The sequence below is a fragment of the Ostrea edulis genome, chromosome 2 (assembly GCF_947568905.1).
Source record: "Ostrea edulis chromosome 2, xbOstEdul1.1, whole genome shotgun sequence".
NCBI classification, from domain to species: Eukaryota; Metazoa; Mollusca; class Bivalvia; order Ostreida; family Ostreidae; genus Ostrea; species Ostrea edulis.
This window is the reverse complement of record NC_079165.1, coordinates 68,052,273-68,193,267: the sequence shown is the minus strand read 5'-3', so window position 1 is coordinate 68,193,267 and position 140,995 is coordinate 68,052,273. Positions and strand designations below refer to the sequence as shown.

The 140,995-nt window shown below is 34.9% G+C and overlaps 7 protein-coding genes across 17 annotated transcripts; 4 read left to right on the top strand and 3 right to left on the bottom strand.

Annotated features, from left to right (window-relative positions):
- The first annotated feature begins 12,502 nt into the window (after nucleotides 1-12,502).
- LOC125682595 (uncharacterized) lies at nucleotides 12,503-32,810 on the top strand. The gene is made up of 11 exons (XM_048923261.2): nucleotides 12,503-12,933; nucleotides 17,991-18,148; nucleotides 19,741-19,935; nucleotides 20,395-20,589; nucleotides 23,112-23,234; nucleotides 24,127-24,193; nucleotides 24,491-24,666; nucleotides 25,131-25,249; nucleotides 25,441-27,150; nucleotides 27,423-27,554; nucleotides 27,784-32,810. The coding sequence occupies exons 1-11, from the start codon at nucleotides 12,606-12,608 to the stop codon at nucleotides 27,998-28,000; spliced, it is 3,420 nt and encodes a 1,139-aa protein (XP_048779218.2). The 5' UTR covers nucleotides 12,503-12,605; the 3' UTR covers nucleotides 28,001-32,810.
- A 6,980-nt stretch (nucleotides 32,811-39,790) lies between these two features.
- LOC125682598 (mediator of RNA polymerase II transcription subunit 7-like) lies at nucleotides 39,791-48,230 on the bottom strand. Of its 3 annotated transcripts, none has more exons than XM_048923265.2 (3): nucleotides 48,056-48,230; nucleotides 41,053-41,180; nucleotides 39,791-40,375 (listed from the first exon to the last, which is right to left on the bottom strand). In XM_048923265.2, the coding sequence occupies exons 2-3, from the start codon at nucleotides 41,167-41,169 to the stop codon at nucleotides 39,833-39,835; spliced, it is 660 nt and encodes a 219-aa protein (XP_048779222.1). In that variant the 5' UTR covers nucleotides 41,170-41,180; nucleotides 48,056-48,230; the 3' UTR covers nucleotides 39,791-39,832. The 3 variants fall into 3 exon arrangements, with proteins under 3 accessions (XP_048779222.1, XP_056013012.1, XP_048779221.1); XM_056157037.1 differs by lacking the exon at nucleotides 48,056-48,230 and adding an exon at nucleotides 47,060-47,122; XM_048923264.2 differs by lacking the exon at nucleotides 48,056-48,230 and adding an exon at nucleotides 42,830-42,863.
- A 42-nt stretch (nucleotides 48,231-48,272) lies between these two features.
- LOC125682596 (tyrosine-protein kinase Tec-like) lies at nucleotides 48,273-80,209 on the top strand. The gene is made up of 18 exons (XM_048923262.2): nucleotides 48,273-48,413; nucleotides 48,787-49,014; nucleotides 52,520-52,618; nucleotides 53,171-53,270; nucleotides 53,987-54,115; nucleotides 55,192-55,328; nucleotides 57,807-57,871; nucleotides 58,589-58,648; nucleotides 58,747-58,878; nucleotides 62,294-62,415; nucleotides 63,320-63,394; nucleotides 63,519-63,583; nucleotides 65,950-66,053; nucleotides 67,673-67,761; nucleotides 68,325-68,523; nucleotides 71,736-71,854; nucleotides 73,039-73,199; nucleotides 74,292-80,209. The coding sequence occupies exons 2-18, from the start codon at nucleotides 48,880-48,882 to the stop codon at nucleotides 74,379-74,381; spliced, it is 1,881 nt and encodes a 626-aa protein (XP_048779219.2). The 5' UTR covers nucleotides 48,273-48,413; nucleotides 48,787-48,879; the 3' UTR covers nucleotides 74,382-80,209.
- Nucleotides 80,210-87,801: 7,592 nt separating this feature from the next.
- Nucleotides 87,802-102,667, top strand: LOC125681053 (ufm1-specific protease 2-like). 2 transcript variants are annotated; one of them, XM_056157035.1, is made up of 15 exons: nucleotides 87,817-87,874; nucleotides 89,506-89,654; nucleotides 89,990-90,153; nucleotides 90,798-90,889; nucleotides 91,106-91,292; nucleotides 91,677-91,900; nucleotides 92,309-92,402; nucleotides 93,803-93,954; nucleotides 94,204-94,306; nucleotides 94,905-95,051; nucleotides 96,356-96,534; nucleotides 99,562-99,660; nucleotides 99,782-99,884; nucleotides 100,153-100,277; nucleotides 102,135-102,667. In XM_056157035.1, exons 3-15 carry the CDS (start codon nucleotides 90,003-90,005, stop codon nucleotides 102,219-102,221), a joined length of 1,743 nt encoding a protein of 580 aa, XP_056013010.1. In that variant the 5' UTR covers nucleotides 87,817-87,874; nucleotides 89,506-89,654; nucleotides 89,990-90,002; the 3' UTR covers nucleotides 102,222-102,667. The 2 variants fall into 2 exon arrangements, with proteins under 2 accessions (XP_056013009.1, XP_056013010.1); XM_056157034.1 differs by lacking the exon at nucleotides 89,506-89,654 and having other exon boundaries at nucleotides 87,802-87,874.
- A 5,778-nt stretch (nucleotides 102,668-108,445) lies between these two features.
- LOC125680647 (arylsulfatase B-like) lies at nucleotides 108,446-119,164 on the top strand. Its single transcript, XM_048920337.2, has 14 exons — nucleotides 108,446-108,773; nucleotides 109,562-109,673; nucleotides 110,722-110,773; nucleotides 111,019-111,125; nucleotides 111,249-111,355; nucleotides 111,615-111,703; nucleotides 112,359-112,460; nucleotides 114,441-114,534; nucleotides 115,053-115,150; nucleotides 115,346-115,485; nucleotides 115,613-115,671; nucleotides 115,805-115,946; nucleotides 117,837-118,024; nucleotides 118,856-119,164. The coding sequence occupies exons 1-14, from the start codon at nucleotides 108,662-108,664 to the stop codon at nucleotides 119,059-119,061; spliced, it is 1,608 nt and encodes a 535-aa protein (XP_048776294.2). The 5' UTR covers nucleotides 108,446-108,661; the 3' UTR covers nucleotides 119,062-119,164.
- Nucleotides 119,165-122,276: 3,112 nt separating this feature from the next.
- On the bottom strand, nucleotides 122,277-129,788 carry LOC125680443 (ubiquitin-conjugating enzyme E2-17 kDa). Of its 2 annotated transcripts, none has more exons than XM_048920041.2 (5): nucleotides 129,594-129,788; nucleotides 129,401-129,481; nucleotides 125,233-125,348; nucleotides 124,243-124,331; nucleotides 122,277-123,705 (listed from the first exon to the last, which is right to left on the bottom strand). In XM_048920041.2, exons 1-5 carry the CDS (start codon nucleotides 129,635-129,637, stop codon nucleotides 123,514-123,516), a joined length of 522 nt encoding a protein of 173 aa, XP_048775998.1. In that variant the 5' UTR covers nucleotides 129,638-129,788; the 3' UTR covers nucleotides 122,277-123,513. The 2 variants fall into 2 exon arrangements, with proteins under 2 accessions (XP_048775998.1, XP_048776000.1); XM_048920043.2 differs by having other exon boundaries at nucleotides 122,277-123,047; nucleotides 129,594-129,774.
- A 4,672-nt stretch (nucleotides 129,789-134,460) lies between these two features.
- LOC125682002 (uncharacterized) lies at nucleotides 134,461-138,062 on the bottom strand. 7 transcript variants are annotated; one of them, XM_048922371.2, is made up of 4 exons: nucleotides 138,036-138,062; nucleotides 134,997-135,300; nucleotides 134,759-134,907; nucleotides 134,461-134,656 (listed from the first exon to the last, which is right to left on the bottom strand). In XM_048922371.2, exons 1-3 carry the CDS (start codon nucleotides 138,045-138,047, stop codon nucleotides 134,762-134,764), a joined length of 462 nt encoding a protein of 153 aa, XP_048778328.2. In that variant the 5' UTR covers nucleotides 138,048-138,062; the 3' UTR covers nucleotides 134,461-134,656; nucleotides 134,759-134,761. The 7 variants fall into 7 exon arrangements, with proteins under 7 accessions (XP_048778328.2, XP_048778326.2, XP_056013005.1 ...); XM_048922369.2 differs by lacking the exon at nucleotides 138,036-138,062 and adding an exon at nucleotides 137,385-137,552; XM_056157030.1 differs by lacking the exon at nucleotides 138,036-138,062 and adding an exon at nucleotides 135,996-136,099.
- Nucleotides 138,063-140,995: the final 2,933 nt, after the last annotated feature.

Here is a 140,995-nt window from a genome sequence, read left to right as displayed (position 1 = left end):
ATATAGTAATCGATTGTTGATATTGATAATCTGTTAAATTTGTTATAACAGAGTAATAATTTATTAAAACAAATTATTAATTTGTTAAAACAAATTAGTAATTTGTTATAACAGATTAATAATCTGTTATAACAAATTACTAATTTGTTATAACAGATTATTAATTTGTTATAACAGATTACTAATTTGTTATAACAAATTAGTAATCTGTTATAACAAATTACTAATTTGTTATAACAAACTAGAAAAAAGATACTGCTGCGGCCCTGATATGCTTCCGTAGAATTCACACTAAAACAATATGTCCCCTTTCTGGGAAGGGGGGGGGGGTATATTTATTCATAAATATTCTTAAAGAAAAAATGTGAAATATCACCGGTACAAAAACTTTTCAATCAAGAACATGCATACATACATTTTCAAAATGGGTTGTTATAACAGATTAGTAATTTGTTATAACAGATTGATAATTTGTTATAACAAATTAGTAATTTGTTATAACAAATTACTAATCTGTTATAACAAACTACTAATCTGTTATTATTATAACAAATTACTAATCTGTTATAACAAATTATTAATTTGTTATAACAAACTAAAAAAAGATACTGTTGCAGCCCTAATATGCTTCCGTAGGTTACCAATAAAGCATGTGGGCCTCTTGTTAAATTAATGATTTTAAATAGCAATTTAGTAACTTGAAATAACAAATTGATAATCTGTTATAACAAATTAGCAATTTGAAATAACAAATTAATAATTTGTTATAACAAACTAAAAAAAAGATACTGCTGCGGCCCTAATATGCTTCCGTAGTTTATAGTACGTCGTGCTTAGAGGGAATTCCACTTCAACCTGTCCAGCATTGCTGTTACACTTCGCGGATAACGGCTTCTGTAATCGCTATAGACGAATATGGCAGCTCTCCGTTGTACTGCCTCTAGGTCCTTAATATAGGTAGCATGGTAAGGATCCTACACCGCAGATGCATATTCTAGTCCTGGTCTTACCAAAGTGCAGTAGTGGCTTCCTGTCTGCATCTGTTGAGGACCAGGCTTAGGAAACCGAGGGTTCAGCTGTTTGCCTTACTGACAGTATTGTTGATATGCCTCAATCAGTGCAAGTCCTCACTAATCGTCGCCCCCATATATTTTCCATATAGTACTATTACTATATTATGTCCATGGAGCTTGTAATTGGTTTGCAATGGATTATGCAATTGTTGGTTATTTCAATAACCGCAAATTTCTTTCTGTTCTGCGTGGTCCTCTCGGAGTGCAGTACTTAGCATCCTTGTGGTTCTGAATCTTGCAGTGGACTAGGCAGTCATCAGCAAACAGTCTTGCATCCGAATTGGTGGCTTGTAGGAGATACTAGTAATTGTTAATATATGCTACGAGGGCGAGTCAATAAGTAACCAGCCTATCCCACTTCAGATTGACCGAGACGGTCACAATTCTCAAGCCTTGTTTCAGTACATGTTTTATACCTGGGTACAAAATTGCACGCGTATCGAGTCACTCTTTAGTAAGATATTGAATGTCAAACATGGCTGGTGATGCAAAGGCATGTTTTTCATCTGAAGTTGAGTACCGTGTTATAATTCGGTACTTGTACCTAAAAGGTAAAACAGGCAAGGAAATATACACAGCGAGTGAGCCGATGTTTGTGGGTCTTCTGCACCATCTTATGCTCAGGTTAAATTCTGGGTAGGGGAACTTAAAAGCGGTATCTTTAGAAGATGAAGCCAGGTCTGGATGCCACCGACGAAGAAATGTGCAAGAAAGTTCGGGATCTGGTATACTCTGATAGGCGAATTCAGATGGAAGAAATAGAACAGGCATTATGCATTTCACATGGTAGCATTTCAACAATCTTACATGATTGTTTAGGTATGCGCAAGCGAACAGCCCGTTGGGTCCCATATCCCTTTGCGATGAGTAAATGGCAACCAGAGCATCAGTATGCAGCGCCTTGTTGAAGCGTTTTAAGGTGGGTCCTTAGTCCTGGATTTTTGGGGTTTAGGTAGCATTTTTTTGTTTGGAATCAATAAATTAACATTCAGAGTAATGAGAAAAGGCAAAATAGTTAAGAATTTCCATATTAATTTTCATTACAGACACTACTGAAGTAATGTACCCCTATGTAGATTTTAATGAAATTCATTGGAAACAGTTATCTGTTGTTATTTTAAAATTAAAAAAAAAAATAAAATAATTTAAATTGCATTTATTTATCAGGAAACATGTCAATAACTAAAACACATGTCATTTTCAATCTGTTCATCAAGTTTTAGTACAATAAGTACAAAATTATTGAATTAGCCTTATTCTCCAAAATGTTAAAAAACAAACAAATATGGACACAATTTCCTTATAGCATGGTTTACATATCATTTTTTCTGTTTATATTAGTAGATGTACATATGTTATATTTATTTATGGGAAAAAATCCATATCTTTCCTTAATAATTTCAAATCTGTAGCTACCAGAGTATGTATACCCCCATAAAAAACCTAAGTCTGGCACCATACAACTGAGCTATTCAAAACCACTCATGGATTAAAATTGTATGTAATTTCATGAAAAGACACAAATAATAATTCCTTGTCACCTTGGTAAAATGTTTGTGAAAAATATAGGAAATCTATTGCATAATGGACTTGATAAATAATTTAATGAAAACAGAGTTATTGTCCTTGGATTCAACATTTTGAAACACATCATTGACTATTCAAATATAACTAAGACGTTTGAAGTATTTTATGGCTAACAATATTTTTTACAATAACTATTGAAAAAGACTCCAACAAAATTTATGTTCCAGTCATTAAATTATTGACTTTGCAAAATCTTATGACGTCACAGGAGTGTGGAACTACGTTAAGTCAAATGATGATTTTTAGCCGAGTTGCAACGAAGTTGAACTCGGCTATTGGTTTGGTGATGCGGGCGGGCGGGCGGTTGGGCGACAACAATTGGTTTCCGGATGATAACTCGAAAACTTTACAATCTAATCAAATGAAACTTTGATATATTGTTGGGTACCAGGTAAGGAAGAACTCTATTGATTTTGGAGAAAAAATGTCAAAGGTCAAGGTCACAGTGACCGAAAATAGAATGAAAATTTCAGAAATATTTGGTTTCCGGATGATAACTCAGAAAGTTTAAATCCGAATCAAATGATACTTACAAATATTGTTACGTACCAGGTAAGGAAGACCCCTATTGATTTTGGAAAAAATAGGTCAAAGGTCAAGGTCACAGTGACCGAAAATAGATTTAAAATTCCCAAAAAAAATGGTTTTCGGAGGAAACTCGATTTTTTTTTTAATTTGAATCAAATGAAACTTGGATATATTGTTGGATACTAGCAAATCAAGGCCCCTATTGATTTTGGAGAACAAAGGTCAAAGTCACAGTGACCGAATATAGATTGAAAACTTCAGACAAATATGGTTTCTGGACAGTAACTCGAAAATTTCAAAACTGAAATTAGTTCTTCACAATTATAAATATGCCACATCATTCCTGGCTTTACAATGTATCCCATGCAACTCGGCTCATGCACCCCTGGGTGCATATACTGATTTTCTTTTGCGTCTAGTGACTGCATGTAGACGAGACTTGGGTTCATTATTATGAGCCAGGGATTAAAACTCAGAGTCGTCAGTGGGTAGGGCCTGGGTCCCCACGGCCAAAGAAGTTCAAGACGCAACTATCTGCTGGCAAAGTAATGGCCACAGTATTTTGTGACGCAAAAGGCGTTGATATGTTATGTTAAACTTTTTACCCAAGAGAAGTACAGTAACTGGAGTGTACTATACAAGCTTGCTAGACCAGCTGAGAACCGCCATCCGTGCAAAAACGCCGAGGTAAACTCTCTAAAGGTGTTTTGCTGCAACAGGACAACGCGAGAGTTCACACTTGCAAAGTTGCAATGGATGCTGTGGAGCGAAACGGGTATGAATTAATACCACATTCTGCCTATTCGCCTGACATATCTCCTAGCGACTTGAAAAAATTATAACCGTGGACGTTATTTCCGGTCTGACGAAGATTTTGTCACGGCAGTTGAAGAGTGGGTCAATAGAAAGGACCCTGACTTTTTCAGTTCTGGACTGATGGCACTTGAACACCGTTGGTCTAAGTGCATCACACTAGTGGGCAATTACATAAACAAGAGGCCCATGGGCCACATCGCCCACCTGAGTCACCTTGGCCCATATCTGAAGATTTTCCATATATATTTGCATGTAAAACCTTAGTCCCTATTATGGCCCAAACTACCCTTTGCAAACTTGAATCTACACTATGTCAGAAAGCTTTCATGTAAATGTCAACTTCTTTGGCCCAATGGTTCTTGAATGGAAGATTTTTAAAGCTTTTTCCTATATTTGTATGTAAAACTTTGACACCCCCCCCCCCACTTGTGGCCCCATCCTACCCCCGGGGGCCATGATTTGAACAAACTTGAATCTGCACTATGTCAGAAAGTTTTCTTGTAAATATCAGCTTTTCTGACTCAGTGGTTATTGAGAAAAAGATTTTAACTATATATTTGTATGTAAAACTTTGATCCCCCTTGTGGCCCCATCCTACCCCCGGGGGCCATGATTTGAACAAACTTGAATCTGCACTATGTCAGAAAGTTTTCATGTAAAAATCAGCTTTTCTGGTTCAGTGGTTCTTGAGAAGAAGATTTTTCCTATATATTTGTATGTAAAACTTTGATCCCCTATTGTGGCCCCATCCTACCCCCGGGGCCCATGGTTTGGACAAACTTGAATCTGCATTATGTCAGGAAGCTTTCATGTAAATCTCAGCTTTTCTGGCTTAGTGTTTCTGGAGAAGAAGGTTTTTAAAGTTTTTCCCTATATATGTGTGCAAAACTTTGATCCCCCCTTGGGGCCCCATCATATCCCCGGGGGCCATGGTTTGAACAAACTTGAATCTGCACTATGTCAGAAAGTTTTCATGTAAAAATCAGCTTTTCTGACTCAGTGGTTCTTGAGAAGAAGATTTTTAAAGTTTTTCCCTATATATTTGTATATAAAACTTTGATCCCCCCTTGTGGCCCCATCCTACCACCGGGGGCCATGATTTGAACTAACTTGAATCTGTAATATGTCAGAAAGCTTTCAGGTAAATTTCAGCTCTTCTGGCCCAGTGGTTCTTGAGAAGAAGATTTTTAAATGACCCCACCCTATTTTTGCATTTTTGTGATTATCTCCCCTTTGAAAAGAACATGGCCCTTCATTTGAACAAACTTGAAAGCCCTTCACCCAAGGATGCTTTTGGCCATGTTTGGTTGAAATTGGCCCAGTGGTTCTGGAGAAGAAGTCGAAAATGTGAAAAGTTTAACAGACAGACAGACAGACGACGGATAAAAAGCGATCAGAAAAGCTCACTTGAGCTTTCAGCTCAGGTGAGCTAAAAAAAAAAAAAAAAAAAAAAAAGAGGTGGATCTCAACCGGAAATAAGTTAGGCTGTTTACTTATTGACTCGCCTTCGTACATTGTAGAAATAGCAACGGGCCCAGGATCATTCCCTGGGGCATTCCTAACGGAACATCCAAAGGTTGGAATTTGTGATCCTCAAATAAAACTGATTGGGTTCTGTCATGAAGGAAGTCCTCTATTCACTTTAATGTTATTTCTCTAACTCCATAGTGGCTCGTCTTCAGGAGATGGCGGTGGTGTGGGACTTTGTCGAATGCCATCAAGAAATGCAGCAGTATAGACCTGTTTGGGCCCCTTCTTCCAGATTCTGTGCCAGGTGATGAATTGTCAGGATGGACTATATGTCTCTGTGGGTCTTTGAACTGTCGATAATATGTTCAAGTGTCTTACAAGAAGCAACTGGTGATAGTGGCACAGGTCTGCAATTGGAGGCTAGATGGTTTTCTCCCTTTTTGAATATAGGCACAATGTTTGCTGTATGCCAGTCATTTGCTATCCTCCCCGCTGTCTATTGACATCTGATATAGTCAAGTGAACTAGAGAGAGAGAGAGTTCCTGTTGCATCTTTAAGAATGAAGGCAGGCTTATAGTCTGGTTCTGCAGCTTTGTGGGGTTATGGGGACCAATGTCTTGTAGATTGGACAGGTCCTCTCTAGTCTACACCGATTGAAACTGGTTATTCAAAATTGAGGCTTTGGTTTCTCTGTCACTGTGAAGTAGACCGTCCTTTGATTTCAGGGAGATTCTGAGCGGGCTTGATTTGTCTACACCGATCACAAAGTGTATACCTTTCCGCAATCGAGTGCAAAACTGTACACGTTTTGGTGTACACCACCACAGGCACTCGACGTTTTAAATATCTATAATAAAAAAAAATATCTTCCTGAATACATAATATTCATGTTTACAGGAAGACAGTTTTTTTAATTATAAATATTTAAAACGTCGAGTGCTGTGTACGCCACCTACACCCTGAATGGGGCATGTATTGCTACATGCACAAAAAAAATTAAATGTGGCTGAATATTGAGGAGATGGAAAACTTGCAGATATCTCTCTCCGTATTTTGTTAGCTGTAAAGTACATGTATATAAGATGATTTCAGTGTACTGTGTGTAGTCATGTACTTCAAGATGAAAATGACTGATTTCTCGTACAATCATCAAAAACACGCTCGATGCTAAAAAAAAAAATCGACAACTATTTTTCAGATATATGCAGGCATTTATAAATGCACATCAAAAACATTTTTGTTAAAAAACATTTTTTGAATAATCTCGTAATTATTCATTTTGTACTTGCATTAAAATCATTAACTCTCCAATGAGGACCTCCTCAGCTGCTGAATGTCCATATTAAATATACTACACTACACCTATTTGCACTTGATTATAAGGTGTAAACTGACTACAGCGGGTGTACAACGGTGTAGACAAATCAAGCGTCCCATCTGTCCCGACTCCCGTTTTCGGCTTTGTATGTAGGACCAAAACTGCCTAGGGGTTTCCTTGAGGTAAATGCTCACTGTCTGTTCCATGTAGGATGTAATGAACAATCCTCAACTCTCTCTGAAGCTGGGATTTGAGGCGATTGAAGGGAGTCTGCCTTCCTCCTTTGCGTGATTTAGTGTGGGCCTTCTGTTTCCTTTAATGCGGTAGGCCGGGGTTTGAATCCTGGCCGCGACAGACCCAAGTCGTTAAAACGGGTAGTGACAGTTCCATCGTCAAACGCTCGGCATCAGGTGTGAATATCACGGGTCCTCGGAGATGACCTTAAAAACGGATGTCCCGTGTCACAGTAGGTGTGGCACGCTAAAGAACCCTCACTGCTCAATGGCCGTAAGCGCCGAGCATAGGCCTAAATTTGAAGCCCTTTACCAGTCTTGGTGACGTCTCCATATGAGTGAAAAATTCTCGAGCGAGACGTTAAGCAAGATACAATCAATCAATCAATCAATCTTAGATGGGTGTTCATCCATTGATGGGTGTGTGTGGCGAGTGTTTGTCTGGGCATCGTCTGGGAAAGGTGTTTCCTGAAATGTCAGCAGACTTTCTGAGAAATGTGCGTTAATTCATCCATGTTTTCTTTATTCCACAAGTAGTCCCACGCTCGGGTTGATCACCCCGAGTAGCCGTCTTGCTCAACACAGTGTCATGGTCACCGTTACCAACGGATGGTAAGGTCTTGCACCCATTAAATTGGTTGGGGTTGTGACATGAACATAAGGTTTAGGACGTTGTCTCCTCTAGTAGACTGATGTTATCCAGTCAATATCAGGTGAATTGAAGTCACCACCATGGAGGAATACGCTATTCTTGTGTGATGTACGCAAGGAATGCATTCCGTGTATGGTGGACTTCAAGTAATTTGGTTCCTGCTTGTTTGGAAGACGATAAAATCCAGTGATTTACTTTCCATAGTTATAGTGCATTCATCAGGTCATGTTCTTCTCCAGAAGATAAATTATTGCATCATCGACCTGTAAGTTTACTCTATATAAGAAAACAAAATCATTAATATCACTAACATTTTACACTAATATACATGCACGTCTTTTGCCACATCCAGCTAGTAAAAATAGTGATTAAAAAGAAAGTACAGACCAGAGCACTACAATGTTTTAAACTTGGATGAACCACCAAATTAGACCCGTAGTGCCTTTTTGCTTAGCAAAACCACCCAACCAGCCCTTTTTGCCTAGCAAAAGCACCCATCTAGAATTGGAGTGTCTTGCTGAAACACCCATCTGACAAATGAATGAGCTATTTTTATCAGGGGAATTTCTAGAAAAAAAAACTCATGTTACAGACTTACAGTCTAGTGTAATGACCTTGGAAAAATCCATGTCACAGTCATGATATAGTGCATGCTACTTAATGCTCAACAGGTCATGTAAAGTACATAATTATCACAGAGTGCTCACAAAATGACTATACTCTATAGTAGGCTTAGCTTGTTAAATATTAAATAGCAATTTTGTTCAAATGATAATGAATTTGTATGTCTACAATTTTCTTACAGTTTTAATAAAATAGAATTCCGTTTATAAAAATAACAGAGAAATACAGTTTGCCAACAGTTTATAATACAGATTGTCCATTAGTTTTTCTAACACAATATAGTTCACAAAGTTTTCTTTTAACATATGATCGTGTGGGGACCTGGGATAGAATAGGCCCTCAGTATCCCCTTGCTTGTCGTACGAGGCGACTAAATGGGGCGGTCCTTCGGACGAGACCGTAAAAACCGAGGCTCTGTGACACAGCAGGTGTGGCACGATAAAGACCCCCCCCCCCCCCTGCTCAAAGGCTGTAAGCGCCGAGCATACATGTAGGTATAAATGTTGCACCCCTTCACCGGCAATGGTGGCATCTCCATATGAATGAACAATCCTATTAAAGCGGGACATTAAGCAATATACAATTAATCAATCTTTTAGCGTGTTAAGAGGCTCTGGTCCTTTTCTTCTGTGGGGGATGTTTTCTTTGTTCTGAATGTTTATATATGGAGCTGTTAATTGTAATCCAGATGATGTTCGTGGTCCATTCATTCTTTAAAATTGTTAATTCTAGTCCCAGGCTCTTATATATTTTTCGAGGTTTGATTCTCCTTACCAGCCCAGTACTGGGGGATTTTCCATTCAATCATTTCTCCGATTTCTTGTTCAAATTTTTCCCGTGTCGGCAATCTGGTCCAATGCCCCAGCTGACCGCACTTGGGAGAGGATTCCTTTCAGGTTTCGTTCTTCTCTTGGGGTTTTGACACCCTTTAAAGTTTCTTTGGGCATTCTGGAGCAGAGTGAACCAATTCCCCACACATACGGCTAGCAAGGATAGATATTTTGAGTGGGTTTCGATGCTCCTTGCTGCCAAATGATCATGGATGTGATGGTCCAAATTTCTCTAGCTTTATTCAGGACGATGCCAGTATGATTTCCGATTTCTCCTCAGTACTTTGACTCTGTCAACAATACTGTTAAAGAGTAAAGTATATGTTTCTGCTGAAGATTGAACCCGAAACCTGTGGCACAACAATCTAATCGAAATTTTAAAGGGTTAACCTGCTAGCCAGGCCTGATATGAAGACCATGTATCTAACACCACCACAATACTATCCAATGTTGTGGTAATAACTTAACATTGGTGAAGTCTTTTGAAGGTGACCAGCAACAAGCAGCCCGATTATGTTTACCTGCTACACCGACAACTCACTTAGATGTGTAACCAACCTGTTGGACCAGCTCGGATGGGAATCATCGTAAACTTGATGCAGTTTAATCGGTACTGCAAAGTGACCAACCATCTGATAGACACCAATCCAGAGAACCACTGCACATCTGGGGACAACCAGACTAGAAGACACGGGAATCTGAGACAAGTCAGGGCCGAGAAGGAAGTATACCATCATTCCTTCCTTCTTCCCAAGATCCATCAGGGATTGGAACAGGCTCCCAGAAGAGGCGAAAACAGCCACGTCCCTTAAGGCTTCAAGGAAAGGTTCAATACCACCCCCACTTCTCTCTCTCACCACCCATAAACAAGCCCAGCAGACTGTAAATGGTCTTCATTGACACTGATTCCGAAATCTTCTTTGATAAGAGGTGTTGCAAATAGTATTCTCCTGTTTCTGACATAGTTGCGTCCTGATATTCCAAGAATACCCCAATCCAGTAATGATCGAGTACTTATAGAATCCGTGAGGTTTTGGCTTGGTAAGAAATCTGGTTCCCAGTCCATCAAACGTAGACGAGATCACTTAAATAGATCTCAGTCTCACTTTTTCGCTGTACATATGTATTCTATAAAAGCGACACCGAGATCAAAAGTGAGCTTGTCTAAGTTTTATAGCCCCAGAGTATCTTCACGAGTGCGAAACCTTTCAGTCCCAAAGACATTTTGCCCTTGGACGGTTTGCCCCTGGACTTTGCATCATTGTATTACATGTACGAGTATTCATTGATATTTCATAAACTGACTGTTGTGCAAAGATTACTTTCTTCATTTTGTAGATTAATCAATGTCCATCAACATTCATACTGATTAATTTACAACTGGATCAATTGATTGATTGTATCTTGTTTAACGTATCACTCAAGAATTTTTCACTCATATGGAAACATCACCAAGACCGGTGAAGGGCTTCAAATTTAGGCTTTGTTCGGCGCTTACGGCCATTGAGCAGTGAGGGTTCTTTAAATAGCGTGCCACACCAATCTAATTAAAATAAGATGTTGGATCCGCTCGCATACTCGCTTTGTGTAGCGAGTATGCAAGCGGATCTAACATCTAATTTCAATTAGATTGGTGCCACACCTACTGTGACACGGTACATCTGTTTTTAAGGCCTAGCCATCTCCAAGGACCCGTGACATCCACACCTGATGCCGAGCGTTTGGTGATGGAACTGTCACTACCTGTTTAAAATTTAACGATTTAGGTTTGTCGCGACCGGGATTCGAACCCCGGCCTTCCGCATGCAGGGCGAACGCATTATCTAAGGAACCGCTGCGGTGGTCTAGAGCTAGGTTAGAGCGTTTGCCAGTCTGATTAAAATCAGACCCCATACTCATTATCATATCGTTACGATATGATAATGAGTATGGGGTCTGATTTTAATCAGACTGGAGCGTTTGCCGGAAGGCCGGGGTATATTGATATAAAATATGATAAACAGATTAACACTTTTTAACAAATTATTGCCGTTTTACACTTTTAAAAATGATATAATTTAAAATTAAATAGTTGCATCCATAATTTACAATTCATTTTAATTTGGAGACGCCCATAATATTACGTGTATGTCAACCTAGCGGAGAAATAATGAGGAGATTCCGTTTACTTACGAGATGCGGGTTGTTGTGTTTTTTTGTTTTTGGGGTTTTTTTTTTGCATTTAAAAATAATTCCATCAATCCATTCATAGCAAAGATATCAATAATGACAGGAAAGTGAACATTTGAATTAAAGGATTATCTATACCCAGAAATAAATAAACTCCAAATGTAGTACTTAGTATGATAAAAATATTACAACGCGGATTAAATATACAATGTACTCAACTACGACAACTAGTTTCATTCTTCATCAGGAGTAGTGTACACATGTACATGTATTTCAAAATATGCATGCAATATCTTAAATCTTTTGGAGGGTCAATTACGTGCATTGAGAATCCTCGATGTATATGTATAAATATACAAGCAAACGAATAATTTTTTTTTTTGATGGTACGTACATACATATTTTATTCAGTGGCAGATCTAGAGGGGGTATGGCGAGTTACACCCCCTCCCCTTTGATTGAATATTTTTAACATTTGAAATGGTCATCCTTTCTCATTTTGGGGTCTTCAGTCACGTACCCCTTTTTGGACGGAAACATACAGACTCGAGTCGCAATCTCCCTTTGAAACTTTTCTAGATTCGTCACTGTTGGGGATAAATTATTATCTATACATGTGATTTATCATAAAAAGGGAAATCCAAGTCCTCTAGTTCAGCAATCTAATTTAAACTAGAGGTTAGATCCGCTCACGTACTCGTATACATAACGCATGTAATTATACGCGCATGTATGCGAGTACGCGAGCAGATCTAACATCTAATTTTAGCCAAGGTATATGTATGCTATAAAAACTGTATTCCAAGACAATGTAATTATTCATGAAGCAATTAGGACTTTAATTAACATCAAAATTAAACATGAAAATGAAGGGGGAAAGGGGGGGGGGGGGGTGAAATCATATGAAACACCGCATTATACCTGGGACGTTTCGCACCGCAACTGGGACGAACCGTCTTAGGGCAAAACGTCCCATTACCATCTTCACTTGCTCACGATGACTAGTGACAGGAAACCAGCGCAATATTATCTCAAGCCAGGGTCCGGAGTCTGCATAGACATGATAGAGAGTATCAAACATTTTGCAGTTGAATTATTTCGACGATGCCATGCATTTTTGACTGTTTTTCTTACTTGGGGAACCGTTCAGTTGTGTTTGTTTTACATTGATTTTGATTGGCGGAATAATTAATCGCTGATCCAATCAAAACACGTGTAAGAGATGAATTTGAGAGTAAATTGGAAGTTTCGGAGTGATGAGTTTGGAAGAAGGATGATGATGGAATTATTACAAATTACATAAGATGGAACAGATTTTAGAAGGTGTTAAACAGCTGAGTGTAAATGAACTGAAGCACCAATTATCAGAGTTAGGTGTAAATGTTGGTCCAATTTTACCAACCACAAAATTGTTGTTTCAAAAGAAGCTGGCAACCAAGCTCTATGAAAAGCAACACCCAGTGTCTGATGTAGTAGATGAAACCGATAATCACGAGCCACAAACTCTTGTTGATACTCAGTTATGCGAGAAGAGCGCTAATATTGGCCACAGAGAGGAAGTACCTGTTGCAGAGGTGTCGGTGTATTATGGAGTGTGTCCCCCTCTTGGAGCCTCATTTGAGGATACAGAAGGTGACCATTTATTGTAGTACATAAGCAAATATACAAAATGTTCAGTTGTTCAAACTGTTGTAACTCAATCCGAGCTTCTGACCACAGGAACAGGTAATTTTGTTTGTAATAATAAAAATAGCAGGGGTCTATAGACTATATACCATGCCTTCAAATAAAAACAGGGTGGTATAGTATAGATCCCTAAGTACTGTTATCATTACAGATTAAAATAACCTGTTCCTACATTCTGAATGCTTCAGTTAAATGCAATGTTTCAGGTATATTATAGCAGACAGTATAGAGGGAAGTTGACTTATACTGCCTCACTAGTGAGCTAGCTTTTTTAGCGGTGCGGTAGAGTCTCTCTCTTGATCACGCAAGTTAAGCTTCAGGGAGCGTGATCAGCCTTTGGATGGGTGATCGCTACACGTTATTAAATGGTGTTTGGTGGGAAGTGTGCTTCAGGTTGTCATCCCAGGGATATCGGTTGTCTGGAATGGCAGATTCTGTTGATGAAGAGGCTCCGAACATTCAGGGAGAACTCAAGCTAAGCTTTGGGATGAAGCTTCCCTGAGCAGGGGGAAGTGTAGCGGACAGTATAGAGGGAACTTATACTGCCTCGCTAGTGAGCTAGCTTTTCTCGTGATGTGGTAGACTCTCTCTCTCTCTTGATAACGCAAGTTAAGCGACGAGCATGAACAGCCCTTAGATGGGTGATCACTTTACATTACCATATTCTGAATCACTTCACTTCCAAGATTACCTGGACAATCCAACATATTTAGAATTTAGATTCATCTATCCCACAACAGTGATGACAGTCATCAACATTAATATATGCCTCAACCATGTACAGAAATTAGGCTTGTATATTGAAATTAAAATAATACAATACAACAGTCAATACGATCTTATGAAAGAATTATATTAATTTCCAAATTAGGGCCTCATGGGACATGACATATAACAAGTATATCTTCAAAAAATATTTTGTTGACAGATATACCCTAAAATGAACAGTTAAAATCAAATAAATTAAACATGTCATTGACTAGAACTGTGTTAATCTTCATGAGTTAAATTAATAATTCATGAGTGACATTTTTCACCAAATCTCTTAAAAGTTTTTATCGGTGTAGAAACGGTGATCAAACTATTCATTTTGTTACTGTTAGAAAATAAACTTTTGATAACCTAATGAAATATCTTTCCAGATATTCGAGAGAAAAAAATTGTTGTTTCATTTGAGCTAAAACAATAGTATCACAGAAAAGACGTTTTGTTGTATTTTGTCCACTTTTGAAATTTATATCTCAATATATCACCGATGCACCAATTTTGAATAGCTGTAAAAATGTATGTGTGTATATATATATAAAAACCCACAACCCACAAAGCGGATAAAAACAAATAAGATCGATTAAACCAAAAGAGTTTTCAAACACATCATATAGGATGATTAAACCCGTGTTAAAATGTATGGATATGTTGATGTGGCAGATCAATACATATTGAAAAGACTGGCCATTATATGGGTATTATCAATATATTAGTATCAGTAGTATAGCACTAGCAGATATACATGTCCGATATTGACCTTTTATAAAAATTCATTATTTCATGATCTACTAGGTTTGGTATGATGCATTTGGAAAAAGTCTTGCAAGACTTTCTCTATATCATTTATATGAAATACATATTAAGTAAATGCAAACGAATTATTTTAAGATAAGATTTTTAGAATACATCACTGTCTTTCAACTGGAACAACTTTTTAATTATATATGTGAAATAAGCTTGAAACATGTAGAATTTCTTGAAAAGTCTGGTGGACTAATGAAAATTAGAGCCAGATAGGGGAAAGTGTTGATATTTTGAATGAATGTGATATTTCTGACAGTCAATAAAAAGCATATATGGCCTATAACTGTTAAATTGTTCTAGAAATTTACAAAATGGAAAACACCTATCAAATTATTCTGTGTGCATGTCTAAGCTCTGATTTATTGTCTTAGATAAATTACTTATACTAGCATTGTTGTTAATTAAAATCCATCTACTTTTTGTTTGATCAGAAATCAAGTTGCAATGTGGTAAATCGTTTTATGCCAAAATTTAAATTAAAATAAGACCATGTCATTTATGGCACTTAGAAATTATTTTGTAAAAATAAACACAGGAAGTCAAGCATGGGATCTACACCAAAATCATTAGAAGGGGAAGATTTTCATGTGGCAGGTGTTTGGTTTTTTTTTAGCTCAAGTGAGCTTTTCTGATTGCCTGTTGTCTGTCGTCTGTCCATCTGTAAACTTTTAAAATTTTCGACTTTTTCTCCAGAACCAATGGGCCAATTTTAACCAAACTTTGCCAAAAGCATCCATGGGTAAAGGGCTTTCAAGTTTATTCAAATGAAGGGCCATGCCCCCTTCAAAGGAGACATAATCACAAATATGCAAAAATAGGGTGGGGTCATTTAAAAATCTTCTCCTCAAGAACCATTAAGCCAGAAGAGCTGAAATTTACATGAAAGCTTCCTGACTTAGTGCAGGTTCAAGTTTGTTCAAATCATGACCCCTGAGGGTAGGATGGGGCCACTATAGGCAGTGATTTTTCTACATGTTTTACAAGGGTCCTGCGGCTTTCGAATTGGGAAAAATTGACGACATTTCAGTCAAATTGGGAAAAATCTATTCTATCGTAAATAAGTTTTAAAATCATATCAAACATTATATTATCTTTATTTTACACATCTACTTTTCTTTAACCTTCTAAAATTTTCAACTATTCTATCCAAATCATCATTCCCATAACTGATATGTTAGGCCCGCAGTTGTAAAGTTTCTTGCCAGCGTGTCTCGCCATCTCTGCCGTTGTTGTCCTTGTTTTCGTCTGCCTCTGACCGATGTAGGGTCCCATTCGTACATTCGCTTAGGGAATCTTTCGTCTCCCATCCTCGACATGTGACCAAACCATCTCAGCCGATTCCTCATGAGTAGTGTTAAGTCCTGTGTATATAATTTGCATCAAATGTTTATTTTTTTCAAATATGTTTTTCTTTCATAATTTTATTATTGGGGAAAATGCAAGCTGAATTGGGGGAAAATTGACAATTTTTAGGAGGGGATAGGGCCGAAATTCGGGTCCAAAATGGGCCTTAAAAAATCACTGATAGGGGATCAAAGTTTTACATACAAATATACATGTATAGGAAAAATCTTTCAAAATCTTCTTTTCAAGAACTACTGGGCTAGGAAAGCACAAATTTACACGAAAGCTTCCTGACATAGTGTAGATTCAAGTTTGTCAAAATCATGGTCCCCAGGTGTAGGATGGGGCCATAATAGGGGATCAAAGTTTTACATATAGGGAAAAATCTTTTAAAGGGACTGGTTCACGATTTTTGAAAAAATATTTTTCATTTTTTGATGTTGAGCATTAAATATATATCTGATTTAATGTTGACAGCCAAAATTTTGACCTGAACGCGAAAATAAAAGCAATATTTTAGCCTTAAATCTGTGATATGTAAATAAAGACTCAAGTCTTTTCATGTCAACAAACAAACCAGTGAAATGTTAATTTTGTAATATAAAACATCTTAAATTTGCATACTTGCAAAGTTTAACTTTCAGATGGCACATTTTACCCAAAGAATGCTTGAAATATGAAAGTTATAATATTCTTAGATCGATATCCATTTCTTTTGAAACTTTCGTAAACAATAACACACCGCAATCTTTGTTTACAAAACAAATGATAAACTCTCTAAAATGAGCTTCTGTGATAATGTATAAGCTTAATTTTTATGTGAAATCTTTTAAACACATCAGACAATAGATTTTGATCACTAAAAGTGAAATACAAAATTTTATGGAAAATCGTGAATCAGTCCCTTTAAAGTCTTCTCAAGAACCACTAGGCCAGGAAAGTTCACTTTTACATGATTAGCTTTTTGACATAGTGCGGATTCAAGCTTGTTAAAATCATGGCCCAAGAGAGTAGAATGGGGCCACAATATGGGATCAAAGTTTTACATGGGAATATACATGTATAGGGAAAATCTTTTTGAAATCTTCTCCTCAAGAATCACTGGGCCTGAAAAGTTCAAGTTTAGTTTCTAAATGGGCCACAATATGGGGTCAATATTTTTCATGGGAGTAAAGATTGATAAAAAAAAGTCACAACACCTGAACAATGGTAGGGCCAAGGTGACTCAGGTGAATGATGTAGCCCATGGACCTCTTGTTGAAACTACATTAGGGCATGTACAGCAAAGCCTCTCACTGGCATACTTTTCATGTAGTGTGTATAATGTATTTTCAAAAATAAAATTTATTTTTGTTTTTGAACCTCAGGTTTCAATTGTGCCAATATTCAAATAAGGCTGATGATTTCAGGAGTTAGTATAATTTTATCATATACAATAATTATCTATTTCATGAATCATGATTGTGGGTACAACCAGGGGCGGATCCAGGAATTGCGGTTATGGGGGGGGGGGCGCCACTTTATGAGGCAGTAGGTCTGGGGGCTGCCATGAGGCCCCCAGTGGGTCCAGGGCAAAGCCCTGGTGGGGGTGCAGGGACGAAGCCCCCGGAAGCTCCTGTATTTTACAGATTTTATAGGGCTTGAAATATGTCTCCTATTTAGTCATTTGTACTATTTTCTATCATTTTTTTGTAAGGTGTCATTTTGACACGAATTCTAAGGGTTTTTGAAAAAAATTAAGTAATTCAAGAAATCAAAAGATTTTGTCATTTACTTCTCCGGGAGTGGAAGAAATTATTGCTTCTTTTATCGTTTAGTATATTTTTCTAAACAAGATACCACGATTTACCTTAAATTTGAAAATTACGCCTCCCCCCTTAAATCTGCCATCGATATCAAGATTTTTTCAGGTCCCCAAAACCCCGTTACAACCAAAGTCCTTTGTTTGTAGTCCAGATGTGTGTATATTGACTGTAATATCACTACTAGAAGATACTGCTTGTTTCGGGTCAGGGCCTTAAAGTAAATTTTGGAAATCTTGAATCCTTTAGAATTGTTCATGACTATTTCTGTTGTGTATTTTTCAGATCAAAATTTTGTGTTTACTGACAAAAAGTTGGCTCTACAAGCTGCCAAAAAGTTTTCAGGAGCCAGGTTCAAATGCTTTAAAACAAAAGAGGATGCAGAAAAGTTTTCCAAGTTGTCCCCAGACGACATTGCATCACCATGGAAACACACAACAAAGGTAATTCAGTTAAGGTCAAAAAAAAAAAATGTGTCGGCATTGGGTTTACAAAAAAATCAAATACATGTAATAAAGTATTAGAGGTGAAACGATACAGTACCTTTTCGATTCGATTTTCGATACTTTAGTCTTGATTCGATGATTTTCGATTCGATACAATAGCATGTACCAAATTCTTTATAATGCTAAGATTTTTTTATGTTTCGTTGTATTTATTGCTCTCTTCAAATAAATTCTACATAATGTAAAAACGTTTAACATAAGGCAACACTCTTATCACTTGTCCTAAAGCAGAAATGTTGCCATACCCAGGATTTATACATTGGGGGTGCATTTTTCAATTCGACTGCGTCCATTTTGATACAGCAAAGCTTACTCGTATGTTGATTGAGCAATTTTCAATTCCATTGGCTAATCAGAAACTGTGTTATCAAGAGCAATGTGTGCTATGATTTTAGAACCGTATATATCGAACCGAAACAGACCCTGAATAAATCGAACATCGAATCGAGACCACTACATCGCGATGCATCGTTTCACCCCTATAAAGTATGTGTTCGTCTCATGATATCACTAAATTGAGCATATAAACAGTATATTTAGATATGACTTACCTAAGTTATTTTTTTTTAATCCAGTTAAATTTCTAGAAAACAAGAAATAGCCAGTGTTATATCTTATCTTTTGTATATTTCATCCTTTTTTGCATTTTCTTTGCTTTGGAAATGAATTTATAATTTTAGTTGTAATTTTATTGGTCAAGGTCGTGTATTGTTTGACATATCACACTATTGAGTTGATCATATACTTTTAAAATAACTAGATTTAGGAAAATATGTCACTTGAAAAATCGTCTGTATTTAAAAACAAAGTGTTTAGTGAGAACCCTCACTGATATACATGTATAAGACTCATTATTTGTTTTACTAACACGTAAAGCAAATAATCAGTCATATATATATATATGGTCCTAACTTGACATTTTTAGAGGACAAAATCTAATGACCAGTAGAGATTTGATGATAAATTATTTTTGGTTACAGCTATGAAGCTAGGTTGATCAGGATGAGATCTAAATCAAAATTTGTTCCTCTTTTTAATTGTTGGTGAAGAAATTACCTCAACTCAAAACATTTTCATTGATTTTGTTGACTTTTCTCTCAAGAAAACATATTTCGGATTCTTTTACTTCTGCTACTTGACTGAAATAGTAGAGTATACCCTATCTATAACTTGCAAAAGTGACTATTTTACATTTTTACTCCCAAAATAAAAAAAAAAAGATTTCAACCAACTTCCCCTTCCCCTAACCAACCCATAGGTTTAGATTTAGTGCAGAGGGGAAACAAACAATATTTTAATCTAAACCTAGAAAAACATTTTTATTTACTCTGGCCAGTGTTTTAAAACTGTAGCTTTTAATTGAATTTTCAAGACTATTCTACTATTATACAACAGTTTAACTTTTTGTACAACATGGCATATGTAGACGTGTTTGAGAACGTTAGACTTTGAATTGTTTTAAACATGTTGTCTGAATTATTTGACATTAGATATTAGCTGTATTGTGATAAAACAATGAATTGTTACAGAATGGAAATGGGGCAATCGCAACTTTAGGTACTGGAGTTTCAGTGGAAAGCAGTCCTTTTAAAGGTCCAAAGCCCCAGGAGCTAAGCCATCTAAGAAAATCTATTGAAGAAGGCAACGTTGCGTCTGTAGAATCGCTGGTGTGGGAAAACCCCAGGTTTCTGATAAGCAGTGGAGATACACCTGTCATACTTCAGGTGATTATACATAATAATGCACATTGCTTCCACAACTCTGGTAGTGGTACAGTGAAATGAAGGAGTGTAATTTAACAAGTTATTTTATCCGATGACTGTTGAATTTGTAGAATTACACACTAGCCTACATTTTATATTGAGTAATCAAAAGAGTTAAGAATAGTGGAATACATGTACATACTTAAAACCATGAAATGGCAGAAAACTTAATATAGAATTAGTATGAGTAGATATATTGGAAAGGCCACGATGAAACAGTTATATGTGAAATTAATTTTGTATACAGTAAAATTTGCTGATGAGAAATTCCTTGGGATTTAATTAATAGTGAGAATGAGGTTCCTTATGAGTTATGATATCAATATCAGGGATAAGTTGCATTTTCTTATCACAGACCATTCTTTATAACAGAGTTTTAATTAAGCAAGTTTTACTGTATATAGTAAAATCTTCTTTCAGGAAGGGCCTCGTTATAATTCTTTACATGTGGCCGTGCGTAGCAATCAAGCAGGAATCTGTCAGCTTCTGTTGGATACGTTAGAGGACCCCAGCTTCATTGACAAGTTGTATGGCCATACTAATGAGACAGAGAGCACAAGGACGAATAGAATTAACTTCATTGTAGACCTATATCTCAACACACCAGATAAAGGGGTAAAAGATTGATTGATTGATTGATGTTTTCCGCCACACTCAACAATTTTTCAGTTATATGGTGGCACCCAGTTTTTATTGGTGGAAGAGAGAACCCAGATACAATGTACCTGGGAAGAGACCACCAACCTTCCGAAAGTAAACTGGGAATCTTTCTCACTTATCGGCGCGAGCAGGATTCGAACCCGCGCCGACAGAGGTGAGAGGCCGTGTGATTTTGAGCGTGATGCTCTAATCACTCGGCCACGGAGGCCCCCTGAGGGGTAAACGAAAGTAATCCTTTGACATTAGTGTACTTTGGTCAATATTCATAGTTTAAGAAATTTTTTGTTTATCGAGGAAATACAAATTATTATGGATGGTGAATGTGATTCTGCAAAATTGAATTAAAGCTGTATACTATTATTCAGGTATGTTTTATGACTACATGAATGTAAACTTAGTTTGGTATTGTAGGAAATATACGGGCTGAAATGATCCCCCACCCCCTTACACTCCGATACTTATCATGTTCAGTACATTGATGGTGATATATTTTGTATAAAACTACATCTGTAGAAAATTTAATCCATAATTCATTTCTGGTTCAAATTTCATGGAAATTGTACCATTGAATTGATAATTGAATTAGTTTTAAACAGTTGTTATTTAATAACTCATATTTAATTAAAGTGTTAGTAAAAATTAGGAAATGGTGAATCAGAAAAGTGAAATTTCCCTTCACCACTCTACTGTGTGATTGTAGTGTCAAAATTCAAGCTCACATTTTAAATCGTGAATATTCTTTAACTTCAACTTCTAAAGTTAGATAAATCTGTTGTAATAGTGAATCTTTCATAAAAAGCCTCCTTTGCTTGACAGATTTGAAGTGTATCAAATGATAAATGCAGAAATTGGAGAGATTTTTCAAAATGTGATTTTATATCGTTTGTTTGTATGTAAAGAGAAAAAAAGAAATTGTTTATAATATTTTATTTACATTTGCAATGTTTTTGCCTTTGATATCTTTACAAATTGTAATGATAGCCATTTCCTCGTAAATTTGTGCACTGCCGTTGTTAACAATTGACATACAAATCTTGATAAATATTGTATGTCTATTTCAATGACTGGGAATTCTGACAAAAATGAAAGTAAAATTTAATTATGAAAAATTCCATTATTTCTTAAATGATTCTTTGCTGTATATACATATCCTGGTTGATATCACAAAGCATTTTAGGTACATGTGCAATATTTCTTAAGGAATTTTTGCATTTTCTTTTCTTTTCTTTTTTTTCCTTCATTTTATTGCTACTGACCAACCATGATTTAGCAAAATAAAAACTGGTCTTAAGGTTTATTATAAGCAAAGCATTGATAAAAAATGTGACTGAAAATTTATGTGTAAAGATGCAATATGTATGGCATCAAATGATAACAATTTTTAACACTTGTAATTTGAACATTAGGCCATATTTAAAAGAATGTTTGTTTCCCCTCCACCTGGGTCTGATTTTTGAAACAGACCAGGCAGGCAGGCAGGTGTGCTTTTATTTATTTTATTTTTTTTTGAAAATTTTCATTGGAAACACCTATGAAAAAGCAGCTCAGAGCACCGATAGTCATTTTCAATACTGTACATCAGAAGAAGAGTATGCCATGTACTGGTCAAACTTGTTTTTATGTTGGTCACTGGATTGACATGTCTGCTGGCATTTATAATTCATATTCTTGGAAATGTTAGTGTGAATGCACTCGGTGGACGCAATATTTTGGTTTACTTTATGAATATCTACATAGAAACATTACATCTTTTGAAAGAAAACATTGAATACATAAACATTTATTCTTGACTTAGTAGACACAGATGTACTTAATAACATATCAGAAATGTACTTATTAAAAAATAACTTATTTGTTCATGAAAACCTGGCTCGAAAGTCACACCGTTTGTTAGCTTGTCTGACACAGTGACAGAGACCTCGTCCAACTTATCTATGTTGTGATCATTATCTGCGGTTAAATCATTCAGCATGTCGTTCCAGGTACAACTTTTAGAGTAACTGTAAAGTCAATTTACCACAATCAGAACCATTTTTGATGTTTGTTTGTATTTTATTCTTACAGTAGACGACAAAGCGATCTTCGTGTCGCCCATCTTTGAAATCTTCCGACAACATTGAAACTTCGAGAGATAAATCCCGGCGACTTAAAAAAATAGCAAAAGTAAAATTTGGAACAGACACGATTTTTGTTCCAGAAATAAAGAAAATATACAACGCTTGATTTTTTGGTAAAAAAAAAATTTGACCCAGGCCCTTTTTTTTGACCTGGCCGGGGCAGGGGAAACAAACATATTTTTATTTTTAGCCTTATACAGTATTTTTTTTTTTTTACTCACAACTATGTGATAAACAGCTAGATCACTATGTAAATTCCTTGAATTGGAATTTGATTTATCCAATTTTTACCTGGTTTTTAATATGATTGCTTAATGTATCACATGACAAATTGATTAACAGATGCATGCATCATTTCAGGGTTGTGAGGTCCCATTACACTTTGCCTGTAAACATGGTTTTGCTGAAGTGGTGGCTGTTCTGATATCTCACCCTAAAACGGACAAATCTGTGAGAAATAAATTCAATGAGACTCCGAAAGAGGTAAATATACTAGTGAACTGAATGTTATCAGTGGAGTTTTAAAGTAATTTTTGTGATTTATATGCATTCGATCATATATGAGTATTGTATATCTTTATAAGATTTTCAGGAATGCATATACAGTCTACTTGAGATATTGAAATTCGGGGGACTGACCTGAATTGTTCATCATATTTAAAGTTCAATATAACTAGTGTTGAGCTATATAAATATTGTTTAATGTAACTGGAGATTTATTTTAACTTCAGTATAACAGATAGTTCAATATAAGCAACTTCAATATAAGTGGAGTAGACTGTACATAAGAATTTAGTGGTGTCCAAGGATTATTTTCTTCCCTTCTACACATAAAAATGGCACACAGTGTCATGTTGGAAATCATTTTGTTGCATTTCTCAGTCGGACACCTGAGTAAGGTGACCTATTGCAATATATTTATTTTCCATTGTTGTGGGTTGTTGGTGAACAATTGAACATTTCCAACTTATCCACAGTAACGGGGTCAAATTTGGTACAAGTACATGCATGTTTCATTTATCATGTAATGGGAACAAAATTCATGGTTTTCCCTGCTCCATTCTTGATCTTGGCCCACTGTCAAACTTCAGACATTTACATAGGTAATGACTGTTCTTTAAGACTTTTGTGAAGTACACAGTTTTAGGAGTGAAAGTTATGGGTCTTTCAGATATGACTATGAAAACAGAAGTTCCATGTAAGGGTAAGCATTGGCGCTATAAAATTTTTTACTGCTACGGTCTTCAGTATCATGCACAGGTCAAAATTCATAGTGCTTCACCTACAGCTGGTGATGTCTCTTTATGAGCGAAAAAAACAAAAAGCGCTCAGCCTCTGTATATTGCACTGTGTTTGAATCTTTCTATATTTTCAGATTATCTGCTGTAGAGTAAATAATGCAACTGCTGCACAGAAAGCTGAAATAAAGGAACTAATGGAAGGTAATGTGTCATCTATGTTTTAAGGAACTTGAGAAATGAATGCAAAAACATTTAAGTATTAATATGAAGTTTAATGACATACCATTGGTAAATTCCTTCAAAGAAGGACCTTGGTTGATATTCTTATTGCTCCTTATATCAGAAGCATCTGGTGTAAAACCTCAAACAAGGTGGGGTCAAATTTGGCTTAGCTCTTTAACATAATAAATGGTGCTTTTGGAAATTTTTGAAAAACGAGAGTATACCTGTGAATTTTGTTGCTTTGTATTTGTGTCATCAACAGACCTACTTTTTCAGGTCAATACTTTGTCCCATTATTACGATCAGAAGATAACTCCTCTCAGCCATTCATTGGAACTCCTTGGTCTCCAGAGAGCTCCCGAAGTGGAGTCAACTTGCCACCTCTGTCTTGGAGCCCCAAGGATCCTCTAATGGCTGTCAAAGCTTGTGCTGGACCCATGACCCCTTCCAAGGTACATATGCATGACTGTTAATCTCATGATTCCTCAAATAATAATATGTACATGATACTTATTTTGTACTATATCAAATAAGATTGGGCCAATTGTGCATTATAAACCACAAAGTGGTTGAGAAAGATCACAAACTACCACCACTTACTCTATATCATATAGATTGAGTTGATACTATATTTTTATAATGCAAAGCAAAATTGCCATAGCAACAAATTGAAAATAGAGGAACCGAATAAATTGTGACATAATTTCTAGGACATCATATGGCACAACTTAATTGTAACTGAATTATATAATATAAAGAATGTTGATAACATTAGTCAAATGAGGCAATCAAATTGAATGTGATATAGTGTTTCACAATTTTATATCATAATTAATATATTTTACAGTATACTATTTCTAAAAGGTTTGAAAAGGTCTGACCGATGAAATGTTGTAAATGTAAATAATTTTTGCAGGCAGATTTGTTTCACAAGAGGTGGAACACCCCACCGTCCAAAAGTTCAGATTATGATAAACGCAAGTTTTACTCCACTAAAAGGGAAGACAGTGAGAAGGGGCTGGAGAGAATTGGCAGGTTAGAAATTAATAAACACAATCAGAATAAAGGTTCTTAAAAGTATGTTTATATACACTGTAAGGTAGATGTTTCAGATTGAGGTTTGATGGCAAGTGGAAGTCTCATTTCTTTTTTATCAAATGTAAAGAAATGGGCTGTAAATGTACCTGCTACGTGCATGTAAGCTTGAATTTTATTTATTTTTATAGAGCACTTGCTCATGACTTGGGTATCCCTTGGGTAGAATACTGGGATTTTCTACAGACATACTCGGACATGACAAGTGATGATGGACTTGATCTTTTGGAGGAATACCTACAGAAGCAGAGTTTGGCACTTTGTATTGAAGAAGCCCTAGGAAAGCTAGATCTTCTCTCTAACAGCTTCCACTCCTTTAAGTATAACCAGATGGACATGTCAGTCAACCAGAGTAAAGACGGAGTAGGGAGCATGAATGTTTCCTGGTTAATGTCCCCTCTAGCTGACATTGAGGAATCTGTCCACGAGCAGGATCTGGTGGACATTGATAAATATCTCCATGGCAACATCATGGATCAAGTTAAAACCTTGAATTCTAGTGGATCAGATGCCATGAAGAGATCAGTAAGGATGGATGATTCTATCACAATGCCTAAGAAGAATATTTATGAATATGGTAGAATGAATCGATCAATGGAATGGTCCATGGATAGCAGTGACTGGTCACAGGAGAGCTTTACTGGTATCCTGACCCCCATGTCCTGTTTGTCTGCTCTCTTCTCTAAACTGTCACTGTTGGACAGGTCACGCAGGCAGAGAAGGCTCTCTGGGTCACCTGGATGTTTGGGCGTCTCCTGCATGGGGGGTGGCTATCAGGGACTAGTTAAATCGACTTTGAATGAGCGTAAGAAAATGGATACACCAAATTTTCAGAGCAATGGAAATGTGGTGCATGATAAAGAAAATGAAATTGAAAGCAATGAGTGTGCTTACATTAGAGAAGCCAGACTAAGACTGGACAATAATAATCGGGATGATTTAAAGAATAGCAACACCGAGGGATGCAAGGACAATGTAGATGGATATCAGTCCACAGAATTATTTGTTGTGGACAATAACCAGAATAACGTGGATGATGTGGTTGATGAGCAGGCTGAAACATCTTCAGAAGTGATGCAAAATGTAGAAAGTGATGTAAAGAACATAAGGGATGTAAATTGGAGGGAAAAATCGCAGAGCTCCAGCATTTCTTCGTACACGGAGGATCCTCAAGCAGTGAAGGAGCTTTCCCAAATGGATAATGAAGGAACAGAATCCCAGAGACAGTCAAATGATCAGATTAATGACCTTGTAAATCAATTTAGTGAAAAAGTTAACCTTGATACTTCTGTAGACCGGGATAGTGGGACAGTGAGTGATGTATCTATTAGGGAACCGTTAATTCTCAGGAAGAGATTGACTTTCTCAGATGATATTTCTGAGGACATAATGGAGAGCTCTACAGAGGAGACGTCCGAGTCGTGTCACATAGACATCACCCTGGAGTTAGACAAAGACAGGGTTCCTAGTTTTGAATTCCAGTCTATGTTTGAACTGCTTAATGAGAGAAAAACTTTGACAAATCAAAAGGAAGGACCAAAGAGGCGTGTGATTTATAGTCGAGACATTGTTTTAGATCTTGCTGGGAAGAACCTGGAGGATGTTTCCAGTGTGATGCTCAATGTTGCTATTGTTCCACCCAATTCAACAGTTGCAGAAATGACAATATTTTCTAACATTCCCTTTTTTGTGATTCGTGGAAGCCAGTACAAACCAGGGGATTCTTTTCCCAGTAAATTACCAACAATGGTGGATGTCATCCTCAATTTTGTAAAGGACTCTGTGACATCAGCATTGGCCGTGAACAACAAGTCAAGAGGGAAAATTTATTTCATCAGTGGGCAAGTCTAATTACCTCATAGTGTACTGCATAAAGCATGTTTAAGTCAATACATATAGAAATGATATGTTCAAGGTGAAATTATTTGGAAGGTAAATCTCTTTGTTGCATGATATGCAGTGAGAGTAAATTTCTTATATTTTTTTTTTAAAGGAATGTCTTGAGGACCCTGTATTCTGAACTCATACATGTTCCTTAAAAAGTTCTTAATTTTTTGAGATAAGATAGGTATAAATGTCTTTTAAAAACTAATTGACAGGTTAAAAATTGTAGGTACCAGCCATGTAAGACAGACTTAGATGTGTACAGGGCTATACAGGGCCGAGATGTGAACAAGGAGAACTACCCACTCATCCACAGGTGGAGAGCTCTAGTGTCCTCCAGGATGGCAAATCCCAACTGCTGGTCAGAGCACAGAGATATTTTAATTAAAATTTACCTTGATACAATCTATTACATTTGAATAGCTTAGCATGCGAATTAGAATTTAGTATTCCAAAATCCAAGTATTCCAAAATCCAAATGAATGTTGTCAATATGAAGTCTGATCACAACCATAATTTGTATGAAAAAAGTTTTATTTGATTTTACCTTTACATGATTTGCACCTGCATGTATTTTCAATATTTTGTAGTTGGCCAAGTCCTGCAAGATCCCGGTTCCAAGGCAATCTATCTGCCAGTTTTCCTCAGGTGTCCACCCCACACAAGACCCCTGAAAGCCCAGTTGTTTTCTACAGGAGTCCCATTCCCCGAGGCACTCCAACTCGGCAAAAAATGTCTGCTACCTGGTCAATGCCCAACATCAAGGCTCAGCTGTTCCCGAGGTCCCCAATATCAGAGCGAAGATGAAGGCTTGATGAAATAGATTGGATGAATGTTTAAAACATATAAAGTACATGATGGAATAGTTTGAATACATGTGCAAGTACATGTACACAAAATATTCTACAAGATGACTAAGTATAAGTAGACATTTGTAGACTAGTAGCTTAATAATGTGTGATTCAGTTGCCTGCTGTGATAAAGTGCTAAATGTATATACAGTGTACATGTATTGTACTAAAGTAAGTAGAAAAAGTACATGTAGGTAGAATAGATTTTTCAATAGACATTCCTTGGCCTTATCAAACTACACACCTTTCATCATTAATGTTGTGAAATTATGTGCACACTACTACAAAATTAGTATCTAGTGGCTTATGTATTACATTATTTTGAACTGTTGAGTCACTGCAGTTGAAATTGTGAGATCGTGTAAATAACACTGTTTAGCTTGTGGTCTTTTAGCTGCTGCTCATAGCGAGACTTGTAGATTTTATTTGTTGATCGCATACATGTTTTATTGCCAGTATATTTTAGTTGCTGAATCTTTTACTGTCTGAACTGCACAAACTTCACTGCACAGGATGAGATGCTCCTGGTCTGTTTAAACTGATGTGTAAGAAGATTTTATCTACTCATTAAGTCAGGTTTAAGTATGTTTAAGCCATGAAAAATAAGTATCAGTGTTTTGTAAATGGCAAATGATTTAGCAAATGCATCTATTGAAATTGTCTAAACTTGTGATTAAGGAGGAATAACATGCCAGAGAAAATGGAGGATATGTACAATGAGGGGTAGGGTGGGGCCTCAAGAGGTGAACAGTGTTATATTAGAATATATTTTAAAGGAAAAAAACTTTAAAAATCTTTTAAACATGAACAGCAAAACCATGATTACACATTAGCTCAAATGAGCTATAACCTCATGTGAGCCTTTATGAACACCACATGTCCAGTATTTGTCCATCTGTCTCTAATTTTTACCCATTATTTACTTCTTCTCCAGAACCATAGGGCCAATTTCAATCAAACTTCCCTTAAAGCATACATGGTTAAAGGGGATTTCAAATTGTTGTAAGAAAGGGTCACACCCATTTCACAAGAGGAGATATTCAAGAAATAGTGAATTTACAGTGGCTTCTTTTAAAAACCTTTTTCACTGGAATCACTGGGCCAGAGAATACAAAACCTATGTGAAAGCTTCCTTAAAGTATATAGATTCAAAATTATCCAAGCCATGCCACCACCACCCCCCCCCCCCCCCCCCCCTTTCCACAAGGGTGTGGGGTTGGGTCTCAATAGTGGATCAGTTTTACATAGGGATATACATGTATGGGGAAAATCATTAAAAAAGAAGAACAGGGCCTTTTCATATGGAAGCATCCTCAGGTTGTGCAAATTCAAGTTCGTTCAAATCTTGACCATGGTGGGGCCACACTATGAGATCAAAGTTTTATAATTGAATAGGTGGGGTAAAGCTTTAAAAATATTTTTCTTAAGAGCAACAGTGTCCTGAATAGTCCCATCCTCAGGTAGTGCTGAGTTGAGTTCGGTTTGTGGCTCCCAAAGGTTGGATGAGGCCACAAAAGAGGATGAAAGTGTTTCATGTGCATTTATAATAAAAAGTCTTTAAAATTGTTTTCTTATGAACAGTTAACTGATGAGTCATGTTAATAGGCAAGCATCCTCACGTAGTGCAGATTCAAATTGTTGAAATCAATGCCCCTAAGGGTCGGACCACAAATAGGAGTTACATTGGAACTTTCCAACACATTTGAATATATAGGAAATAAACTTTTAAAATTTCCTCCTGAAAAGTAGCTGGGCCATGATTAGTGATATTAGTATATAAGTATCCTCAGGTAGTTTAAATTCAAGGTTATTCAAATCCTGACCTGGGGGTTGGATTGGGCCTCAATAGGAAATAAAAGTTTTACATAAGGAATGGAATCTTATTCTCAAGAGCAGCCGGGCTGAGATTAATTGTATCGATATGCAAGCATCCCTTGGTTGTGTAGATTCCAGTTTCTTCAAATCAATGCCCGAGAGTAGGTTTTTAATCACAATACGGATTCAAAGTTTTGAAAATTTTATATATGGATCATGGGGCTAGAATTGGGGATAAAATTTTGCTTGATATATGAATATAGGGCATCCCTATATTGTGTAGATTCAAGTTGAGTGAAGTCATGACCCAGTTAGGCTTTGGTTGGGTTATAATATGGGTTCAAAAATTTGGATGAGAATAGAGGGTAAAAAAAAAAACAGAACCGCAGGACCAGGTTGACTCAATGTTTGCATTTTTTCCTATCTTAAATAATTGGGTAAATTGAACTTGACCAGATTCTATTCTTTGGTATGTACATTTTGTAGACCTGATTTTAAACCTATGAGCAACACCAGTGGTGAAGTTCTTAAACAATGATGTCATCAATCCAGTCATTTTAATATTTTTACAAGTTTGCAAGCCTTGAATACATTTATACTGATAAACTGATATACACAAAGTTATTACAGTGTATGAGGACTTTGGGTAGAGTGCAATATTTTTTATGAAATAGTTTCAAAAGAAATCATTAACATTAAAAATCCTTGAATCATGGTTGTGAAGTCTACTATAAGAAGATGGGCTTCTTTGTGAAAGAAATTGTACATACAGACACATGAACAAAAAGTACCCGGTAATTGTACACAAGTTTACTTGTCAAAGAAATTCTGTTCTTAAAGGGACATGGACACGATTGAGCTGAAAATTTTATTTTTCCATATTTATTGTTTAAAATGTTTAACTAAGTTATTTCTAATGGTCAATAATTTCTCTGAAATGTGTGAATTCCCAGTCTATCTCATCCCTCTTTCGATTTTAATATGTAATTGTTTCACACTTTTTGTAAGCTTTAAAGATTGGCCTTCTACCGGTATAATAAAATTTTATTATACTGGTAGAAGGCCAATCTCTAAAGTTTACAAAAAGCGTGAAATGATTACATAAATCGAAAGAGGAATGAGATAGACAGGGAATTTACACATTTTAGAGAAATTGCCACCAAAAAAAAATATCAGAAAGGAGGGGGTAGTAATATCCATACTCTAGTTTAGGTGCCTGTGCAGAAAATAGCATGTCTAAAGCAAAATGAGATGTGATAAACACTAGAAACTATTTAATTATGTTCAGAATTGACTTGTAAATTGAAAAATCTGCTTTAAAGGAACTTTTACTAGTATACTTGGCCTAAATTTAAACAAAAACATGACACGAGCCTTGTTTACATAACAAAGAATTGTGAGCTCTCTATCTCCCATGTACCTCGTCAACTGACATTCAAATTTTGCTGACGATTAGAAATTTTCAGCTCAAATCGTGTCCATGCCCCTTTAAGATAAACCAAGAAGAAAGCAATTAACATTTATTTCATGTGCTGGTAATTTAAGATTCAATATATTTTGATTATTGGATATTCTTGCATCATGAATGCACTTTTTAGCTCACTGGAGCTGATCGCCTGTCGTCTGTCCGTCTGTAAACTTTTCACATTTTCGACTTCTTCAGAACCACTGGACCAATTTCAACCAAACTTGGCCAAAAGCATCCTTGGGTGAAGGACTTTCAAGTTTGTTGAAATGAAGGGCCGTGCTCCCTTCAAAGCGGAGATAATGGCAAAAATAGGGTGGGATCATTTAAAATCCTCTTGAGAACCACTGAGCCAGAAGAGCTGAAATATATATGAAAGCTTCCTGACATAGTGCAGATTCAAGTTTGTTAAAATCATGGCCCCCGGGAGTAGGATGGGGCCACAATAGGGGATCAAAGTTATACATGCAAATATACTGGGAATTATCTTTAAAAAATCTTGCATGCAAATATATAGGTAAAATCTTCTTCTCAAGAACCACTGGGCTAGGAAAGTAGGAATTTTCATGAAAGCTTCCTGACATAGTGCAGATTCAAGTTTGTTAAAAATCATGATCCCCGGGGTAGGATAAGGCCACAATAGAGGATCAAAGTTTTACATAGAAATATGTAGGGAAAATCTTTAAAAATCTCAAGAACCACTGGGCTAGGAAAGTACAAATTTACATGAAAGCTTCCTGACATAGTACAGATTCAAGTTTGTTAAAATCATGGCCCCTGGGGATAGAAAGGGGCCACTATAGGGGATCAAAGTTTTACATGCAAATATATAGGTAAAATCTTTGAAAATCATCTTCTCAAGAACCACTGGGCTAGGAAAGTAGGAATTTTCATGAAAGCTTCCTGACATAGTGCAGATTCAAGTTTGTTAAAATCATGACCCCTGGGTGTTGGGTGGGGCAACAATTGGGGATCAAAATTTTACATTACAAATATATTGGGAATTATCTTTAAAAAATCTTCTACTCACGAACCACTGGGCCAGAAAAGTTTACATTTACATGGAAGCTTCCTGACATAGTGCAGATTCAAGTTTGTTAAAATCATGGCCCCCGGGGGTAGGATGGGGCCCTCAAATCTTCTTCTCAAGAACCATTTAGCAAAAGAAGTTTACATGAAAGCTTTCTGACATAGTGCAGATTCAAGTTTGTCAAAATCATAGCCCCTTGCGGTAGGTTGGGGCCACAATGGGGATCAAAATTTTACATGTGAATATATAGGGAAAATCTTTAAATATGGGCAAAGGTGACTCAGGTGAGCGATGTGGTCCATGGGCCTATTGTTGCTTTCACCATAATTTTTATATTTGCTTCTATTCCAAATTTGTTTGTAAGGCAGCCAAAGTTGTGTTCATTTTGTGCAGTTTTATTTTAATTTATATTTTTTGTTGACATTCAAGCAAATGTTTCAATAAATGTTAAGAGAACATTGTTTATGTTGATTGAGTAGCCTTTTGAAGGTGATATTAATTTTGTCTCAGTTCATCAAAGGCCATGATGGCTATTATTGAGTAACAGGAGGGGAGAAAATGCAACAGTCCTGACTGGGGGCATACTATAAAACCTGGCCTGGCCCCATTGGCCTGGCCCCAATTTTGGCCTCTAATTATGCTCCATCCCAAATTTTGGCCTGGCCTCAAAAGTTGGCCTGGCCTCAAATTTGGCCTCTAAAAATTTTGTTGGCCTCAACCAAAAAATTTTTTTTTAATTCAAATTTTAATTGATTTCATTGATTTATTATTGGTTTTAGTTTTTCAAAGTCCTAGCAGATAGGTGATATGTTTCTGTTGTTTTGTAAATGTGCACTTTAAAATAATCATGAACTACCACTAATCTGATTGATTTTATTAAAAATCTATTGATCAGTTATCAATCATTTTCTTTTCCCTTAATTTATATCTGTACGTACTAGTACACACTAAAACAGATTGTACAACTAATGAAACAATTGGCATATTGATTTTTTTTTCTTCAGAATTATGATTGATTTATTATTGGTTTAAGGTTTTCAAAGTTGTAGAAATTAAATTATTATGTACATTAGAATAAACATGACCAATCTGATTGATTTTATTGATTATCCATTGATTAGTTTATTGACAAAATTATTTGCTTTTCCCTTCTTAACTTATGTACTAGTACACCAAAAAGTATACTGATGAAATGATTGATTTAATGATATTTTTTGTATTCAATAGAATTCAATTTGATATCAATTTACAAATTTATAAAAGTATTACAATTGTGTTGTCATTATGATGAATTCGATTTTAAGTTCAGTGCACATTCAGAACAGAGCATGTGGTCTTAATGTTTTCAGTGTGCAGATACCACACAATTAGTGTTACTTGTTTAATTTCCAAAGCATGATAAATGACATTTTCAAAAAATCAAAATAAACACAGTGAAATGTTTGCTAGCATAATGATAATAGCCAAAGAACTAAAGATTTTAGATTTGTATTTTAGTGTTCATTTATCTATACTTTACCCTGAATGAACAATGTAGATTAAAACGGATATGATGTATTATAAATATTTCTTTATTTATTTCATAATTAATTTTCAATACTCATTGTAAAAGTGACAAGTTCCCATGCTATGAAGACCTGCTCTGTCAGGATAAAGGGAATATCTATCACCATATTAAAAGATGGTGATGAAAACTTTTGCTGAAGTTGGAAATTCCATTATACAGAAACAATGAAGCAGTCCAACATTTGCAAATAGGGTGTGTTTGATACAACAGAAAATTCTAATAAGTAACCCATTTTATGATTGTGCCTAAAGGTATACAAAACTGTCTGTCTGAATTTTCAAAATTGTGATTTTTTTTCTGGTTTTGTGATAAAGCAACAGTAAAACAGAACTAATTACAATTATTACATTGAATCTGTCCACCTTCTTGTTATCTTATATCAAAACCTGCATTAATTAGTTAACGAAAAAAATAATTGTACCTTTATCTAACCACTGCAGCAGTATATCTAAGCAAATATCAGATACATGTAATACTCATACTATTGTCTTTTAATGGAGAAAAAAGATTTATGCATCTACAAATTCACAAAGTGCAGCTTTAATTTTGTGCTTTACTTCTTAACGTTTTTAGACTATCGTCAAAATCATCTTTCATTCTGATAATTATTGAAAATAAACATTCTGTGCAGAGCTGTGTGACATTTCAAACTGTATATCATAGATTAACATCAACCTTGACTCCCTGTCAAGAACCGTGCTGTAGAATAATATGTTGTAAATAATCTGATATCCCATTACAGTACCAGTGTTACACGTTTATTATACCCCCCGCAACAAGGGGGGGGGGGGGGGGTTATACTGGAATCGGGTTGTCCGTCCGTCTGTAGACGCAATGGTTTCCGGGCTCTAAAGCATTATCCTTTCCACCTACCGTCACCATATCATATATATGGACTACCCATGGGATGAAGATGTTCCCTATCGATTTTGGGGTCAAAGGCCAAGCGCACTGGACATCAAAGTAGCAATATGGTTTCCGGGCTCTAAAGCGTTATCCTTTCCACCTACAGTCACCATATCATACATATGGACTACCCATGGGATGAAGATGTTCCCTATCGATTTTGGGGTCAAAAGGTCAAAGGTCACGCGTACTGGACATCGAAGTAGCAATATGGTTTCCATTTAAATTCTTTAACGGCTTTTTTCGTCGCATGGAGATGCTGTGTTCCTAGATAATCCATTTCTCCCTACAAACGAGAATACCCAAGGTTTGTCATGCCATTTGTTTTTTACACTCAGAAAAGAGGTAGTTTATACCTATTACCAACACCCTTTGGGAGATTGGGGGGGGGGGGGGGGGGGGGGGGGGGTGTTCTTATCAATGAGAGTAAAGGCAGTACGCTACATTGCACTGTGTGAAGTGTGATGATTCATCATTAAACTAGTGTGAATTTGTTTTTTAAATTCATTATCAATAAGTGAAGTGGATAATTAGCAAGATGAGAGTTTTCTATGTGCATATTTTCAAAACAACACAAAGATATCAATTTTGAAAATTCAAAACCAATAATAAGACAATGAAATCAATCATAATTCAGAAAAAATCAATAACCCAATAATTTCATTAGTTCGGTATACTTTTTTTTGCTGTGTAATAGTGCATAAGTTAGGAAGGGGAAAATTGTTTAATCAATAAATTGATCAACATATATTCAATAAAATCAATCAGATTGGTGGTAGTTCATGATTATTTTAATGTGCACATTCACAAAACAACAGAAACATATCATTCATGTTCAACAATTTTGAAAATACAAAACCAATAATAAATCAATCATTATTCTGAAGAAACAAATCAATACGCCAATCGTTTCATAGTTGTGTATATGTTTTTTGAGTGTACTAGTACATACAGATATGAAGGGAAAAGAAAATGATTTGATCAATAAACTGATCAATAGATATTCAATAAAATCAATCAGATTGGTGATAGTTCATGATTATTTTAAAGTGCACATTTACAAAACAACAGAAACATCATTTATCTGCTATATGACTGAAAAACTTAAACCAATAATAAATCAATGAATTCGATCAAAAATTTTGACTTAAAAAAGATTTTTCTTTGGGGCCAAATTTGAGGCAAGGCCAACTTTTGAGGCCAGGCCAAAATTTGGAATGGAGCATACTTAGAGGCCAAAATTGGGGCCAGGCCAGACCAATGGGACCAGGCCAGGTTTTATAGTATGCCCTGACCGGGATACAAACCTGAGCCCCCTGAATCTTTACTCGGGTATCCTACCAACTAAGCTGCTGTATCTGGCTACCAGTGATTGAATCTAACCACCAATTTCCTCCCTCAAATGTCTTCACATCTAAAAGATGTCAACCCAGGATCCTTATCCCGTGGCAGGAATTTTCACCTGTCAATTCCAGGGGCTGGTCTGCAGTAACAATTATAACTAGGGGAGAAAATGCTATGGACCAGACCTGGATTGCAAACCCGGGCCCCTGAAACTCTACTCAGGTGCTTTATCAACTCGGGTACCTGTATCTGGCCAATGGCAATCGAACCCTTCTGACTGCCACATTCCTCCCTACTTAAATGTCTTCACACCTTAAAGATTTCAACCAAGGATCTTTATCCCCTGGCAGACATTTTTACCTATCAGTTCCAGGAGGAACTGGTCTATGACACCAGATGTAACAGGAAGGGAGAAAATGCAATGGACCAGACCGAGATTGGAACCTAGGCTCCCTGAATCTCTGGTCAGGTGCTCTATGAGCTATTCGGCTACAGGTGAATGAACCCATCTGACTGCCACAATTGGAATTTGGATCATTTTAATAAGTAACAACACTGCTGGAGGATCACTATAGCATGTAGCTGTTCTGGAGAAGTCAATTTCATCTCGGCTATTTGCTCTGGAATGGAATAGCACTTCAGCAGGACCATTAAAAGAACATCTAAGAGTAGATGAGAAGTTGATTTTGTGTCAACCAATTAAAAACCATATACATGTACATTTTGTACATGTAACTAGAAATCTAATAACTTCAGAAAGTAACATTTTCTTTGGACCACTGGAGCAAAATTGTACCAGATGTGATTGGGGATGCAGCCACTCTGGAGAAAATAATTATGCAGTTGTTTACGGGTGACACTGCCATCAACAAAATTGGATACCATAATACTGTTATTGAAAGGCCAACTTATTATTACACTATCAAAACTTCAGAGCAGTTTAATAGTCAGGAATTTGTGTGAATTACCCAGCCATAACATATGTGCACTTCTCTGAAAACAATAAAGCATTCTACCTATTAAAATTGGCATTAGTTTGTCAGAGGTTGATAAGAAGTACATATATATCAGTTCATACCATGTATAAAAAGCATGTCTCTGAATTGTCAGCAGGATTTTGTTCCAACATAAAGAAGTAGCTTTGGGCATCACCAGATCTTGGGTCTGCATCATCTTCTACCTGTTTTAAAATACCTCTGTGGCAAATGTAGACTAAGGATCAAATGTTCAAAACAAGTCAATCATGCATGCACAGTATATGACATTTGAGATTGTGAGTTCAATTCCATTTGTGCCATGGTCGCATTAAACCCCAAGACATGAATAGGTATTGATTGCTCCTTTGCCAAATGCTTGGCATTCAGAAGTGGGAATTGCAGGTCATTTGGATATGACTTAAAATGGGAGTATCCAAGAATTTTCTGAGCCATGAAAGCATGTCTTATAAATACAGGGGGTTACTTTAACTCCATTGTGGCATCACATCAGACAGGGATTTCTCCACACACAAAAAATATCAAAACTTAAGTTTCCTGTTATTTGAGCAGTAAAATCTCAGATTTGACAAATATTTTTTGTTGTTGCTGCTTACACATGTATAACTCAATGACTATATATGACTACATATCTACAAACACATTGTTTGCTTCTAAATCAGGTCACCAAATGCTTCAACTTTGACCCAAATAAATATATACTCAAAGGTATAAAAGTTATTGTAAAATGATTGAACTTATCTACTGTGAATTTGTTGTCCCTTCTATATTTTATAGTTCAAGAAGGCTGCATGGAATATCCCTCAAAATAAAAGTGGAGACGGGGTCATCTCCTAAGTAGTCCTTGGAGATTAACAAGTATGACAATTCAAGATGGGCACATTTCCTGGCTCTGGAACCCTAAAAACTTACGAAAGCTCACTTTTGATTTTGGTCTCACTTTTATAAAAGGAAAATTCATTGTACAGCGAAAAAGTGAGATTTAGATCAAAACACATACACCCATGCAATGCTCATTTTGTAAACAAGAGCTTTGAATAATAGAAGTCCAATGTTTAAAAGCCTATTATGTTTAAAAAAGTAAAATTCATTGACATCTCACATTCAGGGAAGATAATTAAGAAAATGTCGTTCAGTAATTGAAAGTATTGTATATGAGGTGATATACCTTGAGCCTCTTCACATATTGAATTATAGAGTGCAGTGTGCCCCATGATATGTACTATGCCGGTGTGAAGAGGTCCAAGGTATATATCCCATATACTATACTACTTACAAAAATTTACAATCATATTTGTTACATACAATGTAATGTCATTATATTGACTGCATGTTTTGTTACTCAGCATATGAAAAACAACAAGCATTGCTGTGATGTCACAATCAATGAAGTTGAAAATACCAATCTGATTAAAATCAGATCCTCGATCCGCTCCTCTTTCTTCATCTTGTCGCTACTCGTGTAGCAACAAGATGAAGAAAGAGGAGCAGATCGAGGATCTGATTTTAATCAGATTGTTGAAAATACCATATTTTGATGACAATGTCCCAGGTGCTTGTATAATTTAAATCCCTGCACAAAAATGAAAATATATAAGAAAATAGCCTTTTTTTTCAATTGCTAACAATATAAAGAAAATATAAATGTTGAAAAATGTCCATGGTACTACATTGAAACAATACTTCCAATGTAATATATCAAGTGCCCAAATAGAGAATTTTGATGTCATACTTTAGAAAATTAGCTTTAAGATCAGTAATATCAACTTTCAAGATGATCAATCAATATCTTAAAATTACCTTCAATATCACATTTTTCTTCACAGATTTATTCTATTAGATGAAATGTATATTGAATGTGTAGAAAAGGGCCTATGATTCTGTTATCCAGATAAAACCACGAAGCTAACTGTTGCATGTATAATAGATGAAAATTACCTGTCAGTATGAAACGGGTGAAATAATGCATGATATGTCATACAGCCTCATAACTACATACGTGCAATGATTTAATAGCGTTTTTACGAGATGGAAAAAAATATTGTAATTCGGACCATACAGCTTTAAGAAATGATAAGAGGATGATAAGATCTACAAATTGGTATCAAGGTCACATGGCTCCAGTGACCTTGACCATAAATCTGGTATAACTTTAGAACTGGGACTGATAAAGACATGTAATCTTCAGAAATGATAAAAGGATGTAGTGACCTACAAACTAGTATCTCCAGTGACTTTGACCTTGATTATAAAAACTTGTATAACTTTAGAACTGGGACTGATAGAGACATGGGATCATTAGAAATGATGAGAGTATGTTGGGACTTACAAACTAGGATCAAGGTTAAGTGACACCAGTTTTCCGAAGAAAAAAAGGGGATTTTTTTTTTAAATTTCAAACTCAGTCTTCATGATCTAGATTTTTTAAATGAAGTTAAAATTTACATGGATTTTTTTAAGGGAGAAAAATAATATTACTCAGAAAACACCACTTTTATACAGCCAGTACTTCTTTTGGGAGGCTTTATAATCAGTAGATTATAATCATATCGTTAGAATACTGAACTATAAATTTATATTTTAATTCATTTTATGATTTTCATCAATCTGCATAAAACTTTGACTTGAAAAGTTCAATTTTATTCCAGAATCAAAGCTACATAGCATTATCCCATTCCATCTACAATGTCACACATCATTCTGTCCAGCTGATCACATGATTCTGTCTCCATGTCATAGCCATTGTGATGCTGTGATGCTTGCAAAAGTTCCGTTTTGACCAAACTTTTAGAGTCGAAGCTGAAATCCTCAGGCAAATTTTGCAAACTGGTCTGAATCAGTTCTTTCACTTTGTTTAAATGAGTCTCAAAGTTCTTCGATATTTGTGCTCGTTCTTTTTTCTGTCTCTCCATCATGACACGAAGGGTCTCTCGTGCCTGGTGAGGCCTGAACTCGTTAATTAAGTGATGCATGTGAATGAACAATAGATTCAGGTCTTCCAGTTTTTCTGTTCGCTTTGTGGAGTCTGGAGCTTTAATAAGAATGTCTATCAAGTCCAAGAAGTTAACCAGAATGGAATGATTCAGCTTCTTCAGCTCTCTTTTGTGATCATAATTCTGAGGATGAAGGCGCCGAAACCCCTGAGATTCCAGGGGTCTAATTATGGCATCATCTGCATTGAACTGTGCACCAAACATTGTGTATGTATCCTGAAACATTGTAATTCTTTTGTTGTGAATGTAATCCAGAATGCTGGAATCATTTATAATTTTACATAGCTGATACTTACATGAATACATTATAATATCATACGTCTAGACAAACTTGGATGAAATTCATTCGTGACAATAATAAGTAATCATGGTGTATACCAAACTCATCCTATTTTTTTCTTTGTTAATGAAATCCAAATCATCATTGATATCATACACTACAGAGTGAATATTATGGGTACTACTAAATGAAGAACTATATTTAAAAGTACTATAGAGTTATTTTGTAAAATATTGTGTTTATATCATATGACTTGTTTTATCATATTCATCATCCTGGTAATATTGGAACCAGAATTTTATAGGTTTTATGGGATTTAGTTGCAAAAAGGTGCCACATGAATTTGACTTTAATATTGATATTATATCGCTCAATGTAATTATGATAACATTAAAATCTAACTTAAATTCCTGTACTAAATTTATTTCCTATGTTCATCTTGTACCAGCACCTTATTTTTCACCAAAATATGATTAAAACCTATATAAATGTTGTTTAGATGATGAATAGGATATTATAATTATTCATATGAACTTCATTATACAAAATAAACCAATAGTTCTTTTATTTAGTAATAGCTAGTTTAGTTGAATAGGCATTTCTATATTCTAACCTGAATTGGAGGAGGTGGAAGTGGAGCCCGGCCTCTCTTAACATTATCATCTGTGTACATGTTAACATACTTGCTGGGAGGTAAAGGGAAGGGACTCACACCTTGGTTCTCTGCCATGATGTTGAAGGCTGGAAAACATAATCACGTAAAATACCATTTGACATAAAAAGCATCATTTGTCATTTCACAAATTATTAAAACAATTCGTGCACATGATGAAAGCATTTTGATGATGGTATAGTAGGCCTATTCTCTTTAGAGAAGTGGAGACATAGCCTACATCTAGTTTATGATCTACATGGACAGGTACAGTCCAAAGACTATTTCTACCTATGTAGCTACTTGAAGCTACCTACATGTAGGTATTTAAACTTAATCCAGGTAGCTATTTTTACCTAATTTTTCCTTTACTTGCATTTTGTGGCCAAATGCAGGAAACATGCACTTTTACATTAATGGTTTTTGGGGAGATTTTTCATGCATTTCCTCTACATTCTCCACCCTCATAAAGTATTCAAATTTACACTCCGAATTTTGCTGTGCACATGCACAACATAATACATAAAACGACTGACCTGTTTAAAAGATGAGCCTTAATACTATAATAAGAAATCTGCAGATATCTAGTTCACTTTCATTCTTAACTCAATAGTAGCTAATTTATTTTTTCCATTTCATTTTTATTTCATTTCATTTTTTTTTTTTGGATAAAGTTCTTCTTTCTCTTAGTTGTTTTTTTTTCCAATAGTAGCTTTTTTTTTTTTCATTGATAATATTAGTTAGTACATTAGTTAGAATACATATTTTCTTTTCTTTTTTATTTTCATTTTTCTGCAGATAACTAGTTTATTCTTAACTCAATAGTAGCTAATTCATTTTTTCCTTGTATATATATATTTATTTATATATTGTAAAGTTCATCTGTCTTCTTTTTCTTAGCTGTTTTTTTTTTTAAATTTGTGATTCATTTTTGTTCTGTAGTTCTTCATAATTAGTAGTAGCTTAATCCAATAGTAGCTAGTTCTTTTTTTCATTGATAATATTAGTTAGTATATTAGTTAGAACACTTCTATTTTATTTTATTTTCATTTTTCTTTATTTCTATAATCTTAATTTTTTTGTTATTGTTTTAATTTTGTATGTAGCATATAGTCTTCTTAATAGTAGCTAAAACTATATAGCTGATTGTTCATTTTTTGCTTTTTGCATTGATCTGTGCATTCGTTGATGTTTCATTATTTTTGAATATGTCTGAGGTAGAGTTTCCTTGTGGTGGCTGTCACTAAAACTGCGATGGGGACAAAAATAAGCTTGTGATGTGTGTGATAAATGGTATCACCAAAGTTGTGAAGGACTGAGTAGGGCAGACTTTAAGTATCTACAAAAGTGTCCCTTGTCATATATATGTGCAGAGTGTTGCAAAAGTGCAGATGGTGTGTTTGATTTTGATAAATCACTAGAAAGATTAGGCAAAGCATGCAAGTCTGGCAACATAGAAAATGGAATAAAGTTAGAAACCATTTTCATGCGCTCCCTTCCCAAACGACTGAAAACGGGGAAACCTCAAAACTTTAAGGGTGCAATGGTAAGGGATAATGTAGCCACACAGTTATTGGGAAGTTCTGACTACATTCCGGTAGTTGTTCGTGGGAATGGGAATTGTCTTTTCAATTCCCTTTCAGTCGCCATTCAGGGGAATGAAGCGTTAGCATCAGAAATTAGGGTCAGAACGTGCATTGAAATGTTTTATAACAAGGACTTCTACATCAATAATCACAAGGGTGATAGGCTATCATGTGTCTGTTTTCCTTATGAGGAAGCTGTTCGAGACTGCTGTCTCAATTTTCACTTTTCTTGTGGCTAGACAATGCATGCTGCAGCGTCTGTAACCTCACGTTCAATCAAATCTTTTTACCCCTCTGCAAATGGACTTATGGATCCTTCAGTAGCCATATTAAACTGTGAATTTCAACCACGTGCTCTGAAAAGCAAACACACTTTGCTTATATTATGGTCTAGCATGACACTTAGCAAAAGGTATTTTGAGGCAAATCATTTTGTTCCTTTGTTACTTTCAGCTGATGAAGTTCCAGTTATTGACTTGTCTTCAGACTCTGACTTTCCACCACTTCAAACAAATCTCTCAAGAAGTCATGATTTGTCATCTACAAAGCTTGACCACACCTACTCCTCTTCAGACATTGTGCCTGGGTTATCTGACTCACTTCCCTCTCTCAAAAGTAGTGTTTGTTCTGAAAGCCCTTTAAACAAAAACTCTACTCCAGAAACATTTGGCACCGACATTGAGACTGAACCACCACATTCTTCTGATACCACCATCAGCTCTGATACAAAACCTTTGTCTCAGCTTGACCACTCCTACTCCTGTTCGGACATTGTCCCTGGTTTATCTGACTCACTTCCCTCTCTCGATAGTAGTGTTTGTTCTGAGAAAGTTTTGAACAGAAATTCTTCTCCTGAGACAGAACCACCACATTCTTCTGATACCACCATCAGCTATGATACATCTTGTTTTCAAACTTCAGATGTCCACCCTCATGATCAGTCTGAGGATTCTCCTCCTGACGATTCTCCCCCTGACCAGTCTGTTATTTCATCTGAAATTGATCAGAATGACAGTGACATGCTTTTAGATGCCCCTTATAGTAATCCTGATCAGAATTTCTTGCAAGGGAGATTCCTGTCCAATGAAAGGCTTTTGGAATTGGTTTGTGAGGATAATTCAGAGTTCTTGGTAAACATTCCTGAGGGGTTGAAGGAAAATGTTTTCTTTGTTTGTGGGTCTTGGACAGGAAATTCACTGGAAACTGTAGAGTATATTATGAAAGGCAATTTTTTGGAAAAATTATACAAAAGCAAAGGGGTTTACTGCAAAAGTGAAAGAAGACGACAGGTCCCTCTAGACCCCCAACCTGACCCTTCAGAAATTTATGTCATGAAAAGGTATTATTCAAAATCTGCCAAATCACAAGACTACCAAAGGCGTATTACATGGTTTACAAACATTCCTGGGGACAATCAAAATTTTAAAAAATTATCAATTGTAGAATACCTGGGGGAATGGAAAGGGTGTCTGCCTCATGGAAATTCCAAAAATACAGAGCAACCCTACAAACGAACAACTGTTCAACAGAAGAAAATTAACAGGGAGGGGGTGAAACATGGCAAGCTTCCAATTCAAATTCTTTAACATGTCAATTCCAATGATCCTGAAAATCCAGTTGATTTAAAGGTCATTCAGAATGAAAAATACAGGTATGAAAGAAGTCAAAAACCAAAATTCGCTCATAAAAAAAACAGTGCAGATGATTTTCAAGTACTTATAAATCAATTACAGTCAGAGAAATTTATAAAATCAATTATTGCCAACAATGATCAGAAACCACCAAATATTATTTGCTTTTCGGATGAGCAATTGCTGGAGATGAAGGAATGTGCCTCAAATGGCTCTGTTATTGGAATTGATAGGACTTTCAATTTAGGAGCTTGCTATGTCACAACAATGGTATACACCAATCCAAATTTGGTAAAGAAAGGGAAGAACACCTCTCCTGTTATGTTAGGGCCTGTATTTTTACACTGGGATGGGGCATTCACAACGTACTGTGATTTTCTATCAAAAATTCGATCTGCTTTGGGTTTCGATCTGCAAGTTGAAAACTTAACTTTTGGCACTGATGAGGAACTGGCATTGATAAATGCCATAAAAACATTTCCAGGGTCAAACCACATACTTTGTTCCAGACACTTGCACGAAAATGCTTTGAGAAACCTCACAAAATTCAATGTTCCTGAATCCCAAAAAAAAATGCAATTGTAAATTCCATTTTCTCAAGTTCTGGTTTACTATGTGCAAACTCAAAAATCATGTATTTGGAAAAACAGCAAGAAATTCTTGAAAAATATCACGACATTTTGGCTTTTCATTACTTGTCAGAAAAATTACTTCCGACCTTGTTTGAGAAAGTGTTTCAGCCAAGACTCAGAAATTCCAAAATTCCTCATCTTTGGAAAAATAATTTCTGCGAGGCAATGAATAATAAAATAAAGCTTATTGGGGGACTGGCGAGTTTCAAAATTGCCTCAGTTAATTGAACGGTTAAAGGAGATTCAGGAGTGTCAATTGATGGATGTCAGAGGGGCACTCCATGGCAGGGGTAATTTTGAACTGGCCAAACATCTTTTTGTACCCCATGAGGCTTGGATTGGAATGAGTGAAGAGCAGAGGAAAAAATGGATGAATAAATTTTTTAAATTCCATCCACCATCAACCACCCAGTCATCAACAGATGGGTCACTTACCATTCCATCCACTGCCCGCATTGCAAAAAAACCGGGACAAGTAAAAAGAGTCAGAAATGCAAAAACCACCTCCATTCCGAACAAAAAACTTAAAATTCCTGTAGCCTCATCCCAGTAATAAATTGGAAGAAAAGGTTAATTATCAGGCGTATTCCTCCCCCGCTTGACGGGTGTGTGCAGGAATATTGCTTGGTTAGGCAGGGTGTAATTTGTCATGTTTTGTCTAGAAAAATTTATGTTCCTTTAATGATAATATGCTCAAATATTTTTATGCAGTTGTGTAAAAATATTTCCTAGAAAAACATACATATGAAAAAAAAAAATAAAATAAAAAGGGGCCTTATGTAGAACCACGTCCATGTCATGGGTCCTGGAAACACAGGGCCGTAACTGCCGATGAGGCAGACGAGGCAACTGCCTCGTCTGATTTTTTGGCAAAAAAGAAAATAAAATTATATAAATGTTATATTATAGGATATATGTTTAAAATGAAGACAAGCACCTTTGTCTTTGACACCATATTACGATTCTTTACATAGTACAAATGAAACACAAACATGATAAATTGGGATTTAAAAAGTGTCATTTTCAGTCGTAAAGTCAATCGGCGGCCCCCAATCCCCTGCCTCCCCTGATTTAGAACCCTACTTACGGCCCTGAAACACATTTATGTGGCTAAGAGTTCTACTCATTTAATGTAGTGTATCAGAATTTTGTATATATAACTTTAAAAATATGTTTTTATTTTAGATATACAATATATTATACATGTGAATGAGAGTAAAAAAAAACAACACCAGGATATGTTTACAAAACAGTCGCATCCTAGAGTAGAAATTAAAGAATAAGTAAAAGCTAAGAAAATGCATTCATATTGTGAAAAAAATTTGAGCATTCTGTATAAAACAACATGATATAGATATTTCAAAGAATAACAGAATGAAATAAATAAAATAAATTAACACAGAAACTTTATAGTTTTGTAATTTAATATGTTTATAAAACTTTTATTTACCAACCTAGATTTCATAATTATAAATGCATAAAAATAAAAACATAATTTTAAAGTTATATACAAAATTCTGATATACTTCATACATATATATAAATTCTTATTCAGTTTTTGTACTTAATTAGTTATTGAAGCACTATGTACAGAAATATGTACAGATGTTTCGTTGTTTATATCTATAATCAATCGTGGTGAACTTCTACGTGAACTTCTACAAAGACATTCACATTCAAAGAATTTTTTTCCATACATTATATATCCAAAATATGTGTTCTTAAACAAAACTAGATTAGAATGTCAAAAATATTCGTGGGCCTTAGACCTTGTACATAGGTGATACGCTGTTAGTAAGAGTTATCGTTCTTTGATTTTGTAAACGATCAAAATAACCTCTAAAATCATTATTTCTCTTTTTTCCCCTACAAATTATGTTTAAACAGTGATAATCTATACATATATGTTTTAAAACACATTCAAAATATCGTATTTAATGGTGGGACTTGTTTTCCTCCGTGGGACTCATGTGGGACTTGTTTTCCTCCGTGGGACTTGTTTTAGTATGACCCATTTATATTTTTATAAACAGGTAAAAGTAGGTAGAAGTAGCTACTTTGAATAGGTTTAAATACCTAGGTAGCTATTAATAGCTACGTAAGTACTTAGTAGAAATACTTCAAATAGTCTTTGGATTGGACCTGATGCTATGGTATGGCTATGTCTGTCCACTTCTCTAAAGAAAATATATTGCATGATATAGTTCATACACAAGGCAAGTCTAACAAGAAAAGTATCCGGTATTTGGAAATGCTAGCTGCAGATCTGTAGCTCTCTGGGAAAATATTAGGTATATCCCCAATATTTTCACAGAGTTAGTACACAGGGGCTCGTCACGAATATAGAATAGACGATGTCAAATTTTATTAAGACAAAAATTTCGTGACGAGCCCCTGTGGTTAGAACTTAGATAATAGATATAAATATAGTTAGAATAATCTAACTGTGTCTCGGGACAGGCCCTCACCACAGTTAGAATACCTCCCATATACCCGTAATGTAGCAGAAAATTGCGGAATCGCTCCAAAACGATTTTAAACTTATCAAAGAATAAACGCGTACATTTAAAGTTAAATTTATATACAACTAACCTCATTGGTAATTTGTAAGTCCTTAACACTGTAAAAAATCGTATAATAATATTGTAAACTCAACACTTTGAAATGTCACTTTTCTCGATTCGAACTGACTGCCATTTTTATTTCCAAAAACGAACGCTTACCTAATTTGCAAATAAGAACGGCCCAAGTGGGTCGTTAAGATAACTTTCCAAATGCATATGAGTGATGTGTTACATAATTTTACCGAAACATGCACTGTGTGCAATTTTCATTTTGCTACATTGCAGGTATATAGGACGCATTCTATCGTTAAATCGGGTCCGTAGGACATTATCATTTTAGCGATAGAACATTCTATCTAATATAAATACATCACTGACTAATACATGTACATTAGATCAGCAGCGAAGAAAATGCATAAATGACCAGTTTTCTCTAGAATAATCAAATATAAAGGAGGGTAACCCGCAAAGCGATAAAATAATCGCGAATAATTACATCATATGGATTAATAGCAGGTTAAAAGCATTAATTTAAGTAACCATTCTCTCACCTAAAATCTTTCTTAAAATAAAGGTAAGGCCGATCCCGACTATAAAAACTGTTACTGATTTATATGCTAATATGTTGGTCCATCACAGAATAATAGAATGATGATAATAAAACCAAACACTGCCTCATGAGATCACTTTCTTAATTTTGTTTTTTCAAATCACAGTCATCTTTTTTTTCTTTTTCGTTTTCTCTAAATTTCAAGGAATCTTCCTAAGGGAGATTACTCTCATTTCTTTTACACGATTGACTGCTCACTGTCTGATAACAGAAAATGCATCCGTGAGAAAATGGCCTCATCCGTCAGTTTCCGTTTACTTTATTTGGTGGGATGAACATAAAACACGCTAAACCGAACAGTAAGTACCTTAATTTTATTGTTTAATTTTCTTGTGGGATAACAACTTAGATCCGCTAGTAAGACGCACAAAATATTCACTTCCTGGACTGATAAGTTCAAAGTTGCCAAAGTTTATTGAGACGTTCTGATTAACTGTTTCGGAAAAAGGGAAGTGCTAATGAATATATTGGAGGAAACAAAGAGACAGTTTTATTTGTGACCTTTTCTGTATTCTGTCTCTGATGTATTATGTACAGACCTGATGAGTAGCAAAACCATCTTTTCTGATTAATGATAAGGTACACATGAATATGACACATACTTCAAGATCTTATACTGATAAAGTTATAAAGTCAGAATACACATGCATTATTTTGGTGGGTTTTTTTCAGTATCAGAAAATAGGAATGTATAGAAACTCACAAATGGTGATCATGAAGGAAATCTAAGCTGTATTTTTACATCAACAAATTCTTAAACGCAAAATGGGAGAGCAAAAGAAAGATTATATGATGAAAAGGGCTATGAACAAAAGCACCTTCATCAGTGCCTCCAACTACAAGAATCGCTGGTTTGTCTTAGATGACAGGGATCTCAAATACTTTGAAGGCACCCTTGATGTGAGTACATTATAATTAGTTCTATTGTAAATCATGTACATAACATAATGGCGCAATAAAAAATTTGTACATTTTCTGACATGTTTAAGCATAATTATTTAATTTTATAGCACACAATTTAGAATTTGACATACGTCCATGTAGTGGATTGATTGTATATAGTTTAACGTCCATCTCAAGAATTTTTCACCCATATGGAGACGTCACCATTGCCGGTGAAGGGCTACAAAACTTAGGCCTATGCTCGGTGCTTACGGCTTTTGAGTAGGGAGGGATCTTTAATGTGCCACACCTGTGACATGGGTCCTTGGTTTTTGCAGTCTCGTCCAAAGGACCTTCCCATTTAGTCGCCTCTTACAACAAGCAAGGGATACTGGGGACTTATTCTAACTCAGGTCCCCATGAGACTACATGTAGTGGAATACATGATGAATGGCTGTCTAGCATATAGCAAAGTATATACAGGTCACTCTTGATGGCTTGAACTTTGATCTCTCAAAGTGAAATCACGGTCCCAATTTTTTTCTCAATACAACTAAGCAAATTTAATTACTCTCAATCTCTCAAAGTTCTTGATCTCTCAAAGTGAAATTTAATTGGGTCCCATAAAACATATTTGATTATTTTTTACTCTCAATCTCTTGAAGTGGTGGAGTATACACCATATCAATCAAGTGTGTAATTATTTCCACTTTGACCTTACCTGGATATTGATGGATGCCTGGGGCTAGCTTGGCCTTGTTAATTAGGTGTCTACATAGGTGGCATGTCAGGAATGCTTCATGGGATGGATAGTTAAAATTGTTTAATTGGTCAGTTTTATCCCTACATCCATGCTTTGTTTTTGTTAATATTCACAAAGAGACAGTAATTTTGAGAAAATAACTTGAAACTTTGTTTTTTATTTTTTTTTAAAAAAATGATGCTTTGTGTAAAGCAACTGGAAATTGTTATGATGTACCCCTTGTAGTTAGTGAGTGTGAAACTTTATTATTTATGAAAAATTTGTCTTGAATGTAAAGATGTACGTGTACATCTATTTTAGCATGAAAAAAAAATTTGGACAAATAGATACATAAACTTTAAGCTATCTTTTTATTTATAAATGTAAGATAAGTTCTATATTGTTGAAATCAAATCATTTGGCAATGCTAAAAATTATGAAGGAAAAAGTGTCAAAACAATCCCAGGATGTTGTAAATTAATATGCGATCCAGTTACTATAAAATTTTAACCACAGTGGTCGGACCTCAAATTTCCAGATTTGACCCGACCTTCTTCGATCTCTTGAACTCTTAATCTTTCGAAGTTTTATTATGTTCCCTTGAACTTTGAATTATTGAATTGCACATGCACACACCCCTCTCATACTCACCCACACATGAACAGTCCTTTTACTATATCCCCTCTCACAATGAATTGGGAGGGGATAATAAATAGACAAGACTAACACAAAATGTTCTAAAATGTTATCATACTGCTAAAGATCCCATAGAGTGATCAAGTAGGAGAAATAAAGGGTGACATTTGGTTTAATCTTTGCAAGCCAATGGCTTGAGGGCATATCTATAAAAAAAAATATGCATGCATAGTTTAGTAATATGGAACAGTAAAAAGATAACAATAGTGGAAGTGTGCATAAGACAAAGTTTTAATTACTACTTCTTAGTTCCCTGTCAGTAAAGCTAGATGTAGATTTCCTGTCTATCAACTGGTCAGTCTGTCTATTTTATAAATATTTTCTTCATGCTTTACAAAATTGATGGAGAACTTGGTACTACAGTGAAAACTGTCAAATCTGACAACTATGCAATCTGTTTCACTGGGCATTCTGAAACTTGTTTTCATTCTCAATTTTATATTGTATTTTACACTGTTTATTCTAACACACTATGTATTCTGACAAAATTGTTGTCCCCCAATGCATATTGTATTAGACAGGTTTCACTGTATATAATAGGTAACTATAGTAAATGTGATAGACATGATCACTTAACACAGTAGTATTTTATAATAGGGACCTACATGTGATAGAATATTGTATTACTATGAAATTGGTACTATAATAGGGACATGTACCTTTTTAATTTCTTACTAAAGCCTTTGACCAGGACTGTTTATAATGATAAATTAGAATATGAATAATTTTAGAATAATCATTAATGATACTCTTGGTATTTCCAACAGGTTTTAAATAATACGTGATGAATAATCTAGGTTGATGGTTTTAAACCAGGAAGCAAGAAGTCCAGGAAGCTTGTATACCATGTATCATAATTTGACAGCTTAATATATCTATAGAGCCTATAGACTTTTTCAATAGACTTTTAAAAAATGTATGAGTGCAGATAATATTTGTACATAGCAATTTCAATTTCAAAATGTCTATTCCCCCCCCCCCCCCCCTTCCCCTCCTTCAAACCCTCAGCATCACAAAAGAGGAATTAAGGCTCTCTATGATTCGTCATTTGTATTTTACTATGTAATTATATTCATTAACTGGTAAGCTAGGTTAAGATACTTGTTGAACTCTGTGCGAGCAAGGGAAATATTGGATCGAGCTACCTTATATACTTATTTATTAGATACAGAGTTGAGATTTAATGTTGATGACCAGATTTTCACAGTGCATAAATACACATAGTGTTCATTTTATATTTGGCATGGGCCCCAGGGTTTCTACTTTAAAGTGTGAATACTTGAAAGAAAATGTACAGGTGATTAGAATGATAAATGCAATTCTGTTGAAAATCTGTATACATGTATGCATAGTTTGTTAGTACGACTTTTGACTGCAATTCAATATTGTTGACAAATATGAACAATTGTTCATCAGAATGGTATTGTGCTCAGTATATGATGATTGAAATATTTTTTTGTTGACAAAAAAATGAAGAGTTGTCTTCTTGTTATTCACAAAACTATTAGATAGGCAATATTTGTTATAATTTTACTTTCTTTTCCTGTTATATGCATCTTTGGAAATTTAGACTCCATGTCACATATAGTTCACTCCACAATTTGATGGGTCAGCTGATGCTGTATGCAGCTTTGATTTATGACTCCATGTCACATATAGCTCACTCCACAATTTGACAGGTCAACTGATGCTGTATGCAGCTTTATGACTGGGTTATCACTGCTGCAATGCAGTTTTAATTTTGTGGTTTTTTTTACTTTAAGTGAAAATAGCAAAAATAAAATTGCAGCCAAATAAAGTTGTATACTGTAATACATACTTAAAGAAATGTAAGTCTTTCTTTTAATGGTTTAGTTTAAGGAGAGGGTGTTTGAATTATTTTTAAGTTTTAAGAACTTGTGTCCAATCCTCTTTGCAATATTATTTTAACAACAAAATATGTTAAATCAGATCAGTAGTTTAAATCTGTAAATAAGGTTCTCTAGCAGAAGTATACATCTATATTCATTATAATTTTAGTAAGGCTGCTTTTTAGGAAAGTGGGTCATGAAGATAAAAATGTAGTTGTTTGAATATCATTTGCAGAAACAAGGCAAACAAAAGGGTGGTGTGGAATTGCGAAAAATAAAAGCAGTGGAGACTGTTGAAGACAACGTGCTGGACAATAAAATTAACGTATTTCAGGTAAGGAGTGTGTACTGTGAACCAATTTTGGTCTGTGTACAATATGCTCTCCCAAATCAATAGTAGATACCCTTTTTAAGATTATATTTTCAAAATCTGTTCGTCTTTCATTAAAGTGAATTTTGTCTGGTTCATGATGAGGTTTTGTCAATTCATGAAAAAGTAGAAAGAGAAGTTTTCTTATACTTTGTAATTTAGTTCATCTTTCTTCTATCTATTGGCCTTTTTTTAAAAGTTTATTATAAAAGTTGCATTTCCACCTTGAAAAGCATTTTAGGTGATACATACTTTAAAAATGTTGGAATACAATCAAAATAAGATTGATATACATGTACATGTATGTGAATCTCAATAGGTGTCAATATGGGAGTCACTGCTAAAAGGTGCAATGTAATTATAGACCATATTCTGTCACCTTCAGCAGTTATAAATATTCCTGATTGATGTTAGCAATTGTTATAAACTTCATTAGGAGGAAGTTTATATGCTGCATAAAAAAGTAATATATATTCATGGAAATGAAAAAGAGTTTATTTGAGTCCTTGTTTTCAGGTTGTACATGCTTCCCAGAAAAATAATGAAATTTTGACATTGTACATTGTGGCACAAGACGATATTCAAAGACAAGACTGGGTCACAAAGCTCAGGAAAGGTCGGTATATATTTAGTATGGTCAACTGCAATTATTCTGTAACGGGCTTTATGACTGTTTTGTGCCATGAAAGCTGGATATAAACACTAGCTTTATTCACCTTCATGACCGAGAGGGAATTTGAATTCAATACGTTTGATGTATGTACAATTGGAGTTTAACCTTGCTAATAACTTCTGAACAGTAAGTGATAGAGCTTTGATATTTCACATGAGTATTCCTTGTGACAAGACCTTCTGTGGGTACCAACATTTTTGACCCTGTGACCTTGACCTTGGCATTTGACCTACTTTTTGAAAATTTTAACCTTGCTAATACCTTTTGAACAGTAAGTGATAGAGCAGCTGATATTTCACACGAGTATTCCTTGTGACAAGACCTTTCCATTGGTACTAAACCTTTTGACTTTGACATTAAAAAAATTGACATTGGTCATAACTTCTAAATGGTAAATATTGGAGCTTTCATTTTGCACAAGAGTATTTTTTGTGACAAGATCTTTCTACTGGTACCACGATATTTGTCCTTGTGGCCTTAGCCATCTTCGGAATTGGCCATTATCGGGGGCATTTGTGTTTCACAAACACATCTTGTTTCTATAGTGAATATATAACAACATGTTTTATATTTTTATCCCAGATATTAGTAATTTAAGTCACTGCATACATGTATGACCCAGTATATTGTAATACTTGTTAATTTTACATGTGACTTAGCTGCCGAGAATGCTGATGCAACATTTATACCAAAGTATCACAAAGGGGTTTGGATCAGTGGAAATTACACATGCTGTAACCAGATTTCAAAGAATGCCATTGGCTGTGAAGTCACTTCCACAGAAAGAGGTATTGTATGTGTATGGTTAAGTCCACTGAACATAGAGTATCACCAAGGTATATTGCTACCCCCTCATACCGCCATCTATATGTGTAGAATGGATTTTCATACACATTAAAAAAACTGATATAATGCCAAACTCGCCTATCGCCATCCACCACCTGTTTTCAGATACAAAATGTCATTACCTTTATATACCTCATAACAATACCTACAAAAAGGGACCAGAAGCCATAATTATACATAATTGTGTGTCTGGTGAATCATACTGAATCTAAATTTAGCACAGGTAATTCTGATAATAGATTGAATATAATCCTTTAAAAATTGTCCAGTAAAATTGTCCACATGTAAACAACAGAGAAATGAAACTACTTTCAGCTGCTGTAAATTTTGTGTACCATGTGATCAATACTGTATGTGTAATGTATATTGATGTGTGTATTGTCATATTTCTGCGTTCCTGTAAAAAATTGCAGTCATTACGAGTGTTGTTAACCGTTCAACATATTCAGTCATTGTAGAACCTACCATGACACCAAACGGTTGTACATATACTTAAGTATTGTACAAATGCAGAAGAACAGAACATCCTGCTATTTAATGAAATTGTAAGAATTAAAGCAAAAGAATTTCATGCATTTACATATCTTGTCATATGTGGATGACAATGAAATGACAATAAATCATTGATTGATCAACCACCTTTTTTCAAATTGATGAACTAGAATGCTTGACCTCTTCATAATGCCACCCTCGATATAATGCCAAAATAGGCTGAGACAAAGGCTAGCGATATACCAAGGTGACACTATGTACCAAAAAAATCTAATAATATATCATAGGACATGTGCATATAGTACTCAACAGATTGCAAAAAGATTTTCTCATATCCATAATATCAACAATGTCAAGCACATGAAACTAGAAGTTTATCAAAAACTTATCTACAGTAAAGATTAAAAAACATACATGATGTATTCTTGATTCTGAACATATTTATAGGGTATCATTTCCTTGTTTGCCTTTTTAGGGATTGATATTAGTTAATGTTGTATAGCTTTTGCTTTTGATTTTTGTTCAGAGTTTGGAGGAACCCCCTCAGGCCTCCCACCTCCCCCTTCAATCCCTGCCCCCTCCCCAGAGCCCACACCAAAGAAAATATTTGTAGCAGTGTACAATTTTACACCAACAGAAGAGGAGGATCTAGAACTTTTACAGGTGTGTTTTTACTTTTAAGATTTGAAATAAAAAAAAAAAAAAGAATGACCAATCTTTGAAAAGGACAAATTGTCAATATCATATTGTTACATTAATGTATTTGAGGATAATATAAATACATTTTGAAGTACAGTCATACTTGATTTTAAGGAATACTTATGAACACCTATGATAAGGAGCGTTTTTTAATATTTAAAAGAAAGTTCTTAATATTTAAAGATAAATCAGCACAAACATGACCTTTTTTATATCAATTCATATAGCAGCCAGATGTCACTTTAAAGTGACTGAGAGCTGATGTAGGATGAAACATTTAAAAAATATCAACTCTATATCATGTGCTTATGTGACAAAGATGCTCCACAGAATTGGAGGTTATGACATTGTGATGTACATGAGTAAAGGATTATGTTGCAATGTCTATGACATCAGAAACTGCTGGCGACTTACAGAGAGGGATGTATTACATGTATAAGTCTTTATGGTATAGATGCATCATGGATCATGGGAACTGCCAATCAATGGTGGTACCCAACAGTCCTCTTCCTTCCACTCCACTGCTAGAATTCTGCTCACCAGTCCTGACAAAGCTGACAAACTTCAGGCCATTTTTGTCCTTGGTTTCTTCCTTTTCCTTTCCAACGCATAGCAGATAGAACCTTGCTATGCCTCTATGTGTATCATCATTATCTCAAAGCTAATGAACATGAGGACAGAATGTGTTCTAAGTTTGCTGGTCTACCACAAAGTGTACAGTCTGGATCATCCATCTGACATGCCCCATGTTGCAAGATTGGTTGGAGTTGGCAACATATCATAAACAACCTCTAGTTGGAATTGTAATCTTAAAGGCTCTGTGGTTCTGATATAATTCCTTGATCATTTCTTATTTGAGCTTCTTCCCAATTAAGTCAACTTCCCTGCTTCTTCAACCAAATGTGTTCACCATTATGCTCCTCCAGTGCACAGACCTCCTACTGTATCAAATACAAACTTTAAACCTATTAAAGAAAGAAAGTGATATTTATTTCTTTTATCATTTTCATACATAAACTTAAGGTGTAAAAGCAAAGTCAAAACACAAGTCAAAATGGTATTAAATGTAATATGTAGTATAACAAACTACAGAAATTTCAACAGATTATTGTCTAAATCCATTTGCATCCAGTTTAGGCTTCTTGTTTTTGATATCCTCTTATCTAACTTGAGGACAATAGTATTTTTAGTTAAATGTGACATTTTTAAGACATACTGACAGATTTATAGAATACAGGTCCTGAGCTTAAATGCAGTAAAGCTACAAGAATAGGTAAATACCCAATACCTGAAGTATCCCAAGTAATGAGTTTGTGTTTTGACTTTGCTTTTACACCCAAAGTTTATGTATGAAAATGATAAAAGGAACAAATATCACTTTCTTACAACCAATAATTTTTTATAACCATATTTTTAAACAAAGATTTAAAAAGAAAATGACAGGGCTTTTCGATCCTTATAACCAAAATCTGTTTACAACTGAGTTCCCTATAAACAAGTTTTACTGATGAGTGCTGTGTTATTCATGACATTTTTGCATGGATTTGTCTACATACATGACGTATTGCATGGCAGATGTTCATTTTGCATGCCATATACATTAACTGATCTCACTTGTTTTATAATTTTTAAAATGATATTTTATGAATAACTTTTTGACCATTGCATTTCTACCATCTTTTACTGGAAATATTTTGAACAGTTGTTGTACAATTTCTGAAATAGGTTTAAAGTTTATATTTTAAAATTAATTAATATCGGATCTTCTATACATTGGTTGTTAGTATATCGGCCTGGTTAGTTCAATCACCTAACTAATAACACAAAGGTCCCGAGTTTGATCTCAGATTGATCAGAAGATTTGTCTCCTTTTCTTTGCTACTAAATAATGTCCACAGAGTTGACTTTACATTCTTTTAATTGCCACAACCAGGAACTGTTAGAATATGCTAAACTTTAAAAGAGACCTTGTAATATACCTCATGTTCAGCTGTTGTAGGAACAAGATAGGATAAAACTTTTAAAAGTGAATATACTGTACCTGAAGTAATGTGGAATGCCATGAAAAATATATATTATTGAGAAACGTTGCATATTACCCTAAGCTTGTGTAGCTGACATACAGTAAACATGAGGAATGTTTACAGTGAGAGGGTGATATTCAATGTAGCTGACATACAGTAAACATGAGGAAGGTTTACAGTGAGAGGGTGATATTCAATGTAGCTGACATACAGTAAACATGAGGAAGGTTTACAGTGAGAGGGTGATATTCAATGTAGCTGACATACAGTAAACATGAGGAAGGTTTACAGTGAGAGGGTGATATTCAATGTAGCTGACATACAGTAAACATGAGGAAGGTTTACAGTGAGAGGGTGATATTTAATGCTATAATTGACCATTGATTTGATTTTAATTCACAAAATGTTGTTCACACAGGGAGAAGAGTATGAAATTTTAGATGACTCGAGAGAACATTGGTGGCGAGCAAAAAATAAAAATGGGTAAGATCAGATACATTGAAACAGTGTAAAAAAAAAAATTGGTTGGTTTTGACATCATGATCGAGGTCTGCAGTCAGCCTTTTTAATTAAGAACCAGGGTTTCTGCAATTTTTTTTTTTTACATCACATGACATCATATTACAGATATCTAGCCATTTGCATAAGATGAATTTCATTTCCTTACTGATTGTCCATTCTATGTTGAAGAGAGAAATATGTTTTTTAATGGTATATACAAGCTCAACAAAAATTTTATCTATCTAACAAATAAGGACAAATTTACTTGGTTGATGATTAATGAAGACAAACCAGTAATTGTCAAATTGAGTGAATATTTAGTGCAAACTTTCAGAAAAAGAAGTGATGCTTTAAAACTGCAAGAATCATTATAGTTTATTATTCATATGTTGGTATAATACTGATACTGTCCATTTACTTGTGGATACACATGATTAGCAATTCATATATGTATGTACTTGTTTCCCCAACATGCTGCATCCACATGCAGTTTGCAGTCTATGTAACCTGTAGTTAATGTTGTAAACTTTCTTTCTTTTTTGAATTTCCTTCTTTATAAACTGTCTTACTGTTATGCCCTCTGGGCCCAAAATTGGAATAAACTTATCTTATCTTATCTTATCTATATTCTTTGCTTAATGAAGAGGCCATTAATTGAAATCTGCTTCTGTGTTCTATTCTTCGTTGCTTTTTTTTCAGGAGGACTGGCTATATACCATCAAATTATGTCAAAAAGAAATTTGATTTAGAAATGTTTGAGTAAGTATTGACGTATAAGTTGTTCTTCCAGAAAATTCCTTTCTTGATTATGATGAAACCTGTGCTGTCTTAATGAAGAATATATCTTCCCTTTTTAGTTGGTATTATAAAAATTCTACACGAGAAAGAAGTGAAGCTATTCTCAAAGAGGAACAAAGAGAAGGTTGTTTTTTGGTGCGAGAATCAAGTGCACCGGGCATGTTCACTATGTCCCTTTATACCCAAGAAAAGTGAGTACCATTATACATGTACTATGTCATTAGGGAAATTGATGTTGGATTCGATATCATCATACTGCTGGTATGCATGGAGATATACTACCATTACCAAATCAAATTGTTTCCCAAAATTTATGAATGCTGTAGATTCCTTATTGTATAAGTCAGGGATGTAACAATACTTGATAATCAGAGTACAGGTATTTACTTGTCCAGCGATATCCAATACAATGGGAATCCAACACAAAGTTGGGTTTGATTAGAAGCAATTAAGCCGAGATTAATGTACATGTAATTGTCTATCTACATGTACTCGGGTTACACTTCAGTATCAAATTCTTCTGTATACTCTTACTTGCACAAACTTAAGTACACAATATTCTTTTGAAACAAACTTCTGGACAAATTTCTCTTCACAATTTGTAAAACAATTCTTCTTCAACAATTATCTAACAAAAGTCATAGCCACCCAACAAGACATGCTTGATTTGATTATGTTAGCTCCTCAGCACAACTACACTGTGTAGATATTGGTTCAATACTGCTTTCATTGTTCCATACATATTATACATATATTCCTTAACCCTATCCAGTTGAAAAATTCTGTGTCAATTCCAATTTTGAAAGGGTTTGGCAGGGATTACATTTTGTGGTGGAAGGATTGTTAAATCAAAAAGTTCTAAATCTGCATGATATTACAGTTTCTGTTTTATCCAATATATTATCAATATTTATACCCCTATGCTTGTATTTCAATTTTGTAATTTATGATACAAGTTATTAGAGACAATGGAACTAAATAAACTGTTGTAATTCATTAATTTGATTGACATTTTTTCCGAAACTGAACACCAATTCTTAAAAATATCTAAATTAATTTACCTGAAATTTTGTATCAAAATTCAGTATTTTGGCCTTTAATTCAAAAATTTAATATATAAACCCACTTTATATTTTAAGGCAAGACTGTAATTCATTTTCAATTTAAAAAATCGACAAAACTCCTAATATGTTCTTTTAAACTCAAAAATTCCGTATCATGAATTTTTCATATATCAAGTGCAAGAAGGTCATTATTTCCAGTCTACTAGTATTAAAAACTTTTTTTTTTATATCTGTATTGTTAAAAGACATGATTATGTATCTATTTTATGTAATGATTGATTTGTGTTGCTTATGTGGAGTTGACACCAACAAACAAATCAAGTTTAAGGTAAGGTTTGCAACAACAGGGAGATACATGTAACTCTTGATATACCTCAGTGCACTTCACGCTTTATGACGTCACAATGAAAAATTGTGTCGCGACATAGTTGTATCGTGGGAAAATTTCATAATATTTACTTGTTATTTACTAGTTCATCTACCACTGTCAAGTGTCAACCGGCGTATGTGTAAATCTCTATGATAAAATAATAATAATTTTCTCAAATTATCATTTATAAATTATTTTCTTTGATATTGTAAAAGTCTACAACTTTTTATGTATAGTATGCGCTACGGTTAATTGCCATTTTATGTTGTGACCTTGAAATCGCCCCTAATGGGCATCATCATTTGGAATACATCAAGAAAATCAGTTGTTTGTAAACAACGGCATGGCTCTGATAAAAGATGATGATCGGTACCGGTTGCTGATACCATGTGAAACCATGAGATGATCACATGTAATCTCTGTGAATCTTGCTAGGGAAAGTAGGATTTATTTTGATGCTGTTATAATTGATCATTGTGATTGAATAGTATCCTCAAATTTGACAAGGTTCGATATTAATGAAGCTAGAAATTTTTATGACATTAAAAGCATTTTTTTAAAAATAAACCTGACCATGCTTTACCTCTCTAATTACATGCACTATATATTTCAATGCTATGATATCTACTTGCGCTGATCGAAGGATTTATCGCATAAACTTTGAAATGTAGAAAATGCGACTGATATGATCACGTAAGGATAAAAGAGGGGTCTTCTCTAGTATATCTTAAAATAGTCTTAATTTTGTTTGAGGAACATTTGCATAACGGCATGTATCTTGTCGACATAAAACAGATTTGCTAAGTATCATTTTTATTAACTTTACATTAATCCCCCCCCCCCCCCTCTAGATCTGCCACTGATCGAGCTTTATATTGTCGCGAAGGTTACAGTTGTATGTTCAACTATGTAAACAAACATCAAGCAATGGAACAAGAAGAGGGAATTTATTTCAAAGATGTAGTATATAAGACAGGTTCGGCCTAATGAAACACGGAAATTATGACAAAGCGGGACCGCAGAAAACCTGCTGGGAAATTGAAGATATTGTATTGAAGTTAGAAAAAACAAACAAACAAAAAACCAAACCTCTTAATTTCTAATTAATGTGATACTACAATACTTTACAAATAAATATAAATATCATTTATCAGTTTTGGGCTGGAATTGTATTTTGTTCATGAAAATGCTCAATGCACTCTTCAAAAGTTGTACAATTATAAACTAAAGTGACAAATCGCATAAATGAAATAATTCTTTTTAATCTGTTACCATGGAAACAAAGCCCGGTGGGTAATTTTATATGCTTTCTTAAATGTTTATGGTTTAAATATTATGTTTAAAGTGAAATTTTTCTGACGTAGACCTTGTAAAGCTGCTCTATATGCATTTTTTGTTGCCATGGCAACCAATTTAAATTTTATTCAAGGTATAAAAAGTGCTATTTTTTGTGTTTTAAAATAAAAAATTTCTACCAATTAGTATAATCTTATAGATAATACTCTTTTAAAAAATTCTACCAGCTTTTTACCCGATAAGTTTGCCTCTTGTAGTTTTTATACCACTAGTATTCCCTTTTGTACAAAGATCCCAAAACTGTAAAACATCACAAAATTAAGCCCATCTGGTAAAAAAAATGACAAGGGCAATTTATTTTTAAAAAGTCAATTTTTAAAAGATAAATTCCTACTGAACATACTGATATGCAACATGACTTTGTTCACTACATGTCGAAATGTCGCAAACCTTACCTTAAGTGATAAATTTGAAGTACAAAAAGGTCAAGTTTAACATGCTCCAGTTCAATGACAAGCACTATGACCCCCCTTTTTCTTTTTGATTTCCTAATTCCCCTTCAATGTAGAATTCCAAAATATACTTCCCCAAAAATTGACAATACAATTGTACTACAGAATTCAGATACAAACCTCATGTGAATGAAAGAGGTAATAACATTGTGTCATTACATCTTATAATTCTGTGTTATTTCCTTGTTTTCATGATATTACACTTTAATTCCTGTTATTATGCCATTCTTTTGTGTCATAATGCCTAAAAGTTCTATTCTTTTTGCATCTTATTTTACTGTAAGTAAGACCTAGAAAATAATGAATACACATTATGCTGTAATTAAAAGTTTACACTTAGCTTACTATTGACCTGTAATTTCAGTGATGGGCAAGTTCGACATTATCATATAAAGAAGAATGACAAAGGCTACTATTATATAGCAGAGAAATATGCATTTCCTTCAATATCTGAACTAGTGCACTATCATAAACACAATTCTGCAGGTAAGTTTCAACTCTTTGTCAGTCTATCGGTTAGCATGAATATGTAAAGTAGATCAAAAGAATTTCTGAACACGCTGTTGCTAAAAGCTCTGTGAGGTTATGTATAGCCCATTTGAATAGTGTGTGGTATGTAATGTGTGTTATGAGAAAATATTTTGAAAATCCTTCGCCTAAGTTTTATTAACTTTGTCCAAAGTGTTCTTCAGCAAACGACTTTAATATATACTCAAACTAGGGGATAGTCCTTGGTAAAGGCTTACAAATCATCATAAAACCATTGGTCTATACCAAACTTCCATATGCACATGAGCAACACAACATGATTTAGATATGTTTAAGACATCTGGTAAAGGATGTGGCCTGAGGTCACATTAAAATTGAATGAAGTTGACAGAATTTTCAAAAGCATTATCATTTGCCTTATTGTGTGAAAAATAAAAGCTTTGGTTTTTCATATGTGTGTTCCTTATGGCAAGACCTTTCTTTGCATAATACAATAAAATATGTTCAAATCAAATAACCTTAATAATGAACTTTGATCTCTTTATGAAAAACATAATCATAGGCCATACGTAGCTTTTGAAATACAGGTGATAGTTTATATTATTTGAAATATCAAAAAATTGAATAAATAGTATAAATATTTATTTATATTAAATCTAAATAAAAATTTAATTTATAGATTTCTTGTGGACAACTCTTTCCATTAGAACCAAAAAGTTTTACTTTAAACTTGATATTGACAATTGACTTATTATTTTCAATGATCTTGATTATTTCATATGAACCCACATATCAATTGAGAAAATTTCGTTAAGTTGAGAATTTCTAGACTGATGGGTCTTTCATTTAATTTTGGGACGTACACAACATGGTGTTTAACTCGTACATTTTTGATTTTCAGGACTTGCTACCCGTTTAAAGTGTCCGCCTACTAGAAGTGGAACATCAGCCCCAGCTACAGCAGGCTTTAGCTCCAGTAGGTTTCTGCACACTGTAAAATGGTCAAGAACTCGGTGTAGTTGTGAAATGATTTTCATCTGAAATACTGTAAATTCTTCAAGAATGGTGTATTTACCTCATTGTGTCTTATCACTTTACAGGTAAATTTGAGATTGACCCATCAGAGATTTCTATTGGAGAGCAGCTTGGTGCAGGTTGTTTTGGGGTGAGTTAAACACTGAAATACATTATAAAAATAATACATGTTTTGTAGGGTGACATGTGGAATTGTGACCCCACGAAAAACCATTGTTGAGCAGAAAACAATATGACATGTATATCATTTCTTCACTGCACCCTTATAAAAGTAAGGGCAAGCACCTCTCCTCCTGCCCTAATACCTTTGTTCAATGTCCTATTTCAGCAATGGAAAGCACTTAAAACATGTCCAAGACAAGGTTGGATGACTGACAAAATAAGTGGCCCTCCCCACACACATACATGCTAGTTCCCCATGTAGTTCCCTATTCTGTGAGGATTTGTGAAGATGTGAAATCACCATCCAACCTATCAGTATTTACTTGTATATTGTTGCTTTGATAAGTAAAGCATGGTTATAGAGAACATCTAGGGGTGTCATCTTTTGGAAATAATAGGCATAATTCATTGTTATACCCGGACTTTCTAAAGAAAGTTCAGGTATATATTTGTTTCCCTGGTTCCTATGTCCATCTGTCACACTTTCTTCTTCCTCAAACTCCTCTTTTATATTTAGCAGTAACCAACTCATCATTTGGAATATGAAAGATGGTGTCCTGTAGATGTGTAATAAGGTTTCAGAACTTTCAATTTTACCTTGGGGGCGAAATGGGGGTAAAAAAAAACAATGTCTTTTTTAAAAAAAACCTGGTTTCCAGAACACCTCATACATTTTATGCAATAGCCAAATCATTTCTGGAAGATGATTGGTGTTGTACTATAGATGTGCAATAATGTTTTGGAATTTTCATTTTCACCCTGGGGGCCAAAAGGGAATCAAAAATGTTTTTCTACAAAAACCTTGTTCCCAGAACTCCTCTAACAATTTACACAGTAGCCAAATCATCTTTTGGAAGATGATTGGTGGTGTCCTGTAAATGTGCAATAATTTTTTTCAACAAAAAACCCTTACTTCGTAGCCGTATACTCTGCGTAAGAAAATCTGACATAACCGGACTAGGGGGTCATGTTCATGTGAACTTTATGTCAGCCAATCAGTGTGTCGCCTATGAAGTTGTCGGTGTTCACATTTCAAGGAAAATGGCTGCGATTGTTTGGTTTGAAAAAAAAACACATCAGAGCAAGAGGTGATGTCACAATGCACCGTTTATGTTGACTAGCGTTAATTTCCTGGCATTGATTAAGTAAACCAACTTGAAAACTATTCAAATCATACCCATCCCTATTCGTACATAAATTGCAATTCACAATTAATTTAATTTGGGTGTATTTTGTATCGTACGTTTTGTTATTTGTATGAACGGAATAGACTAGGCATTATTGCAAAAGTTTAAAATTCCTTATGTCAGAATATACAATTTTATAGTGTGCAATAAACTTCGTGGGAAAGAGATTACTGCAACTTGTTTACGAATTGCTGGGAACCGCCTAAATAGCCATCATTGTCTGTATGGCGCAATCTGACTGGCTGATAGTTCTCATGAATATTCCAAGCAAAAGGTCATGTGGACGTGACCCCCTATGGGGTTATGTCAGATCCTATTGGAGTGATTGTGAGTGTATCTTAGGATCTGATTTTAATTAGATTGGGGGCAAATGGAGAGGGAAAATGATGAACAAAAACTTGGTGGTCAGTGCATTGTGTCATGTCTCGATGTGCAACAAGAATATCTTTATGATGGTAGTAGGGACTTTCTTAAAAACAAATATCTTCCTTCCACAACTCCTTTTCAACCATAATTTATTATATATTAAGTTAAGAATTTATTCTTTATTGAGCTATGAATTAATTATATGAAATACTAACATACGAGGCTAGGTCGCATTAAATTACCACTATATTTTCAAAATTACCACTATATTTTCAAAATTACCGCCATATACTCATTACCATATCTAAATAGTATACATAATCACTACCAGCCAGTGCCTTAAGCATGTACATGTTTAAAGTACAACATCTGAAATCGGGATGAATACTGTAATTTCTGGCAATGCAGTGCTAATGTATTCCTCCCAGAGGCACAGAGGTCGTATTCTTGCCTAAGCATTTTATGCTAAATTTGATCATGTATATTCAAGTAAATTATAAAATAGTTATTGTGGCTTCTTTGCTAGTTACACAAGTACGACAGAGAGTTATATTTTAAAGGGCATACACTTGTCTGTGGGTATTACTGTCTTATGATAGCCTCTAGTTTTTATCTTTGTTAGGATGATAATGACTTCACTTCAAGTGTAATTTCATCCTGAGCATGTTCACTGTGTTGTAAATGGCATTGTGACAGACTTTTGCATGAATGTTTTAGTATCCAATTTATTAATTGGGTTTTTTTAATCATAAAATTTAGGGAATTTGTATTGCCTTTACAGACTGTTCATGAGGGCAAGTGGCGTGGTAAACGCGTTGCTGTGAAGATGATGAAAGAATCTACCATGTCTGACGATGGTTTCATTGAGGAAGCTAAAACCATGACGTTAGTAAATCTTTTACTGTACATGTAGTCAATCTTTTACTGTACATGTAGTCAATCTTTTACTGTACATGTAGTCAATCTTCGCAAGCCAAGTATCCGATTCGCTTACTCTCATCTCCCGAAGATGCATGCACTAGTTCTTTTTTCATAATTGTTAAATAGAGATTTAGTGCAACCAGCAATTCATCCATTACGTCACTGCCAAAATCACTACAACATGAATCCCCCTGACCTAAGTCTACATACAATATTATATGTTATCTGAATATGTCTTTTGTAAATACTGAAGTTTAACAACCTACATGGATCACATTTTCAACAGTTTGTCTGTCTGTCCGTCTGTAAAAATGATTTTATTCAAAGCACTCATGGTTTTTTGGAACAGTTTGGTTATGTGGCTGCTATGAATGAGAAATAATCCAGTGATGTAACAGTTGCATTTAAACATGTTAAAAACTTCTTTAAGTACTGGTATAAATGAAGATAAGTGGTATATGTTTTATCATGCCTCAGACAAAATTGTTGAAATCTAATTGGTCAGATCTTGTTCGTGTAATGCAGTGAAAAAAAACATATCATGCGAGAAAAATCCGTATTGAGCGAGAAATTTATTGTCGGGTTCGACTTGCAGCTGTGACAAAATGGTGAAGCGATTTGGACAGACTATTAAGTTGTATGATATAGAAGCCCACATATACAGTTAGAGGTCTTCGACATGATAAATTTGTTACACAATGAGTTAGTGACCTGATAGGGAAAAATACATGGTATGAAAAGAAAACCTGTATATGGTTTTCTTTTCACACCATGTATTTAATATTATCATTATTACTACAGTAACTTAATCCAAAGAATCGAATCACATTGAGTTGACAGGTGTGGATCATCAGATCACATGAGACGTGAAGTTACTGCAGTTATGACAAATTTATCATACACCTCCTTATGCATTTTGAAATCCACATTTATAACATAATAAATGTAATCCAAATTATCAAAAACAGACATACAGTGAAATTATATTTTGTGTATGCATTTTTGTTTGTGATGCGAATGATATTTTCCACAAAACACATTGCGTTGATTCATTGTGACACCATCAGTTTCAGAGGATACTGATACGGAATCAGAAAACCAGTGTGGTGATCTGGAAAATCGGATCACTCTCTATGAAATCAACAGTATCAAAAACGAAACATAGATGGGTTTATAATAAAGATCAATGTCTTAAGGATTGGGATTAGAAGATTATGATATGAGCAATCATTTTTCAAATGCAAAATGCTAGGCTGGATCAGAGGTTATTTAGAAGGGATGTTGTGTACAGTTAGGCTATACCCTGTAGACTAGGGAGTATTAGTCCTAGGAAAGTTGTATCTGCAATTTGTTTTTCATTTGACCTTCAATGCAAGACCGTAAGTCCCTAAAACAACTGATTTTAATGATGCTATTACGTACTTCATGGATCCTTGTTTACAATATTTTAGTAAATGGCACTGGTGTGCCTGTACATTTGTTCTGCCTATAAATTAGAATTAATGTACTTAGTACACTGTAACAGTATGCAGTATTATTAATGTAAATTGAAGTATTTATAAATGTTTTATTTTTAATTTCAGACAATTAAACCACAACAATTTAGTGCAGCTTTATGGCATTGTAACCAAGAAACGGCCATTAATTATTGTCACGGAACTTATGCAGTATGGTAAGGTTACTGTGATATCTGCGTAATATTGTTTACTGTTTATGGTTATAGTGTTATTAAAAGTGTTTACTTTATACTTCTATAATATTGGTAATTCTGCATTTGCATTTTATTTGCATAGCTTGTAGTAATATGGTATTGATAATTAAGTGTTCGGGTATAATTGGTTTATACATGTGTGTTCATGATAAATCGTTGTACATGTAATTATGTTGTTGAAAATGAAATCAGAATAATCAAATAATGTTTTCAGTATATGATTTAATTTGAAATTAAATTTGTAAATGTTTTGAGTACACATACATGTATATAGACCTGAGGGTTTTTTTAGCTTGCCTGCACTTTTGTGCAGAAGAGCAATGCTAATACCCCAGGCATAGACATTAAAATCCACTTCCAGGCTGAATGATAACAGATATTGACATTAAAATCCACTTTCAGGCTGAATGATAACAGATATTGACATTAAAATCCACTTACAAGCTGAATGATAAAGTACAGTTACAAATGTTCGTATTAGGAATCTGTTTTGTGCTTTGATGATATGAATTGTGCATTTGAAGGGTCATTGCTGTCCTACCTTAGACGACACAAAGCACGCCTGTTAAGCAAGACCGCAACATTACTAGACATGTGTTCACAAGTTTGCAATGGAATGACATATCTGGAAAAGAGGAGGTTCATTCACAGAGATCTGGCTGCCAGAAATTGCCTGGTGGGACAGAGTACAGTAGTCAAAGTGGCTGATTTTGGTCTAGCAAGGTATTTTTATAAACAGTAAACAGTTACTGACTGGACCTAATGGCAACAGCCGCTTTGTTTGACCTGTGAACTAATCTGTTGCCCTAAGCTGTAGGTTTTAGGCAGCAGAACCATTCGAGGGTCAAACAAAATGGTTGTTGTCTGTGGAGCCCGTCTATAACTGTTTTGTTTATACAACTTCATGTTGTAATGTAAGTAGTTATATATATATATATATATACATAGAATAAGGATATTGTTTTACCGCCATATCACACTTTTCCTTGCTTAATAAAACAATTACCTCTGCTCAAATATTTTACAAAAGTGTAAGGATTTTGTGACATGATACTCTTTGTTAGATGCGATGTTGCTCTATAAATATGAACTTCACGGTAAATACATGACGTTACAAGCATGGATCAATGATCATGTGACTGCATAGCCAGTGAAAATAGGGCAAGCAGTCAACAGCTTGATAGTGGTCAACAGTTTATAGACTCTTGTTTGGGGGCCAGTCAACAGATCAAGAATGAAAGAAAATCATGATTTTTTTAAAGTTAACAGTCAAAATGTTAATTTTAATTGCTATAATTTTATATAGGAGGGAAATGAAGATGTATAACTATGAGCATGGTTGAATCACTTTTTTCTTTCTAAGTCTTGTAATTTACATATATCTAAATTGTTCGTTTTTCTGATATAATGATACAGGTGAAAATTCATTTATATACATGTATATATATTTTTGTTTATTTTTCCCCAGTGATATCGTGTGTATATTTTGTGTATTTGTACCATAGTTTGGCATGCTTTCTTTTGTTAAAAGTGTGGGTTATCTGTACATAACACACACTTTTCTTCAAACCCCGCCCACATTCTCGAAAAAAACAACAACAACATCACTGTCCACTGTATGAAGTTCCTTCAGATCAAAATTGCACATATCAAACACGGATAACTGACTCAGACTAAGTTCTCCAAATACATTATAGATATTTGCACTGAATCTCACTTAAACCTTGATACAAGATAATATCGTCAATGGTCTCGTCCCAAAGACTTTCTCTTTCCATATTCTCCTCAAGTCGAGAAACACGTGTACGTAGAAATACGGGTATCATTTATAAATAGTTTTATAAAAGACCCAGTCATGTGATAAGAACGTGTTTGAGAGATAAACTTGTTTAGCGGACAGAGTGAATCAGACTTTTGTTTCTTTTATGGTTTCGCGTCTTACAATTCTTTTTTTTTTTCTCTCTCTTATGTTTCACCATTTTTTTTAATCTATTGTATATACATGTAAATGTTTTTCCAGCCAATTTAGTCAAAATATGTATTAGAATAGGATTTTCAAAAGAGTAACCACCATCATCAGTTGAATATATTTCTAAATTTTTAAACAGAAAAATGCACGAATATGGGTTCTTAGAATTTTATTTGAATTTTTAAATTTCAATTCTTTAAAGCCAATACCGGTACTAAAAGTTGGAGAATGCGTAAATGTTAAATAAAAATATCAAAACCAACAGTCCAAACATTTATATGCATTTTAAAAACGGTTTTTTAAAAACAATTAATGAACATACATTTTTCGGTGATAGAAAGTCATTATGATAGAAATATATGATGTACAAAGTGTAATGTAAAGACATAACAATTGGCATCATATTGTAAACAGGCGACCACGCTTCTGAAAGCTATAATAAGATATAATGAATAATAGTAAACTATGGTACAAGTCACTTACCCCATATAATATTGTTGATTATGTTCAGATTCCCGATGGGCATGGTCATAATGACACTCGGGAGCTATGCTCCCTCGTGTCATTATGACCATACCCATCGGGTATCTGCATATAACTAACAATATCATATGGGGTAACTACTACATATTTTACATTAATATGTTATCTATTTTTCTATTCTCTCATTTATCTGTCTGTGATTTTGTTTTATACAGGACCACAATGTAAACTAGTCATTTGTACGAATTGTGCTATCCTGTCTAAGTAAAGAATTTATTATTATTATTTCAAAAAACAATTTCTTTTTCAGCTTTTCATCTCTGCAAGTAATACACATAAAATAAAGATTTCAAACAATGAAATGCATTAAAATATAAATGAGAAAATAAAAGGGAACTAGTATTATTGTCTTTCTAACCCAAATATTCTTAAATTGGCAAATAGTTTAAATTTAGAGCACTAAGCCTAGCTGCAGTGCTGTTTTTTGGTGGTTTTTTTTTTTAGGGGGGGGGGGGGGGTCACTAGTTGGATTTCTACTTTCAATTTGTTTTAAACTAGTATCCATTTCTTATTCTTATCAAGTTTGTAATGTATTGCACATATATTCAAAATTGCTAGTGAAAAATAATTCTTTATTACACCATGTTAATATGACCACAGTAAAACCATGTTTTATGTAAATGCCAGAATTCACATGCTTAGCACTAATGAGTATTTTTGATGACCGGTTTACAGTGTAGGAATATTTTGATGACTGGTTTACAGTGTAGGAATATTTTTGATGACCGGTTTACAGTGTAGGAATATTTTGATGACTGGTTTACAGTGTAGGAATATTTTGATGACTGGTTTACAGTGTAGGAATATTTTGATGACCGGTTTACAGTGTAGGAATATTTTTGATGACTGGTTTACAGTGTAGGAATATTTTGATGACTGGTTTACAATTTAGGAATATTTTTGATGACTGGTTCACAGTGTAGGAATATTTTGATGACCGGTTTACAGTGTAGGAATATTTTTGATGACTGGTTTACAGTGTAGGAATATTTTGATGACTGGTTTACAACTTAGGAATATTTTTGATGACCGGTTTACAGTGTAGGAATATTTTGATGACTGGTTTACAGTGTAGGAATATTTTGATGACCGGTTTACAGTGTAGGAATATTTTTGATGACTGGTTTACAGTGTAGGAATATTTTGATGACTGGTTTACAATGTAGGAATATTTTTGATGACTGGTTTATAGTGTAGGAATATTTTGATGACTGGTTTACAATGTAGGAATATTTTTGATGACTGGTTTACAGTGTAGGAATATTTTGATGACTGGTTCACAGTGTAGGAATATTTTGATGACTGGTTTACAGTGTAGGAATATTTTGATGACTGGTTCACAGTGTAGGAATATTTTGATGACTGGTTTACCGTGTAGGAGTATTTTTGATGACTGGTTTACAATGTAGGAATATTTATTTAGGTATGTGATAGATGATGAGTACACCAGTTCAACAGGAACTAAATTCCCAGTCAAGTGGGCACCACCAGAGGTACTAAGTTATACCCGTTTCAGCAGCAAATCTGATGTCTGGGCATATGGTAGGCGCACTTAAACTCCTAATTGCATGACAAGCATATATCAGCATTTGAGTCTCCATTTCATTTCATTTATTCACTCCAACCATTCACAATGGTACATGAGGTACATAAGTATGATTTTGTAATTATATAAAACAATATTTCCAAGGGTACAAATATATAAATAATACATGCATATATATGTAAGACTCTAAAGTCTGATGGTCGCTCCAAAGTGCGATGGTCACGCCAAAGTGCGATGGTATGCGCCAAAGTGCGATGGTTTGTTGACGTTACGGACAACAAAGTGCGATGGTCACGCCAAAGTCCGATGGTGCAGAGTTCAGTAACGTTTGTGACATCATTCTCAACGTCTTTCAAAATAAAACCGAAGAAATGCAACATGGACAACAGCAACGGCAAGGTATACAAGGTTGAGGATAGTGAGAACGACAAAGTACATTTGTTGTCGAACTATCTACTTCGCCTGAACATTCTTTAATTCATGATCTTTTATTACTTTAACGTTCACGCATTGAAGATTCCTGGGGGTATGCTATGATACAAAACATTCTATAAGATTTCGCATTGGAAAATTTTAATAACACGACAACGAGATGGTAATGAAATAAGTTCTTATTCTTATTTTTTGTACATGGATTTTGCACTGATATTTTGGTGAAACAACACATGGTTAGTTCAGTCTGTACCAAAACACTGTGTCGTTTACAAACCAATGGATTTCGGCGTGTCACACCATCGCACTTTGGCGTGTCAGACCATCGCACTTTGGTGCATGAGTGTGGACCATCGCAATTTGGCGTGTCACACCATCGTGGTTTGGCACAGACCATCGCACTTTGGCGTGACCATCGCACTATGGAGTCACATCGCACTTTGGAGTCCTACATATATATATAATATATATATAGAGAGAGAAAGAGCACAAAATAGAGGTGGGGACATAATGCATACAAAGAGATTCCGACATTTAATAAATTATATATGTTAGGGAGGACAGCAGACTAACTCCTGGATTTTAGAAATAAATATACATGATAGTTTTTTTAATGTTTTAAAGCCTGATGTTGTCATTAATTCTCTGAATTTCAGTGTACTTGGTACATGACATCACTCATAGCATTTTTCAGAATTCTTATAAAATACAAATGATGAGAACAAAGTGGTAATGTTTAAATTTTCAGGTATTCTGATGTGGGAGATCTTTACTGGTGGAGTTATGCCATATGACAAAATGAAGAATGTGGAAGTTGTAGACTATGTGTGTCATTCAAGACAGCGTCTTGAAAAGCCAAGTGCTTGTCCAGAGAAGATTTATAAAGTGATGCTTCAATGTTGGCAACATGTATGTACATGATTATCAGAAGAATGTATACAGCCATTAGTTTTACATAACTTTAGTTTTGATTTTGAATGCCTTGAACATAACTTGGCCATACAATTTGTATAGAATGGATGATATAGATATAACAGTTGATTTAAAACTACATAAAAGCAGATAAGAAAAGAAAGCGTGAAAATGACCTGGAGCAAATGTAAAGCTGCGGTATGTTTTTAGCTCATCTGAGCTGAAAGCTCTCGTGAGCTTTTCTGATCGCCTGTTGTCCGTTGTCTGTCCGTCTGTAAACTTTTTTACATTTTCGACTTCTTCGCCAGAACCACTGGGCCAATTTCAACCAAACTTGGCCATAAGCATATTTAGGTGATGGGTTTTCAAATTTGATCAAATGAAGGGCCATGCCTCTTCAAATGGGGAGATAATCACAAAAATAGGGTGGGGTCATTTAAAAATCTTCTCAAGAACCACTGGGCCAGAAGAGCTGAAATTTACATGAAAGCTTCCTGATATAGTGCAGATTCAAGTTTGTTAAAATCATGGCCCCCGGGGGGGTTGGATGGGTCCACAAGGAGGGATCAAAGTTTTGCATACAAATATATAGGGAAAATCTTTAAAAATCTTATTCTCAAAAACTACTGGACCAAGAAAGTGGAAATTTACATGAAAGCTTCCTAACATAGTGCAGATTGAAGGTTGTTAAAATCATGGCCCCTGAGGATAGGGTGGAGCCACAATAGGGGATCAAAGTTTTACATACAAATATATAGGGAAAATCATTAAAAATCTTCTTCTGAAAAGTCAATGGGCCAGAAAAGTTTACATTTACATGAAAGCTTCCTGACATTGTCCAGATTCAATTTGGAAAAAATCATGGCCCCCGGGAGTAGGTTGACCCCACAATAGGGATCAAAGTTTTACATGGGAATATATGATATAAATCTTTAAATATAAGCCAAGGTGACTCAGGTGAGCAAAGTGGCCCATGGGCCTCTTGTTGCTAGCTCCAATTATTCCTCCTCTTCTTTCTCTGGTATTATTGAAATAAGATTACGGTGGTTCTGTTATTAAATGATTTCTTTGCTATATTTTTTTTATTAGGAATCAGATAAAAGACCATCATTTGTTGACTTGCTGCAACTACTGGGAGGACTGCTGGAACAGGGAAATTATCCGTTTATTAGTACATGATTGTTTGGTGATCTTGAACAGTTATGGCATTGTTAGCATTGCAAAATTGAATTTGTAAACAAATGAGAGTGTCACGGGATTAGAAAACCCTCATTTGCAGACTCTTTCACCAAGTTAGGGCCTTAAATCTTTTGTACAAATTTGACCAATGGTAACAACTGAGAATTTAAGACAAAGCCTTTGAAAAAATGAGGAAAGGTGGACAGATATGTTGAAATTTGTGCACTGTGATGCTATGCACAGTATGATATTTAATTTACTCACTTTACTTTTCTTTAGCCAGAAAATGGTACCATTATCACAAATTATATTCCTTATAAGGGATTTCTGTCAAAAAATTATTTTTCATTGAATAGAAGTTTTCCCTCCTATAATCTCCACCCCTGTATTAAAGTTTATACTTGTACGTGAATTATTTTGATTGGATTGTTTATAACATTTGACAGAGACTATATGGGTATAAGTCTTACTTTTAAATTCTATACGAGCTAAACTGCATTTAACTTACACAAACACATTGCACACATGTTATATTGTTATCAGATAACAATGATAATTTGTATAGTAATAATGAGCCATTCATAAACTATAAGTGCTTCCAAATTCATTAACTGGCTTGAGTTTTTACAATATACACATATATACATCGTACATATAGTTTTGATATGTATACATTTCATGATTTCTTGCTCTTAGTTGTTCTGAAATACTTTTGGACCTCATTATTTTTTTAATTATCAATCATCCATCTTTCATGAGAGGATAGAAATGTTGTTACTAGACTCGCTTTATACTTCATTTCGATAGCATTATTTTTATTTTTTTCATCATTTGTGGGTATATATTCTTTGCCCTCAATATTGAAAATTTTTTTTTATCAAATAGGGCTCTACATTTATTAACATGTACAAAAGGTTAGAATCAAGTATATGGGGTTAATATTTTGAGAATTAACCATTAAAGAGCATTTGTATTTTTACTAAGGCCACAGTTTTTTTAATTTATTGGTTTACGGATTTTTGTTTTGAAAATTGGGGTTGGTCGGGAGAAAAAAAATAAAAATAAAATAAACATTTTTGATATCTATCGTTTTATTTTCAATAAATCATTAACATCATTTCGTGAGTACAAATAAACAAACCACGTATTAAATCACTGCTAAATATTAGGTTAAAAAATCTTCAGAGTGACTAGTATGCTATGAATTTTGAAAAAAAAAATGCAATTTCAAATTCAGTGTATAATTATTATCTATGTTACACTTTGGTAAAGCATAAGCTGAGAAAATGTGTAAGGTCATATCTCTTTGATGTTGTAAAGTATCCAGTATTTATATTACGTTGTTCAGTAATTATGCTGTATATGCTCAACAAAGATTTTACATTTACAAGTTGTAAATATAATGAAAAAAATTTAATATAGAAGCATTATTACAATTTTATGTACTAATTCCATTTTTAATCTTGGAATGCTTATACCCCATGAAATAATTTTAACCCAATTTTTCCTACTTAGATATGCCCTTAGAATATTCTCTACCACCGTTTTTTTGAAAAAAGTGTTTTCAGTTTTTAAGTTTTATTTGGTATTCAAATTCTTTCCACCACTACACAAGGTATACTAATTTTCGAGACATATGCATACCTTGCCGAGTTTCATCTGGGAATTGGTCATATTTTTTACGGGCGTTCATTATAGTATCAAAAGCGTCTAACAATTTCTCACACTGTTCTATTCCCTGTTCGGGTTTTTGACGGCAGAGATACACGTAGATGTATTCAAATACGTTTATTATGGCATGTACTGCTGTGGTATAAAGTCTCTAGTTAAAATAATCTAACAGTGTTTCGGGACAGGCTCTCACCACACAGGCCCTCACCACACTCAAACCGGGTCCGTAGGACATTATCACTTTAAATAATGATAGAACATCCTATCTAGTAAAGTCGCTAACAATTGTACCTTTCCCCTCATCTTTAAACACCCAAATAACACTTCAAAAATGTATGAGAAATATTTATTTCTATCAATTCCCTTTTTTTTGGGGTGAAGAAATGCCATCTGGCATATATTTTGTCAACAAGAACGATATACAGGTATCGTTACTGTCATCGTGGCCGTATCTGTTTACATGGTTTTTAAAAATACGGAATAGAGATATTTGGCAAAATGAAGAGGGATTACCAAATACAAATCAATAGGTTTGCGTTTCACGATTTTCTATTCGTAAAATTTAAAATGCATTTTATTTTTATTTTTGGTTTGACACGTCGGGTAGAATCGGTGGAATTAAAAAAAAGTAGAAATTTGCATTTTATTTTTTTTCGATTTCCCAGAAATTAGGGTCGGGCGAATCTGTAAACCAAGAAATAAAAAAACTGTGACCTAAGGAATATTGAATGGTGTTTGTATTTCTGGATTCTAGAATAAGGTGTTTTGATACATTTGTATTTTATTAGAACTACCAGTCAATTATTATTCTTTGACTTTGGATTTCTACACAAATGTACATGATATTGCATCTCTTGCACCATTATATGATTCAATACAAAATTGGTGCATTGTATTGAAAATGTTTTGTAGAGTCAACATTATCTGTGATGTTCTTTGAAAATATTATGTCAACAATCTTCAGTTGTCTCAATACACACTTCATTTAAATTCTAGTTTTTACCATATGCAGTCAAAAAAAATAAAAATAGATACAATATGGCTCATATGTTGTACCTCCATGACAGTGTAGCCTTGATCCAGCATGTTTGATGATTATAAGTACAGATGTCATCTGAGAATGTTATCATAGGTGTATGTATAAGTGCTGGAAATGATTGATGTGTGTATATATAACAGTTTTATTTAACAATAGTACAAGCAATATATACTGGTAGTATCAGGATACGAACAACATTTTTTTATGTGTATTTATATTTTGAATGTGTAGTATTTCTTGACACAAGATGCTTTATGCTGTCCACTACATGTAAACTGCAAGTGAAAATTTTTAATTGGTAAGTTATACACTAGTCTCTGCATAGTAGTGACCATTATACATGTGCATTTTTGTCCATTTTTTTTTTTACTGAAATGTTAAACTCAGTTTTTGTAATAATGCTTATTGATTACATACATGGTTAAAGCAAACCTCCAGGGTCAGCAAAATACAGTTCATTATAACCAAACTTCATTTTATCCAATACAATTCTCATTATTTTCTTCTCACACAGGAATAAATATCACTTCGCCATACTTGTGAATTTGTTATAAGCGTGTTCGTTATAAGCAGGTTTTACTGTATATGCACATGTATGTCAAGGTTAGCTTTATGACTGATTACACTGTTTCTGCATAAGTGTAATTAAATTTTTGAAGATAAATCTTTTACAAGTCAGTGTTTGAGAGCAGAGAACACTTAACAGGTGCTATTTGATACCAATTCAACGAAAACACAAAGTGGATTTATCAGTTGATGTCCAAAAAAACCAATATGAATTTTCCAATCTGTTGATGGGCTTTTGAAAGTCAATGTTTGTTTTGCATAGCACAATTCAAGCTAATAATCTTCGGGTTTTTTTCGTCTCTTTTGCACTAAAAATGGGGGTGTAAAGAGCCAAGACATTAAAGTACTACAGTCCTCAGGTTTTCTGATTGAAGACAGAAAGTTAACATTTTATGTTGTATAACAATGTATTTAATGTTTTCCACCGATATGAATCTTCAGATACCCTAACTATTTTTAAAATTACAAATCTTTACAGTTAGGAATTTTTAAAAATGATGTTCTAGATTATCTCAAAAGTGTTGCTATTGTCCGAATTTCTTTCCTCTGTCACATGTTGGACATGCATCTCTCAATTTCTTAAATGGCAAAAACTTGGTATGAGTGATTTGTCAGAGGAGTTCGTTATCAAGATAAACAAGGTTTCTAACATGATGTCAAAATCTTTTTGCTCACTTTAATTTAGGACAATGGGAGCGTGTTTTGTTTCAAAACTCTCATATTTTTGTATGTTGTAACCAACACTTTATACTATGAAATTCAAGCCACCCCATCCAAAAAACTGCATAGAAATGTTCACAAAAAGAAAATTTGTAAGAATATTTTTTAAAAATATATATGTGATGGAAAAATCACTACAAATAATAGCTGCAATTCAAATCATTATTGAGCAATTTTCTGTAAAAACATAACTTCTCTGACTCATAGGTAAATGAAAGAAATATACCATCTTTTCTAACAGATGTTCTAATTCCCCAATTTGAGAGCAAAAGATCCTTTACTCTTGATTTGGGGTATTATAACAGATGTATTTTAAAAGTAAATGGTATGTTAAGTAAATGGTTTATTATTTTCCTTTGCTTTGACTTGGATTTCTGCATTTGATTTGTCTAGGCAATGTTTTCAATTCATATTCAAGTATAGATAAACAAAATTTGTTTCGAGCATCTTTTGACTTGAGGGTATTTTTTTCATCAAAAGTGCTTTTTTATTGAATTTTCACCGTTTGTTTCCGATCTAGATTCAAAGCCTTGCTACTTGTATACATACTAATACACACTCTTCCAGGATCTATGCGAGCCCCTAAATAAACACTCACATTGTCTTTGTGATTTTTTTAAATGACACTTTATTATTTTTTTTTTCTTTTTAGTTTTAGGTTTGTGGTTTTTGTTTGTTTGTTTTTTGGTAAGTATTAAAGAGCATTGTTTATTGGATGATCAAGGCAACTGTAATAATTAAATTGATTGTAATAAACTCGTAATTCATAGTAAACACTGGTTTTTCTGTAGCCATCCCCATTCCTTTTCCCTATTTGTATAGAACCTACATTCTATAGAACTTTAAACAGCCTTTATTCATCCCCATAGTTACAGGAATGAGATACACATAGACATCTTGTTTAATATTAATTGTTCTGAAAGGCTATAGTTTTGATTTTATTTAATGGATAATATCATTGATGTTTTGAGTAAAATAATTGATGACTATTAATATTAAATCATGTATCAGCATAAAGTTTGTAAAGTTTACAAATAACTCATTTTATTGTTAATATTCATTTTGTTGTTAAAATACATTCTATTTGATGAAATTAAAGCTGCATGTAATCTTTTATGGTGTATTGGATTCTCTACACATATGATGCACTAGTATAAAATACAAGAGACCCCCCCCCCCCCCCCCCCCCCCCCCCCCACACACACACACACACACATGTACAATTATACCTTTGTTGTTGCTAAACCTCTCTGTTATTAATGAAATACAAAACAAAACTAAAACATTGCTTTAATACAGATGCACCAATAAAATCCTTAATTTGCCAAATTTTCTTGATGAATTCATTTAATTATGTGGAAGAAAAGCATTAAGATGACCAATACGCATGTTGTCTCGTCCAATGAAATTTTGTACAAATTATGTGTATTTTAGTACGAGTATTTATTAAATTTGACTTGATGTTGGACATTATGTATATAAATGTGAATATTTACACTTGACGTTGAATGTGATGGTGAATACAACAGTAACACTATATGAGGATGATTTTTTTTTTACTAGTACTGTGTGAAAGTCTCTTTGTGTTCTTGTTAAAGAGCATCAGCAGTTTATTGGTTTATTAACTGTGATTCCGTTAAGGGGGTTAATTCTCATGTTCATAACCTGTCGAGTACAGCATACATGTATTAAACATGAATTGTGTTTATCTTTATAGTACTACCATTAAACATGAATTGTGTTTATCTTTATAGTACTACCAAGTTCTTCCTGTAACTGATAACGCTGTTTAATTTTATACAGTAATTTTTAATACAATTATGAAAATGCTTTTTATAGTTATATTCTTTTTCTCATTCATTATGCATTTCAATACAAGACAGAGCAGAACAATGTCTTTAATGTATTTATCATCTGATACAGAGGCAGAAGGTTTTAGATTACACATGGATAATCAAAAAAGAAGAAAAAAACAGAACAAGAATGCATTTTGTTCTGGCCTTCAATCCATCAAATTTTTAAGTAAAGACTTGTGAATGATGCAAAAATAAATGTTGTTTCATGAAAAATTTTGTGTTAACTTAGATATAGGTTTTTTTAGCAATATAAAAACATTTACAGAGGTTTTACAAAATTCTATTACAATTTTATTGGGGGAGGGGTTTATAGATGAATAAGATTTGGATTCTCCATGTAAACATTCAGATGGATTTTGGTGTTCAGTTAAAGCTACTTTACTATAAAAACTGCATACTTTTTCTTTGAATATTTAATTGTATGCTGGTTATTTGCACTATTTCGAATTAAATTGCTTTTACAGTCAATGTATCTAATAAATACAATTCAAATTATTACTCATTATAAAAAAATTTAAGTACAGAATATTTATACAAATGTCCCCCCTCCTCCCATACCACTCCACCCCCCAACACACATACATTCAAAATGGCTGTTCCACTAATTTAGAATGAAAGATTGACAGATGTGAATGTTTTTCTCTAAGTGATAAAGACTAACATTTTCATATGTAACATGTTGCTGGGTTGTTTTTTTTTAAATTCTAAATGGGAGACCATTAGCATATGTTTTGTATAAATATTCTGTAATTCAGTTTTTTGATCATGAGTAATATAATTTGAATAACATGTACATGTATTAGTATTTTGATGCTGTAAAAGCAATTCTATTCAGACTCAATACCCAGTGGCAGATTTAAGAGAGTGAAACCGGCGCTGCTACCCGACCACCCCCCTCCCTTTTCTTCGTTAAAATATTCTTAAAGTCACTAGTTGATAATAATGCGTACTTCATTGGGAGTGTCTGGACGATACAACGATCTAAATATAACAAGTATATTCGAATGAGGACAAAAAGGTCACGGACAAAATGACCACGGACAAAAATTCACAAAAAGAAATTTTATGAAAGTAGAACACAATGTCAGAGGACAAAAAAATCACAGTTTTATAAGAGAAAAGGTCACAATTAATTTTTTATTTTTTTTATGAAAGTACAACAAAATGTCACAAGACAAAAAGGTCAGTTTATAGAACACAATGTCAGAGGACAAAAAAATCAGTTTTATAAGAGAAAAAGTCACAATTTTTTTTTTTTTATGAAAGTAGAACAAAATGTCACAAGACAAAAAGGTCAGTTTATAAGAAAATTTTTAAAAAATATTGATCTTGATATATATTTGAAAACATATCTGTTCTTTTTGTAAAGTTTAAGAAAATATATTTGCAAAATCTATATTTTCTATGAGAATATATTAATTTTAGACTTTAGATTGTGATAATTATAAAATTGTTATTCCTTTTATCATATTTATTGTAAAATAGTATTTTGATTTTTAAAAAGAGAGATTTTTTATTGAGATAAAATAAGAATAAGCTTTGTGATCATTTGGTTTATTTAGTATACTACATATTAATGATTGTCAAAACAAAATCTGATGGCAGAATTGGTGTCTTCCCACTTAGCTAAAATTCTGAAATCTGTACGGGTGACTGGTTTTAGCTAGACGGGTAAGGGTGTCAAAGAACAAAGGAAAATAATTATAGGTAATCTATAGTCTGTTTTGTAACACATCACTGGTAATTTGGTTTAGTATTAAAATTGGGCAGTAAAATTTCATTTAAAAACAAAAAAAAAATTGAGATTAATTCTTTATTTTTATATATGAAACACATTTAGAAAAGGACAAGGGACATTATTGGCCAAAATTGGTCGCGCTTCAAAAGCCGATCATATTTTGCAGGTAGAAAGGTGATAATTTTCTAGTTTCATTCATATATAACATGTACTATTTATTTGTTGCTGATATTGAGAAAATAACGTTACAACATTGCATTGTTTACTCTGACGCTGTCTTCTGACGGTCACTTTTTCGGAACAACGTCATCGACCTTACAGGATTTACAGTCCCCCGATTCGTCTAGAATATTTTTCTAAAAGTTATAATTCCAACTTTTTATATAAAAATACTAATTGAGATCAAAGAGTATTAAAAACTGGCATCCTATGGAAAATACATTATGCATTTACATGTAACTTTATCGTGTTCATAGACATTTTGCGGCAGACTCTTGTGTTAATTAGAGTGAGGAAAATAATGCATGTATTTGCCAAAAATTGATGAGTAGAACGCAATCATATTTTCGAAGGCGCTGTCCGATGTCTTCCTATTCAAATGAATTATGGAAAATAAAATGGCTCTTGAATTTTTTTATTTTTTTTTCTTTCTTTCATTTTTTTTTTCTTTCTTTCTTTTTTTTTTTTTTTTTTTTTTGGTGATAAATATAAACACTTCGATTGAAAACGTCGATTGAGTCAGATAAAATTACTTGTTATGGCATGTACACCAAGGACTATGTAACAGGTCTGCTTACATGTGTATGTAATATACATGTACATGTTACAGTACATACGAATATAATATGTCTGCCTGCTGTGGGTATTTACAAAATACATTGAATAGAGGTACTAAACGATACAAATTTATGTTGCACGAATGGGATATAATTTCCTTGGGTACAGCAAAATACGTCAAGTAATATTTCTGTAACTTCAGATGGTATATTTTATATAGCAAATACATGTATATTTAAAAACCTCACAAAAATGCGTCCGTGTTTATATCTTTACATTCCCCTAAATCGTCAAGAAAGAGTAGTTCTAAAACTCTCTCTCTCTCTCTCTCTCTCTCTCTCTCTCGTGTTCATCTTTGATAAATGAAAATTACATCAGTCGGTGAACATGCCATTGTATACACCAACATTCAATCTAAATCTAGCATTGCATAGTTTTACTGATGTAAACACATCAAATGTGTATGTATATATCCGGAACAGGTATCAATTATTCTTCAAATGGACTCTGAGAAGTTGTTTCAGTACGTTTATAGACAAAGTGGTATATTTAACATAGTCCTTGAAACATAGGACATCCTGGCCATCATCTTCCAGCGCCTGAAAGCACACATCCTCCACTTGGTGTTCAGGAATCAGAGGGAGAGCAGCTGCTCTTCTAACGAAGCGATCTCATAAACTAAGAGAGAGAGAAATCAATATATTTCACACTTTTCGCAAAAAGTCAAACAATTCTCTTAATTTCAAATACCCGGATTAGCTGACCCCCAATTATTCTATTGAGGTGAAAACCCCTTCGAATTTGCAAGAAATATACAAGTTATACACAGGTCATTGTTATAGATCATAGTCCCGCTAACCCCGACAAACATTTTTTTCTTTGAAAAAAAAAAAAGGCTATTGAATGAAGAAACATGGATTGAACTTTACAGAGCCCCGCGTGCTAATTAACATCACTTATATTTTTCAATGTATCAGAAGGGGCATGCCGCCGGTTAATTTGTTTGAAATTCTTGACAAGCAATAAGAAAACAATAGCGACAAAAAATGGGTACTGACTGAAACCCGGTCTTCGGTCCCCGTCCCGGTCCCAGATACTTTTATTCAATAAAAACAGAATATATCAGGATATTTGAGTCCCATTTCTCAATAACTTAGGTATGACATCTCATGCCTGCATTCTGATAGTAAATTGATCATATTATTTTCTTCTTTTGTAAAATAATATGTGAAAACTCCGGGACCGGTGGGACCGAGAAATAAAAACAATGCTAAAAGCCGGTCCCGGTCTCGACATTTTTCCTCAATAACCGCTTTAATCTACCTTTTCATAAAAAATATAAGGACGTGATACTCAATGGCATCCCTTTGTATACATATATTTATTGTGTGTATAGGTTTTTTATTCCAATATTGTTTATACATGTATTTATGTCAGAATCGAACTCAACTACATGTACATGTACGTGACATTTTGTCCCAAATGATCGCGTTACATTACCTTTTCATAAGAAGATAAGGATGCAGAAGGAAAATAATATATATGTACTTATCCTGGTGTATTTGTTTGTAATTTACAGTTAGTTTATTTGTTCATTTATTTTATTTCTTCTATTCCTGTCAAAATCAGTTTTCAAAGATTCATGTTTGGTATTCCGAACCCGATCTCTTTATATGGGTATAGTTGTATATAACCAATAAATAATAACTATAAAATATTTTTTCCTTTCTTATTTCATACTTAGTTTTCTTTCTTTTTTTCAGTTGTGGTTCTTTTAGATACAATGCTTTTAAAAAGGTCCACCTAATATATTTATAGTATCTATAAAAGTGTGTCATACATAGAGCACATGCTCACCAAAAATTCTCAGATTCTGTATACTTATACAGAAGATACCCTCTGACTTTAGATGATCTTCAAATACTCTATGGTATGTTTTACTGTAATATTATGTGGTAACTATATTTATTGTGAATAGTTATATACGTATATGTGCAAACATATATGTATTAATTATGCTGCACAAAAATTGTTGGTTTCCTATTTTCAAAATATCTTATATTTCAAAGTGCATAAATTTGACATAAACTGATAAATTTACAAACAATGAAATCTACATTTATAAATATGCAAGACATACATGTAAATTTATTTAAGAAATAAATTTCAGTTTTGAAAATACAAATAGGCCTACTGTTAGCGCTTCATGAAAAGTATGCCTGCGTGAAGCATTTTATACCCTCGTGTATTTTACTAACCATTCAAGAGTTATGGCTAAAGCTAAAAATTTCAAAAGTAGGTCAAATTTGAAAAGTGAAGAATTGCATGTAAAGAAAGGTCTTGTCACAAGGAGTACACATGTGAAATATGAAAACCCTATCAACATGCATTCAAAAGTTATGCCGAAGGTTCAAGTTTTTGCTGACAAACAGACGGATGGACCAAAAACTATATAAATGCGCCCCGAATATCCGATTACGGGGGTATAACATTTGCTTTTCAAAAGCATCATTCTTGTATTCAGAATCTTTCTGGAAAGGGGCGGGGGAGGGGTTGTTGACTAGAGTGCACATTAATTTTGTTTCGCTATCAACAACAATTATTCATCATGTTTCAATAATCATAATAATATTTAAGAACAATATTTGTTGTTGTTTTTTTTCCATTTCACTAATGAACATAATTTTTTAAAGTACTTCATACATCGTACATTCTGGACTCATATCTTGCACGTATTATTCTAATAGAGGCTTTTCTTCCCTGATTAAAACAACTAATATAACATCATAATTTAACAAATTAATGCGATTCTCACGATACACTCGTAAATGAGAGAGAGAGAGAGAGAGAGAGAGAGAGAGAGAGAGAATACATGTACATATACAGAGACCCGGTTCGGAATACACCAACATTGAATTTGAAAATTTTATCAATCGTGTGGTCAGGTGTTTGACCTAAATGAAATATAAAAAAGACTTTGTAAATACTACATCCAACAGTAAATTACAAACAAATACACTAGGATAAGTACATATATATCATTTCTCTTCCACACCCTTATCTTTTTATGAAACTGTATTGTAACGCGTTCATTTGGGAGAGAAAAATCACGTAGTTGAGTTCGATTTTGACATTAAAGGGAAATTGGAATAAAACACAAACATACAATAAATCAGAAACATACATGTGCATACAAAGGAATGTCATTGAATATAACACTCTTATCTTTTTCTCATAAAAAAAGTAGATTAAAGCGGCTATTTAGAAAAATAAAAACCATCGAGACCGGGACCGGCTTTTAGCACTGTTTTTACTTCTAGGTCCCAACGGTCCCGGAGTTTTCACATATTATTTTACGAAAGACGACAATAATATTATCAATCAACTATCAGGATGCAGGCATGATATGTCATATCTAAATTAACGAGAAATTGGGGCTAAACTATTCTGATGTATTCTGTTTTTATCGAATAAAAAAAATCTGGGACCGGGACCGAAGACCGGGTTTTAGTCTCGGGACCGAGACCGGGTTTTAGTCAGTACCCAAAAAATGACCGCTTAAATTGTCCGATTATCAGCGGGGGGTGGTGGTGGTGTTGGGGGGGGGGGGGTAGTCTTCACCCGCTCAAACTGTCTCAATTTCCCCTCCCGACTTCAATTTCTTAAATCGTGCAGTGGGTAGGTTGCTACATGGATGAATTCTTATAGCTTTCAAGCTTATTTAAATACACCCCTCCGATTCTACGTTCCTACACAATCAATATGCAAGGATTTAAAACCATGGTGTCAAATGCAACTAGTTCATGAAAGAAAAAAATCATCGACAAAAATAATTTAACGATTCGAAATTTAGTTGCTTCTATTCATATACGCTATCGATTATCAAAATTTTTGATTTTTATATACATGTCCGACAAGACCCAGAATAGGGTGAATGAATGAAAATATTAGATTGTTTCACTGGAGATAACCATCAAATCACAAAGCAAGCTAAAGTTTTTTATGCCATAGATTTGAAGTAAACTGTTCATTCATTATACTCCCCGCAACAAGTTGTGGGGGGGGGGGGGGGGGGGGGGGGGGGGATATACTGGAATCGGGTTGTCCGTCTGTCTGTCCGTCCGTCTGTAGACGTAATGGTTTCTGGGCTCTAAAGCATTATCCTTTCCACCTACCAAACCATATCATATATATGGACTACCCATGGGATGAAGATGTTCCCTATCGATTTTGGGGTCAAAGGTCAAGCGCACTGGACATCGAAGTAGCAATATGGTTTCCGGGCTCTAAAGCGTTATCCTTTCCACCTACAGTCACCATATCATACATATGGACTACCCATGGGATGAAGATGTTCCCTATCGATTTGGGGGTCAAAAGGTCAAAGGTCACACGCACTGGACATCGCAGTAGAAATATGGTTCGGTTTGTCATGCCATTTGTTTTTTACACTCAGAAAAGAGGTAGTTTATACCTATTACCAACACCCTTTGGGAGATTGGAGTAAGCGGGGAGTATTCTTAGTGAGCATTACTCACAGTACCTCTTGTTTAACCTCATTTTACGACGATAGAAAGATGCTTAAATTTTCTCCCTTCGTGTTACATTTTTAAAAAATCTATAAATGGTACAGGGAATTTAAAAGATTGATGCAATGGACATAGAATCCCCAATTTTTCAGGAAATATTTTTCTATGCCCTGCACAAAAAGGGGGAGGTGTTGGACCAGTGAGTGCGAGTCCAAACCTCGAGTGCATGCACAGGGTTTTGGCACAATCTGAGCAAACTTATGTATATAGTATAATAGTACTCCTATTGATAATAGTACATGTATTAATTATATATACATACACAAGTTTGCTCAGATTGTGTCAAATTAAAATCCTGTGGGTGCAAATGACAGACACGACGACGGACTTTGGCTCCTTTGAGGTGAAAACAACATTGCCTATGTTTCACATGTAAATATGCTTAAAAATGAAAATGAACGAGACTCTCATGCAAGTCATTGTGAAAAGCAGAAATATTTATCAAGGCGAATTTTTAACGTACAAGTTAATTGTCACTAATTAAAAGTGAAAGTAGAAATATGAGGTCTGTACACATCGACAAGTCTGTGTTAACGGTAAGATTTTTAATGTTTGGTTACAATTTATCACAAAGTATAGATTTTGTATAATCATTTGAGGAAACTGTATGGATTTTAAGAATAAGAGGTTGACATTTTGTATACTACAAGTAGTACAATCCTATTTTCTGACATAACGTGGACAAGTATCGCCATATGGATATAACGTTTGGCTAATGAAGAGTCGATATGACTGTGGAAAGAAAATTCCAGATTTAATCAAATGAAGAAGATAAAAGTGTTTAGAGTTTTTGGGGTATTGAATAATTCATATAACGTCTTATACAGTTATGTAGTTCATTCACTCGAGGAGCATACTTGCGGGGTTCCTTTCAACTTCCTGTTCAGCTGACACTATTAGAAATCTAAATATTCTTAACATATATTAAATTTGGTTCGCACCTATTCCTTAAAAATCCAGTCACTAATCAGCCCAGAAAAATAAAACTGTCCAGGGAAAATAAATATATGTGTAACTTACACCTTGTTTATGGTCATAAATAATTTTCTCTCTCTCTAAAATATCAAGGAAAAATTACAATGTAGCCTTTTGGTCCACAAGCATATAGGATCAGTGACTTAATTAGTAATCCAATTGATGAATCATTATACTGGCAAGAGATGAATCATTATACTGGCAAGAGATGAATCATTATACTGGCAAGAGATGAATCAAGTATACTGACTAGAGGTAAGGGAAAAGACTACATACACTTGTAGTGCTGGATAGTGGTGTCAGGTTGATCCGTCCCACGGTCGGTCCGTCCCTAGTCGATCCGTCCCCTGGTCGATTTGGCCCATTTCGCTTAGTCGATTCGGCCCCTCCAATTTTTTTTTTATTAAAGATATAATAAATGATTAATTATACTTAAGAAAAAAGGGAAGATTTTGCATATATATTGCAGTTAGTTATCAAAATTAAATAACTGTCGGAGTTAGGTATGTAAATAAAATTGTTTAAAATACAACCCTTTGGCTAGTGTGATAATCAGTATAATTGGTTATGAAAAAGTGTGCTCATTAATTATTGTAAAAACATCGTTATTCAAGAATGTACAGCAATCAATGTAAAAGTGTGTCCATTAATCATTGTGAAAACACTTTAGTGAAAACACTTTTAGAGTTTTTATAACTGCATTGTTGTGCAATCTTTGATCATTAATTGCAAGCTTACAGTAACCTAACTATATTAAAAGTTTTAAAAAAAAACTCCAGAAGTTCAAAGAATTGCTCAGAGCTTAGGAATATTTTTTGATCTACAAAGGATATTTAAACCAATCTTAAAAATGGCCTGTTATTCTGACAATGGAGTTTCCATGCCAGTACTGTCACCGGGAGGTCCGACCCCGTCAGAACATTAGAGTGAGAAAGGTGCAAAAAATGGCAGCATCGGATATGCAACAAATGTTTACCATTTTATTCATAGTTCATGGCTTAATGGCTGTTTCGCCACAAAGTATGTGATGTTAGTCTGCAATCAAGTCATAAATACCCGAGAACATTTTTAAGCCGAATTTAAGGATTACTACCTGATGTCAGAGGCACACACCTTGAAGAGGAAATACGCAGATGAATTAAACCAATTCACTTGGAAAAATAGTTTAAACGTGGTAATTATTTTTTTCTAGGCCGGATCGACTAGGGGACGTATTAACTAAGGGGCGGATAGTCTAGGGACGAATCGGTAATGGGACGAATCGACTAAGGGACAGATTGATAATGGGACGGAACATGTAGAAATCCTGGATAGTCAGTGTCAGTGCTGGTAGATTCTAGAGTAAGTCAAGGCTTGCTTCTCAGACTGAGTCTCTTCCTATGTTATATCACATGATCTTCGAGAGAAGAATTTTGGCTCAGCCACATCAACACTTCAAGCAAGATTCACCACTAATGATACCCTAGTATAACTCATTGTAATACTTGCGTATAGTTAGAAAGTACTACAAGAAGACCTAGATAAGCTGCTGGGAGAATCAGGAATATGGAAGTTTCTGATGTACACAGGCCATGAAGACATTCTCTGTCAATATAGAGTTGTTGATATTGTCCTGTTAGTCTATAAGAAAATTACTCTGCTTGCTTATTATGAATTGAAAACAATAATGATTTCAGACTTTGACAGCCAATGGCAAAAGAGATTTGTCCATTCTTTGGTGTTTTGCTAGGCCAGGAAACTAAGGCAGGATGGCACATAACGGGATGCTGTCACTTCATTGACCCCAGTCCAGAAAAATTCACAGCCCAAAAAGAATCGGTTTCACAATATCTCTCTGGTGGTATGTCCATTGTGACAAGTAGTTTTCCAGAAATATATTTATCATTTATATATATATATTCATTCATATATATTTATTTACAAAGAAATTTGTATTCAGTGAAAGATGAAATATTTTGAAAGGAAAGAGATGATTTTTTCTCAGTAAATTATATAGATGAATACCATGGATATGTTCAAGTGAGTTGGAAGTCCCAACTACATTTTCTTTATGTTTTTCAACTTCAACATCTCGAACCTTCGGATATGTCTGAGTTTTTTCTCGGCCCCATTGGGTTCAAGATAATGAGGTTTGACTGTATTACATTATTTACTCCAAGCTCACTATGCTTGCATTCTGGAAGATCAATTACTCTTTTCTAAATGCAGGCTCTGTTCAACTTCCTTTCAATGTTAGCATATCTTTGACTCACTGCTCATAATTGGTTAGCATTGACTCCTTTTCCCTATTACTGATTGTAGGTATTCACTATTCAGTAATTGTATATTGTACTCCCAAGAGATTTAGGGATCATATGTCATGGCTAGCAATCTAGGAATCTTGAATTATATCATGGCTAGCAATCAAATAAATCTTGTCTAACAAAATTTTATTGGAGAAAAAAAAATTATTTCATTATCCTGATTATTAGTGATTTTTTCAAGGATTACAGATATCTGGAATATTTTTGGAAACTCATTCTTTGCTGGAGAAAGACATTGCCAATACAGTCAGCAAATATTCTAACAGACACCAGGTAAATTTCTTCCATACTAAATTTCACAAACTTCACCTTATTTTGCTGAGGCTTCCATTGAATTTCAATATATCTCGCTATCAATTGCTGCCTGATCCAGAACAGAGATGAGATGTTAGACTGTGATTTTGTAGAAAATCGATCCTTCTTTAATAAAATTTCTGATGTTACTGTGTAATTTTCATTTTCAATCTTGGTTTTGTTCTATTTTGGTAGAATGGTTTAGTGATATGTGTTAGACAAAACAAAGACAACAAATTCTCCGAGGACAATATATTTTTGTCCACCGACCTGAACCATGTACAGAAACCAACAGTCAGTATAACAGAAGATGGCCCTCCCCTCATTACAGTCAGGTTGAGGCACTCAGTTACACTTTCAGTAAGGGTGGATGGAAAAAAAGGTTTGTATAGTTATTGATATTTTTATGAATATGCCAATACGTGAAAATTCTACCATTTATGTCACTTTTCTTATCCTCGAGTTTAGGATTCAGGAACACATATTTATGCCTACCTATTAATGATTAGCGTGGTTATGGATACACTCCAGGCAGTTTTAGACCTGTGTTAATCACTGTAATCTGTGGGGCAAGAGTATGGTGTATTGTTCAAGAAGTAATGCACTATAATAATCTAATGAGACCTAAATTCCTGAAACTAGTAAATTATTTACATGGAGACAGTAATATTGATGATGTGCTTAGTAACTAAGTTATTCTAAAAGCATTTGAATAGGTTCAGATGCTCATGTTGATGCAAAATACATGTACTTGTCTTTATCATAGGTTCGCTGAAAAATGGATTGTCCTCTGTGATAGAAAATTTGTGCAATACCTTATCAGCGGCATCTACTGTATATAGGCTGCAGGACACACCAGTGGTGTTCAGCCGTACAAGCTTAGTCGGGGTTACATCTGAGGATGTTTGCTCCAGTTTACTTGACCTCTCCAATGCAGACCAAGATGAATTTGTCCGTGGAAAGCAGAAACAGTCAAAATCGAAGATAGAGGTTAGGATTTCTCGCTGATTATTTGTAGAATTCAACATGATTCAAAACATAGAATTAAAATTCACTCATATTGAGATGTCACCAGCTGTAGGTAAATTACCACAGATTTAGACGTATGCTTAGCACTCAGGGCCGTAGCAGTGAGGGTTCTTTAGCGTGTTAACGCCTGTCGCGACATGGAACCTTCGTTTTTGAGGTCCTATCTGTTCTTTTTAACACATCATTCACAGGAGCTCTGACTGTTGTTCATGACTTTCTAAGTGTATGCTGTAAGGTGTTTCATCACCAAGTGATTTTCTTGACACTTTAAATAAAGACATTTACTATGCTATTGTTTAGAACCATAACAAAATATGTGTATAATAAGAGAAATTATGATTTCTATGAAACTGTTGTGTTTTTTTCCAGCGAACATTGCATTGTGATCTACTGCAAAATATCACTGTTACAGATGGGACCAGTGAAGGGCCCCTTTGTGCTCCTATTATACAGCACAATCTAGGTATTTTTATTTCCTCTTAGCTTTTATCCAGTTCGTGTCAGTGCATGTAACATATTAACTTGTATGAATAGTACCTCTTTGGAAAATGAATTTGACCAATGCTACAAAGTAACCAAGTAAACTTCAGAGTTCTACAAAGTAATCAGAGAATATTCATGATTTTGATTTTGATTTCTTAAATTTATTGTAATATATACATATTTTGATATGGAAAATTTTGTATCATTTGTTTGTTTTTACATTTTTTTTTATGTCCCATGCAAGAATGTTTCACTCAAGACATGTAGCATCTTCGCTTAAGCGAATGTGACACTTGTCTTGCGAAGATGGACATGTAAAGGCATCACCAGCTTTAGGTGAAGTGCCACAAACTTTTACCTTTGCATGGTGCTTAGGGTTGTATCAGTGAGAGTTCTTTGTTGCACCAATGCCTACTGTGACACAAGACTTTGGTTTTTAATGTCATATACAAAAGACCAATAACTTTCACTTCTAACATTAGTCGCTAGGCGAAGGAACAGTCACTACCTATGTTTAATGTCTTATGTGTGAAGGGACACCTGGAGTAGCAAGAATTGGAACTCATTCCTTTCAGATGTGAAGCAAGCACTTTAACCACTAGGACACTGTGATCAGTTCTATGGAAAACCTAAGTAAAGAAATACTCCTTGAAAAATTGGGGGAGTGGGGGGGGGGGGGGCATATAGTTGCTGTCATGTCTGTGTCTTAGCTCATATCTCCTAAATATTTCATCAGAAATTGATATAATTGATCACAAATGTTCCTTAAGAAAGGGAATTTTGGAGCAAGGTCATTTTGGAAAGAGAAAGGTCACTCAGAACATATACCTTTATAAGTAAAAAGTTCTTTATTTCAAAAGTTTTTAAACAGATATTGATCATATATCACACAAATAAGTAATAAGCAAATGGCTTTCAGACAAAGGTCACTGAAGGTCATTTTTGTAAAGGTCAAGGTCATTCAGATTATAAACCTTATATATGAAAGAAAAACTTCATTTCAACAATATTTCAAAAGTTATTGATCTTTAGGACCAAGGTCTCTCCTGGTCATTTTGGAAAGGTCAAGATCACTTAGAACATATACCTTATATGAGGAAAAAGTGCCTTATTTCAACAGTTTTTGAACAGGTATTGATCATAAATCACACAAATAATAGGGAAATAGCTTTCAGACAAAGGTCACTCAAAGTCATTTTGTTAAGGTCAATGACAATGACTGTCACTCAACATATACCTTACATATGGAAAAAAACAAACCTTCATTTCAACAATATTTCAACAGCTATTGATCATTGTGTGAGTTCCTCATGGGAAGTTGTTTTTTGGTTAGATGTGTTTCGGGGAGCATCCATCAGTTTTAGATATTCTTATATTTAGAGAAATTCAAGGCTGTAAAATTGACACTCCCCATTGATGTGTGCTGTCAGGTCCACCCGGATGCCATGGTGACAACCTTAGGAGAGTACATGACAACAGCTATTTGTAACCAGCTCAGGGCAATGCGAGACTGCTTCATCAAGAATACTGAGGTACATAAACATCACACGGAGTGAATTTTTTACAGTTTGTGAAAGATGAGATGTATTTTGTAACCAATGTCCAGTCTTTTACAGACAGTTTAATAAACCTAAAAAAAAATAATTATTAAAAAATTATCTCCATTAGGGTAAAGTTCTTTGAATTATGGAGAAATTCTCTCAATTACAGAAAAAATCTCTGAATTATGAAGAAATTCTTTCAATTATAAAGAAATTCTCACGAATTTTACATTGTGATAGGGTGACACTCTACCAAATGTGCAATCCTTTCATTTCCAACCATGGAAGTCCTCAGCAATGATTACAGTTATCTACCCTGAAGGGAAAACGGAGGAGGAGTTAGGTAACAACACAATTACTGCAGATCTGCTTTTGATCATCAGGCTTGTGTTTTGTAATTTTGCAAGGTTACAAAGACTTGAACATTTAGATCTTGTGATATTTTCTGTTGCTGATTTTCACTGGTATAATATCACATTTCTGGTGAAGTTTGTGCAGGTGTAAATTGTTAATAGAGATTCAGTGAACATTCTGAATGTACGATAGTTACAGATTTCAACATGAATATACCACAAAGGTTATTCCATCATTTGGGGGTTTGATGTGATTATTCTCCCCATCTGCCATTGTATTCTTCACTGCCCTCTGGCATCCTCCATAATTTACTATCTAAAACTGACCTGTCAGTTTGTTATATTGTTCATCTGTCTATTTATTGTAGACTCTATAAATTAATATATAATAGTTATATATATCAATTGAAACTTTATCTGCACTTTTTGTGAGTGATGGCAATGTATCATTTATGTGGTGGATCTAAAGGAGTGGGAAGGGGAATTGTCTGTCATCAGGGCATTGTCTCAACAAAGTATCATCATGTCACAATATCAAGTTTTTTATCACCCAGTGAACTTTCTTAATTACTTTATCTTTAATTGCAGAAAGCAGACGTCGGGAATTACATTCTTTGTTTTGTATGTCAATGTCACGACCAGTTTTTAGAAGAGGAAATGCTTTCCTTTTTCCTGAGAACATTATCCAGTATGGCTATCTCATTAACCCTCATCAGTACATTACCACTCAATCAAGTAAGACTTACTGCATGTCCCTGCAACATTTAGATGTTTAAGGAGATATAACACACCCATCAAAATTCTCATGAATGAAAAGTGTAGGATATGTGTAATGCAGTTGTAATAATGGAAATTTTAGATTTGCCAAAAAAATGAACAGTTTTAGTGTAAAATTATCCAGAATAAGATTATAACCCCAAGAGACTCATCTGTCCATCTGTCTGTCCATATGTCTGTCTGTAAACTTTTTACATTTTCAACTTCTTCTCCAGAACCACTGGGCCATTTTCAACCAAACTTGGCAAAAAGCATCCTTTGGGGGATCAAAGTTTTACATATAAATATATAGAGAAAATATTTAAAAATCTTCTTCTCAAGAACCATTGGGCCAGAGAAATTTACATGAAAGCTTCCTGACATAGTGCAGATTTAAGTTTGTAAAAATCATGGCCCCTGGGGGTAGGTTTGGGCCACAATAGGGTTCAAAGTTTTACATGCGGATATATAGGGAATATCTTTAGATATGGGCCAAGGTGTCTCAGGTGAGCAATGTGGCCCAAGGGCCTCTTGTTTTTCATCCCTTTGAGGATTTTGACTCATATTGAGACATCACCAGCTGTAGGTGAATTGCCAAAAATTTAGACCTATGCTTAATGTCAGAGCCATAGCAGTGAGGGCTCTTTAATATGCCAATGCCTGCTGCGACACAAGATCTCCGTTTTTAAGGTCATATCCAAAAGACAAATAAATGCCTGCTGCGACACGAGATCCCCATTTTTAAGGTCATATCCAAAAGACTTGTGACTCTTGCTTCCAAATGCTGAGCGATTGGCAAAGAAACATTCACTACCTATGTTCTGTCTGAGGTTTGATGCAGCCATGGTATGAGTGGGGCTCGAACTCAAAACCTCCCGGTAATGAAGCAAATGCTCTAACCACCGAGTTACTATAACCAGTCATTCATTGTTTGAGGAACTGTAATGACTATACATCTGCACCACCAGTGATGAGTACAGCTGGAGGAATTGCTCCATGCTGTCTATATCTTTCTGTTTGTATGTCTGTGTATAGTGTACCCATAGTTTGTAGTTGTGACAGTTTTTAATTTGTCCTTTGTTTCACAATTGCATATTTTTTGAAGATATATACTTTCTTCTTGGGCACAAATTTATGAAGAAAAGTAAATCTATAATCTTATACTTAATATAGAAACTGCCATTAAGATTTGGGGGGGGGGGGGGTATTATGCAGAATTTGAAACATGTGCTTTTCTTGAATTTAAGTTTAAAGAAATGATGATTAATATACTTTATTTTCAGTGAAAGGTGGAACACAGTATTTAGTTCAGGGTCTGTACAGCTATCACCATTACATGCAGGATCGCTTTGATGACAACATGTGGGGCTGTGCCTACAGGTCTCTCCAAACCCTGGTCTCTTGGTTTCAGCTTCAAGGTTACACAAACAAACCTATACCAACTCACAGAGAAATACAACAGGTGTTTACATAAATTTCATACGTATTTGTGAATAGTAAAACTTGTTTTTAAGGAACTTGATCATAAAATCATGAAATAATTCTTAAATTCTCTACAACTCCCATAAAAAGTAGTGATAATTTTCCCCCATTACCGATTTCACAAAGGATTATTTTCTATGCGCCCGTTGTTAATTGGGACGTATTATGTTATGGTGTGTACGAGGTCATGTTTTCCGGACTTCTTTCCATAACGGATTGAAATTTAGTCAAAATTTCTCCCTCAAGAAACGTATAAGTGAATTTGAATTTCAGAAGGATTGGTGCACCTTGACCTACTTTAGCGCTATAAGTACAGTGTAGGTCAAACAGTTTTACGGACTTTTTTTCATTACGGATACAGATGTTGCCCTGAAGTTTAGTCATAAGCTTCTTCTTGGAGGAATACAAGTTTATTTTGCATTTTAGCTGGATTGACCCATCCGTCCATGACCTACATTAGAGCTAAAAGTAGGTCAAACAGTTTTCTGGACTTTCTTTTCATTATGGATACAGATATTGCCTTGAAATTTAGTCACAGGCTTCCTTTTGGAGGAATACAAGTTCAGTTTGCATTTCAGCTGGATTGGTCTGTCCTTTACCTACTTTTGGACTAAGAATAGGTGAAACAGTTTTCCAGACTTTTTACATTACAATTACAGATATTGCTCTGAAATTTGGTCATAGGTTTCCTCTTGGAGGAATACAAGTTCATATTGCATTTCAAATGGATTGGTCTGTCCTTGACTTACTTTCATGCTAAAAATAGGTCAAACAGTTTTCGGACTTATATTTTCATTACAGATACAGATATTGCCATGAAATTTAGTCACAAGCTTCCTCTCAGAGGAATACAAGTTCAGTTTGCATTTTAGCTGGATTGGTCTGTCTGTGTGTCAGTCCAAGGAAATATGTTTTCCAGACTTTTTTCCGTAACGGATGCGTGTACAACGTTGACATTTAGTCACAATTTCTTTCTCAAGAAGTGTAAGAGTGAGTTTGCATTTCAGCTGTATTAGTGTACCGTGACCTACTTTCAGACTAAAAGTAGGTCAAACAGTTTTCAGAACTTTTATTCATAATGGATACAGATATTGCCCTGAAATTTACTACCAAGTTTCCTCTCAGGGGAATACAAGATGAGGTAGCATTTCAGCTGGATTGATGCACCATGACCTACTTTTGGGGTATAAGTATATCAAACAGTTTTGCAGATTTTTTTTGTTATGGATACAGGTATTGCCCTGAAATTTTGTCACAATCTTCCTCTTATAGAAATACATAATCATTTCATATTTCAACTTCATTGATGCACCAGGCTAAACATTGGTCAAATAGTGTCCTGGACTTTTTCTCATCATAGATACAGATATTGCACTTATATTTTGTCAAAACCTCCCTCTCCAAGAAATACGTAATCAGTTCACGTGTCAGATGGATTGGTGCACCACGACCTACTTTAAGGCTTTTCCTTTCAGAATGTGTGTGATATTCATTCAGAGGGCATAATATCCTTACAGATTGAATTTTACTGTCCGACAGGCGTATGTTGTACCATTTGCAGTACTCTTGTTAACATTTATTGTTACATCAGTTGGTCTGATATAAATAGATAATGCGTTTCACATTACTTCTATTGATAAAAGCAGTAAATGGAACACATATGTTTTATTGGAAGAGCCGACATAGCATTCTTTTTATTTCGAATTAGACTTCAGTCAGACTTTTCTGCCAATCAAAAATTCATGTTGCCATTTGTCTCTGCTGTTTGATATAGTGTTCACAATTTATGTATAGTGGTTGAAAATGCATAAATCATGGACCAAATTAGGTACTCTACAGTCATTTCATTTGATGTTGATGTGAATATAAACAAAGAAGTGTGGTTTTGTTATTATTAGGGGAGTTGAGGAAAGTTTGCATATACATGTACATGTAAGCATGTCATTTAATTTTCCTACAATGCCAGTGTCCATTATACCCCCGACTATGACAATAAGACCACACTTCATTGTTTAAATGTCTATCATGATGATATAGGTAATGTATAAACAAAACAGAATTCTTTTTCCAAATATCAAATGTTCTTTTTACCAAAAATACCAAATGTTATTGAAACATATCAGGTATGGCCTATTTGTTTTTGAATACTCATTATAAGGAACTTTTTCATAGATCAAAAACTTCATTACATATGAATACACTGTATAAAGAATGTGTTGTAAGGAATTCCGTATAAGATAAAAAACTTCATTACATGTGAATACACTGTATAAAGAATGTGTTGTAAGGAATTCCGTATAAGATAAAAAACTTCATTACATGTGAATACACTGTATAAAGAATGTGTTGTAAGGAATTCCGTATAAGCAAGTTTTACTGTATATACATATATACTGATGTAATGTTTTATAAAAAATTAACAGTACGTACATTTGGCCTACAGTTGCAAGTGCAACTTGCAGATGTGTGTTACAGTGGTTTCTAGCATTTTTTCCTTATATAATTGGTACCATTCCCAATTCCAAATACTAAAAGATTTTTCCCAATTCCGAGGCTAAAATTGCCCAGTAACAAACTGCTATGATATTGTAATTTGAGACTTGTAATTTACTTTGTATGAAATGTCGTAAAGCTAAATAATTTCATATCACTTCTTTTAAAAATAGAAAATAGATCAGATGTCCATAGAATGGTGCTTGTTTATAAAATTGTAAATGATGAATACTTGATTATTCTTTAAATATGGCTTATTCAGAGTTGATTTTGGAATTAATGCTATTTGCTTCTGTGAAAGAAAATTCGAAATTTGTTCTATTTTGATGCTATCTTTCCAAATTAAATGGGTGTACGTATCATTCCCATTCAGTAGAGAAACAAAATGCTGCTAATAGGTTGAATAACAGTAAAATATACCGGAATATAGATCTGGACTAAAATGTATTGCATGCTTTACATTCATGGTAGTAAAATGTTTAATTAAGAAATCTTCACTCACTTACAATGTAAGGCACTGGTGGATGTGGGGGACAAGGAGCCAAAGTTTGTGGGATCCCGACAATGGATTGGGTCAATGGAGGTCAGCTACTGTTTGGATCACATAATCGGGGTAGGTACTCATAAAACGTCACAATATTCAAAAGAAGAGAAGCTTGGTTGTCAGCACACTGATTGGTTCAGTTCTTGGTCTCCGACTGATAGAATGGCAATGATTTCATTGTATTCTACAGATTACATCTCGCATTGCCTTTGTTAGTGAGGGAAGTGAACTTGTCACAAAAGGGAGAGAACTAGCACAGCACTTTGAAGTTCAGGGAACTCCGGTGATGATAGGTATGTGTATACTATTATGTGGTCTATTGTAATACGTGTATAAAAGTATATTACACAACTTGACTTGAGTTCCTACTGATTCCAATCTCTCCTCATCAGACCAGGAGAGAAGGCAGAAAGAACAAGACCAAACACAATAACTTTAAAATCAGTTAATAAGTACAAAATATTAATTTATAACTTGTCTGAGTTATGAGTACATTTACAATTAGGCATATTTTGAGATTGAGGACAACATTACAGAGTCTGTTAAATATGTTCTCTGTAGGGGGCGGAGTCCTAGCACACACTATTCTAGGAGTGGACTTTAACGAGGTCACTGGTGATGTCAAGTTTCTGATACTGGACCCTCACTACACCGGGGCAGAGGATTTGAAGGTCATTCTAGACAAGGTAGTAAAAGATGTGTTTGTTAAACACAAATGCTCCAGATTGTGACCAATATCTAATGTGTATTTTTTCAATATTTTATATCAAAGTTTGATGTTCCGCCCTTTAGCACCCCAGACGCATTCATATTTTCATTGAGGTTTATTTGATAGATATTAGTTACAGATGTAGATGTTACAGGAAGGGAGAAAATGCAACGGACCATTTTGGGATTTGCACTCGGGGGGGGGGGGGGGGGGGGGGGGGGGGGGGGGGCTTGAATCTCTAGTCAGGTACCCTGCCAACTGAGCTATCTGGCCACCAGCGATCACATTTGTCTGACCGCCACTCCCCTCCCTTTACATTTGGTGCCATACACCAGCCCCTGGAACTGACAGGTGAAAATGCCTGCCAGGGGATAAAGATCTTCCCCTTTGATGTCTTCAAGGTATGAAGACATTTAAGGAGAGAGGAATGTGGCGTCGGTGGCCTAGTGGTTAGGCCGTCAGACTCTTGACTGAAAGGTCATGGGTTCGAGTCCTGGCCGCGGCAGAGCCAACGTTGTGTCCTTGGGAAAGGCACTTTACATGAATTTCCTCATTCCATCCACGTGTAAAAGGGGTACCTGGCTATAGACAGTGAAAGATATTGTTAGAATGTTAGTGCTCTAGCGCTTGTAATAGCAGCTTGCACTGTATGCTTCCTAGGAGGCTGAAAAAGTTCTAGATTGATATAAGGTCTACCAGGGTAATAATGCATTGTAAAGCGCTTTGAGCAGCATACGCTGAAAAAAGCGCTATATAAAACCAATGATTATTATTATTATGTGTCAGTCAGATGGGTTCGATCATCAGTGACCAGATAGCTCAATAAATAGAGCACCTGACTAGAGATTCAGGGGGCCCAGGTTTGAATACCGGTTTGGTCCATTGCATTGTCTCCCTTCCAATTACATTTCACCTGGTCAAGGTACCAAATGTTACAGGAAGGTAGAAAATGTAACAGACCAGAACGGGATTCAAAACCCGGGCCCTCTTAATCTTTAGTCAAGTGTTCTACCAACTGAGCTATTTGGCCAAAGGCGATTGAACCTGTCTGATGGCCACATAGAAATGAAAGATGATTTGTTCATACTAAATGTATTATGAACCTTTTTGTACCTGAAGGTTGAATTATTCTCAGCTTATATATCTGGACTTTGGCTTGTAATATATACCACCTCAACACACTAGCATTCTTGACCCCAATCTCAAACATACCACCTCAATCTCAATCTATGATAATTTTGGTCATATGTTTTCGTTCACTACAGATCTTTCATTTGGGTTGGGCTCACAATTTTCTGCATATGAATGATTGATTGTAAGATGAGGTGTAACATACTTCAGACTTCAAGGTCAAATGATTGATTTATACATGTAAATCACCTGAGCTGAAAGGTCAAGTGAACATTTCTTATTACCTTTTTTTGTCTGTTGTCTGTCCGTCTATAAACTTTTCACGTTTTCATGTTCTTCTCCAGAACCACTGAGCCAATTTCAATGAAACTTGGCACAAATTTACCTTCAGTAAAAGGGATTCAAGTTTGTTCAAATGAAGGGCCATACTCTCTTCAAAGGAGAGATAATTAAGAAAAGACAAAAACAGGTTGGGTTCAGTTTAAAATCTTTTCATGAACCACTGGACCAGAAAAGTTGAAATTCACATGAAAGTGGAGATTCAAGTCTCTCTGTCACATGTTATTCACAGTTTATGTTTCATATTGAAAGGGAGACATATGTTCTTGTCCATTAAATTAGTTTCTCCAGGTTTTAATTATGAATACGAAAGAAAGTTTTGTTTATTGTATATTGTTACTAAATTTCCTGTTGATTTGAACAGGGCTGGTGTGGTTGGAAGGGAATGGAATTCTGGGACAAGACAGCTCACTACAACATGTGTTTACCTCAAAGACCCGTCGTGATTTAAATCCAGCGGACACTACTAACAATTAAGGGAAAATTTGATACTAAGTCGGTATATGCCATTAAATTTCCAGATCAATTATTAAAAGGACCAAGGAACCAAAACAGTCTAATGTATTTTAAATATGTGTAATAAAATCATAATGTCTTTCCTCTTTTCATGTTTGCCGAAGGGAGGCTTTGTTGTCATGAAATTAACAAAAACACATTACTATCAATTTAAACAGATAAAAAGTGTGTATCAGAAAATAAACATATTATCCCGATACATGTCGCACAGGTCTCAGTGAGCATTGTGAGTTGTAAGCAGCTGAAGTGTGCTAACATCTACTGGTTAATCTTTGTTAATTTAAAAGTCTTTAGTGTCGAAGTTTCTGTATACATGAGTATTACATTGTTTTTTGCTGTTGCAGCCTGAAGTTATTCATTTACATTAAAATTCATAATGTCTAACTTTGTTATCATTGAAAAGAAATCTTGTTGATAAGGAATTATATGAAAACTCCATGACATTCTCCTTTTAAATCCTTTATTTTTAAAGATATGGTGATAGGAACAAATGAGTGATAGTCATTCCTGCTGTAGATTTCACAATATGTGTATATTTTCTTTGTTCATAACCCAGGGAAGACTATTTATGAATTATCACATCTGTTTTAAAAAGCCAATACAGAGTCTGGGGAGGTATTATCTCACTCTTCTTGTTTCTCATGTATTGTATGATGGAAATAAATGAAGGGGGGGGGGACGTCGGTAATTAAATCAACCAAAAAAATATTTATGATAACCATATGCGCATAGTGGTTTTTCAGTAAATTGTTGATATTGAAATGCAAGCATTGCAATGTAGTGCAGATTGATATTTGATGAAATTATGGTCCTTGGGTTTAGGATGGGGCTAAAAGTTTTACATGAAAATATGTAAGAAATTTAAAAAAAAAAAAAAAAAAAAGAGAATTCAGGAGTAGCAATGCCACACTGAATCTTGTCAATATGCAAACATTTCCAGTGTGGGGATTTTTTTTTTTCAAATCATGGACCCTAGCATTAGGGTGGGACTAAAATCTGGGATCAAATTTTATATAATACTTAAAAATCTTTTGAAATCTTCTCCAGAATAGCAATGTTGGCAATATTGATGCATCCCTATGTTGTGTGGATTCAAGTTTGATTAAGTCAATAAGTCTTCAAGGTATCAATACCCGATGGGGTAGGGTGGGGTCAAAATATGGGGTCAAAATTTTTTGAGGGAATAACGAAGGTATCAAAAATATCTTGTTAAAATAAGCATTGCCAAGATGACTCAAATGAATGTTGTGGCCCACGAGCCTCTTGTTTTAATTCACCCAGTCATTTCTTGTTCAAAATGGTTAAATACAATTTTATAATTCTCAAAAACATAATCCATTGTTCTGCAAGTATAAGGAGGAAATTGAGAGCTTGCACACATTGTTTTGAAGATGAGTAGTAGAATTTTTATCACAGTTTGGTGATTATTCTGTTATTAGATAAGATATGAATACAGTATTACCTGTACATATACTCTACTACTGAGATAAGTACTTACTTTTCATCGGAAAAACAATTGAATAACATAAAATTAAGTACACGTACAAAGGGGGAAAATGAGTTCAGTATTCTAGTAGTATAGACCATTGTGCACAACTATATATGTATATATAGACCTATTAAAAGGGAGAACGAATTTCTACAATACCCCTTGCTTGTACATGTAGTAAGAGGCGACTAAATCCTTCGAATGAGACCGCAAAAACCAAGGCTCCGTATCGCAGCAGGTTTGACACGCACAGGCACTTGTTTTCTGTAAAAATTTAAAAAAAATGTTGCTTATTTTCAGTAACAAGTGCCTGTGGTGGCACAGTAGGGATCCCTCCCTGCTCAAAGGCCGTAAGGGACGAGTATAGGCTTAAATTTTGCAGCCCTTCTTTCACTGGCGACAAAATTCACAGCTACATCGGCAATGGTGACGACTCTATATGAGTGAAAATTTCTCGAGAGGGACGTAAAACAATATATTGTACATTGAATCAATCAATCTAAATTTCTATCCTTACTACGGAAGTCGGTAGGTGCCAGGGTATAGAATTATAATTCTGACCACCATAATTATTTAGATTATAGTTATATAGCTGCCGCCACTTATTATCTGGCAGCCGCCACTTAATTTTATCAGACGACCGCCAGCTATTCAATTGCTCTCTCTCTCTCTCTCTCTCTCTGAAAATAAAAGGGATGTAAATCAAGAGCATTATCGTCTGTCGATCGTGCCGTTAATTTACAAAGTTATATGAATGTTCATAATATCAAATGTCGACAGATAGATGTACGCACGAGAAAATATTAATTTGTTCTTAATATACTCAACCAATGTAGCAGGCACGTAGAACGAGAGGCTGCCCATCCACCTTTCTGACGACGGTCTTATTTTTACTTGCAAACTAAGTTTATTTTCAGAGGCAAAATAAGATACACATTGACGGATTAGTCCCACCTCACTCTTTTGGTGGTTGTAATGAATGGTAAGAATGCAACATTGATTATGAACTGGTGGATTGAAGAACGAACGGGACCCCCTCCTCCAATTTAGGAATATAACGTTTGGGCATATGAGAATTTCTTGGGTTTCTTTTCTACTTGTGAACAATTCTAGAAGACGATTTCTCCTCCGGCTGTCCCAACTCTTTGAAAAACGATGCTACGTGTCTGCATACCATTCTAAACTCTTTAGAAAATAATAACGCAACAGTACAAAGTACATTGGTGGGGTTTTTTTTTTGGGGGGGGGGGGTAAATTGACAGCCGCCATGTATAAATTATATGGCGATCACCATATAAAGTAAGTGTCGGCCGCCCGTCAAATTAACTACTTGTGTATATGCCCCCGAATCTCCTATGAGGCTTTTCTATTCGGAGTGTGTATGATATAAATTCAGAGCGCATAATGCGCTTACATGTCTATGGAGCGCCAAATTAACATAAACTCAATTATTGCCCTCATTAATTGATTTAATGCGCGCATTATATCAATTATTGCTCCCTTCAATTGAATTGTAGAGCGCATCAATTCAATTGTTGATATCATTAATTCATTTCAAGAGATCATTAATTCAATTAAAGCGCGCATCAATTCAGCTGAAGACTTAATGCTATCATCAATTCAATTAATGCGCACAATAATTCAGAATTGAAGATATCATTAATTATTTGAAGAGATATTTAATTGAATTGTTGCGTGCATCAAAAGAATTGATGATATCTTCAAATAATTGAAGATATCTTTAATTATTTGAGTTTATGTTACTTTGGCACTCCATACATGTCCAACGGGCCATGTTGTACCGTTTGCGGTACTCTTGTTTTTAATGTTGCACTCTTCGTGGATCTTATAATACAAATACCCCGCCCTTAGGTCTTAACCCCTGACCCAGAGGTCATGAAATTCTTAATTTTGTAGAGGTATCCTTAATACTTGTTTAACATTTATCGACACAGAATGTAAAGGAATTATGTAACTTGGGTAAATTTATCAAGAACTAGTGGGTATTGTTTTTTACCAAAAACCCCCAGATGTCTCCCCTTCAAAGTTTGATTGTCTAATAACCAGGCCCCAGGATCATATAACAAACTCAGACTTAAGTCAAATTTTCAATCACCCGTCAGATGTTCATTACTTTAGAACTGAAACTCTTAATTTGTAGACCCTAAAAATTTGACGAAGCAACATTGAATAACAATTTTATTTTGGAATCACTGACTTCTCAATCATTTCATCGCAATATTCAGATTTTGACTTAAGCTTAAGATGTTTCATGATCCTGGGGCCAGGGCAACAATAATGAGTGCAAGCGTAAGAGGCAATAACAACGGCTTGCATCAATATTACACCTAAGAATGGTGTATTGATGTTAAAGGGTTAACAAGTTACTTGAGAAATGAACACATTTTTTGCCTATTTCTTGAATCATATTGACCAACACGACATCATTAGTTAGTTAAAGAGAGACATGATTTTGATTTGCTTCAGAAATGGGTCAAGATAAAAAAAATTCTGCAATGCATTTAACCATGATCTCATCTCGTCTGCTTTCCAAGGAATGGGTCAAGGTAAAAAAAAATAGTACAGTACATCTTGTCTTAAATCTGCCTTCCATGTTGTAAGTTCGAAAGCCTAATCTCAAAGGGTTCTCAGGTTATGGTCTGGACTATACTTTGATGTAAAAGAGAGACCTTGACAATGTAAGTAGGTCAAGGTAAAAAATGTTGGTAATGTGCACCCCCTCCTCAATATTGCCTTTCCATATTACAAGTTTGCAGTCTTGATGTCAAACAAATCTTAGTTATGAAATCATCAAGTTTTTTTTAAACATGACATTGAATGAAGAAATCGATCAAGGTCAAAAATTTTGGTACAGTACATCTTGTCTTAATGTCTGCTTTCTAAGTTGTAAGTTTGAAATCCTAATGTCAAATAGTTCTCAGGTTATAGTCTTGATGTAAAAGAGTGACCTTGACACTGTAAGTGGATGAAGGTCAAATATGTTTATGGTGTGCACCCCTCTTCCATATAACCTCTCCATATTCCAAGTTTGAAGTTTTAATGTCAAACGGTTGTCAAGTCAGCTTTTGGCCTGGACTACATTTTGACATGAAAAAATTGACCTTCAGTTTATAAATGGGTCAAGGTCAAAATGTTTAGTGGAATTCCCCCTTTCCTCATTCCCCTTTCTCATATTCTAAGTTTGAAGTCTTAATGTCAAAGCGTTTTAAAGTTATGGTCAATTCATGTTTTCTTAATTTGACCTTGAATGAAGAAAGGGGTCAAGGTAAAAAAAAATTGGTGCACTCTTCCATATCATTTCTCCATATTCCAAGTTTGAAGTTTTAATGTCAAACGGTTGTCAAGTCAGCTTATGGTCTGGACTATATTTTGACATAAAAAATTGACCTTGACTTTATAAATGGATCAAGGTCAAAATTTTGGTGGAATTCCCCCTTTCCTCATTCCCCCTTCTCATATTTTAAGTTTGAAGTATTAATGTCAAAGGGTTCTAAATTATGGTCTATTCATGGTTTTTTTTAATTTGCCCTTGAATGAAGAAAGGGGTCAAGGTCAAAATTTTTGATGCAGTGCACCTTGTATCTATGTCCTCTTGCCACATTCCAAGTTTGAAATCGTAATGTCAAAGGGTTCTCAGCTATTGGCCTGGACTATATGTTGACGTAAAAGATTGACCTTGACTTTATAAGTGGGTCAAGGTCAAAAGCTTTGGGGGCGGGCACATTTCCTCCATACCATCTCCTCATGTTCTAAGTTTGAAGTCTTAAAGTCAAAGGGTTCTCTAGTTAGGGCCTGGACAAAATTTGGTTGAAGAAGAAGAAAAATGATAAAAACATTTCTCCCCTTTGAAGGGGAGACATAATTCCTTTGAAATTAGAAATACCAATGTATAAGCACAAGTTATATTCTTTCTTGACCTTTATATGATTTTAGATTTATTACATTGTATACTTTGTCTATAAGCTGTATTTGCTTTTGACTAATAAACAACATCAGTAGACTGCCACTCATGCAGTTTACCACAGACAAAATGTCGATGAAAGTGCAAAACCATGTTTTGAAATGGAGAGGTTGCTCATAAGTTTAAAATCTGGTTATTACTCTGAAATGCCTATCGGATTAGGATATGAATTTAAAGAATTTCATTTTACTTTCATACATGTATTGTTTGAAATATTCTTATTTGCGGTCAAGCTATTTACTGAAAACGTAAAACATCGTCGTTTTCGTAAATTTAGAATAGGACTCGAGGTGTGTCACAGATTGCTATCCTCCCTCGGCCGTTACCATGACTTCAGTCACTCATGCGCAGAAACAACAATTCAGCAAGACACTGAATGATTTTGTTTTAAATTAAATTTTTCCACCATGAAGATGTTTATGTGATAAATATGAGATACGAAACCATGTGTACACACATTTAATCAGGAACCACCATGCTAGCGTTAAAAATGTAACCTATACTCGTATGTTGTTAAAGATGGGAGAGGAAGGTGTTTAGTAAGCTATCGCCCACTCTGATGTATATAACATTGAAATCAAAATATTTGTCAATTTCTAAATTGAGCAGTTAGGAGTAGATCCGGTTTCACTATTTATTAATGGAAATGGTTCAGTGGTGCTATTAAATTTCGGCGTCAATCTAAGGTCAAGAAGTAAGTATACAACATAAACATCTTACAGGAATGACGTACTATAAACGGGTATAAAAGAACGAAAACATCAGTGATGTACAGTCTTCGTCTGTTATCGAAGGTCTGATAAGTACAAGTATATGAACACGGTGATTTCTAATATTGCAAATTATATTGATAACAATAAATCACAGATTTCTATTGCCAAGAATTTAAGGGATTGCTAGTACTATGGACATTCTGAAATGGACCGTTTTGTGGTTTTTGATGGTGTGTCAGACAAATGGAAACGGTGCAGCCAATCAAAAGCCGCATATCTTTTTCATCACAGTTGATGATATGGGTAAGAAATTCAGAAAAATATATCGTTGAATCTGGGTCGACTAAACTAGTTATTAAATGTATATTTATGACAAAACAGTCAACTTCATAGATCGCCAAAGTAACATAAACTCAAATAATCGAAGATATCTTCAATATTTTGAAGATATCATCCATTTCTTTAGTGCGCTAAATTTGAATCGTTGCTCTCTTCAAATGAATGGCATGATGATAAATTGTATCAACAATTGAATTGGTGCGCACTACAGTTCAATTGAAGAGGGCAATAATTCAATTAATGTGCGCATCAATTCAATTAATGCGTGCATTAATTGAATTCCTCTCTTCAATTGAATTAATATCATTAACTCAGCTGATGCGCGCAATAATTCTTTAAGAGAGGGCAACTATATGATTGGATATACCCTCAATTCTACATATGCACTATTGAATTAATGATCTCCTTGATTAAAATGTTGCCCTCTTAAAAAGAATTTATGCGTGCATTAATCAATTACATCGAGCTCCAAATTAAATTTTGCGAGCAATGATTCCACCACATTGATGCGCGCATCAATGATGTTGATGCGCGCATTAATTCAATTATTGCATGCAGTAATTCAATTGATGCGCGCATCAATTCAATTGATGAGAGCAATGATTGATTTCAACCTTCAAATAAATAACTATATCTTCAATTATATGAGTTTATGTTAATTTGACTCTCCAAACAACTATCTCTGTATTTCTCTTATTTTTCAATGTATAAAAGACAATTTGTGCATTGCATTAACTGTTTGTACTTTTCAGGAAATAATGATATTGGCTACAACAACGCTGAAGTCCAGACTCCGAATATCGACGGCTTGGCAAAGGCCGGGGTAATACTGGATTCCAACTACGTCTACCCAGTCTGCACTCCGTGAGTACAAATAACACTATATCACATGTAACAACTATCTCTACACTCCGTGAGTACAAAAACACTATATCACATATAACTACTATCTCTACACTCCGTGAGTACAAATAGCACTATATCACATGTAACTACTATCTCTACACTCCGTGAGTACAAATAACACTATATCACATGTAACAACTATCTCTACACAGTCTACATTCCGTGAGTACAAAAAAAACTATATCACATGTAACAACTACCTCTACACTCCGTGAGTACTAATAGCACTATATCACATGTAACAACTACCTCTACACTCCGTGAGTAGAAATAACACTATATCACGTGTAACAACTATCTCTACACTCCGTGAGTACAAATAACACTATATCACATGTAACAATTATCTCTACACTCCGTGAGTAGAAATAACACTACATCACATGTAACAACTATCTCTACACTCCGTGAGTACAAATAACACTATATCACACGTAACTACTATCTCTACACTCCGTGAGTACAAATAACACTACATCACATGTAACAACTATCTCTACACTCCGTGAGTACAAATAACACTACATCACATGTAACAACTATCTCTACATTCCGTGAGTACAAATAACACTACATCACATGTAACAACTATCTCTACACAGTCTACACTCCGTGAGTACAAATAACACTATATCATATGTAACAACTATCTCTACACTCCGTGAGTACAAATAACACTATATCACATATAACAATTATCTCTACACTCCGTGAGTACAAATAACACTATATCACATGTAACAACTATCTCTACACAGTCTACTATCCAGTTTGCACTCTGTGAGTTGTAAAATACTTTCACGTTCACAGAAGGGAGAGGGGGTATGTGTATAATTTGTTGAAGCAACTTGTTTGTTTTTCATAACTGCATATTAATTTTTATTGTTAGATTAAAAATAAAACTACAAAATGAAGGGAACGGGGTTTATTGTGTGAAATTGATCTTATGAATTGTTCGCTCCGTTCCTCGGTTTCATGGTATATCTATTTGTTTGGTTTATCTCAGTTCAAGAGCTGCCTTCATGACTGGAAGATACGCCCATAAAATAGGACTTCAAGTGAGTGTACACGCAAGGTTTCATTTGCAATAAAATGTTCAAGTTAAAATTAAAAATGTAATGATTTAAATGAATGTGTGAAATTTTACTGTATGCACACGATGCTTGATCCGCTGTGCTGTAGTTTTGCATATTACTAAATGCATAGTTTTATGAGTTGCGTCAAAATATGATATATATCTCTGCGATTATTTTTGTCTCGTGTCTTTTAAATAAACGTAATAAGCTGAATCTTTGTTATAAAGCATGGCGTCATTGAACACAATCAACCTGCCTATATAAACAACACTTTCAAGACAGTCGCAGAGAAACTCACAACTAACTATGGATATGCTGCTCACATGATCGGCAAGTAAGGATATTTTCCCCATGTCCCGATTTCAGTTTTAAAAGATTAACTGGTTAAAAAAATTAGTCTCTTACAGCTCTGTATACATTGAGTAGTAGTATTATATTTTTGTCACATTTGAATTAGGTGGCATTTAGGAAATTGTAAAGATGAAGTGACGCCAACATACCGAGGTTTTAACTCCTTCTATGGATTCTATGGTGGAGCAGAACATTACTATACATATAAAAGTGGTCAGTATGAAAATGAATAGAACTAGAGCAAAATCCCATTGCAAAGCAATAAAGAATGTTTCACATTAATGCAAAAATGGGTAATGTTTTTCCATTGATTTGCAAGTAAAGATTTGTTAATATTGCAAATATATAGTTGGTTTCATAGGGAAATTTTGTGGTATTTAGCAATATTAAAACATTTACAAATAGTTTCACAACATTTTTATAACATTTTTGTGGGCGTCCTATGTCCTTAAGTCTATACATGTTTCTTCAGGGTCACATAAAGACTTCAGGGATAATCTGACAGCATTTGATCCACAGCACCCCAACTATCCTTCTGAAGACGTGGATGGATATTCAACAGTAAGCTCATTTGATTTTTTGGAAGTTTTTTATTCATCTTTTTTTTTTTTGGTATATGATTTTAATACTACATGTATTTTACATAATACATATAAATCTGATAAGCCGCCGGTCCAGTCATGACAGACGGTTGGAGTCAATGTATTGACCTCCGGTTGGAGTCAATGTTCTGACAGCCGGTTGGAGTCTATGTATTGACCTCCGGATGAGTCAATGTATTGACCGCCGGTTGGAGTCAATGTTCTGACAGCCGGCTGGAGTCTATGTATTGACCTCCGGTTGGAGTCAATGTTCTGACAGCTGGTTGGAGTCTATGTATTGACCACTGGTTAATGAAGTGTGACCATAGAACAGGCGAAGCTCCCAGTGATTTAGAATTATTGCAGTAAGCTGAATGTAACATTCCCACTAAGGGTGAATAGTTTCAGCTTTACGTATGATGCAACATCTATAACTAAGCACACTATTGCCAAAATGAAATGAAGAAAGCGCATGATATACATGTACTTTATATCGAATCGTTATGTATGCATCAAAAGAACTATATTTATTGAAAGTGAGGATGCACTGTAAGATTCATTGTGATATAAATCTATTGAACAATGACATGATAAAAAGAAATAATTGCTTGATTTACAGAAATTTGTGGTTTCAGTTTGAGTACGTGAAGCGGGCTATTAAACTTGTGGAGAATCATGACAAGTCTCAGCCACTGTTCATGTACCTGGCTTTCCAAGCCCCTCATTCCCGTCTTATGGTATGTCATGTTGTTACGTACGTATTACAAAACTATACACCAGTGTATCGGAGTTGAACAAAACCAGATCTCCCTCAAGTCCTCTTAGTTTTGCTTTTTCCGGGAAAAAAGAGGAGGTGGTTTTGACTAACACTATTTTATCCGAATTACTGACAATTTTTGAAAAGATTGATTGGTTGTACATTGTTTAACGTCCCTCTTGAGAATATTTCACTCATGTGGAGACGTCACCATTGCCGGTGAAGGGTTGCAAAATTTAGGCCTAGGCTTGGGACTAAATGACCTTTGAGCAGGGAGGGATCTTTATTGTGCCACACCTGCTGTGGCACGGGGTCTCGATTTTTTGTAGTCTCGTCGCCTCTTGCGACAAGCAAGGGATACTGAGGGTTTATTCTAACCCGGATCTCCACTGACGGGATTTTTTTTCAAAAAATGTTCAAAGACATTCGGTAGGAAACAAAGTACCAAAACTTCGTTCCTCTCCTATACACGTACATGTAGCCACGGTACACCTTGTAAAAATCCAAAACACGAACGTCTTGATCAGCCCACTCGCCTCTGGCGTTTATTGCAAAATTAAAGAATGCTAGGGAGAAGTCGCGAAAGTGCGAGGACGACGCGAACGGACGAAGCTTCATGAGTCAATGGCGAAGTTCTAAGCGAAAATGCGAAGACGACGAGGCGATACCAACATCGCTCATTTGCATTTTCGATTGCTTGTCAGTAATCGGAAGTGGTCAGTACGCATGTGTGAAGCAAGACATGATACCGATTGTAAATTTTAGGGAATCCGATCTGCAAATCTCAAGTTATTTAAACTCATCGAATTACTTTAAAATGACTCTCTTGTCACAATATGTACAGGATATATATACACAATGTACGGAAAGCAAATGCATTTATGCAAATATTATGAAATTTTCTTACTGCAAACAGATATATACATTAGGCCTATTCCAAAATTATCTGTGGATAGTACTGGTAATAATCTTACTTCAGTATTAGGATAGCCTAGATGAAAAATCTTGATAATTAAGTCATCCATGTTGGGCATTCGTATATGAAAACTTCACCTACAGCTGGTGACATCTCTATATGAGTGAAGACATTGGAATAACAAACAAACAAGCAAAACTTAATTCAAAAGTAAAGCAGTTTGTCATGTGTTTGATAAGTGGACGAATAGACGATATCATGGCGACAGTTTACCGACCGTAATCAGACTGGCACCGTAAGAACGCCCCTGAAACGCGGGTACAAGTACATGTAGTTAATATACTATTAAAACACCAAAGCTTTTTGTAGAAAAGTTACAAGCAATACTAGTATTAAAGATTACAATCACACACTAATGAATTGGCAAGTGAAAAACTGTTGATATGTCCCCCAAATCGTCGATCCCGGGGCATGGCAAACCTTTCCACTGCATGATCGAGTGAGAAATTGTCTTGGAACTGGAGAAAGAAGAAGGTACTGTATGGGTCAAATCTGGCCCATTTACAGAAGTTAGGAATTTTATATCCTAATACTCTATAGGGTATGTACTTTCTACATATAGCAATTATATCCATGTATCACGTGTGTGTTCTTGGGGGGGGGGGGGGGGGGGGGGGGGGGTGATAAGAAGCAAAGTTGGCATGTTTTGTGAGTTCAAGATTAAACTTGATCTCGTGAAATATCTAATGATGTTTTCTCAATTTTTATACAGAAAAAAATTAGTGCATTATTAATATGCTTTGGATTTTTTACAATAAAATTTTAGAATGCACGCTTCAAAAACATGGTACAAATGATGTGGTTGATATCACGCATTGGTTAAGCTCCGTGATAGATACGATGTATTACAATACGTTTGACCAATTGGAAACCTTATATTGCTAATATAATGTAACGAGAATCAACTGCAGTGTTCATATTTCCGTTTTGGGAAACTTACAGAGTAATTTCAAATAATGCAAATATTTGACTTGAATTCTTTAGGCCCCCCAATATCTAAAAGACAAGTACCCCGGAACATGGACTTACACGGACAGATTCGGGTCGACCGTCACCGCAGATAGATCCACTTTTTATGGTGGGTATATATAAGCTAATTCCAAAGGATCAAACAAAAGGAATCGTCTTTAAGCAGACATAAACATCAAATAAGACATAAACATTGAAAAAGAGGCTGAAATATTGAAAAAGACAAACATTAAATAACACATTAACATTAAATACGAATTTTAATGTTCATTTTCTTTGTGCCACTATGTATATATATATATTTTTTAAATTGCTCTATCAATACTTTAATCGTGAGAAACAAATTTTAGTGAAACTAAAATTTAATTTGATGCAGGTCTGGCAACCATGCGTTTACTCATTTTATTGCCACCAGGTTCAAGCAAATTTTTTAGACATTTTACAATATATGGTGCATGATACATCTTTAGATTTAAACTTTTGTACTGAAAAGTTTATTAACTGTAGGGCATATATAAGTTCATTGAATTTATCTCTGAACTCAAGTATTATTGTTGAACACAAATGTACTTAGTCTTTCATTATTATTTCATTCATTTATATATTTTTTTTTTTTTTTTTTTATAGCTATGGTGACGGCTGTTGATGAGGCTATTGGTGAGCTGTACAGTGAGCTGGACAAGCTAGGACTCTTGGAAAACGCCATTATTGCTTTCACGTCTGATGTACAGCTTTGGTTTTCTTTTATCTGCAATTTTTGCGATTCAAAGAATGAAGTGTACCTCGCCTAAATTAGACCCAATTGCTGATCATTTCCCTGTTTCATTTGTTTATTTTAAAAATCTGTACAACTGGCGATTGAGAGAGAGAAAAAGTTTTTGTAAATTATTAATAATTGCATAAAACCCTTCTAATTATAGAATGGTGGACAGCCCGCAGTGGGAGGATTTAATAACCCTTACAGGGGCACCAAAGGGTCTTACTACGAAGGAGGAATTCGTGTTCCCGGATTTATATACAGCAAAACTTTACTTACACAGTCAGGCTATAGAAGCCAAGAGTAAGCCCTCTCGTAGTTTTGAACGATTAATGTGTTCTCAGACATACTAAATTAATATAAATTTCCCGTATTTGGATATTATATGCCATTCATATAGTATAGATAAATAATATGTACATCTTCTCAGACTGATGCACGCTAGCGATTGGATGCCTACTTTCATCAGTTTGGCGGGAGGAAGCGCAGGTACGTTTGAAAACTCGGCCACTTGTATGTCTGTTTACTAGTATTCCTATTATGCTCAGTACTGTTCCGTTATACTATTGAATAAGTACTTGTAAGAAATCCTTCTCACTTGAAGCGTTTCTTTTAAAACCAGATTTGACCAGTGACAGTGATTTGGTAGATATTGATGGTGTGGATGAAACCCAGATGTTACTTAGCAAAAGCGGGTCAGCTAGGTCTAAAATTTTCCTCAACATCGATGAAGTAACAGCTTCGACGACAATTTATGGAGTTATGTATGTCTGTTGTATACATTTGTTTTTTTAAGTTTTTAGTTTTTGTTTGTGTTGTTGGTTTTTGTAGGGGTGGGGGTGTTGTTTAACGTCCCAATCAAGAATTTTTCACTCATATAGAGACGTCACCATCTTTAAATGCCACACATTTTGACCAACGCAAGGCGCTTACGGCCGTAACTGTGAGGGTTCTTTATCGTTCCAACGACTACCGTGACAAAGGACTCCTGTTTTTATACGCCCGTCGAAGATTATGGTATGGCGTCGTCCGTCTGTCCATCCGTCCGAAGTCCGAACCTTGTGGGCAGGAAACAACGAAACCGTGAGCTCCAGAATTTTACAACTTGGTACATTTGATCACCATGATGAGAGGAAGATGCCTATTGTTTTTCAAGATCAAAGGTCAAGGTCGTAGCATCACTTAGTAGGAAAACCTAGTATGAAACCCTTGTGGGCAGGATGCAAACCGAACCGTAAGCTCCAGAATATTGCAACATGGTGTATTTAATCACCATGATGAGAGGAAGATGCCTAATTGTTTTTCAACGTCAGAAGTCAAAGGTCAAGGTCGTAGTATTACTTGGTAGGAAAATCTTGCAGACAGGATACAAACCGAACCGTAAGCTCCAGAATATTGCAACATGGTACATTTGATCACCATGATGATAGAAAGATGCCTATTATTTTTCAAGATCAAAGGTCAAGGTCGTAGTATCACTTAGTAGGAAAACCTAGTATGAAACCCTTGTGGGCAGGATGCAAACCGAACCGTAAGCTCCAGGATATTACAACTAATATATTTGATTACCATGATGAGAGGAAGATGCCTATGGTTTTTCAAGATCAGAAGTCAGAGATCAAGGTCGTAGTACTACTTAGTAGGAAAACCTTGTAGGCAGAATACAAACCGAACCGTAAGCTCCAGAATATTGCAACATGGTGTATTTAATCACCATGATGAGAGGAAGATGCCTAATTGTTTTTCAACGTCAGAAGTCAAAGGTGAAGGTCGTAGTATTACTTAGTAGGAAAACCTTGTAGACAGGATACAAACCGAACCGTAAGATCGAAGATATTGCAAGTTGGTACATTTGATCTCCATAATGAGAGGAAGATGCCTATTGTTTTTCAAGGTCAAAGTTCCAGGTCACAGTATCACTTAGTAGGAAAACCTTGCAGGCAGTATACAAACCGAAATGTTGGGGCTAGGACCGTCAAACTTTGTACACATACACTTTATGCCAAGTGGAGGATGCCTATTGTTTCTTAGGGTCAAAGGTCAAGATAGTAGTAGCAGGATGCAGACCGATTCATTGGGGGCAAGGAACATCAAACTTGGTACACATACATCTTTTGCCAAGTGAAAATATTACATAGAGAGTACATGATTTGTCTTGTTTTTACGTTGCAAAGAAAGTACATCACACCCTGATGATTGCTGATACTACTTGAAGCCAAGCTCTACAAATCATGGTGTAAGAAAAACACCCTATATTAGCTTTTCACGGGCGTATTATGTACCGTTGACGGTACTCTTGTAAAAGTAATATCTGAAAGATCTCTGACTTTCACTTCTAATGCCAGTGGCATCTAGTGTTTCCGAAAAGAGGGGCCCACATCTGAAAGTCAAGTATTAGCCAAAATACTCAGCCAAATGGGGTGCCAAATCTGGAGTTTTACTCAAATTATTTCTATATTTGTAGCGTAATGGGGGCCCAGGCCCCCTCTACATCCGCCACTTGAGACCCGCGAGCTTTCAACCAATTTCTCGGTTTTTTTTCTGCGACTAGGTTTAAGAATTGATTAAGCACACAAAACTAACTGATCAAATGTTGAAATTATTTATAACTTATATCAGAGAGTTGTGTGCACATTTGCACTTTGATATTGCAGTAAACAGTATGGATCAGAAGTTTGGAAATATGTGCAAGGAGATATTGGTAGAAGAAACATCGTGTACACGGCCACCAAAGTCAGCAGGAAGAGAACCTTTATGGACCGACTAGAGGACTTGTTGAAACGAAGCAGATCAGACAGAACCAAACGGGCCAAACGCGACAAGTACCTATTTAAAATTTCTGGTATGTATATGCTGGGAAATAGCATAGTTACAACTACAATACAAATTTGCGTAAAGCCATTTTCTCTTGGTATTTTTAAATAATGGCAATAGGTTATCCCAAATCATAGGACAGATCTATACGATATGGAATATCTCTTCTGGGAATCTTGACTAACAAACAGAGAGTCTGACCCTCGTCTTTATGGAAGATCGCATTCCAGCAAGTGTTGTGGAAAAGTAATCCAAAATACACCTAATATAAATCAAAATAAAAGGATAGTGTAAATAGTCCTGATTGAACTTGACCTTTATTTTAACCTTCAAAAAAAACAAAACAGAAGGAACCAAGATACAGTGCATTATGTGAGGTGGCATTCTTTAATGTCTGCTAGAAATGGGATAAGAAATGTAACGTACAAGTAAGTCTTGAACACACGCAATTTCAAAATTTTTGTCCATTGTCCCTAAAAATCATATATTTAATCATTAGAGTCGGTGAATATATCCCCAATATCTTCAAGTTATTCAAGATACTATTCCTATTAGTTGTTAAAGATCGTATATAAAATGTAAGTACGCAAAATCCATTTCAATGACCTTGAATACTATTTTTACAAATTTTATCGAAATGCGATGGGAAATGTACCCGAAACCTTTTTCATATGGAATTTCGGAACTTCCTTTCTAGTCACTGTGACTTATTACATGTAGTGTCACATGTAACCCAACAGAACCAATGAAAATCGGATACTCAAAGCTAACAACCATCCGAACTAACAGGTCTTCTGCCGTAGCCATGTATACTACTGCATTCAAATAAAGCACTATGGTTTTTCCTCATTCTTTTTAGATGATGTTACTGAAAGTACAAATTGGTATAATGACCCAGACCCCAACATTCAGACTATTCAGACAGACCTGGAGAATGAAATTGCTGCTGAAATAAACAATGCAGTGAGCCCAATGAATCTGTATTCGTGCAGCAGTCCGAACAATTCACTGAACGGATTCTGGACCGCTGGAGCAGGAAACGGGTGGTGTGATTGTACACCGTAATGACTCGCTTGTCGTTACCTCGGTCCCGCAACTAGGAGTAACAAGATTGTTGAAGATTCAAATTAAGCTTTGAAGTTTACATAAACACGCTTTTCTACTTAAATTGTTTTTTTTTTCTTTCCTGGCTTTATATACACATTTGCCTTGTTGCCTTGCAGAAATTGACTTTGTGAATTAATTTTAAAAACGATGTGGGTTTACTTATTAGGCAAGAGTGTAATAGCATTATTCTCTTTTGCACGAGATTAGTTTAACGCTGTCATACGCTACACGGTCATTGAGAGTGGAAATGGGATACAGCCATTTGACGTAAAAAGAGGATCATACAAGATTCACACTATACTACTAGAATCTTTTTATAGCATAAAGGATCAGAATACGAAGTACACATGTATTTTGTTTTCTAGACCACTTACATAGCAGCTCTGCCGTCTATCACTGCCCTGTCCTTTGCAATAATCAGCTGTTCTGTCCATGATTTTTCCGAAATATTTCATCATCAAACCAAAATATGGAAACATGATTGCAAGAATTTGTGTCCAATCTTCCAATGTGTGTATCTTTGTTGATGAATTATTTCTACACTTTGTTCCTTTTCAACAAGAAAAGGTTATGTGAAATAGTTATCCGAGAACGTGTTGAAATTATTTTCATTAATTTAATACTTATTACTTGATCCATCAAAATCTCTATTGCCGAAGACTAAAATACATAATACGAAACCAATGCTCAAACTGAAATCTCTCTTTTAATTCTAATTCGGGAGGGTATCAACAATTCTCCGGAATCGTGAATTACAATATTATGAATCTATTTTTATGTAACAATGTTTGGTCAATATCTGTACATCATGACCTTCCATTGGCATCATTTCGTCCATAACTGAGCGGGTTTGGTCGGGGGAAAAATGAGTCTAGACCGTCTGTTGGTTCATGCCTGAACCTTTTCCACAAGTGAATTCTATCAGGTGTAAACACCAATAAAAATGCCAAAATATATGCATATAGTGATATACACGTATACGCAATGTACTTTCATTGGTTAGGGCGTTCTCAGACTTTCCATATATATTTGAATGTAAAACCTTAGTCCCTATTGTGGCCCAACTATCCTTGGAGGGGATGATTTTTTACAAACTTGAATCTGCGCTATTTCAGAAAGCTTTCGTGTAAATGTCAACTTCTTTGGCCAGATGGTTCTTGAGAAGATTTTAAAGATTTTCTCTATATATTTCTATTTAAAACTTTGATCCCCTATTGTGGCCCCAACCTATCCCCAGAGGCCTTGATTTGAACAAACTTGAATTTGCACTATGTCAGGATGCTTTTATGTAGATCTCAGGTCTTCTGGCTCAATGGTTCTTGAGAAGATTTTCCCTATATATTGCTATGTAAAACTTTGATCCCCAATGGTGACCCCAACCTACTCCCGGAGGCCATGATTTGAACAAACTTAAATTTGCACGTTGTCAGGAAGCTTTCATGTAAATCTCAGCTCTTCTGGATCATTGGTTCTTGAGAAGATTTTTAAAGATTTTCTCTATTTATTCCCATGTAAAACTTTGATCCCCTATTGTGACCCCATCCCAGGGACCATGATTTGAACAAACTTAAATTTGCACTTTGTCAGGAAGCTTTCATGTAAATCTCAGCTCTTCTGGTCCAATGGTTCTTGAGAAGTTTTTAAAAGATTTTTTACCTACATATTTCTATGTAAAACTTTGATCCCCTATTGTGACCCCAACCTACCACCATGGGTATGATTTGAACAAACCTGAATTTGCGCTTTGTCAGGAACTTACTTACTTTACTTAGGCCTGTCGTTCCATGAGGAACATAGGCCATCGACGACAGTCCTCCAACGAACACGATTCTGGGCTGCTTTTGCTACGTCGTGCCAGGTCATGTCCTGTGCCTTCAATTCTGCCTCCGAGTCACGCCTCCTGGTGTTTCATGGACGTCCCCTCTTTCTCTTGCCCTGTGGGTTCCAGGTCAGGGCCTGGCGTGTGGTGCTGGAAGGTGGCTTCCTTAGGGTGTGTCCAATCCAGCCCCATTTCCTCCATCTGATTTGCATGTCTAATGGTTCCTCCTCGCTCTCTTCCTTAGTTCTTCATTTGTGATCTTTTCAGGCCATCGGATGTTGAAGATGCGCCTGAGACAGGTATTGTAAAATGTCTGGATCGTCTGCAGGGTTGTTCTCCATATGATATAGTAAGACGGACTCAACATTAGAGTTGAGGCTCCGCAGTTTGGTAGTAGTGTGGATGTTCTTTGAGGCCCAGATGTTCTATTTCTATGTAAAACTTTGATCTCCTATTGTGGCCCCAACCTACCCCAGGGGCCATGATTTGAACAAACTTGAATCTGCACTATGTCAGTAAGCTTTCATGTAAATATCGGCTCTTCTGAAGATTTTCCCCTATATATTTCTGTAAAATTTTGATCCCCTATTGCGGCCCCATCCTACCCCCGAGGACCATGATTTGAACAAACTTAAATCTGCACTTTATCAGGAAGCTTTTATGTAAATGTCAGCTCCTCTGGCCCAGTGGTTCTTAAGATTTTTAAATGACCCCACCCTAGTTTTGCAGTTATGTGATTATCTCCCCTTTGAAGGGGGCATGACCCTTCATTTGAATAAGCTTGAAAGCCCTTCATCCAAGGATGTTTTGGCAAAGTTTGGTTAAAATTGACCTAGTGGTTCTGGAGAAGATGAAAATGTGAAAAGTTCACAATGATGCTGACAGACAACGGACAAATTTTGTTCCATGGGTATCATACAAAAGCATATATTCTAATACTGACATTTCCAATGCTTTTGCCAAATTGTAATGAGACCTCATGAATGCATTGCAGTTGTAAACAATGTGCAAATGAATCTTGATAAATTATAGCAGTATGTCTAGTTCTGATAGAAATGAATAAAGTAGAATGTATATATAAAAAATAAATTTCAATTTTGAAAATACATGAGAGAATGAGCTGTGGCACTTTACATCAGCATTCACTTCACAAAGAGCAAATTTTCAAAATTGAAATTTACTAATTATATCAAATCAAATGTTAAAATTACTCTCAAGAGAAAATAAATTCAATTAACCCTCAGGTGTAATTTCCAAACCATTACATCAATTGCAAATGTACAAAGTTCAAAATCTGTTTGAAAGATCAATTCTGTGAAGGAGACTTCATCCTGAGAAAAGAAAAGGGCACACATTTTCATTGTAATTCAATTATATTTTATTTTTATGACTTAACAACAAACTTTGATCTACACATAAAAATGCACCCGCATAGCACATAACAAGTGCAGCATACCAAGTACAAAGTACTTAATGATCAGTACATGTGGAATATCATCAATCTTCAACAATACGTTGAATCCAAGTTACTTTTCTTGATAGTAAAAAAAGTCTATGAAATGACAGAACATGATAATCAATGAGTCATTAATAGTATCATTTAGATATATGTGAAAGACACAAGACACAAGCCAACATACAATTCCTAGGTATCGCATTAAGTAGAAAATGTACATGCTTCAAACTTCATAGGGAAAGATTTTCACAGACACACAAAAAAATTCAGAATATAACAACTATATTGGTATTTTTATATGAAAAGCCATGAAGGACAAAATGCCTGATATTGTGATCAATCATTTTTAAATGAATCAATAATGTGTCCCAATTAAATCTTAACCAATTGTTTTCCCCATACTCGAAAAACTCAAAATACAGTAACATCAGTTCTCATTTCTAATACAGTATAAAAAATAGCACTCAACAATACACAGAACTAGACAGATCATGGTTTTGATATATATATTGTGTGAACACACATTAATTACTCCACTTCACCATGATATATCCAGCTCTCCTCTACCACAACCTTAACTCGTTTTTCATATTCACGACGATTTTCTTTATATAACTGGGCTGCTACATTATTTGCGGGACTGTTTGGGTTGGGTTCATCCAGCAATGACTGAAAAATCCAAAGTAAAGTCAAGCAGTGGAGAAAAAAAATGCATGGTGTATAAAACATCCTGCAACCTATGTATTGGTACATACAATGATTTCAAATTACACATATTTTATAAATTTTTCTTCCCTGTATCAAATTAGTTAAACCAACCCATGAAAAAGCCTCAGTGAAACATCTGGTCCACTGACATTTCTGTTGTAAGATATTATTAATTAAAATAAAAAGATGTTGCAGGATGTTTTTGGAATGATGATGATGAGGGGAAAAGCTAGCATTTAACAACCCAAGTACTGTATACTGCTTATAAATCATTATGCAAAGCGTCTTCATAAAACAAGATTTACAATCCTGAATTAAATTACACACATGATCAGTGTAAATATAAATAAAAGTACAATTGATGAATGTTTTTTTAAGAGAGATTTTTCACACAAGTATGGATGCAAATGTTCAGTATCAGTGTTCGCTAAGACTTCATCTCCTCATCTTCATCATCAACTCCATCATCGTCATTTTCATCGTCATCATCGGAATCATCTTTCCAGCTCTCTTGCACTATGCATTGTACTTTTTTCTCATACTCTCGCCTATTTTCTCTATATAACTGAGCCGCTTCATTATTTGCAGGACTATTTGGATTTGGGTCATGAAGAAGAGACTACAACAGAATAAGATTTGTTGTGGGTGTTTGTTTAAGCAATCACTTTCGAGAATAAAACAAAATGATAGGTTATAGATGACTCTGAATACAGGTTGCTTAATTTAAAATTTAAAGGTGACTTAGTTTTGTTGAAATTCTGTTTGTGACTGTATGGGTACTCATTCCATATGCAAGTCATCATTATTTGACAGTATTCTGTTTTCTCATTTCTCATACATGATTTCAAATTATCAAAAGGAATTTCTTTGCAATAAATTTTCAAGTCACAAAGTTGTAATTTGTACTACCAATAACATTATACAATGTTATTGCATTGTCATAGTTGCATGAAAATTACTTATCTCAATATATGGAACATAAAAAGACATTAAAACATTTATTTTATTCCTCAAAGTACTAAGAATCCTGCAGTTTAAATACAATTAACTTCCAACCTTTTGAAAATTGTATCAAACCATAAATTGTATCTTTAGTTTTTGGTGTATCATAAACTTATTAAGAAGTTTTATTGATTCACTATGTGCCTGTACTTACTTGTATAGAGGTTAAAATGGCTGAAGCATCATATGTGGGACTCCATCTATTTTGTAATATATCTAAACATATACTGCCATCAGCATAAACTGAAATACAAGAGCAAAACACCTTCTATAACACAAGAAATGTATTTGAATACCTCATTTGTACAAGCTTCCTCAATCCCTGCATTATAAAATTAGGAATAAGACCTTAATCTACTCTAGTCCCTCTGCCCATCATCATTCTAACTGACCTTGGTTGCAGGTCATGACACACCAGTCTAAAAGCAACTATAGAGTCAAGTGATTGTGTGAGTGACAATCATTACAATGTTACTAATATTGTCAGAATTAGAATTTATTATTATACCTCTCTGTGACCTTTCAAAATGACTGTATACATGTAATAGGATCATGACACAGCCACATGTTATGAGCATACTTTGTTTCTGTCACAGAAATAAGGTTTGACAGACACTGTGTTCATGACCATAGATGGTGTGAAGCAAGAGTGTCTAATGATCTATTTAACAATTATAAGCTATAGTCCAGACACAAATTCTTTATACCAAGGTTAGATATCACATACCCCCAGGTACAGTTTTTAAAATCTTTTAATTCTTTCATGCTAGACATTTCAATAATACTATCAGTTCTAACAACGAAATGCACTGAACATTGTATTGTCTGTTTTGTAGGAATATTTTTGCTGGACACAACGTTTTTCCAAAACTCTCCTAATGTCATGAAATACTTTTCCCCCAAAGATATTTAAACTTGACACAACTTACAAAGACAAACAGTCACGGCGATTTTTAAATCAAGATGTTTTGAGCAAACAGGCGTAATTGAGCCAAAGATCTACAATCACTTCACTTCATAATTGATTAATCAGATTTCATTGGTTATAGCCATATCCACATCAAGATGTTGTGACTAGTTCTACGTTTTGATGCCATTTAATTCTCCAATTCCAGTGCTTCAAATTTTCAGTACACATACTTACCATTAGGATGAAACATTTTTGAAACAAATCGCACTGTTGGGGCTTTATTAGGATATTCTTCAGTAAATTCTATTGTTAGTTTGAATGTACCATCTTCAAATGGGGTATCATGAGGTCTGAAAAAGAACACAGTTTTAAACAAAACAGAATTTAAATAACAAATGATCTACTTATGAATTACAATTTCTACAAATATTTCACAACCCAGCATTCCAAATCCTAATCTTGAAAATATTTTCCTCTGCTAGGATGCCTTAAAACCTATCAAATACAATGCTCCTGCATCGTTAATACTTTTTAAGTGCATCATTTGGTTCCAACATCCCAATGATTTTAAAACAACTAGCATTATTAATGACTACATTAAAATTAGAGAGTATCTATGATCAGGGTTTGACATTTACTTTTTTGAGCACTAGACCAGTCGGGCAACTTCAAATAATTATTACTAGACCTGACCTTACATCCACTAGCCCTGACCAACTTTCCAGAAAAAACTGATAGTTTCTTCATATTTAAACACTTAATTCAAATTACAAACATTAAGTTGGAACTAAAACATATTCAATAGTCTCAAAAAAATCTTTATTCTCTCCATTCAATTTGATGCTTTTATTTTCAAACACATTTTCTGTTTCTTTAAATTCTACCTGGAACGAAAATTCTTTAGTCCATTTAGAATAAAACGACCTCAACCATTTTTTTCTTAAATTTCTATTTCATAAGCCCTGCTTTGTTTCTTCCCAATCTTTTCCTCTTTTTTCTCTTGCGACATCGTTCCTTGAGGACGAGAAGTCGTATTTGAATAAAGAGACATTCCCGCACATATATGTCAACATCGAAAAATGGCTGTTTATGACGTAATTTATTTGATATACACTTTCTTAGAAACATTTAATTCAATTAAACTTTTTTTAAAAAATGAAAATGAATTTGATTTCTATCTATTTTTTCCGAAACATAACTTTACACACATTAACATCAAGTAGATGTCGTAAAACATCACTTCCGACCGCGACTTATTTTTATAAGAACTAAAAATAGAGATAATGTCATCACGCGGTTCAAAATTGCTCTCTAACTCTTTGCAGTTATTTTTTAAATTAAGAATAAAATATCTTACGGTTTAAAGGCCTAAAGTTTCTTGTTTATTTTCTAACACGACCAGTCGGGCTAATAAATCGACATTTTACCTGACCAGACGTATCATTTAGTAGACTCGGTCAGTCGGACATGCCTTAGTGTCAAACCCTGATGATGAACACTGGTATGCTCACCAGTAAGTAACACACACAATGTACATCAACTTATGAACTACAGTCTACTGAAAAATTTCCTAAGCCTGTTTAAAAGTCATCCCTACAAGATACTACATGTACCATTGATACAATACACTCTTATTAATTAATAAATACTAAATCTCAATTTATAACTAAGGCAACATCTTAATAACTTTAAAGCTTTAGTTCATTTTCATTGTACCCTAAACTTTTAACTCTCTGGCCCAAAAAGCTGCATAGTACAGTGGGCGGTTTCCCCTTATACAAATGGTGCCAAGAAACGGTACCATTCCCAATGCAAATACTATCAATTTTTCCCAATTTTCATGCTAAAAAATATCCAGTAACAAACTGTAGAAAGTAGAGGTCAATAAAATAGCATCTGTTAGTAAAATTGTACACAATGAATACTTGTTTATTCTTTGAAATATATTAGTGATGAAACGATTGTCGCCGACAATCGATTGTTTTTGGCTTTTCGATTCTGATTATAGTTTTCATAATCGATTGTACACTAATTAATATCTAATCCGATATTCATCTGACTGTTACTCCCGCTTTTATATCGAGATATGTGCAGGGGAGGGTCAGAGTGGACTCCACATTGAAAATTGGGAATTCAGTGACACCAGCTAGTAATGATGAAATGATTGTCGCCGACAATCGATTGTCGATTGTTTTTGGCTCTTTGATTCCGATTATCGATTCTAATTTTCATAATCGATTGTCGCCCGTACAATAGTTGATAACTAATCCGAGATTCATATGACTGTTAATCCCGATTTTATATCATGATATGTGCGGGGCCGAGTCAGAGTGGGCTCCATTGAAAAGTGGGAATTCAGCGACACCAGCTATTGTCGCTGCTTTGCCTACCTTTTATAGCTTTATTTCGCGGGTTTACTTTCCAAGAAGTGAGGGTTCAGTTATCGGATGATTATTCTACAAGTTAAGCATGACTAATACGATGCTATTGCCATGTAAAAAGCTCTAACACTGACAAATGAAGCATCACTTTGACATGGTGCGCCTACTTGCCATTTGATTTCTTTGCGCATGACGTCAGCACACAAATACACAAAATTCCAATCGGCGTCAAAGTAGTCGAAGATGATACTCAATAATTGAATCCTATATAGATTCGCGAAATTAAGTTGTAAAAGGTAGGCAAAGCAGCTACAATAGCTGAATTCCAACTTTTCAATATGGAGTCTGCTCTGAATCTCGCATGCACATGTCTCGATATAAAAGTCAGAGGAATCTCGGATTAATTAATAACTATATATATATATATATATGTATATCCTAACCCAGGGAAACCCAAGTCAGATGTCTGCATTTTTTTCTCCTTAAAAGTAAAGCAAATCTTGATTTGTGGCTCGAGAAAACACATTTCATTCCTAGTTAGGCCTAATAGGCTATTATAATATAACGTGTATGTTCAATATAATGTTGCATATAATCCAAGCATGAAACTAAAGAGAAATAACACCAAAATGTAAATACCGATTATATCTATCATTGATCGATACAGTTCTTCCGATTATGACTGATTATCGATTATGATTTCCCCCCCGATTATTCAACACTACCAGCTAGTGTGTATGCTGCTCATATCCCTCAAACTAAATAGAAATAACCCCCAAAATAATAAACTTTTATTAACAACTTGTAAATACTGATTATATCAATCATTGATCAAAACAGTTCTTTCGATTAATATGACCAATTATGAAATTTTTCCGATTTTTCAACACTAAAATATATGATATTTTTCAGTATTAAACCATCTTAAAACAAATGCCTTTGAAGACATGAAAGAAAATTCTCAATTTGTCCTAATTTGGTGATATTTTTCTGCAATTGAATAAGTATCAGTACAATTCCCATACAATGGTAAGGAAAAAACTCGCTGTAGTACTGTAGCAATACATGTGTTTTAGGACTGAACCAATATCTGTACACTATCCTTGATGACGTGACCTTCACTTAAGATCATGACACACCTTTAGGCAATGGTGTTACACACAAACAACGGGTCAATGGTACTTTGATTAGCCCAAATGAGCGGATTTCACTGGTCAATTGATTTTTATGTAGCACTAGAGAGATTCTGAATGGTAGCACCATTGTAGCCTTCTCAAAGTTCGCGCTTCATACTTCATCGTATATATTCGTAACGTAGTGTAGTTCACAGTAGTTGACTGTGACATAATAGCTAGCATTGTTGTTGTTTTGAATTCTCGTTATACATGATACAGCCCAAATCCTGGCTCTCTAAAATTAGTGCTGACCTGTTGTACATGAGAGACACGAGGTCAACTGAGTACCAGCTTATGTACTACACTATGAAACTTGAAGTAATTTAAAACAAAGAGGAACAAGATGCATTTGTGAAACACTGATGCCCCCATATGGCATCAAAGTAAAGTTGTTTGTACCCTGTGAATTGATCTTGAAGTGGACAGCCCCCTTTTTACATAATTTAGTTGTGCATCTTTATATATACTAGTATATCTCACATCTCAAAAAGCTTACAGAAAGAAGAAAATGGCTATTAAGACAACTAATGAAGATGATTGGAGGGGAAATCATACATTTTTGGATAAATTATTGATTCTATATTTATTTCTTATTGGATATGTACACAAAGATCTATAGATACATAGTTTCAGGTGCCTATGACAAAGAAAACCCTTTTCGGATTCCTGAAGTTTCTCCAGCGTCTACATGATTTTAATTTGATGTTCTAGATAAAGAATACCATTTAAAAATAATCGACCAATAATGGAAAAACTGTCAGATCTTCCGGATTTAATATAAAAGCCTAAGCACACTGTGCTATATGGCTTTTCCCATATTTTCACCATTTAACATATTCTATTTACCCAAATATCACAGCATTCCATAGCATAATATTATTTTCTGTTGGGGCACCACTGACACCTGCGGGAGGATCTTCTTGAAGCCTAAAAAAATACAAAGTATACAATTTATGACGCATCATATTTACGAGAGGCCATCTTGGATTATTTCGTAAGGAAAAACAAAACAAATTAAATATGGGACAGTGTACTGTACCTCTTAAAATCTCTCATTAATCGTCGCCTTGCAGGTGTAGTCATATTTTCGAACAATAAGAAAAGAAATCAAGAGTATCACAGTAAAGAAATTGAAACACTTTTGAGCCACAAATTTTGTTGTGACTGGGAAATTTTTTCTCTATGACGTTTACATCCGGGTTAGTGACTTTCGGGATATTGTTCATTATTCGGAATACTTCGGATTCGCATGATGTACAATTCGCACCCAATATGTTTCGCACACTGTATATTGTAATCCCTCCTTATTGTACTTTGTCTTCATTCATGTTCAATGTTATACCAATTTGTATGGCACGCAATATTTATTGCTGTATAAAGATATCTTATATATGAGATATCTTAGTGATAGTTTAAAAAAAAACAACAAAAAAACAAGAGGCCCATGGGCCACATCGCTCACACGAGTCACCTAATTGAACCTGCCATTGTTCAGCTGTTGTGAATTTTAAAGATTTTTTTTTACCAATTCTATTCCCACAATTTTTTTTTCACTCAATATTGTGGCCCCAACCTAGCCGCAACGGATCATAACATAACTGAAAATGAATTCACATAACACAGATGCCTCAAAACCAATATGAACATGATCTAATTATCAAGGTCACAAGGTCATAGACCATGGTTTGATGTCAAGATTGGTTGATTGATTGCTTTACGTCCCGTCGAGAATTTTTCACTCACATTGAGACGTCACCAGCTGTAGCAGGTGAAGTACCACAAATTTACACCCATGCAATGCTTATTAAAAGTAGGTAAAACTACCAGGTCAAGGTCACAAGATCAAAGAATAGATATACAAAATATAAAAGCTTTACTCAGGAGACATTGACTAGGTCAGAGATTTAAAAAGTAGATCCAACTCTAAGATCAATCAAGGTCACAAGGTCAAGCTTCACAAAATAATAAGGTCTTGTCATAAAGAATATATACACAAAACATGAAAGCCATACCTTAAATAGTTCAGGATATAATGTATAGGGCACGGTTTTTAAAAAAAAAAATTAAAAGTGGGTTAAACTTCCAGGTCAAGGTCACACACCATATTGCATCACAAGAAAGGTTTTTCAGCAATTACAAAACATGAAAGCCCAAGCTTAAATAGTTAAAGAAATATTTTTAAAGATTTTACCTGTTTATCAGCATACAATACTTTGATCCCTTGTTATGGCCCACTCTATTGCACAAACGTGGATCTACTCTATGTTGGGAAATTTCATGTAAATTTAAACTTTTCTGGCCTAGCGGTTTTTGAGAAGATTTTTTTAAAAGAGTTTCCCTGTATATTCGCATGTAAAACTTTGATCCCCTATTGTGATCTCACCCTACCCCCGGGGTATTATTATTGTACATTCATATAGCGCTTAAATACCTAATTAAGACAATTACCCCAAATCGCTTTACACGTAAAACAATAAAAACAAAAAACAATAAATACATAGAAAAGGGCATAAAATAATAATAAAACTAAGATTAACATACATGTAGTAACTATCATCGTTTCATTTGTCCTCTTCGCTCCTTGTGGAGCATAGGGCTGTTACAGTCGTTCTCCACCTCACTCTGTTTTGGGCTGTTCTTTTTGGCTCATTCCAGATCTTTCCAATATTCTCCAGCTCTTTCATTCTTGTTCTTTTCCAACTGTGCAGTGGTCGTCCTTGTTTCCTGTGTCCCTGTGGATTCCAATCCAGTGCCTCTCTGGTGATGCTATTTTGGGATTTTCTCCATGTGTGGCCTATCCATTGCCATGCTCTTCTTTTAATTTGAATTGCTGTTGTTTCCTGGCCAGTGCGCTCTAATAGTTGTTCGTTTGTAATTTTCATTGGCCACCAAACTTTGCATATCTGTCTTGTTGTTAAATATCTGGATTTTTTTTTTGTATATAGTCCCGTTGTTAGTCTCCAGGTACATAGTAACTATGGGCAGGCAGAACTGCATAATGTTTTGGGGTGGGTTTTTTTTATTTTTATTTTTTTTTTTTTTGGTCTTTTTTTGTTGTTGGTAAAATGATTGTCCATAAATATCGAATAACAGATTAAATGCAAGTTTAAAAATGTATGTTTTAAGTTTGTTTTTAATAACAGCTAATGAACATTCGACACGAAGATCCAGCGGGAGGCAGTTCCACAGAGTTGACGAAGAAACATCAAACCGTCTTTCGCCATACAGTTTAGTACGTGCGCATGACTTTAAAAGAAATAACGAGTCTGCAGAACGAAGTGTTCGCAGAGGATGGTAGACTTCAACTAGTTCCTGGATGTATGCTGGAGCTAATCTATGCAGAGCCTTGAAATCACTAGCCTGGCAGCAGTGTTTTGATGTGAACACACTTGAATCTGCTCTATGTCAGGAAGTTTTCATGTAAATGTCAACTTTTCTGACCCAGTACTAGTGGTTCTTGAAAAGAAGATTCTTCCTATATATTCGCATGTAAAACTTTGACGAGGGACGGTCGATGTGTGATCAGAAAAGCTCACTTGATCTTTCAGTTCAGGAGAGCTAATAATGTCTCGCCTCAAAATTTAAGATGAAACTTCTTCCCGTCTCTGGGAGATTTATGACTACGTCTAACTTACCTATTTAGTTTTCACAATGATAAAATGGGCAAAACCGCACTTCTGAATTATAGTATTGAGGGACAGCTCCGATGATATCAAGAGGCAAGTCTGTATGGAGTGCCCAATTAACATAAACTCAAATAATTGATCCTCAATTATTTGAAGATATTATCAATTCAATTATTGCTCTCTTTAATTGAATTAATGCGCGCATTAAATCAATTATTGCTCTCATCAAATGAATTAATGTGCGCTTCAATTCAATTATTGCTCTCATCAATTGAATTAATGCGCGCATCAATTGAATAAATGAGAGCCATAATTGATTTAATGCGCGCATTAATTCAATTATTAATTATTGCTCTCTTCAATTCAATTGATGAGAGCATCAATTTCGTAGAAATATTGCTCGCAATAATTAATTTAGAGCTCGATATAAATAATTTGATGATCTCTTTAATTCAATTGAAGATATCTTTAATTATTTACAATGCTTTTGTATAAGGAATTAATGCGCGCATCAATTCAATTGTGGATATGTTGAATTAAAGATATCTTTAATTATATAGTTGCTCTCTCTAAAAGAATAATTGCACTCTTCAAATGAATTAAAGATATCATTCATTCAATTGAAGAGAGCAATAATTGAATTAATGCGCGCATTAAATCAATTATTGCTCTCATCAAATGGATTAATGCGCGCATCAATTCCATTCCTGCTCTTATCAATTGATTTAATGCGCGCATAGTATCGATGGCACTAAGAAGATGTTATATAAGTGTTTTATACATACGCTATATATCAAGTTTGGTCCCACCCTGGAGTCAAAACCCCTACCCCGGAGATCATGAACGTTACAATTTTGGTAGAGGCCTTCCTGCTCTACATCACGATGCATTTATTGTAGAGAAGAGTTTTGAAAATTTGTGAATTTTTGCTCCGCCTTTAAGGCCCCAGGAGTCCTGAAATATGCAATCTATGCCCCTTTGTCCCAATGATGCTTCATAACAAATTTGAAAAGAATTGGAATGGTACATGTAGCTTTAAGCAGATGTATGCTCTTTATTTATCTGCTTTCATTTCCTTTTCTATCGTCAGGCTTATACCAGGGGCGGATCCAGGAATTACGGTTAGGGGGCGCGATTTTATGAGGCAGGGGGTCTGGTGCCGCCTTGAGGCCCACAGTGGATCCAGGGCAAAGCCGTGGTGGGGGCCCAGGGGGCGAAGCCCTTGGATTTTACAGATTTTATAGGGCTTGAAATATGACTACTATGTCGTCATTATTACTATTTTCTGTCATTTTTAATATAAGGGTTTTGAAAAAAAAGAAAAGAAAAAAGGTTCTCCAAATAAAAGTAATTCAATAAATCAAAAGATTTTTTTGTTATCATTTATTTCTCCGAGAGTGGAATAAAATTCCTTCTTTTCTCGTTTACATTTATCTAATCAAGGGACCACAAGGGGGGGGGGGGGGGGGCTAGCTGTGCGTCACTGTATAGTGATCAAATATACATAGTACTTAGAATCCTCTTTTCCATTTAGCACACGCTCCAATTATATGGTGTAGATTCCTTTACTTCATAGCCTAACAATATCCCTAAATACATTTAAATCACAGGCACTCGATGTTTTGAATATCTATAATAAAAACTTGTCTTCCTGTAAACATAATATTCATGCATGTTTACAGGAAGACAATTTTTTTTAATTATAGATATATAACGTTGAGTGCCTGTGATTTAAATAATTTATTCAATCAATTCAAATAACGCATCGGTGCACGAGGCCATGTCCCCGTAGGGATTGGTGTAATGCATTCTTTGTGGTCTTAAAGTAGCACACACACAATTATCAATACATGTATCCCATCATCGTTCGACCTAAAGATAAGAATATGGCGACTATCTATTCATTGAATAAAAATGACCATGGTACGATTAACTTGCTCCTGGACAAGACACCAGGCTCCTACCACCTATACAGCACACATTCTTCATGTGGGGCATTTCCGTGTTATACCGAGGGAGTCCTTAGGTCGACCGACCACGGATGGAGATTCTTCCCAGTGTTCTTCAAGAAGTATGTCTCTCGTTCATACCGTGGACGACCTACTCAAGGAAAGTGTATGTGCCTACCACAGCAATCCTATCACGTAGTTTTGAATATAATACTAGCGAGTCCGATTGCCTAATAATGACTGCAGTATATCATAGTCAACAAATCACTCACCAAATACTAAAACCCAGGAACAGTAAACGGTTAAACATTACAAAAATAAAATTACAACATGATAATAAAGAGTGTTTATTAAAAACATCAAACATTAAAATATACAAGAGTTAAATTATAAAAAAAAGAAAAAGAAAATGATGTGATAATTATTCAGGTTCATGTCTGCTGTTTGAGAGTATTTTAATACAAACATAACAAAAGAGATTCTTGAATATGCTGAGATTCCCGCGCTTTCATGGTGAGCTCTTCATCCTGAAAATAAAAGTTAACAGTATAGATGACAAACGTAGAACACACAATAAAATATCTGTGAAAGAAAGAAAAATGTCCGATGTTAATCATAAAGGACACTACCTTTTACATGAAAGCTGAATGTTTGCTCTTGGTATGGTGAAGTTGGTTGTCCTCCTTGTGTTTATGGGGCTCTGTGGATATTGCCAACACTGCATGGTAGGACTTCACAACGTGGCTGTGACCAGAAGCATCCTTACAATCTTCTGCAGCTGAAATACACGTTTAATATTGTTCACCGACACTATTATCATAATTCTCTCTCCAGTTATATACTGTATATGAAATCAACTTTACATACCTGGGGGAGTTGGTAGTCCCACCTTCTCTGCAATATCGGGGTGAGTTTCTTGGAGTGCGTCACACATGCCGTGGGCGCTGGACGGATTCTGTGTTACCAATGTATTTAAAAGTTTAGGGACTGCCTCCTCACTATCTAAAGCTAGCAGGCTAGCGATTGTCTGCTGGTCGATCAGTCCCTTCCTGCCGAGGTTGTCCAAAAGAGTGGGAAGGTGAACAGACTGTTGCAAAAAACTGATATTCTCGTTCAGTCTTCCCCAAATCTCACTTCCCATGTACGGATTCAAATTCCTACAGCACTGTTCCTAATCACAGCAAAACATAGGCTAAATTAATCAACACTCGACTAAAAATTAAATGATAATGCAAACATTAAAATAAATAAATTGAACCATACAAAACGGTAAAACACATTTTTCTTTAATATTACGCAACACCCCCCTCTCTTCCAAAGCAAAAAAGATTGTAGGTACTTTTGAGTAATTCTATTATAGTACACGTGTGTCTGCTACAAGTACGTATTTGCATATTACCAAACTGTTCTAAAGAAAACCTATCTAGTAGACGTAACTTTAAACGTTTCCTAAATACTAATCACGCCGTGCCACATGTACTCTTTTAATACAGAGAAGTACACCACCTGTCAAAACAACGCAGTACTGACCCACGTCACAGGTACGTGTACTTTCGTTTTAAAAATGATAAAAATAAACTAAAATCATTGGTAATGGTATACATTGTGTTATTAGACCTACTTGCCACGTTTAAAACACCTAAATTTACTCAAGTATAAAAATACAAACAACATCCTCTCCTATCCTGTGATCTTACACTACTCAACATCACACAACCCAAATGGCCAAGATGCTGGTCGTGACCTGTATTTAAGCCCTACACATGTAAAGGTTTCACACAAAACATTTTGGTTAACATCTGATCTCTACATTACAATAGGTCTTAGTTCAATTTCTTACTCTACAATTTTGTCAAACTTCCTTACCGTCGTTATCTATCACAGAAGTCGATCGAAATATAATGGCATTGCGATCAACAACCCAAGCGCGTGCGCATTGTCGATATTATTGGGGCCTAGAGAGGGTTACAAGAAGGAAGGTTTTTTTTTCTACCTGAGTTGTAGTTTCCAGTAAGCTTCTAGTTGTCGTCGGCGACATTATAAATAATCATATTTGGGACACTATCGTAGCTTGTCACATTCTTTAAATTCGATAGTAAGAGAAGAAATGAAAGTTTTAATTAAACCCCACAAACATAATCTCAGCGAGATTCCCAACATAGCTAGACTCTAGAGCTTATACTAAAAGAAATAATGTGTAAGAGATTAAAATAAAATATAATGAATTATGATAAAAATATATACAGACAACTATTTAATATTTAAATAATTTTTTCACCATTGCTCCCTTATCATGGAGATAATCGAATAGAAGCACCCGTGGGTAACCGACGATGAGGTTTATGCGACATTTCATCGAAAGGGTGATATATAGAGACTATAAATTTTGTGTCAAAAGTTAAAACGCGTGAGTAAATATTACATTTGTAGCTACAGAATTCTACTTATTTCTATATCGAAAAAGAATGATACTGATTTTACAATGTTTCACTGTATAGGCGACAATTATGCCCCTTAAATTTCTATTTTGAAGACGATATCTTCAGTTGTTATGCACTTTTCCCCCCAAAAGTCAATATATGCCAAACTAACATTTAGATATTCAGTTTTCCCAAATATTCAATTAATATTTGTTACCTTGCAGTTCATATTAATTAAAATTAAATGTCGCTACATCAGAATAATGGAGCGGATCAGATATATGGTTTTAATCAGGTAGTCGCTTATGTGTAGCGATGGCGGGTATGTCAGCGGATCAATGGATACAATTAAATTGCATGGCAGTTCATCTGTTCATTGTACATTCATGTTGATTTGAAACTTGTTACATCACTTACGTAATCTTGTGTGTGATACTAGATACAGTTGACGTGAAATTAAATCAGAGAGAGAGAGAGAGAGAGAGAGAGAGAGAGAGAGAGCTGTCAAATTACCTACATACGGGAAAAGAGGTCGTCGAAGGTTAGGATTTAGGCTTTTGTGTACATTATCTGACATGAAGGATTAGCAATAAATTCGCAAATACGTGTATTGTACAGCTGGTCTGAGGTAAACAAGATTGTGGTGGTGGTGATAAGATACTTACAATGCAGAAAATGTTCACAGTATGGGGGTGGGTTGCAATCCAAGTTTGTGTCTTTTCCGCCCCCAAAAGGAGGGGAGATCGAAAGCCCCCAGAATATAAAAAATTACCATATCATGCGGCGTATTTAATGATATCAAAGTCATATGTGGGGTGTCAAAGTTATTACTTACCAGTGCTTCTCTGCTCTTTGTGATCTGCATCTAAAATTCTTTTAACAACGAAAACGTCTATTGTGACGTACTTGCTACATTATCTATTGTGACGTAACAATTTTTGGTATTAGAAATCTTGCTCCCAAAATAATATCACCCGATGACGTTAGATTGTTATTTCTTCGTCCTGTGAAGAAACCATAGGCATATAGAGAACACTTTCAAAATAATTAGGGCCTAGTGCCTTCTTTTTTCTCTCATTAACTGTTCAAACATCACCACGTAGCATTGGTTTGTTTCTTTTTTCGAAAGGGGGGGGGGGGGGGAGGAGCTGGATAAGCTGACTTCACGAAATATCTTTTTTAAAAACAAAACAAAACAAAAATACCTGAATCAGATTGATATTTCTTTTGGGGGGGGGGGGGGGGGCAAACTCCCGAGTCTTAAATTGTAAGGGGGATGTGGGGTCACTACGTTTCAATTTACCATTCAAATACTAGTAATTAAGTTTCCGTGTAAAATAACGGAAAATGAAAGTAAAGAAAATAACTATCCACCCTTCCATCCAGTTTCCTCATTTGGCTGTAATGACGTTCGATGGGTATATATAACAATGTATATTGCTATATTTACTGGAGAGGGCAAAATTAGTTTTGAGTCATGACCTACCGGGAATCCCATGATGTTCCGGAGTGAACAATGAACTCAACCCGGCAGTGCGCGTGCTCCTACACGTACATGTACGTAGGTTACCACATCATAGATAAATCCACAGGCATATACATGTAGGCCTATATCCCTCTTAAAATTGGAATTTTTAATATTGCTTACATGACAATTGTATTGTTTTTCCGCCTTTTTTTTTTTTTTTTTTAAAACCAAAAACAACCAACCACAGAGTAGGAAATACATGCAACAAAGAAAAGGGGTACTTGTGGACAAAATTTCATGTGGATTCGGAAGACATGCTCAGTGACTGACGGTTTATTTTGATTTAATCGCATATCAAAGGGACTTGTAAAATGTATTTATCATATGTAATAAATATATATGCTGCACGTCCATGCATTAGCTGTAGATCTGTACAGCTAGGCACAGATATAGCCCCAGCATGTGCATTTATAATCACCCGAAGGAAAATAATGTCAGCAGATCATTAGGTTACATACGAGGATTTCTTATAGGCCTACCCTAAACAACTAAATATATCGTTTGAGTTCGAATTAATTTACTATACAGAGTCGTCTGTGCCCTAAGCATGGGTAGTACTACTCTCGGCTGAGCTGGGTATTTGGACTGGTCAACACCAATTTCGGCTGAGATTTGGCTGGGCTGCATGGATATTTATATAATTAGCCCGACACTAGGCCTATATAATCTCGTTTGGACCGACACTACTCTCGGCTGAGATTTAGCTGTTACAATTTTAAATGTCCGACGTAATCGTATTTAGCATCGTCGGAAACCCACGGTTAATTACGCTTCGTTCCTCTCTCTAGACCTATGCAGAGAACACAGGGTTTTGACACAATCTGAGCAAACTGGTATAGTGATATAACATGATATGTTGACCTAGTACCAAATCACCGTCCCGTGGTATCTTTTGCATTGCAGTGGAGTATTAATTATATGTACTAATGTTACCTCTACTACTATTACATGTAGTATTGTTATGTACATGTATATATTTTTCCCTGTGTGTACTTCTGACTGTTTTGCATTAGGATACACGGTGGTACTTCCATGTAATACATTAAGTATTATCATGTTCAAAATGTCTCGTGTTATGAACATTGTTTGAGCTCATACTAATAGTGCACATTCTGCTTTTTTGTTCTTTTCTTTTTAAAATATAATTTTTATAAACATTGCACATTGAAATGTTAACAATCATGTATGCTGTATGCCCAAGAGGGCCCCAATTTAAAAATAAATAAATCATATATCGTCGACTGACCAGTTTCGGTGACCTTAGTGATAAACCGCGATTTTCTTGGATTAAATAAATAATACATCTACATGTACCTTTAAAGTAATTAAATTCCTTTACTTTCATCCAAAAATTCCGTATATACAGGAGGAATATGCAACTAAACGTCAATGAATAAAATAACATAGTGTAGAATTCTAGACTTTTGGTATACTTTATATCAATTTGAAGGTTTGCTTGAAAAAGTAATAAGTAAATGGGCTTATTTTTGGGGTGCTCGTGTTGATTGTTTGCATACTCTCCTTCTAGTAATTCATTTTCGGAAAAAAAATTGAAGACGTACTCTTAATATGTTTGCAAACACTACGGCGAAATTGATGACGCAATCTACACCCGGAAACGACAACGCGAACACGTAAACAAAATTAAGGTCACCGATTCTGGTCAATCACCGAAATAGGGCAGTCGACGATACCAATTTTCTCAGATTGTGTCAAAATCCTGTGTCAGAGAGAGAAACGAAGCGTAATCCATCGTAGGTTTCCGACACAGACACTCGACCTTTTAAATATTGTCTTCCTATAAACGAAATATTTTGTTTAAATAGGAAGAAATTTTTTCAATCTGATTAAAATCACTCCTCGATCCGCTCCTTTACTAACAGTAATTCTTGTGTTTTGTCGCTACTCGATTGAAATTTTTAGATATAGCCTAGATACGTCGAGTGCTTGTGGTTTCCGACGATGGAGAGAAGAACGAAGCGCCGAATCAACCGTGGGTTTCCGACGATAGTAGAACAGCATCTAATATAAGTTATGTATCTTTAATGGAGATCAATATTTTGAGTATTCTAATTACATTATGTATGCTACCACGGGCACTGGAAGTTAATGTAAATATATTGTATGTGCATGTATAAAATTTTATACATGCACATACTATATATTTACATTAACTTCCAGTGCCAGCCATAGGCGTAGCTTGGGTTCGAATATTACCGAGGCAGGGGGTCTGGGCCCCCCAGAAGTTATCGACAACGTAAAAGGTTTTTTTTTTTTTTTTTTTTTACCGAGGCAGCTGCCTCAATGGAAGCTACGCCACTGTCCGTGTATGCTACTAATCGCACTGCAACTCGTTACTTTATAGTAGGCAAAGTGAAAGTACTTACAAACACATGTAATGTATATGTTAAACTTACTGAATTTCCACCACGTCTTTTGTTGAAATACTTGTACAGATATTGTTACATATGTGCAGTCTACTCAATGTCTCAATCCTGTTACGTTTCTATTGTATTGTTATTTTACCTGTTTTTAAGCAGCAGACGGTAAATTTTATATTACGATAGTGGCGCAATGCATTATGGGCTATTTCCATTTTACTTCTTTGATCCGCCAAAATATTTTTACAATCGCTAGTTTTGTTGGATAGAATGGAAAGTGAGTTTTAAAGTAATTGATTTATTATACAGTTACGAATGAAATAAACTTATATTATTTTAATATGCTTCATGAACTAAACGTAATCTGAAACTTATAGTTATTGGACCTATTTCCCGTTGATTTTGAACAGATTCCGTTGGGTTGTAACGGACCGTTGAGTACTCTCGACTTCTCTAAAGAGAATACACCGCTCAATAAAACCATTTAATTTTCGTGTTTTAGACCCTATTTGCTTAGTTGACTTTCTTCTTTTTTTT

Coding starts and splice junctions, on each gene's coding strand:
- LOC125682596 (XM_048923262.2), top strand. CDS start 48,880: ATGGGAGAGCAAAAGAAAGATTATATGATGAAAAGGGCTATGAACAAA. Junction 57,872..58,588: donor CGAGCAAAAAATAAAAATGG/GTAAGATCAGAT, acceptor CTTTTTTTTCAG/GAGGACTGGCTATATACCAT. Junction 58,879..62,293: donor TCCCTTTATACCCAAGAAAA/GTGAGTACCATT, acceptor CTGTAATTTCAG/TGATGGGCAAGTTCGACATT.
- LOC125680647 (XM_048920337.2), top strand. CDS start 108,662: ATGGACATTCTGAAATGGACCGTTTTGTGGTTTTTGATGGTGTGTCAG. Junction 109,674..110,721: donor GTCTACCCAGTCTGCACTCC/GTGAGTACAAAT, acceptor GGTTTATCTCAG/TTCAAGAGCTGCCTTCATGA. Junction 115,672..115,804: donor TTTGGCGGGAGGAAGCGCAG/GTACGTTTGAAA, acceptor TTTTAAAACCAG/ATTTGACCAGTGACAGTGAT.
- LOC125681053 (XM_056157034.1), top strand. CDS start 90,003: ATGGCAAAAGAGATTTGTCCATTCTTTGGTGTTTTGCTAGGCCAGGAA. Junction 91,293..91,676: donor AAGGGTGGATGGAAAAAAAG/GTTTGTATAGTT, acceptor TCTTTATCATAG/GTTCGCTGAAAAATGGATTG. Junction 99,885..100,152: donor GGGAACTCCGGTGATGATAG/GTATGTGTATAC, acceptor TGTTCTCTGTAG/GGGGCGGAGTCCTAGCACAC.
- LOC125682002 (XM_048922369.2), bottom strand. CDS start 137,414: ATGCAGATCACAAAGAGCAGAGAAGCACTG. Junction 135,301..137,384: donor CAAAGAGCAGAGAAGCACTG/GTAAGTAATAAC, acceptor TGCTGTGATTAG/GAACAGTGCTGTAGGAATTT. Junction 134,908..134,996: donor GGGACTACCAACTCCCCCAG/GTATGTAAAGTT, acceptor CGTGTATTTCAG/CTGCAGAAGATTGTAAGGAT.
- LOC125682598 (XM_048923264.2), bottom strand. Junction 40,376..41,052: donor TTCCACCTCCTCCAATTCAG/GTTAGAATATAG, acceptor ACAATGTTTCAG/GATACATACACAATGTTTGG.
- LOC125680443 (XM_048920041.2), bottom strand. CDS start 129,637: ATGACTACACCTGCAAGGCGACGATTAATGAGAGATTTTAAGAG. Junction 125,349..129,400: donor TGGAATGCTGTGATATTTGG/GTAAATAGAATA, acceptor GTTCTTTTTCAG/ACCTCATGATACCCCATTTG. Junction 123,706..124,242: donor CCATTTTAACCTCTATACAA/GTAAGTACAGGC, acceptor ATTCTGTTGTAG/TCTCTTCTTCATGACCCAAA.
- LOC125682595 (XM_048923261.2), top strand. CDS start 12,606: ATGGAACAGATTTTAGAAGGTGTTAAACAGCTGAGTGTAAATGAACTG. Junction 12,934..17,990: donor CTCATTTGAGGATACAGAAG/GTGACCATTTAT, acceptor TGTATTTTTCAG/ATCAAAATTTTGTGTTTACT. Junction 19,936..20,394: donor ATACACCTGTCATACTTCAG/GTGATTATACAT, acceptor ATCTTCTTTCAG/GAAGGGCCTCGTTATAATTC.